The sequence below is a fragment of the Rattus norvegicus genome, chromosome 20 (assembly GCF_021556685.1).
Source record: "Rattus norvegicus strain SHRSP/BbbUtx chromosome 20, alternate assembly SHRSP_T2T, whole genome shotgun sequence".
Taxonomy (NCBI): domain Eukaryota; kingdom Metazoa; phylum Chordata; class Mammalia; order Rodentia; family Muridae; genus Rattus; species Rattus norvegicus.
The window spans coordinates 2,014,305-2,140,988 of NC_141553.1; the positions used below are offsets into that span (position 1 = coordinate 2,014,305).

At 43.6% G+C, this 126,684-nt stretch overlaps 4 protein-coding genes, 1 long non-coding RNA gene and 5 pseudogenes across 17 annotated transcripts; 5 read left to right on the forward strand and 5 right to left on the reverse strand.

The window, feature by feature from the left end:
- Positions 22,677–25,286, reverse strand: RT1-M1-1-ps (RT1 class I, locus M1, gene 1, pseudogene; annotated as a pseudogene).
- On the reverse strand, positions 30,544–30,824 carry Ppid-ps1 (peptidylprolyl isomerase D, pseudogene 1; annotated as a pseudogene).
- RT1-M10-ps2 (RT1 class I, locus M10, pseudogene 2) lies at positions 47,654–49,800 on the reverse strand (annotated as a pseudogene).
- H2-m10.6l (histocompatibility 2, M region locus 10.6 like) lies at positions 47,947–49,801 on the forward strand. The gene is made up of 4 exons (XM_087598472.1): positions 47,947–48,208; positions 48,441–48,716; positions 49,301–49,576; positions 49,701–49,801. The coding sequence occupies exons 1-4, from the start codon at positions 47,986–47,988 to the stop codon at positions 49,799–49,801; spliced, it is 876 nt and encodes a 291-aa protein (XP_087454598.1). The 5' UTR covers positions 47,947–47,985.
- RT1-M10-ps1 (RT1 class I, locus M10, pseudogene 1) lies at positions 71,754–73,864 on the forward strand (annotated as a pseudogene).
- LOC147998431 (uncharacterized) lies at positions 76,525–88,812 on the reverse strand. Of its 3 annotated transcripts, none has more exons than XR_015645337.1 (3): positions 88,694–88,812; positions 87,979–88,121; positions 76,525–77,479 (listed from the first exon to the last, which is right to left on the reverse strand). It is a non-coding gene; the product is annotated as an uncharacterized LOC147998431 (long non-coding RNA). The 3 variants fall into 3 exon arrangements; XR_015645334.1 differs by lacking the exon at positions 76,525–77,479 and adding an exon at positions 81,745–87,579; XR_015645335.1 differs by lacking the exon at positions 76,525–77,479 and adding an exon at positions 81,745–87,579 and having other exon boundaries at positions 88,313–88,812.
- 3082ex4-5 (RT1 class pseudogene 3082ex4-5) lies at positions 81,286–81,715 on the reverse strand (annotated as a pseudogene).
- On the forward strand, positions 88,274–102,128 carry Trim39 (tripartite motif-containing 39). 11 transcript variants are annotated; one of them, XM_087597295.1, is made up of 8 exons: positions 88,852–88,921; positions 90,749–91,591; positions 92,821–92,916; positions 97,325–97,555; positions 99,090–99,112; positions 99,601–99,716; positions 100,237–100,622; positions 100,744–102,128. In XM_087597295.1, exons 2-8 carry the CDS (start codon positions 91,031–91,033, stop codon positions 100,822–100,824), a joined length of 1,494 nt encoding a protein of 497 aa, XP_087453421.1. In that variant the 5' UTR covers positions 88,852–88,921; positions 90,749–91,030; the 3' UTR covers positions 100,825–102,128. The 11 variants fall into 11 exon arrangements, with proteins under 11 accessions (NP_998727.1, XP_087453421.1, XP_087453422.1 ...); XM_087597296.1 differs by having other exon boundaries at positions 100,261–100,622; XM_087597291.1 differs by having other exon boundaries at positions 91,134–91,591.
- On the forward strand, positions 88,408–90,499 carry LOC147998432 (uncharacterized). Its single transcript, XM_087598471.1, has 2 exons — positions 88,408–89,629; positions 90,271–90,499. The coding sequence occupies exon 1, from the start codon at positions 88,591–88,593 to the stop codon at positions 89,437–89,439; it is 849 nt and encodes a 282-aa protein (XP_087454597.1). The 5' UTR covers positions 88,408–88,590; the 3' UTR covers positions 89,440–89,629; positions 90,271–90,499.
- Positions 102,129–103,122: 994 nt separating the features above from the next.
- Rpp21 (ribonuclease P subunit p21) lies at positions 103,123–105,052 on the forward strand. The gene is made up of 5 exons (NM_001002831.1): positions 103,123–103,186; positions 103,263–103,363; positions 103,458–103,540; positions 104,653–104,778; positions 104,928–105,052. The coding sequence occupies exons 1-5, from the start codon at positions 103,130–103,132 to the stop codon at positions 105,011–105,013; spliced, it is 453 nt and encodes a 150-aa protein (NP_001002831.1). The 5' UTR covers positions 103,123–103,129; the 3' UTR covers positions 105,014–105,052.
- The last annotated feature ends 21,632 nt before the right edge of the window (positions 105,053–126,684 follow it).

Consider the following 126,684-nt stretch of genomic DNA (forward strand, 5'->3'; position numbering starts at 1 on the left):
GTTAGTTATTACTTGGCCTTTTCCCCTGTCTCTGCTCCATCCACATCCATGCATTTCTTATGGATAAATTTTAGGTTGAAAGTTTTGTGGGTGGGTTAGTGTTCTTATCCCCATATTAGAGTTCCTTCCTGCCTACAGAAGGTGGCCACTTCATGCTTCATATTGCTGTAAATCTCAACTACGGTCACTCCTGAGAGCAACTCCTCCACTCCAGGTCTCTGGCATGCTGTTGAGATGGCCTGCCCACCCCATACCCCACCATGCTGCACATTTCCATTCATTCTGCTGGCCCTCTGGCTATCTCTCTTATTTTTATCTGCACCTGATCCGGAAGCCCTCCCCCCCCCTTTACCCTCCTTGTTGTCCCTCCCACCCAGTTCCCTCCCTCCATCTGCCTGCTATGACTATTTTATTCCCTTTTTAAGTGAGATTCCAGCATCCTTGTTTGAGTCTTCCTTCTTGTTTAATCTTCTTTTAGTCTGTGAGTGGTAGCATGGCTATCCTGTATCTTATGGCTAGTATCCACTTACCAGTGAGTACATACCATGCATGTCCTATGGGTCTTGGTGTTTTCACCAGGATGATATGTTGAAGTCCCATCCACTTGCCTGCAAAATTCATGATGTCTTTGTTTTAATAGCTGAGTAATATTCCATTGTGTAGTTGGGTCCCATCTTCTTTTTTTTTTTTCCTTTTCCCATTTCTTTTTATTTTTTTTTATTTTTTTTTATTAACTTGAGTATTTCTTATATACATTTCAAGTGTTATTCCCTTTCCCGGTTTCCGGGCAAACATCCCCCTCCCCCCTCCCCTTCCTTATGGGTGTTCCCCTCCCAACCCTCCCCCCATTGCCGCCCTCCCCCCATAGTCTAGTTCACTGGGGGTTCAGTCTTAGCAGGACCCAGGGCTTCCCCTTCCACTGGTGCTCTTACTAGGATATTCATTGCTACCTATGGGGTCAGAGTCCAGGGTCAGTCCATGTATAGTCTTTGGGTAGGGGCTTAGTCCCTGGAAGCTCTGGTTGCTTGACATTGTTGTACTTTTGGGGTCTCGAGCCCCTTCAAGCTCTTCCAGTTCTTTCTCTGATTCCTTCAACGGGGGACCTATTCTCAGTTCAGTGGTTTGCTGCTGGCATTCGCCTCTGTATTTGCTGTATTCTGGCTGTGTCTCTCAGGAGCGATCTACATCTGGCTCCTGTCGGTCTGCACTTCTTTGCTTCATCCATCTTGTCTAATTGGGTGGCTGTATATGTATGGGCCACATGTGGGGCAGGCTCTGAATGGGTGTTCCTTCAGTCTCTGTTTTAATCTTTGCCTCTCCCTTCCCTGCCAAGGGTATTCTTTTTCCTCATTTAAAGAAGGAGTGAAGCATTCACATTTTGATCATCCGTCTTGAGTTTCGTTTGTTCTAGGGATCTAGGGTAATTCAAGCATTTGGGCTAATAGCCACTTATCAATGAGTGCATACCATGTATGTCTTTCTGTGATTGGGTTAGCTCACTCAGGATGATATTTTCCAGTTCCAACCATTTGCCTACGAATTTCATAAACTCGTTGTTTTTGATAGCTGAGTAATATTCCATTGTGTAGATGTACCACATTTTCTGTATCCATTCCTCTGTTGAAGGGCATCTGGGTTCTTTCCATTTTCTGGCTATTATAAATAAGGCTGCGATGAACATAGTGGAGCACGTGTCTCTTTTATATGTTGAGGCATCTTTTGGGTATATGCCCAAGAGAGGTATAGGGTCCCATCTTCTTTATCCATTCTTCAGTTGAGGGACATCTAGGTTGTTTCCAGTTTCTGGTTATTATGAACAAAGCTTCTATGAACATAGTAGAGCAAGTGGTTCGGTGGTATGTTGGAGAATCTTTTGAGTATATGCCTAGGACTGATGTGGCTGGGTCTTAAGGTACAACTATTCCCAGTTTTCTGAGAAACTGCCAAATTGATTTCCAAAGTGGTTGTACAAGTTGGTGCTCCCACCAGCAATGAGGGAGTACATCCTCTTGAGAATGATCTGTCTCTTGAGGTTTTGACCTTAGCCATTCTAGTGGGTGTGTAATACGGAACCTTAGAGTTGTTTTGATTGCATTTCCATAATGAATAAGCAATTTGAACATTTCTTTCAGTGCTTCTCCGACATTTGATATTCCTCTTAGGACTTAGAACTTAGAACCTTAGAACTCAGGAGTCTTATATTCTCCCCCTTTTAATTGTTCATTGTATTTTATTTTACATGATTAACATATTGAAACAGCACATAGTCAATTCATGCCTCTAGTCCAACCTATCAAAAGAAGAGGCATAAATACCATGAGGTAAAGACCATCCTTAAGTGTATGAGATCCTGCCTCAATATAAAATTCACACAGTAATTGTACACTTCCTATCTATATATGTCACTTGTTAAATGTATGCATTTTCTTATGGTTCTGCATAAATAGACATACTTTAAAACTTTACAGAATGCTTGTGAGTAACAGCACACAACAATAATGCAGGCACCTGAAAGGGATATGGAAGTAAGAAGTTCAAGGATGAGAGACCAGTGATGTGGGAGGATACAAAGGTGCAGTCTGAGAGAATCTTCAGAGTATAATCTGGAACTAATTAGGTCACTGCCATCAGAAGAGGTAATTGATGTCCAGGAATCCCTGGATTTTTTAGCAGTTTAATAGTAATGTAAAATAAAATACAATGAACAATTAGAAGGAGAATATGAGACTCCCAAGTTCTATATTTAAACTTGAAACTCATGTCAGAATCCTAAAGAATAACCTGGAGAGCAAGAGAGAGTCCCTTAATTAGTTTGCCTCTCTTCCAAATTTGCCCACATTTAATAAAGTCCTTTTCCTGCCTTTCACTATATTTGTCTACTTAGTTGCCTTTTTGTTTTGGCATAGCTTAGCTTATTACAGGTGTCAGAAAACAAGGTTTGACCCTAAAACTTCTGTTGATGATACCACCATGGAGATGCTTCTGATCAAGAGTAGGTGGCTTTGTGGGTCAATTAAAGACATATGCCACATATACAGCCACCCAATTAGACAAGATGGATGAAGCAAAGAAGTGCAGACTGACAGGAGCCGGATGTAGATCGCTCCTGAGAGACACAGCCAGAATACAGCAAATACAGAGGCGAATGCCAGCAGCAAACCACTGAACTGAGAATAGGACCCCCGTTGAAGGAATCAGAGAAAGAACTGGAAGAGCTTGAAGGGGCTCGAGACCCCATATGTACAACAAAGCAACCAGAGCTTCCAGGGACTAAGCCACTACCTAAAGACTATACATGGACTGACCCTGGACTCTGACCTCATAGGTAGCAATGAATATCCTAGTAAGAGCACCAGTGGAAGGGGAAGCCCTGGGTCCTGCTAAGACTGAACCCCCAATGAACTAGACTGTGGGGGGGAGGGCGGCAATGGGGGGAGGGTTGGGAGGGGAACACCCATAAGGAAGGGGAGGGGGGAGGGGGATGTTTGCCCGGAAACCGGGAAAGGGAATAACACTCGAAATGTATATAAGAAATACTCAAGTTAATAAAAAAAAATTTAAAAAAAAGATTCTAAGTGCTCAGGGGCCCCAATCATAAATATACATTTTTAAAAATAAAAAAAAAAGACATATGCCTGTTGCTTTCAGAAACTCGGAACAACCTGAGGAGAGAGACAGCAGACTCATACTCAGTACCGAAGACAGATCTCAATTCCTTGGAGATACAAGAAACAGAAGAGGCAGGGATGTCCACTTCCTGAGGATGGAGTACAACATACAGGGAGAGTCCGCTAGAATACACAAGGGGAAAGACATTGTAACTTCACTAACAGCTGTCCGAGGTGAGGGGTGATCTACTAACAACCTGAATAATATTAGCAAAGTGAAATAGGAAGCTTTACAAACAAGAACAAAAAACAAATTCCTCATTTTATAAGTGGGGGTTGGTGAGTGTACAAAGTGCTCACCCTGTGAGAAAGAATAACCAGAGGCGTGCTTAAGACAGAGAGATCTAGAATTTTGGAATAGTTTTAACAAGGTGAATTGGGGGTTTTAGCACAGAACAGATAACCCAGTGATAAAGAGGCCTGACTGCTCTTTCAGGAGACCTGCGTTCAATTACTAGTACCCACGTATCAGCACACAACCGTCCAACTCCATTCACAGTGGATCTGAAGCCCTTTTCTGGTCTCCACAGCTACCAAGCACAATCATGGTATATGGACATACATACAGGAAAACAACCATACACAAAATAAAAATGAAAATATTTAAATTAAAAGGGGGTGAAGAGAAAGGAACAAGACATAAATATGTTGAAAATAGCAACAGTAGGAGAGATTGCAGGAAACGCTCTCTACTTTATCTACCTTAGCACTCAACCAGGTCAGTGGCCAAAGCCATACTTCAAAAACCCTTGCTTATCTTGTCCATTGTTATCTACTTAGTGACACTCAAGATCTCTGTTCAGCCTCTAGTGGAAGAAAAAGTCAAAAAAACTCTAGTTCCCACAATCTGTCTCTCTTATACTTGGCCCGTCGTTGTATATGAGCCAGAGTTACAGAGGACAGCCTCAGAGGAAGGTGCTTAGTAATAGAATAGCTGATAGGAAACAAAAGTCAAGATGTCGCAAGGTCCTTCCCACCTTCTGGGATCTGAGAATGGACAGTAGGCTAGGTGCTGGATAGGGCCTTGTACTCTGAACCTGAATAATGTGGGAAGCCAAGCAGGGACAGCCTGAATAGGGAGCTTGCAAGCATCTCATAAGACTAGGGCCAAGCCAAGGCTTCTATTCCTTGTGGTGGTGTTGCACAAAGTTCTGTGACTTCAAAATAATGTTCTTTCTCTGAAGACCTGCACACACTTGCCAGAGTCTGAATCAAGGTCAGCGTGGCTGCCAGTAGAAAGAGGAGGGCTGGAGGTGATGACATCTTCCTGCTAAATGGTAGGACACATTTAGTCCAGAATGGTTCTTATTCAAAATACGAATTTGAACTTCAGAATGAGGCTTACACATGGGCTGCTTTAAGAATTCCCAGTGGGGGGTACAGAGACCTGAAGAGTCATGGAAACATTAACGATAGGAGAGAAGTCTCCGGTGCCCTGCTTCCCGACTGCAGATAATGTTTCTGGGTCCTGGTATCCTGGGAGCAGTGTCTAGGGACAAGCTGCTTACTCTGATCCCTGTACATATCTTGTTGACAACATCCTTCTGAGTCCTAGCACAGAAGCTGATCTGGCTGACTGAGTCAAGGAAGGAAAGGAAATCAAAGGCCCATGTCTCTCACTTTAGTGTCCAGCTCTGGTTCCCACTCCATGGTTCCATTGCCTCACTGTTAGGTCATGGTCATTTCCTGTCCAAATCAGACCACCTACAGTAAGTCTTGCTTCTTGGTGATAGGACACAGGTCTCTGAGATAGGCAAGGAATTAGGATAGGAGTTGGTTGTTCTGTCTATGATCATGCAGACTATGTCCCCAGATGGCCTAGAGAAGAAGCAGAAAGATCAGAGGAGGATAATGTGCTACTAAAAAAATCTCTGATGATTCCTAGTCCAGACATCCACATGATGTCTTTATACCACATCAGTCTTATCCCTCTGTAGACCTCTAAACCAGACATCTAGCATAATTCACTAGATACCCATGGAGGACCTTCTAGAGAACATCATAGTCCCACCTTGGGAATACAATGGCTAACATTTCATATCTCTGAGACTTAGGACCCATGTGTCCTTTCCCTTCCCGTTTCCTTGGGTCCAGATATGACCTTCCTTTGCTATATCTGTGCCCACACAGATATTTCTTAGTTCTGATCATACCTTGATGCCAGAGTTTAAGTGTGTGGCCTGTAGAAGTTCCCATGGCTGTTTAGTTGTAGCTTGGCAGGATTGGAAATAGGAAACAGCACACATGCAGGATATGGATGCTATGCTGGCCTAGGCTGGACAGGATTTCTAACATACACACATGACGGAGAAGATCTTCATTAAATCCACAAGCAACCTGCCTTTTGCCTCCAGACTTCAGTTTTAGGTGATCTGCTTAGATGTACTCCTAAGCAGGTGGTGGAGAACCTGCTCTGTGACCCAGCAAAGAAAAGCAGGCAAAAAGCATTACCCTTGACATGGCAGGATGGCTTAATTGTTAAAACTGCTTCCTACTCTTGCAGTGGATCTGAGTTCTTTTAAGAACTCCTCAAAGGGCCACTGACAACTCCTGTTTCTCTAGCTCTTTGGGATTTGATGTCGTCTTCTGAATTCCATGGGAACCCCAATGGATTAGAATGTACAACACACCTACATACAAACAGAAACACACACACACACACACACACACACACACACACACACACACAAGTAAAAAATAAATACATCATAAAATGTTGAATTTATTATATAATGAATAAATCTCTTGACCCACCTCAACTGAAAGAATACACATAGCCTTTATATTTTAATATACCTTAATCAGCATAACTGTCTAACTTCAGTTTGATACATCTACCTCCTGCCCAAAATCCCAAGTTATTACTTACTAAATTTGTATCTTATCTTGGCTGTTCCAGACCCACTTGGGCAGCACTTGAGGCTACACTCTCCAGGCTCCTTTACATGGCAACAATGCCTCTCTGTCCTGCCCCATTCTCACTCATGGGGTCTCTCCTCCCTCCATTTTCTCCAGGCATGGCAGCTCTCTCCTTTATCTACTCCTCCCGGTCCCAAGCCAAGAAATTCTAAAAGTCCCTCTTCTGTCTGTGCTTCCCAGCCACTGGTTTTGGGATCTTTATTTATCAGTCAGAACCAACTGGGGACAGGGTCACTCAGTGTCTTGCTTGCAGGTGTGTGGACTCTCGTGTAGAAATTTTGGGGACCCGAATTAACATTGGAATGCAAGCAGCAATACACTGAACCCAGGATGATGAAATATAGTGTCCTTTGAGTATAAACTTTGGGGATAGGTGTGAAGTTGTTTCGTATGTCCTACCTAGTGTGGTTAAGTCTGTATTTCTACTGCTATGACAAAACACCATGACTGAAAGCACCGCGAGGAAGAGTTTATTTTAGCTGACAATTCCAGGTCACATACCATCAGGGAGGAACTTAGTGCAGGAACTCAAGACAGTATATAAACAGGAAGTGAAGCAAAATTCCGTGAAGGAATGCTGCTTAGGCTTTGAACAAAAACCATAAGTGTATAAAGGGAAGTCATGACTGTTCCTGGGTATGGTGGAAGAGAAAGTTTTTCATAATAAAAATGGAGAGTATACCCAGAGACATCTGGGAGAGTCCAATGTGGACATGACCAAGCTGAATGAGGCCAAGAACCCAGGAGCATAAAGGGTAGCTGAAAGAAACTAGGTAACAAAATGGTTGGATTGCATAGGGAAGGAAAGCTGCAGAGAGCATATAGCCCAGTCTAATAACTGGGCTAGAGATGATTAGGACAAGGGTCAAGGCATACTATCCAGGAGGACCCTGGAACACAGTTCCAGTGGGAAGTGAGGGATACTGGGAGAACCTGAGGGCCACGTCCACTTTGATATGTTAAATAGGCATCTCCTGTCCCAGGTTTGAGAAGATTTGTGACCAAATGTCCCACTCATTTTGTTGATAATATTTAAATGATAAGGGGCCACACAACCCTGTAGGAGAGCCATTGTGTCTGGCATGAATTCTGGAGTAACTGCACTTAGCCTTTGAAGTAGTCTTTTGTAAGTATAGAACATATGATGGTAGCAACATAAATTTTGTAGAAGCCTGGTGTTCAACAGTTTGCAAAGACTTAACAAGTTAGGTGTAATCTCTAATCAGTTTTTGCTAGTCTAAGAATGTCTTTATAAATCTTAAAATTTTAACATCATACAAAAATCTATATCAATCCAAATTATTTTGGAGGCTTGTTGTTGTTTCCAATTCTAAAAAGAGGTGCAATGAAAAACAGCTCATTAGCACTGAGAAAAATCTGTAATCGCCACATTATCCCATATGGTCAACTTAAGACGGTGATGCCAAGTGGCATAAACCCTTTAACCTTAGTCAAGAGGACTGTCATTCACATGGTTGCTTCCATCTCAATGGGGGCAAATTACATGATTGCTGTTTGAAACATGTTTTCTAGATTTATATTTTAAACATGTATTGAATCCAAGTTACATATACACTATATTCTAAACCAGAGTTGAATCACATACATAGTATATGCTGTAGCAACATAAAATTACTTTTGTAACGCTTCCATAAGCTTTTAGTTATAAGTGTTAAGCCAAATTTTGATACGAATTTTATAGATCTTTAAACCATTCCCAGTACAATTACACAAGAAATAGTGTTTACAGCATAATCTTAAGACATATTTTGGGAGCAGAGAACAGTGATTTGGGGGTCCTTTTATTGCGTGCTAGCAGTTGTTACAATTTTGCAAGAATTTGGAGATAAAGTGTGCCAATTCTTGTACTGAAGCTAAACTGTAATGATAAAGTTTGAGTACAAGGAGTAAGAGAGTTGTAGAGGGATTTTAATTCAGAACATGGCTGCTCTGGCAAGAGATCACATCAAAAGATGTAGGTCTGTGTGATCCAGTTGTAATACAGACATGCCTTTAATACCAGGTAATAGAGGCAAGCAAACCTCTGAGCTCCAAGCCAGCCTACTATAGAACAAATGTCAGGTAAGGAAAAGCTTAGGTCCAGGCATGGTGCTACAGTACAGCGCTCAGTAGACAGAGGCAAGCAGATCTCTGAATTGTGTTCGGGAAGTTGGGTTGAGTCAGTGAATTGAGAGGCAGGCAATTGGAGCTCATGGCATGGCAGTTAAGTTCAGGTAATTCAGAGGAAATTTTTAAATAAAGAGTTTTAAAAAAAATAAAATAAAATAAAAATTTAAAAAAAAAGAGTTTTACAGAGAGAGGGGGAAGAGAGAACATGGTAGACACAGGTGAAGACAGAATGAGACAGAAAATCGGAAGGAGCCAGAATATTAGAACAGATTGCAGGAGTTATGGGAGGCCAGGAAGCACAGTTGAATGAGAAACTAAGAGAAACAAGACTCAATCAGTCAACCTGGAGAGGAGTTTGAGGCAGAACAGCTGAGTTGACCCTGCCAGCCAGAGTCCATAAAGAACTAGAAAAGGTGAGCTTATTCATTAGCAAGTCTCAAAGGCTAAAAACATCTAAGCCCAGATAGTCTTCTATGGAGGCTGGAAACTTCCAGGACTAGGCCTAGGTTAGCAGACTGAGGCTATGAGCTTCTGAGAAAACAATTTCTCCAGGATAATACATGTTAAATGTATAGAGATGAAGGGTTGTTATGGGTGTCTGCCAGAGCCCTATTGATTCAGTTGAAGATGGTTACAGCTAGCCATGGGACTGAACAAGGGGACCCCAATGGAAGAGTCAGAGAAAAGACTGAAGGAGCTGAAGGGGCTTGCAACCCCATAGGAAGAACAACAATATCAACCAACCAGACTTCACCAGAGCTCCCAGGGACTAAACCACCAACCAATGAGTACACACGGAGGGACCCATGACTCCAGCCACTTACGTAGCAGAGGATGATATTGTCCAGCACCAATAGAAGGAAAAATCCTTGTTCCTGTGAAGGTACGTTTCCCCAGTGTAGGGTAATACCAGGGTGTTGAGGTGAGAGTGGGAACATCCTCATAGAAGCAGGGGGAGAGAAGAGAGAGTATGAAGGAGGGGGAAAAAGGATAGCATTTGAAATGTAAATACATAAAATATCCCAGAAAAATAAAATTTTAAAAAGTATACCTTCCTATTACAGAGTATTTTTTTCCTTGCTCTTTTTGCTAGATCTCAGGGCCTGGAACAAGTTGATTCACCTGGAAGGTTCTCTCTATTTCTTACTGAAGAGTAAATCTGAGAAGCAGACCTCCTAGATGTAAATTCTGGTTAAGGAAAGGCAGGTTGCTTTTGGATTTAGTGGAGGTCTTCTCTATCACGTGTGTATTGAAACATCCTCTCCTGGCCAGTTCTGGAGACATTCTCCCCCCCCCCCCAAGTCTCAGAGGCCCCTCCATACCTGGGACACAGCACCAAGCCTCTGTAAAAAAAATAAAATAAAATCTGAGCCACATTTGACCTCACAGCCCTTGCGAATGCAGAGAGGGAACAAGTGAGGTGGGAAATCTTTCTCATTCTGTATGATTATTTCTTGCCATTTAACACCCTGTCGTGCTACAGCTAAAGACCCACAAAAGAAACCCCAAGGCTCAGACACAAACTATGTCACCAAGTTAAAATCAGAACTAATAAATATGGCCATTTGAACACAGATGTGGGAAGAGGAGCCTACATCTGCTTAGGACGCAAGAGAAGTATAAATAACAGGACACCTGGGTCTTTAAGCTTAGAAATTAAATGGTGGTCATAACACAGGTGGTTAGTGTTTTTAGAAGGTCTCCATGAACTTGGAGATATTGTGCTGAATGTCTGGGTCTTGAGGGCTTGTGTAGGTTCAGGCTGTTATCAGAGTGAGAAACAGAAGAGATTTTGAGTTAGAAATCAGAGATCTGTCTGTAGTAGCGTATCTTTCTCAGCTCTGGCCACTTCCACACATGGCCATCTAGAAACAAGATGTGCGTGGCCACTGACAGAGCAGCCAACTTGATCCTAAATTTCTTCAAGTCTCTCTGATCTCTGATCACCAAAAGGCCAAGGTTTCATGGAGGCGGCCTGAGCTGACCAGGAAGGTACCACAACTTAACAGTGAGACAATAAAACCCAAAGACTGGCGACCAGAGCTGGACCCTACAGTGAGTGACATAGGCCTTTGCGCTCCTTTCCTCCCTCAATTCTGTCAGCCAGATCAGCATCCGTAGGACTCAAACTGATGTTATCAACAGAGAGGTCTAGGCATCAGGGTAAGAAACTTGTCCCCAGACGCTTCTCCAGGATACCAGGGCCCAGAGCTGAATCTGCAGTAGGGAAGCAGAGCTCTGGAGACTTCTCTCCTAGTAGTTAACCTTTCCATAGTACTTCATGTCTCCGTACCTCCCACCGGGAATTCTTAGAGAAGCTACTCAGCCTCATCCTGTAGCTCAGATTTTATCGAGAATAACAACCACTTTGGACTGAATTTGTACCATCATTTAGCAAAAATGGATTCGTCCACAGCCCTCCTCTCTCTGTCGGCAGCACCCACTGGGCTCAGAATCAACAAAGTAAGTGTATTTCTTGCTACCTTGTACTTCTTCCGCTTTAATGAATATATTTTTCATTTTTATTATGTGCAGGACTGTTCCTCCTGCCTGCCTGTCCGTGCACCATGATTGTGTTCCAGGACTCCGGAGATCAGAAAAGGACTTCAGATCCCCTGTGATTGGTTAGATGGTTGCGTGTAGACGGGCGGGTGCTAAGAATTGAAGCCAGGTGTCCTAGAAGCGCAGTCATTGTTCTTTATCACTGAGCCATCCCTCCTGCCCCAAATTCTCCCTGCTAAGCTATTGCAATACTCTTTAACCTTCTCTCTTAAACAGGTCTCTGGTAACTCCTTCTCACAGGGTGGGTACTCTACAGGATGCAGAAAATGAGGATTTGGTTTTGTTTTTTTTTTTTTTAATTCTGGTTTGTAAACTCTCCTGCTCGACTTCGCTAATGTTTTTAGAGATGTCTGTACATCACCTCAGACAATTATTACTGAAGTTGTATAGTTTATCCCATTGCACATTGTAGTGAACTATCGCCATGTGTTATGTTGTACTTTATCTTCGGGAAGCGGGCATCCCTGCCTCGTCTGTTTCTCTTTCCTGTATCTACAGGGATCCAGACCTGTCTTCAGTACTGAGTTTGAGTCTGAAGTCATTCTCCTCAGGCTGTCCCTAGTTTCTGACAGAATTAGGGGTCTGTCTATAATTGCTTTACAACACCCATGGAACCACGACCAACAGCATATTCATGGTGGCAATATCATCAGAAGTTTTAGGATCAAAGTGTGTTTTTTAAGAGTTGTAATAAGCTAGGATACTTAATAGAAAGTATTAAAATCCAGGCCCAGGGCTCTACCTGCCTTATTCATTGAGTTTTCATTAGAAAGGCACATTCTGTCTTTTTAGTTTTAATAAGCCTCGAGTAGCACAAAGCTGGTCAGCTACCTATTCTCCATTCCGTTAGAATCTACTTGCCTATCGATTATTGATTATCATATTGATACCCTGAATTATTACTTGCTACTTACTGTGGTTCATCCGGGCTGCTCTTAATTCCAATTGGCCAACCCACGTGGCCAAGGTTTCATGGTTCTTTATTATAGAGGTTCTCATTTTTCCTCTTATGCACATTTTTCTTCTTCCTAGTGGTCCCAAGCTCAGGGAAACCTAAACCCCACCAATGACTCTATCTTCCCAGCTATTGGTTATTGGCATCTGTATTTACCAATCATAATTTACTGGGAGTAGAGTCACTCAGTGCTTCATCGGAGGACCCCTCTCCCTTTGGGGCAACCAGGCTGGGAGTCCCCCATTGAGCATTAGGATATGAACAGCATTAGGCCAACTCACTACAAGGATTTGCCAAAACAGGAGGACGATAAAAAGTACAGTGAGAAGCAAGGAGAGGACTTTATTAAATGATGGTATATTTGGCAGAGAAGGAAACAGGTCCAGAGACTCCTGCTGGGTCTCTGGGTTCATCTTTTTTGATTCTGACATGAGTTCAAGTTTTAAATTTAGGAAAGTAGGAGTCCCACATATCTTAACCCCCTACCCCTTTTTACTTTTCTGATTTTCTTATTTTACTTTATTAATGAAGTGGAGATTTCTGGCCATCAATAACCTCTACTGATAGCAGTGACATAATTTTCCCAGTTTAATCCCTGGAGATTCTTTCAGACTGTGCCTCTGTTCTCACACACCATGTGTCTCTGATTTTCAAACTTCTAATTTTCTTTACCTTTCACATGCTAGGATTACAGGTGTGTGCTATGACTCACAAGCTTTCTGGGAAGTTGGGGATTTAGCTCAGTGGTAGAGCGCTTGCCTAGCAAGCGCAAGGCCCTGGGTTCGGTTCCCAGCTCTGAAAAAAAGGAAAAAAGAAAAAAGAAAAATATGTGTACTTACCCATATCAATAAGAGGTGGCAGGAGTTTAGCAAGTGACTTGTGCAAATAGAAATGGATACAATTTCTGTGTGCATTTTGTTGTGGTTATTGATGCACTGAGGCAGGATCTCATGCAGCTTAGGATGGCCTTGATCTCATGGTATTTATTCCTTGTCTTAAGAAGTGATAGATTGGAGGAATAAAATGACCATGTATTGTTCCAAAATGCGAATTACTAAATACATTCCTGGAGAGCATTTTTAATCAAAAATATATTAAACAGGTTTTTTTTGTACAATATTAGCCTCCATTTTATGGAATCTCTTCTGATTTAAAAGAATCAAAAAGTTAAAATATCTCGAATAAAGGAAGTGTCTCAAACTCTCAGTTCATAGAATGGTAAATATGGATTGAAAAATAACACATATGCAAAATTATATTGAGGTCTGTTCACTTTCTAAGTTTATAGAGATCCTGACATAAAAATGCCTGGGAACTGCTGACTTACTTTCCCCCAAGATAGACACAGAATGATGTTTTCAACAGAACATGCACAAGGATTAGGGTAAGGCACTTGTCCCCAGACACTTCTTCCAGGACACCAGTCCCCAGAGGGGCATCTGAGGAGAAAATGGACTGGGAGATACAGCTCCCAGAAGTTCATCTTTCCATTTCCTACCCACCTGTCCCTGTCACTCCTATAGAGAATAGTGGGAAAGGCAAGCAGCCTCCCTGATGCCATGTTTATGAAATGAAATGGGAACTGCCTGGAGTCAATCTCTTCTCATCACTCAAGCTCAGCACTACTATGCTCCTTGCCCTCCGCTTTCGATGGGAGGCAGCTCTGACCCAGAACCAGACCAAAGAGAGTCACATCTGAAGGGGATTGGTTTGAGAAGTTGGACCACCTAACAATGCCTGCCTCCAGTGTCTCCTTACCAAATTCTCCTGGCTTTTCCTACTGGTCATCACTGTCCAGTTTTCTTCTCTACCCCACATTTAAGAACTGAGACCTACCATGCTCAAAGCCAGTGCGTGTGCCGGGAATCCCAGGAGCAGGGCTGGGGTCTCACCCTCTGCACTGCTCCCAGTTCATATTCCATATGCTATTTACATTGGTAATATACATTGTTCCACCTTGTCTCTATCCCTACCTTGGGTCACAGTTGCCAGAGAAGCCATAGGGTCATAGGGGTCATGAGGAATCCCCTTCTCCTTATGCCATGGACGTTTCCGTAACAGTGACCCAAGGTAGGGATGGAGACAAGATGAAGCAGGGAATATGGATATGACCAACTGTCCTCCTGTAGGTCTGTTCTCAGGAAGACCTTCCTTTTCACTCTGCCCCCAGATATCCATCACCTTCATCATCAGAACAATGAATCCACCTATTATTTTATGGTATATAATGCCCCATGCTGAGCAAGCACTTCCACATGGATATAACATTTCCCAAAAGGACAGAGCATATATAATGCTTGTGCTTGAAATCCCAGGGAAGAAAATATGAGGAACACAAACACTCCTTGCCTTTATTGCCCTTCTTTATCATAAAATGACCATGGCTTCCATATACAGAGGTCCAAGAACCTGCCATAAACAATTGCCATGATGGAGATGGCGGACAGAGGGGCACAGATGTAAGATTGAGTTCTCTGGCCTCCATCTCTAAGTCCTGACACTGCCACGGTACTTTCACGGACTTCTACTCTCTCTAAGAATGGTCTTTGTGCTCATCATATGTCTGACATGATGGCAACCTGCCTTGGGAATTAGACAGGTAGAGAGATTGTTGCCAGGCTCAGAGAGTAGCCATCGGCAGTGTGGTATGGAATAGAGCAAAGTGGGCTTTGCTGACTGAGATGAAGACATTACCAGATATCTTAGGGCACCAAGGTGCTGGATCTAGTGCAGGATAAAAGACATTTCTTTTTATAATTTTACAGCAACAGCTAGGCTATAGGAATAGTTCAGACTCTTCACACAGCAGCCCAAAGTCAATATAGAGACAGTCTATACTGGGAAATTTCCATGATCAGCATGAGCCAACACAGATAAGGAACCTCTGAATCTCTATTAAAAAACAAACTTCTGATTCTCTCTGGGCAGGGGTTGAGGAGACTCAGCAATCCAGGAGGTGTCAGGTTTCCAATGTCATTGTGTGTGGACAGTGAACAGGCCTGAGAGAAGCCAGTTTCCAATACAGAAGGAAAGGAACTGCTACAAAATTGGCAAACTAAACTGAGTTGAGAGAAGTGTAAACTTTTTGGAGAGCTCCACTCTCAGGATACCCATGAGAAAGCTTTCCAGTTTATGCTCCTCATAATAACTATTCAAGCTACCCACTGCTGAGGGGGAAGCTTCAGGAAACAAGAGCTCCAATCTCAGAGCTGATGGGAGAGTTTCCATCCTTACCTTCAGTTTGGGGAGGAGCATAGTATCAGGCTGTCAGACATGGTGCTGGAATAACTAGCTGAGAGCAGACATCTGATTTGAAAGTTGCAAACAGAGAGACACAAATATGTACACTAGGCTGAGTGTGGGCTTTTGAAACTCCCAAGCCCACCCACTCTGACACACCTTATCAAATAAGGCCATATCTCTGAATCTTTCCCAGAGTCCCATAAATTGGACAAACATTCAAACATATAAGCCTGTGGGCTGCCTCCTTATTCAACGTACCAGACATAGCATCACTGGGCAGTCAACAAGCAGCCATTCATCTTCTATACTGTGAGAATTCCTATACTAGATACAGTAGTCATTTTCAGTCTTCACTCTGGTACTAGAGAGAGAGGAGGTCCACAGGCCCCCTCTCAAACTGTTCAGAGCCCTGTGTTGTCTTTGTCACCTGCTCCCATAACTTTGACCCTTCCTTCATCCACCTGGATCTTGGCTCTTTTGAGTTCATTGAGTATAGGCCCACATGCAGCTCATGATCTAACAAATTCTCATTTTTAAGATGTATTTGGTTAGTTAGTTAGTTAGTTAGTTAGTTAGTTAGTTAGTTAGTATATATAAATACACTGTAGCTGTCTTCAGTCATACCAGAAGAGGACATCAGATTTCATTATAGATGGTTGTGAACCACCATGTGGTTGCTAAGATTTGAACTCAGGACCTCTGGAAGGGCAGTAAGTGCTCTTAACCACTGAGTCATCCCTCCAGCTCAATCTAACAAATTCTAAGGCAACAAAACAAGGTTCTCAGAGGTCCAGGCTGCTCACAAAGGTATATAAATACCTCATGGAGTTTGAACTGGAAGTAGTGCAGACACTGAGACCCCAGTACTCCTCCTGGGACCTCAGGAAGTTTCACTAGCTTGAAAAATGGATAGGGCTCAGGGCTTGGATAAGGGGCAGTGAAGAAAGCTGGACAGGGATGACCAGCAGGACAGCCAGGAGAGTTTTGTAAGTTGATATTGGAGCCCTATTGGGTGGTCCAACTTCTGAAACCCATTCCCTTCAGATGTGACACTCACAGGCTTTAGTGTGGTTCTGGGTCAAGGCCATCTCCCATAGCCAGTAGAGGCCATGCAGCATGGTGGCCCTCAACTTGAGTGATGCATAGAGATCAACTCAGGACAGTTCCCATTTCATTTCAGAAGCCCCATATAAGGGAGGGCTGCTTGCCTTTCATAGAGGTCTTTATGGGAGAGGGCAGGTGGGTGGGTAATGGAAAATAGAACTCCTCAGAGCTTCATCTTGGGGCACATTGCTTACCCTAATCTCAGTACTGGTCCTGTTGACAACATTCTTCTGCATCTATTGTGGGAGAGATTAAGTCAGCAATGCTCGAGCATTTTGATGTCAGGATCTCTACACATGTAGAAAGTGAATGGATCTCAATGTAATTTTGCATATATGGATGTTTACCAATACATATTTAGCCTGCTATGAGCTGTTTTGAGGCATTTGCTATATTGAAGATATTGTAACTATTTGAAAACAAGATATTTTAGAAGAGAACTAACCATTTTTAAAAGCGTAATTATGGTGAAATAAAAAGATCTTTTTTGGATGTTTACATTCTCCAAGTACCTTTATGTTTTCCACTAAACAGTGATTGTGTCTTTAAACTTTTTCTTATTTTAAGAAAATGCAGCTCAACTGAAACATATAGGAGATACACACACACACACACGCCTTTGTGTGTTTCTGTCTGTCTCTGTCTCTATCTCTCCATCTCTATCTCTCTCTCTCCGTCATAGCCTCTCTGTGTGTATGCATGTGGATGTGACTGGAGGGGGTATTAGGGTCAGTTGCCTGTAAAAACCAAACAGGTTGCCATAAATAGTGGAAATAGAATTACTGAAGCTTTGTTTGTGGCCTAATGTCTATGCTGTGAATGCAGTTCTTGTCTTCTTCAAGAACAGCAAGTGGTTTTCATCTCAGCAGTCACAAGAAGAATATTTTAAAATATTATATAATTATAATTAAACATCTGTTTTAATACACTTAAAATATTTTATGTTATAATTAATATTTTATTAGTATCATCAGAAGGTGGTTGGGTTTTTGTGTGTGTGTGTGTGTGTTTTGTTTTGTTTGTTTTGGGATATAGGATCTAATTATATAAAGCCCCCAGGCCTAAGACTTGCTATATAGATCATGTTGTTCTGGAATACAAAGAGCCCTGAATGTCAGTTGCTATGGTATCTCTATTTTGGAAAAGTCCTTATTTAAGAGAGTTTCTTTGTGTACAGTTTCCAGGATTGCCATTCAGTCCCTGTGGATAGGAATTCAGAGCTTCTGTTGTGCCCAAGTGTTGGGAGGTTAGCGTGAGCCACATTCCATGTCATTCCCAGGTAAGCAATTCTAAATTTTTGCCATTGATTCTTTTAGATGGAAATAGATTCCATAAAGTAGAAGCCAAAATGCTGTTTTGTACTTACAAAATGCTTTCTAACATTGTACTGGAACACCACATGTTTCACTGTGACAGTGTGCAATGCGACTATCCTCCTAGCTGTCTAAGGATACCAGCCCCTCCTGCTTGCTTTCAAATCCAGATGTAGAATTCTCAACTCATGCAACACCATACATACCTGGATGCTATCATGATTCCTGTCATGATTATAATGAACTGAATCTCTGAACATGTAAGCCAGCCCTGTGGAAATTTGTCTTTGATAAGAGTTGCCTTTGTCATGGTTTCTCTTTACAGCAATGGAAACTCTTAACTAAGGCAGACTCTGAAGTCAGATGAGGCGCATATTTCATGTCCTTGCCAGAGGCTTGGTGCTCTATCCCAGGTGTAGAGGGGGCTCTGGGATTTGCTGGGGAAAAGTCTACAGGAATGGGCTGGACAGGGTGTCTCAATACACACATGTATGAGAAGAACTCCTTTAAATCCATAATCAACTTGCTTTTCTTAATCTACATTTAGGAGGTCTGCTCCTCCCATAAATCCTCAGTAGGTGGTTGAGAATCTGTCAGGTGAATCAAATTTTCCAGACCCTGGAATCCAGCAAAGAAATGCAGGCAAAAATAACAAGCAAAGGATTGGAAGGAAGGCTTAGCTTTGAAAAGAGAAGTGGACCTGCATTTATTTCCATGCATCATCAAAGGGCTACTCAACAACCACCTATTATTCCAACTCCACGGGATTAGATGCCCTCTTCCAGATTGCAAAGTACATGCATTGTGGCATGTACTTCATGCACACAAACATACCCAGAAGTAAAAACTAAAGTTAACCATAGAACCAGTATCAGTCTCAAAATCAAGTTGTGAAGTTGCCATGCGTACACAATGTTGGTTTGTAATAATCTGCTTTGCTATTGCTGTAACAAAACACCATGGCCAAAAACAACTTGAGGAATAAAGAGATCGTTTCATCTGACAAGCCCCAGGCCACATTTCAACAATGAGGTAGTTAGCCCAAGCATTCAAGGGAGAAACAAGGAGGCAGACTCACTCTATGGAGGACTGCTGCTTACTGGTTTGCTCATCCTGCTTTAATATATAATCCAAGAGCGCCTTCCCTTACAGACTTGCCTAGAGGCAATCTGATGAAGGTATTTTCTCCATCAAGGTACCTTTTCCTGTATAAGGAAAGTTTGTGTCAAAGTGGCAAATGCAAAACAACAGCCAGGACATGGTCTGAATGAGAAACTTCTAGTGGCCCAAAATTTTTGCTCACCTCTTTCCTAGCTGCTTGGGCTTTTGAGGAAGTTATGAAACTTCCTGATGTGGAGCTTACCTGAGTAATCCTAGTCCTGCAAATCTTCTCTCAGAGCTCACTGCTTACATGGAAGAGTCACCTGACCTATATGTCCCTCACATGACCTATATGTCACTCTACATGAACGTTCACCTACCACTTGCATCCCAGGAATGAATACCATCCCTTCCTACTCTTTGAGTAGTGTTTTCTCACCTTGTACCACAGAACTGATAATACCCAATGCTGATTTGCAATCTGAGCCCGTTTGTAGCTCTTTGATCATTTCTACATGGTAACATTTCCAATTTTAATACAATAGACCTCAAGAAATAAGAGTTAAATTTAGTGGTCAATTCAGAGCCCAGTTCCACAGTTGGAGAACAGGGAGAGTCCAGCTGAGTTAAAATAGAAATGTAGTTTTCCAGGTTATGCACCTCAGCCAATCTGAGCACTGGCCACTGTATGAGGTTCTTTCCCTCCTGAACTCTGGACTCATGCATATGATTCTGTGTCAAGGAAAGGATCAGAGGGTTAAGGGTGGAGAGGTCCCAATTTTACTTCAGCGCCTCTGAAATCTACTATCCCAGGAGCATTGTCTGTGGAAAAGTTGCTTTACCCTGATCCATGACTTCCTGGCCTGAGTCACAAAGTCCTTCTGAGTCCAACATCAGGGACCAATATGCCAGCAATTCTAGATCATTTTATTCTAAAGATATGTACATAGACTTAAAACTTCTATGTTTCTCCAAGGTAAATTTTCTTATGTGGAATATATTCATCCATACTATGTTGGGAACTCATTTTGAGACCCTTATGAAATGAAAATAATATAAAATAATTTCAACCTGGGTCAAAATAAGTCTTGTGGATTTGAAGACACTTGTTCCAATTAATGGGGATTTGCGCTGTTTGTAAATTTTTACCCTTGTCATTTTCAGAGACACGTAGTTCCTCAAAGACCTCTCTTTTTCCCTAATATCAAAGCTGGGATCACAGGCACATGGGTAGAGTCTGATCATAGCCCTAGGCGACCCTCTGTTACTTCTCCATAGGTCATGACCAAACTGTCCATTTACTGAATCTAATTTTCACTCTGCAAGTCATTTTCTTGACTTTAGTACCTGAGGTATGAATGCCATCCCAGATGCCATGCTCAGATACTGAGTTATAGAAATACCACTGGGAGTGTGAATCTGGGGGGAAGTGAGTGGTGAGTCATGTGAATGTTCAATGTTGGACCCTGGTAATCTATGTTTGGGCCAGGACATATGTAGGCTTAGAACTTAGGTAGTGAAGGGAGGTCCAGGAAGCCCCAACTGGGATCAGAGAATATGGAAAAGTAGACCCCCACATTCCCTCTCTTGGATAAATAATGGCTTTGGTATCCTATTGTTGAAGTACTCTAGTGTTTGCAAGGAAATGTGCTCTTTTCCTGAGGCAGGTAACCTGTCCCAGGGACACACATGCAGAAAGGACCCATCACATGCTTCACAAACACTTGGACCTTTAGAGTGCATTGTCTCTAGGACGTTCTTTTAAAAAAAAAGTTGGAGAAGTTATCATGTACATTAACCTCTTCCAGACACCTGGAATCCAGTAAACCAATCAAGAGAAAATGTTCAAGTGTGCTTTAGAGCCACAAATATGATCTGTTTTGGTGGATTTTCTGTGGAAACTGGAACAGAATCTCTACGCAACAGGCTTTGTACAATTAGTTTCTTCCACATGACTTTCTGTACATTAAAGCTACTTTATATATGAAAAGGAAATAATACTTGAAATTGTTCTGAATTGATATTAGTATTCTAGAGCTCTTTATAATATTTATATTATAAAATATATAGTATTTAGTTTTTAATTTCTTTTTCCAGCGCCTTACTTTCAATAAGGTCCTCGGTATGTAGTAAAGGTTGATTTTGAAATTGAAAATATCCTGTTGACAAAGCTCCTACTGTGATGGTATTACAGGCATGTTAATACACAGGGCTATCAGACACCAGCCTTTGACTCTTACAACTTTGGTAGAATAGCACATAAATTGTTGTGGGACAATGACAGAAACACTTCCTAATATTGGTTGACAACAGAAGACAATGACACTAGACTCATACCCAGAACTCATAACAAGTATAATTCAGTGTTCAACTGGAGGTCAGCATGTGGAAGAAACATGAATCTAAATACCTCCCACGCATCATCAGACTGACTCCTGAACAGGCTGACTATCAACTTGAGAGAACAGTACAGACACTAAACAAGACCCTAAAAATGCTGGGGTCTTTTGATCACATGACCTAGAAGTTTGGGCGTATGGCAAGAATTGGGATGAGGAGATAGCAAGATGCCCCAGTGGTAAGGGACAATGTGTAAGCATAGGCGGACCCAGGAACAATGTGCACATCCCAGGCCCCACTTAACTACACACAGCAACCACTGGCCTACAGGCAATGGATTTAGGATGAAACACAAATTTCATAAGGTTCTGAACCTTTATTTTCTCCATTGGTTTTTTCTTTTACTCATTTTTAGGACATAAATCAGTCACACAATCTGCCAAGAAGTTGAACAACCATATACAAATTCTTAATTAAGGAGAATATCATGAAGTGGCCAGTTAGTGAAAGCTAAATTCCAATCAGGGATGGAGATTTCCCAGCCCTGACTTTGTTGGAACAAGGGAGATGATTAGGGAATACACAGTAAGGAAGGGCATGTGTTTTGCTGCTGCTGATTATCTGCTTACATTGTGCTCAGAGGAGACAGACACATAGTCATAGTCAGATGTAGAAAGAGAAGACACAATGAAAGAAGAAACCATACTAAATACTTCATGGCTCAGCACCACATTAAGGTGAACAAGGAAGCAACTCAAAAAAAAAAAATGGTGACATAATAAGGAGATCACTACTCACTCAAATGTTCCCAATCCCAAGAGTTCCCATCATGCAGGGTTCTATTCTCTGAACCTCTTCTTGTTGCATACCAGGCCCTTTAGGTTGTCACTTTTTAATGTTATAACGTTTGAATATGAAATTTTAAAAAGAATTATGGGATGGCTGAGGTTCCCCATAGGCTTCTTTCCATGTTACTCTAAGTTTTGCAGGGATGAGCCACCACTATAATGACTGGCAAGACTCAATATAGATGGCTTTTTAACTCCTGGAAATAAACCCTTTTATTATAGGTCAGGCAGGCAAAGGGACGTAGAGAATCTAGAGGAATCTGCTGATATTTATCTCAGATAAGTGTCTAGAACTCTGACTGCAGATCCAGAAAACCATGATGGAAATCTGTACATGGAAAGGACAAAATGAACTCCAGGCGGCCTAATTTAAATTGAAAATTTCCCTCTGAGCTCGGAGAGCTGAGAATCGGGTCTCTGTCACCTCTGCCAATTAATTGATTAATGTTTTCATTGTTTTCTTTATGCTTCACAATAGATTGAAAGCAGCACACCAGTCCTAGGCTGAATTAGGAACTGTGTGGGTGAAGTTTGCTGCTATGAGAGAGGGCAACTTACAGCTTGGGCTTGATAGTCCCATGGAAACATGAACTCAGACCCTGAAACTTACTTACTTTTCGTCCTCTACTTCCATATCAGAAAACTCTCCACTGCTCCTGTAAGCAGAGCTCCAAAAACCAGAGCAAGATCAGTAGCCATGATTGAGATGCTGGACTGAGGAGACTCGGGGAAGGGAATGAAGAGAAGAAATAGTGAGATCTCTGACCTCCAGCTCTCAGTATAGACACTGGTTCAGCTCTACCCAAAATATTCATTCTCTCTCTCTCTCTCTCTCTCTCTCTCTCTCTCTCTCTCTCTCTCTCTCTCTCTCCCTCTTCCTCCTCCTCCTTCCTCTCTCTCTCTCTCCCTCTTCCTCCTCCTCCTTCCTCTCTCTCTCTTGCTCTCTCTTCCTCCTCCTTCTTCCTCTCTCTCTCTCTCCCTCCCTCTCTCTCTGTCTCTCTCTCTCTCTCTCTCTCTCTCTCTCTCTCTCTCTCTCTCTCTCTCTCATCTCTGTGCTCACTTTAAGTCCTAACTCAATTTCAGTGTGCTGAGCTCAAGCAGCCCCTCATGATTCACATGACATCTGTATCTCTGCTCTTCTCCAGAAGGCACCACTATAGTTACCCATTTCTGGAAGGTCCCATCCCCTGCAAGCCTGGTCTATACCACCTCCACGTCTCAGGTCTTGTTGTTCTCATCCTTCTGAGAACAGAAGTGAGGTCAGGGGGATCTCAGCAGGATAGAAATTCAAAGCCCAGCACTTCAAGGGGATGTTCCTGTCAGGCCTGACCTTATGGGTCACGTATATTTGGGGGAGGTGCCTGAGATAAATAATGGAATATTTAAGACATTTTGCGCTCTTCTTGATGATCCACCAATGCTCATATAACCTTGTTTTGAATGGATAAGAGATTTAGCTTGAAGAAGAGGTGACAACCCCACAGAGTCACCTAAACTCAGGTGTAAGTGGGGTAATCCATTCCTTGGATAGATTCAGAATCAGCATGAGCCAGCACAGAGCATGCTTGGTCTATCTCCAGGTATATGAATTTTTGGTTCTGACTGAAAGACTCAGAAATGCTGGAGTCAGACCTGAAAGTTATTATGAATGGACAGTGAACATGCCTGAAGGAGGTCATGATTCACAGTGCAAATGGAAGGAACTACAACTAAATGGACAGACTGAACAGTCTGAGAGTAGGTTCAGTCCTGTGAAGAGACCCTCTCTCATGTGAATCCAGAAACACACAAACCCTCTTCCCTCTTTGTTGTAAGACTGCATTAGCACCCCAACTGCTCCCTGCAGAGGAGGAAACTTTATGGGACCGGAGCTCTAGTCTCAGAGCAGATGGGGCAATTTCTGTTCTCACCTGATCTCAGCAAATTTTCCTTCCCATAGTACAGCAGACCAAGGAGCATCTCCACACATAAACCCTGCAGCTAATCCCTTGCTAGTTGTGCATAATATTCCTGCTCCCACTCTTGACTGAGCACCTCAGCTGCCTTGCCAATCACTCTCCAGGCTTCCAGGTCCTCATTCAGCGTGATGTAATTGTGGCTATCTAAGGTTAATTCTAGGAATTCTTGACTGAAGTATCCTTCTTACAGCACATCACAGCCATACCTCCTCTGGATTGCATGATAACCTGGAGAAGGTCCCACTCTCAGTCCCTCCAACAATCCAAGTCCCTTTGTAGGATCCTCCAGTGAGTTGGCCCAGCACATGAGGCCTTTCATATTGGCCAGATCTGTATTTGAACTGCACAGGAAACTGCCCAAGGTGTGTGTAGAATAGGTGTGGGTCATATTTTCAAGGGATAAAGCCCAGCAATAACACACTGGGGCAACCCCATGGGGAGCTTAATGTTTTGGATTTCTGCTTGAGGATCATGCTATAATCGTAAATGTGGAGCACCTTCATCATTATTTCTGTCAAGAACTGTTTCTCATTTCTCATTCAGGGAATCCTGTGTTGCCTTCTCCCAAAACTCTGGTTTTTGCTCATTCACCCATGGTGTCTAGCTTTCCACCCTCTGACTCTCTGATCTGCTGTTGAACCCTAGGAACTGTTTATGATCCACATAGGTGGCAGATATGAATTTGGTATCCAAAAGGCCAGGCCAGAAAAAGAAATATTTGTGAGTACCTCAGAGAGTGTGAACTTAGGTACAGTGGTCTTTAGATCTCCAATCTACACTTAGAACACTACCAGTCCACAGGCCTATTTCCCAAGGAAGGTAGAAAGCAGGAGGCAGGATGCATAATGGATGAAGAGAACAGAAGTTCTCACTGAGCTAGGGAAGGGATAAGCTTTCCAGACACTGTACCCCTATGGTGGGGTCTCTTTAATTCCCCAGGTTATGTGTTTTTATTTCAAATTTCCACATTCACCCTTTGGATGCTTGGTGCTGGCCAGAATGATCAGGAGCCTCAGGAGAAGATCCTGGGGTACAAAGGTCTTCATCCAGCTACTGAGTGCAAACTGTGTCTCTGCTAGTATGTGTTCACTTTATAATCTTGATATGGAAGAGACTGATTGGCGTCTCAAAGAACTCCCAATGGTAGTGATAAAGAGTGTCTAGGTTGGGGCATGGAAAGATGAACTCCTGAAAGAAGAGTCCCTATGGCCCTGCCTCCCCAGCTCAGATCTAGTTCTGAGGCCTGGGATCCTAGGAGCAGTGAGTGATTAGACAAGTTTCCTACCCTTATTCCTCCTGGTCATGTTTACAATGACCTTCTGAGTCAATCTAAAGGCCATTGAGTCAGCAAGTCTCAGCAATTGAGATGTCAGGATGTCTACACGGGACTAGAAAGACAATGGACCACAAAAGTACTCATGATTTGTGTGGATTTTGTCAACCTATGTTCAGCACATTTAAAAGTGGAATTTTGAGAGACTTGCTTCATTGAAAATATTAATTAAAGTACATGTGAACAGAATGTTTACAAAAATTTACACCTATTTTCAAAAATCCAGTGATAAGGTGAAAATAATTCTGTCTATTTGTATCCTTATATTTCCCATTAGGATTTCTTTGGATTAGTTAACCTTTTTATTCACATTACATCCAGATCACTGCCCCCATAGCTGACCCCCTCACACAGACCCTCCCCTATACCTCTCCCCTTCTCCTTTGAGGTGTTGCAGGACCCTCTTCAGTTTTCTCCTACTCTGGCACATCAACTCTTTGCATAACTAGGAGTTAGGAGCTAGGGCCATAAAAGTCATTCTTGTCAGGGGAATGCATTGCACAGATATTGTGTTGAATAGAGACGACCCCTATTCAAGTGGTTGAAAGACCCACATGAAGACCGAGATACCCATCTGTTACATATGAGCAGGGGCTTAGGTCCTGCCTATGCATGCTTTTTGGATTCATTCTATCACGGCTGACCAAGGGCCCAGGTGACTTGACACCATTAGTATTCTGTGGATTTCCAATACCCTTCAAGTCCTCAATCCTTTACCTTGTCCATCCATAAGAGTCCCCAAGTTCCATCCAATGTTAGGCTCTGGATCTCTGCATCTGTTTCACTCAGATGTTGGATGGAGATGTTGGATAAAATCTGTGGGCAAGCATACCAGAGTATCATTAATGATGTCAGGGGTTGGTGCTTACCCATGGGATAGGTCTCAAGTCGGGTGGGTTGTTGAATGACCATTCCCTCAGTCTTTGCTCCACTCCCTGTCCCTGAATTTCTTATAGACAAAGTTAATTTTAGATAAAAAATATTGTGGGTGGGTTCGTGTCCCTATTGCAAATCAAGGTTCTTCCCTGGCTACAGGAAATAGTCTCTTCATGTTTCATATCCTGACTGCTGGGAGTCTCAGCTAAGTTCACCTTCATTGATTCGTGGGAGCATCTCTCACCCCAGGTCTCTAACATGTCCTAGAGACATCCTCCCAACAACATCCCCACCATGCTACACATTTTCATTCATTCTCCTTGTCCTCCGGCCTTCTCTCCTGTTTCTCCCCACATCTGATTCAGAAATCCCGCATTCCCCTTCCTCTCTGTTTCCCCATTCACTTCTCTCTCGCCATCTGCCTCCCATGATTATTTTATTCTCCCTTCTAAGTGAGAGTGAAGCATCCTTTGCTTGAGCCTCACCTCTCACTTAGCTTCTTTACGTCTGTACAATGTATTGTGGGTATCCTGTACTTTATGGAAAATATCCACTTGTATTTTTGGTTCTAGGTTCCCTCAATCAGGATGATATTCTCAAGTTCTATCATGTGCCTACACAATTCATGTTGTCTTTGTTTTAATGGCTGAATAGTATTCCGTTGGGTAGATGTACCACATTTTCTTCATCCACTCTTCAGTTGAGGGACTTCTAGGTTGTTTCCAGTTTCTGAGTCTTATGAATAAAGCTTCTGTAACCACAGCTGACCAAGTGTCCTTGTGGTACAATAGGGCATCTTTCAGGTATAGTCCTGGCAATGGTAGAATTCGGTAGAATTATTCCTAGTTTTTTGATAAACCACCGCATGATTTCCAAAGTTGTTTTACCAGTTTTCACTTCCACTAGCAATAGAGAAGTGACCCCCTTGAAACATCCTCACTAGCATGTGCTGTCACTTGAGTTTTTGATCTTAGCCATTATTGTGTGCATGAAATGTAATGTCAGAGTAATTTGATTTGCATTTCCCTAGTGTTTAGGGACACTGAACATTTCTTTACGTTCTTCTTAGCAATGTGAGACACCTCTGATCAGAATTCACTCTTTAGCTTTGTTCCACAGTTTTAATTTCATTATTTGGGTTGTTGGTGTCTAATTTCTTGATTTCTTTGTAAATTTTGGATACTAACCCTCTGTCAGATATAGGGATGGTAAGGAAACTTTTCCAACCTGAAGGCTATTGTTATGTTGTATTGGCAGTGTTCTTTGCCTTATAGAAGAAGCTTTTCAGCTTTATTAACTTGAGTATTTCTTATATACATTTCGAGTGTTATTCCCTTTCCCGGTTTCCGGGCAAACATCCCCCCTTTCCCCCTCCCCTTCTTTATGGGTGTTCCCCTCCCCATCCTCCCACCATTGCCGCCCTCCCCCCAACAATCTAGTTCACTGGGGGTTCAGTCTTAGCAGGACCCAGGGCTTCTCTTCCACTGGTGCTCTTACTAGCATATTCATTGCTACCTATGAGGTCAGAGTCCAGGGTCAGTCCATGTATAGTCTTTAGTTAGTGGCTTAGTCCCTGGAAGCTCTGGTTGCTTGGCATTGTTGTACATATGGGGGTCTCGAGCCCCTTCAAGCTCTTCCAGTCCTTTCTCTGATTACTTCAACGGGGGTCCTATTCTCAATTCAGTGGTTTGCTGCTGGCATACGCCTCTGTGTTTGCTGTATTCTGGCTGTGTCTCTCGGGAGAGATCCACATCCGGCTCCTGTCGGCCTGCACTTCTTTGCTTCATCCATCTTGTCTAATTGGATGGCTGTATATGCATGGGCCACATGTGGGGCAGGCTCTGAACGGGTGTTCCTTCTGTGTCTGTTTTAATCTTTGCCTCTCTATTCCCTGCCAAGGGTATTCTTGTTCCCCTTTTAAAGAAGGAGTGAAGCATTCACATTTTGATCATCCGTCTTGAGTTTCATGTGTTCTAGGCATCTAGGGTAATTCAAGCATTTCCCGTTTATCAATTGTTGATTTTAGAGCCTGAGCCATTGGTGTGCTATTCAAGAACGTGTCTCCTTATCAGTAACTTCAAGCCTATTTCCCCCTTTCTGTTCTATCAGATTTAGTGTATCCAGTTTTAGATTGAGGTCTTTGACCCACTTAGACTTGAATTTTGTGCAGGGTAATAGATAAGAATCTATTTGCATTCTTCTACATGCAGACGTCCAGTTAGACCAACAAGATTTGTTGTAGATGCTTTCTTTTTACCACTGTATAATATTGGCTTTTTTTTTTTTTGGCAAAAATCAAGTGTCCATAGATGTGTGGTTTTCTTTGTGGTCTTCAATTCAATTCCATCCATCAACCTGTTTGTTGCTTTCCCGATACCAAGCAGTTTTCATTACTATTGCTCTATGGTACGACTTTAGTTCAGGAATGGTGATAATTCCAGAATTTCTCTTATTATTCAGAATTATTTTAGCAATCCTGGGTGGTTTTTTTGTTGTTGTTTGTTTGTTTGTTTTTTACATGTGAAGGTGAGCATTGCTCTTTCAAGGTCTGGAAAGAATTGCAGTTCAGTTTTGATGGGAATTGCATTGAATCTTCAGATTGTTTTTGGTAAAATGACGATTTCACTATGTCAATCCTTCCAGTCCTTGAGCATGGGAGATTTTCCATCTCCTGTGTTTTCTTTCAATTTCTTTCTTCAGTTGCTTTAACTGCAACACAGATCTTTCATTTGCTTAGTTAAAGTTACACCTAGATATTTTATATTATTTGTGGCTGTTGGAAATGATGTTGTTTCCTTAATTTCTTTCTCAGTCCATTTATATTTTGTAAAAAGGACAGCTACTGATTTTTTTTAATAATCTAGCCACTTTGCTGAAGGTGTTTATAGGCTGTAAGTGTTCTCTGGTAGAATTCTCATGGCTTCTTATGCATACCATCATATCATTTGCCTGCCAAGTTCCAGGAATTTGCTTTTGGTGCTGGGACTTGAACTCAGATTTAATGATGTCAAGAGAAGCACTGAATAGAATGATCTTTGAAATGACTCTGACATTAACTGAATGTCTTCTAACCTTGGGTTCCATTTATAGTCTGACACTTTCTTCAGACAGAGGTATATTTTTCTCAAGACTGACATGGAAACACAAAGTTCTCTGGCAGAAGGAAAAGACTGGAGTGCCAGTTATGGCTATTAGATTTATTAACCAATTGGCTTGACAAAATTGGAATTTGTTCAAGAATCTCAAGATGAAAGAAAAGAAGGAAATGCATACACCTACTGCAGCTGGAGGGAAACTTGCCTTAGGATATCAAGTGTAAACATTTTGACAAACCTGTCAGATCATCTCCCAGGAAAGAATGGATTCCAGAAAGTAATATCCTCCAGGGAAGTGATAGAGGTTGGTTGGTAATGGAAAGATGAACTCCTGGGTGCTACATCTCAAGAGTCTTGTTTCCCACTTCAGACCCACCGCTGGGGACTGGTATCCTGGAAGCAGTGTCTGGGGACAAGTTGCTTACCCTAATCCTTCTGCTGGTCCTATTGACAACATCCTTCTGAATCAAGTTTGGGGTAGAATAAGTCAGCAATTTCAAAACTTTTTCATGTCAGGAACTCTGCACACTTAAGACCTCAAATGTAATTTTGCACATGTTTATTTTTATCAATCCATCATAACAATGTTATGACCTGATAGATTGGAAATGCTTTATTGTATTGTAGTACTGTAATGAGTTATATGGAAGAATGATATTTTTTAAAAAATTAAATATTTTTCAAAGCACAATTATGGTAGGAAGAATAGATCTTTTTTCAGTGTTTACATTCTGGCGGGGGACCTTTATCTTTTCCTTCAAGTAATGGGTGGTTCTGTATGCTAAACCAGTTTTTTATTTTAACTTAAGAAAACACATCTTAACAGAAACATGTAAGCTATATATATTTTGTTTGTGGTTCTCTCTCTCTCTCTCTCTCTCTCTCTCTCTCTCTCTCTCTCTCTGTGTGTGTGTGTGTGTGTGTGTGTGTGTGTGTGTGTGTGTTAGATTCCAATGGATTGGCAATACCTGTAGAATCCAGAAGAGGGCATCGAATTCCATGGAGCTGGAACAACAGGAGGTTCCATGTGACCCTTCGATGGGATGGTGGAAAATGAACTCAGGTCCAGTGGATAATCAGTATTCTTTTTTTTTTTTTACTGTAATTCGTAACTTTATTAAGAAGGAGCGGATGTCAGCACTGCTATATAAACAATGACAAAGATCAAGGGAAACACATCAGGGATTGTGTAGACAGTAATATACATGCTCCTTTATATAATCAATGTATAATAGTTAAGGAAACTTTAATCCTTATTAAGCAAACATTTTTGCATACACTGCCTTATCTTTATCTTTCTGTGCCTTTATCATTTGTTTGACTTTAAGCAGTTCTGCCTGGATGGCTTTATTTCCTGGGGCTATCTCCTGTGCCTTCTTTTTTTTTTTTTTTTTTTTTTCATCTTTATTAACTTGGGTATTTGTTATTTACATTTTGATTGTTATTCCCTTTCCCTGTTTCCAAGCCAACATCCCCCTAACCCCTCCCCCTCCCCTTCTATATAGGTGTTCCACTCCCCATCCTCCCCCCATTACCACCCCCCCCAACAATCATGTTCACTGGGGGTTCAGTCTTGGCAGGACCAAGGGCTGCCCCTTTCACTGGTGCTCTTACTAGGCTATTCATTGCTACCTATGAGGTTGGAGCCCAGGGTCAATCCACGTATAGTCTTTGGGTAGTGGCTTAGTCCCTGGAAGCTCTGGTTGCTTGGCATTGTTGTTCATATGGGGTGTCAAGCCCCTTCAAGCTCTTCCAGTCCTTTCTAAGATTCCTTCAACAGGGGTCCCATTCTCAGTTCAGTGGTTTGCTGCTGGCATTTGCCTATGTATTTGCTCTATTCTGGGTGTGTCTCTCAGGAGAGATCTACATCCGGTTCCTGTCGGCCTGCACTTCTTTGCTTCATCCATCCTATCTAGTTTGGTGGCTGTATATGTATGGGCCACATGTGGGGCAGGCTCTGAATGGGTGTTCCTTCTGCCTCTGTTCTAAACTTTGCCTCCCTATTCCCTCCCAAGGGTATTCTTGTTCCCCTTTTAAAGAAGGAGTGAAGCATTCGCATTTTGGTCATCCTTCTTGAGCTTCATGTGTTCTGTGCATCTAGGGTAATTCGAGCATTTGGGCTAATATCCACTTATCAATGAGTGCACACCATGTGTGTTTTTCTGTGACAATCTGGTAATCTTGATGGTACACAGACATACATGCACACAAAATACTCATATGCATTAAAGAAAACAAATGTATCCCTTAAAAGAGAAATTATAAATTGTGAAGAAGGTCTGTTTATTATATTACAACATAGTCACATGTCTTTATAAGTACCTTGCTCACAGCCAGTGAAGGTTGATAATTATAAGTGTCTCTAATATTTCAGTGAGTTCTCAGTCACTAATATCTTAAGTATAGAATATATCAATGCAGATAAATATAGTTAAATTTGCATATCCACACAGAAGCTAAAAGTGCCTGAGATCTGGGCAAGTTGCTGAGTTGAGTCCTTGCCAAAGACAAAGAATGCCTGAGGCAACATCATCCTCAGCATCACTATGTAGGTGAAAGTATGTGATAGAACAAGGCCTGTCATCAGATGAGAAGAATGGACGAGAGAAAAGTTTTACAGAGGTAGAGGAGGCCAGAGTGAGAAGGAGGCAGCCAAGAGAACATGGGGGCAGATGTTAAGATTTCTCTCTGCACATATTACAGGTTGTTACGACTATTCTTAAGGGATAGATGTGTACAGGATTTCGTGTTGTCTAGATGAGCAAATTATATCTGATCAATTGGATCGGAGGATACTGTGTGGTGTGTTCTTTCATGTGACGACTTAATTGAGCTCAATAGAGTGTATGGTGGCCAGATGCACCAGGCCCACCACAGAATTGGGATGTGTATGCCTGGCGTGGTGGAAACCAGCCAAGAGAGCTGTGAGTGAGGGCAGGGCAACCTGACAGGATGCCATGTTGAAATGACTCATGAACAGCGGGTCAGAAAGTAGATGGGGGCAGCATGGGACCACCGAGATAAATTAGCGCTAGTTCCAATGGTCAGCTGAAGCCAGAAATAGTGAGAGCGCGACCACCAAGGTACACACAGGAACCCATTCTGCCACTTTTTTATTTTTACCACAACACCAGAAAAAGAGGAAGAGAGCAAAGTCTCAGGTTGAACTTTCCAGCTGGAGGTCTCAGGCAGGTGCTTCTGCTCTGAAGGCCATCACTGGGGATTTCCACATCCTGATTTACACTCATGCTCTCCTAACCTGTGTGGCATGCTCCTGCCTAGATAATGGTGTGATGCTGGAATTCATCTCCCCTGGGTGACAGGTTCCATGAGCTGCCGTACAGCTAACCACGGATCGGGGTGGATGACAGGAAGCCTCACCATTCCCAAAGGTAAGAACTACAGAGTCCCTTGCCCACTTTCCACCACTGGCAGCTTCCCTACCCTTGACTCATACCAGATCAGGTGGCCAAGATGCCTGGAGAGTAAAGCTCCCTTTCTACTCAAATATAAACTGTGAGCTGATGGATGGCTTGTACACCATCCCTTCCAACATGCCAGAAGTACACAAGCATTATTTGAGCACTTGAATTTATCACCATATACTTAACAAATGCTTTTTTTGTTTCTTTCTTGAATTTTATGACACTGTGTGGCCTTGACTGTCCTGAAACACACTGCCTAGACCAGACTGGCCTTGAACTCATAGAGATCTGCCTACTTCTGTTTCTAAAGTGCTCTGGTGCCATGACTCCTGGCATTTAAGGGTTTTTTTTAATGTACTCACTTTACATCTACCTCACTGCCCCCTCCTGGTCCTCTCTTACACAATTCTTCCCCTATCCACCTCTCCACTTCCCCTTTGAACAAGTAGGGGCCCCCTGGGTATCCCATCTCCTTAGCACATCAAGTCTCTGTGGGGCTAGGCACATCCTCTCCCACTGAGGCCAGACAAGGCAGTCCAGCTAGAAAAAACTTATCTTAGAGGTAGTTTGGGGGTATCTCCCATTCCAGTTTTTTTGGGACCCACATAAAGACCAAACTACATATCTGGTACATATGAACTGGGAGGTCCAGGTCCAGCCAGTGTATGCTCTTTGGTTGGTGGTTCAGTCTCTGAGATTCCACAAGGGTCCAGGTTAGTTGAGTCTGTTGATCTTCCTATTCCCTTTGGGGCCCAAAATCCTTCCCCATATTCTTCCATAAGGGTCCCCACGCTCCAGCCAATGTTTGACTGTGTGTCTGCATCAGACTAAGTCATCTGTTAGGTGGAGCCTCTCAGAGGACAGCTGTGTTAGACCTCTGTTGGAAGCATGACAGAGTATCATTAATAGTGTTAGAGATTGGTACTTGCCCATGGGATGTCTCTCAAGTTGGGCCAGTTATTTATTGGCTATTTCCTCAGTCTCTGCTCTATTCCCTGTGCCTACATATATTATAGACAGCATATATTTTGGGTCAAAAGTATTGTGAAGGGGTTGGTGTCCCTCTTGCTCCACTGGGGATCCTTCCTGGCTATAGGAGGTAGCCTTTTCAAGTTCTATATCCCTGATGCTGTAAGTCACAGCTAATGTCACTCCCATTGATTTTTGGGCAATTCCTTTATCCTAAGTCTCTGCCTCATCCTGGAGATACCCTCCACCCTCCTTCCCCCACTAGAACAGACTGGTTTCAAATTTGTAGAGCTTTTTAGAAAGTGCTTGGGTTAAAGGCATCTTCTGGTACTCCTGGGATTTATCTTCCTAATGCTTACAAATTATTCTGCCAAAATTTTGTTAATGTGAACAACTATGATTTGAACATTCAGGTTGTGTGTGTGTGTGTGTGTGTGTGTGTGTGTGTGTGTGTGTGTGTGTGTGTGTGTGTGTGTGTTGGTGTAGAAAGGTGCCAGTTTACTCCAGGCCTCCCCTCACTGAACTCATCAAGTCATCTAGACTAGCTAACCAACTACCTGCCGGAATCCTGTTTTACTTCCTCAGTGCAGGGAATAGACTACTGCCTGACATCTTACCAGCATTTTAGTTGGGTACTGGGGGCAGCGGTCACACTGAGTCCTAAACCTGCTTCAATACGAGGGGGGGGGTGCTCATTCCAGGAAAAAGGTTCCACACAGTTCTGAAGACCTTAACAGATTACCTGGAAATCTCAGAGCAGATGGGGGCACTTTCATTCTTACTTGTTCTCAGAAAAATTTGCTTCCCATGGTCCATCTGTGTGAGAAGCAACTTCATGCTAGTAACCTTCAGAGAAGCCTTCATCACTCTTGCCAAACTGCCCCCTCCCACTCACTCCTGAGGAACTCAACTGCCTTGTAGACTGTGGTCCAAATGATTATTGATTGTGTTGTAATCATTGCCATTCTAGGCATCCATTCACAGTATCCTTGGTGGTAGTACCCTCCCAGGAACACAATACAGTTACACAGTCTCTTGGCTGTGTGAAATCCTGATCAACACCCCTCTCTCAGTCATTCTTACTGGGCTCAGTCATTGGTGGGACTCTCAAATGAGTACACCCCACCCAGGTATTTCTAACCACTAGATTTAAAACAGAAAAATGACTCTGTGGATCCTACACTCTTGATGGGTTAGATTTTCTGTGGTAAACCTCAGACATGATGCTTAGGAGTAACCCCTGGGTGACCTGGAAAGTTGTGAGTTCTAATGGAGTTCACTCACCAGTTCACCAGTTGCATTTATGGCTATAGAGGTGGAGCACTTCAGTTCTTCTGTGAAGTGCTTTTTGAATCTCAGGACTCTCTGACTGCCTCTCCCAACACTCTGTCTCCTGCTCCTCTAACAATGCCATGTATGGATCCAATCTGGACTCTCTTTTCCACTGTTTTCTCCAACACTGTTTGCCATCCACATAACCAGCCAAGATGAACTGAAGTAACAGAGATCAAGCTAGGTCAGGAGGATTTCAAAATAGAGCAGAGAGTCTGAATCTACATGAAGCCCAAGGTGAAATTGAACCCAGGATCTCAAGAAGGTATGGGATGTGGTTGGATTTGGAGTCGATCAGGGAAAGGCTCAGAGTACAGAATGGGAACAGAGCTTAAGATGACAACTGGGCTAAGGTGGAGACCAGGTTTCCCTAATGCTGCCCCAGGAGAGATGCATTCCTTTTGCTCTCCCAGGTGAGGTCCTTTCTTTCCTGACACATACACTTGACCTTTGGATGCTGATTCAGAGACATCACTATCGGGACCATCAGGAGGAGAGCCTCAGGGACAAGGGTCTTCATTGTGCTTGAAGAGTGGAGACTGAACTTCTGCTAGTCAGTATATAATAAATATTTATTTGAAGGAGGCTGATTGGTTCTCTAAGAATTCCCATTGGTAGTGATGCTGACCCACTGGGCTTGGTCATGGAAAGATGAACTCCTAGAAGAGGAAACTCTAGAGCCCTGCCTCCCCAGCTCAGATCCATTGCTGGGGACTGGGATACTGGAAGCAGCGTCCGTGGACAAGTTACCCTGATTGTTGCCACCCTTGTCCTGGTATCCTCTGAACCCATCTCAGAGGCCAATAAATCAGCAATTCTTTAACATTTTGATGTCAGGATATCCATAAAGTTTTAGAAATTAATCTGCACTCAAAGAACTTATGACTATGGACATTATATCAGTTCATGTTCACTGTGAGAGAAAGTGTGATATTTCAGACATTTGATACATTGAACACACAAGTAATAAAATATATGTATGCATAAAAGCAGAATGTTTACAAACTACTTTTAAAATACAATGATATGGCGAAAATAATAGATGAACATTTATGATTGTTACATTCTCATCTTCCCCATTATACATCCCTAGGACTTTGACCCTGTTTTTTAACATTTTAGTATCATTTATATTGTGGAAAATAGTACTTCATTGAAATAAACACGAAGAATATATGTAATATATACACATATTATATATTATATATGTGGCAATTATGTAAATATTAAATATATTATATTAAATATATAATATTTTGTTGCATGTAGCTTTTGCTAACCTGCCTAAGCTCAAGGAACAAGGTGTGCTCCCAGCCCCCACCCAGCTTTCCTTGAATTCATGGATGACACAGGCACACAGTTGTTCAATTTCAACTTGCCTTTTGACATAATTTCTGGACACTACCATCTCCCACCAGGATAGGCATGCCGTTATCAATATTCATAGCTCCTCACCTCCCTACCTGCCCTCAACTTTAGTTTCTCAGTTACATTATGTCCCTGCTAAACACCCCTGACTGCCCACCTGTAGGAGTGGCTGCAGGCCACTGCTCTGCCCAAGATCTTACATGTCTGCTTTGTGTTTTCACTCTCCAGGGCATTACAAACTCTCCTCTCCTTGTTTGCCTCTGTTCCTTACCTCCAGGGACTCAGAAGTCCCACCTATGTCTTCTGCTCAATGATTGGTCTATGGCTTCTTTACTGACAAATCAAGAACCAATTGGAGAATAGGACCTTAGCACCATGAACCATGCCTACACCTCATCTTTTCTCTCCAATAAAAAAAAGAAGAAAAAGCTCTTCTCCAGACATAAATTGAACAAAACTATAACAATCATTTAAGTTACTCTGTGTGGTATACAAATGACATCCAGTCCATCCTATTTGTCAATTAGATAAAGTCCTCTACCCTCATTCCTAACTTAAAGAATTATGATTCTATCCCTAGATTATGTTTAGATTTTAGTCTGTAAAGTCATCAGAAAATCATGTTTTCCACTCTATATACTCTCTCTCAATGTCAAACAGAATACGTTTGATTATGAGACTAAAACTAGTCTTCAACCCCATCACAAATCTGAGAACAACTTAGACATCACCTGGGTATATAGGAAACACTAAATGTAGCTTCTCAAACTTCAACAATTGTAGAGAGAGCTGACTCCCTGGATAACCCATAATTCTTCAAAATGTTGGAGCATCAGTCTTCAGCCATTTGGTCTAGTTTCATCTGACAGACCTTTGGAAACAGGATTATGAAAAGATGTTTTTACCTTGTCTTGGCTAAGCTAACAGTCAACTGTTCTGTATACACTGTCTTTTTCCTGGACAGTATTTTGTCTACAGATGAACTAGGACCAACTTTCAAAGCCAAAACTTCTCAATTAGTAGCTCAAGTTTACACACTGATTGACTTCATTCAATGCATACAGACCTCAGAGTTCTGGGCAGGTAAAAAGAATAAACAGGATGATAAAAGAAACTCTAATAAATCTGTCATTAGAATCCAGTGAAGGGTGGGTAGACCTCTTCCTTTTGATTTACTTTTTGCACATACTACACCCCATATAGGAAGGGATTTACCTGCAATAAAATTATGTCCAGAAGACCTCTCCTTCTGCTTCCTAAGCTCAGAAACCAGCAGCTGGCAAAATTCTACAACCATTCCTTCCCCCAAGTTATTTCAGGCCCTTCTGCCATCTACACAGACTATATTCATTGGAATTTCAGAGAGGCCCAGCCAACCTCCAAGTCCACCACCAGTTTCCCTTTGTTCAGTCCAGTGATTCCATCTGGCCCAAGCAGGTAGCTAAAGGAATGCTAGAATAGACTTATAAATGACTCTTTATGGTCATTCTCTTCACTTCTATGGCTGTGAAAGTAGCAGACATGACACCATTCATTACAAATCCTCAAACCAATTCCTTTCAGATATGACACTCAGTTTTTAGTCAGGTTCTGGGTCAGAGCCATCTACCATAGAAATTGGAGGGCATGGAGCACAGTGGTCCTGAACTTGGGTGATGATAAGAGATCAGCTCCAGACAGTTCCCATTTCATTTCATAAGCATGACATCAGGGAAGCTGCTTACCTTTCCTAGACTTCTCTATGGGAGTGACAGGGACAGGTGGGTGGGTAATAGAAAGATGACCTCTTGGGTGCTGCGTCTCTAGAATCCTGTTTCCCACCTCAAACCCGAGGTGGACTGGTATCCTGGAAGCAGTGTCTGGGCACATGTTGCTTACTCTAATGCTTGTTCTGGTCTTGTTGACAAAATCCTTTTGAGTCCAGCTTGGGGGAGAATAAGTTGGCAATTCCCAATCATCTTCATGACAGGATCTCTACACACTTAGAAAGTGAATGGACCACAATGTAGTTCTGTTTCCGTGGAATCTATCAAACCGTACTCACCATGCTAGGAAATGAGATATCTTATTAAAGATATTGTAACTACTTACATGTAAGAATGATATTTTAAAGGACAATTAAGTATTTTTCAAGGAATAATTATGGTGTATAGAATAGACCCTTTTTTCCCCGATGCTTACATTCCATCAAGAACCTTTATCTTTTCCATCAATGAGTGAGCTGTTTCCTTCTTTTAAAACAGCTTTCTATTTAATTTAACAAAATGTAGCTTAACAGAAACATGTAGGCTATATATATTTTTTATGTGTCTCTGTGTGTGTGTCTGTCTGTCTGTCTCTATCTCTATTTTTATGTGTATGTGTGTATCTGTTTGTCACTGTCTCTTTGTCTCTGTCTATTTCTTTGACCCTGTCTCTGTGTATGTTTATAAGTGTGTCAGGGGGCAGTAATAGAATATACAGTTGCCTGTATAGGACAAAGAGTCACCATAAATACTGGAAGTGTAACTAGAGAAGGTTGTGGTTGACATATCTATGCTGGAAATCTAGTTCTGGTCTATTGCAAGAATAGCAAGTACTTTTCAATGCTGAGCCAGCTCAGCAGCCACAGGAGAATATTTTTATTAGTAGTAAATAATTGTAATAAAAATTTATTTTAAGAATTTAAAATATATTATAAAGTAATTCAGTGTTTTTATTTTTTAGATTTATTTATTTATCTTACTTATGTGAGTACACTGTCACTGTCACCGTCTTCAGACACACCAAAAGAGGGTATCAGGTCCCATTGCAGATGGTTGTGAGCCACCATGTGGTTGCTGGGAATTGAACTCAGGACCTCTGGAAGAGCAGTCAGTGCTCTAACCACTGAGCCATCTCCCTAGCCCAAATGTTTTTGTTAATATCATCAGAATAATTTTTGGAGATGGGGTACAGTTATATAAACTGTCCTATTCTGGGACTTTTTATGTAGGTAAAGCTGGTCTAAAACACCATCTGCCTTTCTGAATGCTGACCTTAATAGCAAAAGGTACGGGCTAGGAAGATAGCTCCTCAGGTAAGAGCACTGACTGGTCTTCCAGGATAACTGTGTTGGATTGCTAATGTCTACACGACTGCTCACAATTTTTTATGACTCCAGTGTCTTGGGACCCCAACCTCATTTCTGGAGAGCTTAGGGTACAGAGACATATAATGACAAAATCCCCAAGCAGGATCCATTCCTCTGGTCCCCTTGTAGAATTCTACCTTTGATGCTCTACTAATTCCTCACATGTGGCACTTCTTAAAGGTTGTTTTCCCTGTGGACTTGAGACACCATTGGATCATTTGTTGTCTGTTGCATCTATGTCCCTAGAAGAGCCTTGTATATGATGTATGTATCGTTCCAATAAATGTCATTTTTAAAGGAGGTCATGGTTTGACCAAGTCCTTAGGTGCTTCAGTATTCACAAATTTAAGTAAAAATGATCAAGAAAGTCGGGTGTAAATTGTAAAAAATAAAATCAGTTTTTTAGGCTTGCCCGTGCTCTGAATAATGACATGAAGACCTTAATGTTTATTAACAACTTTAGGTAAAACAACTGGGCAGATTCTGGGCTACTCTCATCCTAGAATGCTAGCCTGCCCCCTTCTCAGCCATGTGTCCTGTAACCTGCCATCTTAGCCTAGCCCTGGCCTCCTTCCTCTGGATCCCCATTTGACCCCCACCCACCCTTTCTCCCTGGGCCTGGAATTCCAGCCTTTTCCTCACCTGCCCAGCTATTGGGTGTTCAGATCTAAGATTATTGACCATGAAGAACGTGATGGAAAACAATATTTTACAAAATACTGAGTCAGGTGATACTTCATAATAATGACAATACAAAAGTCCAGGCTTCAACCAGGTATCTGGGCACAGAAATCAGAATTTGAATACACAGTGCACAACATCATCCTCCAACAGTCAATATTACCACAAACTTCCCAAAACAATTTTAAGTATAAGAAATTGTTAAATTGTTGAAGAATCCAAGTGTCCAAAATTACGAATGTTCCTTTTGAGGGCTGAGATTTTATCCTTGTTGTAGATGGCTAGAGAGGGATTGGTGGGCTGTGGATTTATTTGCATTGTACAGTAGAGGGGCCTGAGAATATATTCATTAATTATATCCCAAGGGAGTGCAGGATGGGCAGGAAGAGGAGAACCAGGAGCTTTGAGTGGCAGTAGAAACAGGGGTGCCGAATTTAGAGAAGTCCTCGTTTTAATTATTTTCTTTGTGTGTAGTGTCCTGACACACCATTCCGACCTGGTAGACTGGAGTCCATAGCTGGTGATATACCTGTATGTTGGGAGGGTAGCATGAGCCTCCATTCCTGTCGTTCCCAGTGTAAACAATTCTAATGTTTTGTCACTGATTCTTTTAAATGGGACCGGATTCCATGAAATGGAGGGTTATGCTGCTCAAAAAAAAGTTCAATACTTCTCATTTTTTATAAAAAAAATTTAAGATTATGTTTACAAAAATCACATTTTGGAACAGCACAAGGTCATTTCACATCTCTTTTTTTTTTTTAATTATTTTTTTCCGGAGCTGGGGACTGAACCCAGGGCCTTGCGCTTCCTAGGCAAGCGCTCTACCACTGAGCTAAATCCCCAACCCCCATTTCACATCTCTAATCCAGCACTTTGGAAGAAGAGCTATAAACACCAGGTGATCAAGACTATCATAAGCTACTTGAGATCCTGCCTCAATAAAACAATACCCACACTCGCACTGAAACTGTACACTTATGATCTGTATAACTTGCTAAATTCCTGCCATCTCTTATAGACATGGATAAGTAGAAATACTTGGCAACTTCAAGGAAGGCTTGCGTATTGCTGCATACACGTGTAATGCCAGCACGTGAAAGGTAGAGATAGGAAAATCAGGATTTCGATCATTAGAGACCCATGATGTGGGAGGACACACATGCACAATCTGAAGAAGCTCCATAGAATAACCTAGGACAAATTAGGTAACTGCCATCAGAAGAGGTGTGTGATGGCCAGAAATGTCCAGCTTATTAGTAAAGTGAAATTTTAAAAATGAAGAGCTATTCAAGGGGCAGGGGGAGACTCCTATTCCTATATTTAACTCTGAAACTCACCAGATGAACCTGGAGAACCTGAGGGGGTCTCAGAATTGGTTTGCTTCTCTTTCAAATATGACTACATTTAATAAATTCCTTTTCCTCCTTTTTATTTGTCTCTTTCATTGTTTTTTTTTTCTTTTGGCAAATCTTAGCTTACTAAAATTGTCAGAAGGCATGCTTTGCCAGTAAAACTTCTGATGATAGTACCACCCTTAAATTGTGTATGGTCAAGGGTCCATGGTTTTGTGGGGGCATTTAAGGACACACCCATAATGCTGTCAGGAACTAGGGCCAACCTAAGGAGAAACGCCACAGGCTCATAGTCAGTACTGAAGGCAGGCCTCAGTCCATGCATAGACATAAAACAAAAACAGATGAGGCAGAGACGCACACTTCCTAAGGATGGAGGACATATGACCCACAGGGAGAGTCCACTAGACTGCTCAAGGGAAAAAGTCTCTGCAAATTTGGTAACAACCGTCTGAAATAGAAGTTACCTACAGACATCTCTTAATATATTAGCAAAGTAAGGTAGGAAATGGTACAAACCAGAACAAAAGGAAGTCATCATTTCATAAATGAAGATTGGGGCGTGTATAAAGTACCCATCCTGTTTCCTCCAGGAGACTGAGCTTCAACTCCTAGCACCTGCCCATCAACACACAACCACACAAATCCAACCACAGGGGGATCTAAAGCCCTTTTCTGATCTCCACAGCCACAAGGTACAATCATGGCGCTTGGAAATCCATGCAGTGGGAAAAAGTCATATACATAATAAAATATATTAATTAATGGGAGAGGATGGGAAAGGAATAAAAGATAGAAACACTGAAAATAGCCACAACAGGAGAGATTGTGGAAATAATCTCCCTTCAGGACACAGCCAGATCAGTGGCCAAAGCCATTTTTCAAACACCTCTGCTTAGCTAGTCTATTGTTATTTACCTAGTGACAGTCACCATCCCTGATCAGCCTGCAGTGGCAGAGCAAATTCAATATCTCTATTGTTTCCCACAGTCTGCATATCTTACCTACAGCCCACCACTGGATTAGACCCAGAGCTGCAGGAAGCCAGCCTCAGGGGAAATATCATACAAATAGCATAGCTGGTAGGAGCCTGAAACCAACACGCAATGGGACCATGCCCAGTTCCTGGGGCCTGAGAAAGTTCTCTAGGCTGGGTGGTGAACAGGCAGCACAACTCTGTGCCTGGATGATGCAGAAAGCCAGGAAAGGCAAAGCTTTCCATTTGGGAAGCCTTGGGTTTCCGGTAGTGCCAGGGTCAAAGGTGGATTTCCCTTGGCCTGTGGTGGTGCTGCACAACATCCTTGTGGGGTTTAGACTGAGGTTCTATCTCTCAGTACCAATACTCACTTGCCAGAGTCAGAGCCCAAGCCAGCATGGCTGCCAGCAGTAAGAGGAGGGCTAGAGCTAACCAAGTCTTCCCCCTAAATGATGGTACGGATTTAGCCCAGTGCTACAGACCATTGAGGCAACCCAGGGGGACTGGTTTCAGGTGAGCAAGGAGTCGGCGAAGGACAGACACAGACACAAGGTGGTCTTGGATCTGAGTGCGATTTTACTGTTCAAGCATCAGACTTTTATAATCGTAAAGCAAAGCAAAAAGCAATGCTGCACATACACAGGAGCAGAAAGGACAAAGGTTATCAGGAACGGTCTCACAATGTTCTTATTAGATATTCATAAATTGGACCCAACTCCAAGGAATCAGTAAGCCATTCATTTGCAAGGTGCATGTGAGGTTGATGTTATCTCTAATGTGCGAGACAATAGCCAAGTTGGCAAGCCACTCAGTGGCACTTGTGGTCAGCAGTTAATTATCTGAGATTCTACAGTAACCTTCTTGTTGCTTTGTGAGCTGTCAAATTAGACTCATCATATGTGGGCTTCTTTCTAATTTCTTCTAATATATTTAATTCTAACACTAACTCTACTTAGGGGCTATTGTAACTTTGTAATGATTCTATCTCTAGTCTCTTTAAATAATAAACACGATGGGGGTCGTGATTGTGCCAATTTCTCCATAAATGGGAATGAATAATATGATACCTTTTCTCCATTGTGATTGATCCATTGACTCCCAGATTCATCACAAACTCCTGTATATGGCAAGGGATCAGGGGGAGCACGCTGTGTCCCCATTCTGCTAACAGGGAGGAAACCACCATCTCCCTGTTACAAGCCATTGCCCTCTGCTATCCATGAATCTCTTAGGGATGCCACAAAGCCCCCTCTTTTTAGAGATTTCAGGGTCTTATAAAGGAAACTCATAAGAGTGGGTGACTAGAATAATTTACTGTCTAACCATCCCCACTTTTAATGGCTATATGTCTTTACAGGGGGTTCTGGTAAAGTAATTCTTACTGCTGTAGTTCAGTCAAAAGTCCCTATTCCATAAGATAAGTGTTGACATTTTCCCACAGAAAGGCCAAATCCAAAATAGGGTCGGTGGTTACCTCTATTGCATTTTCTGTGATCTTTCCTTGTCCATGGGAGGATAGTAGGGCAGAACATGCCCTGAGCAAAAGTACACAGGGTAGAAATGAGTTAGCAAGAAAAGACGTTCCAAGCATGGCAGCCATGGCACACAAAGCACGTATCCTTCTGAGAGCGCAGCCAACCCCTCCAGGAGACTGACTTCCTTGAAGTCATCGCCTCGGGTGAGTGTGCCAGGCTTTTGCCCAGTCACACAGACTCTACTGGAGGGAGTGTGGCAGTTCAGAATGCTTATTATTCATAGTTCATTTCTGAGCCTCTGGAAGAGGCTGATTGTCTTCACTTAGGGTACCCAGTGGGAGGTACAGAGACCTGAAGGTTCATGGAAAAATTAACTACAGGGGACAAACCTCCAGAAGCTCGCTTGCTGACTGCAGATTTATCTCCGGGCCCTGATATTCTGGGAAGAGTGTCTTGGGACAAGTTTTCTTATCTTGATCCCTGTTGACAACATCCTTGTGAGTCCTAGCAGTTCTCTCTTTGACACCACGCTGACATTCCAAAGACCCTCAAGACACAAACACGCAGCCCAAAACTCTGTACATTCATCGGGAATCTTTTAAAATTATCGGCCACCTATTTCATGGTCACCGTTTAATATCTCGGAGACTAAAGACCCAGGCTTCCTTACACTTATCCATTTCTTGGGGTCCTATGTAGATGCAGCATCGTTTTCCCACATCTGTGTTCACGGGGGCATCTATTAGGTCTGATCTTATCTTGGTGCCACGGTCTGCATCTGTGGCATAGGGTAGTTTCCATATATCTCTGTAGCTGTTGCATGGCAGAGAGTAAAATAGGAAGCAACGGTCATACAGAGAAAGACTTCCTGTACCTCAGTTGTGCCCCCCTACAGAGAACAATGGCCATGAGGCCAGATGTTGCTCAGATTTCTCTTTTTTTTTTTTTTTTTTTTTTTTTTGCTAGAGGCTTGTTGCTGTGTCCCAGACGTAAAGGAAGCTCTGGGACACGTTGGGGGAACGTCACCAGGACAGCCCAGAGCACTGAGCCCTGCCTACACTAACCTGTGTCTGCTTCCAAGTCATCTCTCCCTCTCTCAGCAGAGGCTGGCCCTGAAATCTCCATCATTGACTAAACTTTCATTTTCACTGAACTACAACTTCATGCTTCTTTACTGAAGATAAGCATGTGCCTGGTGTTTTGATGTTTCTTGCCATGGTATTTGGCTGATTCATGGACCAAACATGAGTAAAACCTGATACAGAGAACGAAGTGTGATATCCTGTTAGAACCTGCTTTTACTGCCCTGAATGCATTGCCTCCTGTGGGTCTCAATAAGTAGGTTGCCACCACCTTGGCAACGCTCTGTTTCCAAAAGTACTTGCAGTGTGATTAGAATAAAAAATTACAGTTATAAAGTAGCAACAAAAATAATTTGATGGTTGGGGGTAACCCCAACATGAGGAACTGTATTAAAGGGTCCCAGTATTGGGAAGGTTGAGAACCACTGCTTTGGACAACACACTGGCTAACATTTGCCAGCAGCAGTGGGAAGCCCAAATATAATAGATCAGAAAACAAAACAGGTTCTCACTAGGGAATCACTGAAGCTTGTTGGAAGACTCCCCAGAGGAAAACCTCACCTCCAGGTAAATCTTAGGCTGCAGAATGCTAGAACATAACATACAAAGCAGCAATACCAGCCCTGGGAACAGAGCCTATGACAGGACTGAATCAAGATCAGCCAGGACTGAACTCAGAGACACATCACTAAGACGACAGGAAGAGAGATTCATGCTAATTTTCCAGAACTGTGCAGCATTCGTTTTAGACATCTCCTCAATCACAGGTACCTGATCTCATTCCAGGATGCTTAACAAAGGACCTTGCTAAGTAACAATCATTTCCCCAAAATGTGAATCCTCCATCTATTTCCAAACTGGGCTCCTGGAGCTCTTCTTCCTGCCCACCCTGAACTCCTGTGCAATATACTTAGAAATATATTGTCTTCCTCATACAACATAAAAAGTATAAAAGTCCATTCATCATCCAGTAGACCTGTCCCCAGTTGACTACAACGACGATAATATCTAAGATCCCAAAGAGCATTAGTTTTTGTTTTGTTTTGTTTTGTTTTTGTTTTTGTTTTGTTTTGTTTTGGAGCAGTTGACTTCTACACCATCAAACTAAGGGCTTCTTAATGATTCCAAGGATTTCTATGAAAAATATGTAGCCATATTAATGACTGGGTCTAGGCAATTGTATGAGAAGGACTTAGAAAAAGAACAAACTACTTCAAAATAACCTTCATTAACCTAGCATCCACTCACAGTACAAGGTTCTCCTGTGGATGAGAAGGCACCAATAATGAAGGATTCAATGATGTTTGAAGACATCAGTGTTGACAACCTTGAAGAAGTATCGCCTGTGCCATTTTAGTAACTTATCAATAAAAAATTACAATTAGCCCACTTGGTTTGCAAATTCCTTTCATCCCAGCAATTTGGAGCCAGGGGTAGATAGATGTCTGAGTGCTAGGCCAGTCTGCTCTACATAGCCATTCCCAGGCCAGCTAGGGATACATACTGAGATGCTGTCTCAAAAGAAAACTAATCAGCCCTTGCTGCTCTTGCAGAAGACCAGAGTTGATTTCCAAGCACTTCAGTCTAGAAGTTCACATGGTCCATGACTCCAGATCCAGGGTTTTCCACAGCCTCTTCTGCAACTTAAGAGTCCCTACTCCTTGCATACAGCCTCTTCTGCAACTTAAGAGTCCCTACTCCTTGCATACACACAGAGACACAAAAATACATGCAAATGAAAGTGAGCCTTGAGATTGTTTCTCCTAAAATATATCTGAGGAAGTGCAATTTTCTGTGTTTCTATTTAAAAAATGCTACAAAGAAAACACAAAATCCTAATATCTACAGTGGGGAAGAAGAAAATAAGGACTCCCAGAAATGTTAAATATCCAAAATGCTGTGCTGACAGCACCACTTCATGTTGGAAAACAGTTCTTTCTCTTTTTACTCAGCTTACATGCAATTAGTTATCAAGATCTGCACTGAAACAAAACATGAGAGATATGGATTAGTATAATTTAAAAAAAAAAAAGCACAGTCACCATGGAAGGCTATACAATGTCTAAGCAAGCACAGATACTCAGACATTGAAAGGTTTGACAATCACTGACTTACTGGCCACTGGGCAAGGACTCAAAGATGTTGTGACCTGGACCGAAAGGACAGACTTCTGGTTAGATACTGCAGGACACCAGGAGGGAGAACTTGGTGCAAGGCAGAGAAGCAGGTCTCTAGAAACGCCCCACCCCCAGGAACTAATCTCTCCAAGACCCACCCCATCAGGTATACATCACTAACTATGGGAAATGTAAGAGAAACCAACCAGCATCAGCCACATTAGGGTTATAAGGTGAAGAGATACCAGTCCTGATTAAGACTCTACACATCTTGGAAGATGAGGAATCTTATACCAAGCACCCTCCTCCTCTTCCTCCTCGTCCTGTTGGGGACCTTGGACCGGACCGGGTATTGTGCAGGTGGGTGAGGGGCCTACAGAGAAACGGCCTTTGGGGGAGCAGAATGCTATGCACCTCCTGGAATCCCCATCCCTGCATCTTCTCCTTAGCCTGAGCAGACCCTTTTGATACCCTAGCTGGAGGACCCCTGACCCTCTCCTTCACTCAGGTCCAGAGGCCCCACAAAACCCCTGCTCTGTTCGCTACCAACCTGTTCTGGGTCAGGGTGAAAACTCAGGGTCTCAATGTGCACCACCCACAGGTTCACACTGGCTGCAGACTTTCAACACTGTGATTTTGGAGCCTGGAATGACAGAGCCCCGGTTGATCCAGGTCAGCTATGTAGACTCCATCCAGTTTCAGGGATTCGACAGCCAAGCTCCCAATGCGAGTATGCAACCTCGGGCTGCTTGGATAGAGCAGGAGCCACCTGAATATTGGGAGAAGGAGACAACACAAGTCGTGAGCCTGACACTGTCAAAAGGACGGATTCTTAGGTATATAGCAAATGAAAATCGACACAGCAGGAATGGTGAGTCACCTCAGGGCTGAGATCATGATATCTCATTGCCCTCACGGTCTGACCCAATAAGCTCCACTCTAGGATCCCAAGTCAGAGATTCAGACGTAGTCCAAGGGGCCCCTGGAGACCTTTAACCTGAGAGAACCACAGACTGTGACCTGGTTAGGGGTTTAGATTGAGACAGAATCCTGGGAGGGGGAGAAGCCTCACAGTTACCATAGGCTGAATGGGACTGGGGCAGATTATCGCACCCTGCAGGAAGTTTTTGGCTGCAACTTGGCAAATGATGGGACCTTCCTCCGAGGTGATTACCGGCTCACCTATTATGACTACGATTACGTCACTCTGAATGAGGACATGATCTCTTGGAGAGCAGAAGGCGAGATAGCTAAAAGTTGGTTAAGCATATGGGAAACCGAAGGAGTGGGAGAAAGCTGGATGACTTACCTGAGAGGAACGTGCTCAGAAAGGCTTCTTAGATGCCTGGAACTTGGAAAGAAGACTTTGCTGCGCTCTGGTAAGAAAAACCCTTGACAACTCCTTCTCCCTCTGAGATTGGAGCTCCTGTCTCCCTGAGGCCTCCTTCTCAGCAGGGAGCAGCTGGAATACTTACACTGTCTTGCATCAAAGGGGAGAGAGGGCTCCTCAGTTTCCTGTATCAACATGACAGAGAGAAGGGCTCTCCAGAGGATTCACACTTCTCCCAGGATAGTTCAGGGCATCAGTTAAGCAGCAGGTCCCTCTCATTTGCATGGTGCATCATGGCCTCTCTCAAGGCCTGTTCACTGTCCATGCATGACGACATTGAATATCTGAGCAAGGGTTGCCAACCCCTCAGACCCCCTTTCTAGTCATAACCAGAATTATATTTGTCTAGAGGGAGACTATAGTCTCCTGGTCGGTACTGCCTCATGGATACCTCATGGTTATTATAAAATACGGCCATCAATAGATCATCCACCTGCTGAGTTTGGGCTTCTGTGTGGACGCTGCTCCCTCTCTCCTCCACATCTCCCATCCATTTCAGGGTTGGTCACGTGAGCGCTGATCAATCCCCAAGAGGAATGCAAAATACCTGAATTTTCCAATTGTTCCCCTCAGATGCCCCCAAAACACATCTGACCCACCAAGTAAGACCTGATGGCAACGTCACCCTGAGGTGCTGGGCCTTAGGCTTCTACCCAGCTGACATCACCCTGACCTGGCAGAGGGATGGGATCAACCACACCCAGGACATGGAGCTGCCAGACACCAGGCCTGCAGGGGATGGAACCTTCCAGAAATGGGCGGCAGTGATGGTTCCTTCTAGAGAGGAGCAGAGATACACGTGTCATGTGCACCACGAAGGGCTCCCTGAGCCTCTCACTCTGAAGTGGGGTGAGGAGGGGATGTGAGCACACACTCTGCTGTAGGGGAAAGTGAGCTCTTTAAAGAACTAGAGCAGGATCAGGGTTGAGAGCTAGGGTCAGAATCCTCACTCTTCCTTCCCCTCCCTCACCAGAGCCTTCAACAACCATCCCCATCATGGCAATTCTCATCGGCCTGATTGTTGGGACTTTGGTGATAGGAACTGTGGTGTATCTTGTGGTACAGAAGAAATAAAGGTAAGGAAGGGGCAGGGTCTGAGTTCTTTCTCCCTTGAAAATCCAAGGCCAAGACATAAATGTACCCTGCCTCATTCCAGGAAAGATGTATGCACAGAGGCACTGGGGACCATGGGCTGACACTAGCTCTATCATAAAGCATAAAGGAAATAATAGAAAGATCCACTGCCCTTTTAACGGAGGAGATGGAGACCTGATTCAGATTTTCTACAGACAGAGAAATGTCACAGAGATGGTCCCTGCTCAGGACAGACCTACAGAAGGCCAGTTAGTCCTCCTTACATGAAATCGTACATTGTGTTCTCTCCTCAGTCCACGGACTTCAGTCACAGTTTTAGAAGCTCCCCTGGCACTTGACCAGGACACTCCTCCCATTCCTGCAACTGCACTCCTTCCTCAGTCTCTCACTGTGTTCTTCCCACAGGTGGGAAAGAGGCATCCACACTCTGGCTGCCAGTCATTAAGTGTTGAGCTGGTTCCTGAGACCTTGCATTAGGGAAGACGGGTACCCATTGTGGGCTATCACATTTTTCTCTCTTGGCCCTATCATTGTGATCTCTTAGCAGGTCTTATTCTCTATTGCCATAGGTATGGACAGTGCCCAGAGATCTGATGCATATGTGTCAGTAGAAAAGGAAGTAATAGGAGAACACATTCCTGAGCTGGGTTGGCTGGCTATACTGGATTTGTTTTTAATGTGGCTTTCTGTCAGAAATCATGGATGAACAATTTCCAATCAGAATTTGTTCTCCATTACTTCCTTCTATAGGGTAAGTTACGTACCTTGTGTGGCTTCAAAAGCTCCTGACTTTTCTCTCAGTGGCTGGCCTCTGTGTCCAGGTCTCTGTCTCCTGTCAGTATGACATAAGGAAGTGAGTTCAGGCCAGACCTGAGCACCACTCCTCTCCATGCTGACCTGTGTGTCTTCCACAGTCATCTCTCCTGATCCAGGAGATGCAGGCCTGTGAGACCTCCATCAGAGACCTAACTTTAGTTTCCCTTGAGCTGTATGTATGATCCTCCATCTTGAACATGAGGATCTAGGAAAAATTTTAGGTGAATTCTGCCCGTGGTTTGCTTAATGAGTAAACCCAATCAAAGCAAGAAGAGACAAATAGTAAACATGTCTTGTCTTGGACATATCTATGCTTTCCTAGGTGCCTCTCTTTCTATTTCAACTCATGTTTGTCTATCCATTTCTCTTCCTAATAAACTTGAACTTTCCTTCCTACTGGGTGTCCTGAAATTCTTTCCATTTTCAGGCAAGAATCTCATCTTCACCTGAACAGAATTTTCTGAACAAAAGTCCTTAGCTGACACGTATGCAGCTTGGAGTTGTCACCCACCCTGCACCAAACTGGGGCTGCCATTGTTCCTGCTGGCCACAAAGGAATCTCTGAAGTAATGAGGGACAGGTTGCTTGGATGTCACTGAGCTGCTCTTTTCCTTTGCATGTTACATTCAATCCTTCCCTTTAACTATCTGAAGGTCCACAGAGTATTTTTTGAATTTTATGTGTTTTTTTATCTGCCTGTACTTTTGTCTGTGTAATAATTACATGCCTAGAGTCTGTGGATATCAGAAGAGTTCCTCAAGTCCCTAGACAAGTGTGAACTAAAATGGAGACAGTAAGAACCAAACACACAACATCTGCTGTAACAGACAGTGCTCTTAACTGCTAAGTCTTCTGAATGCCCTCAAGACCCACATAGTGTTTCATGACCACTCTTGTGCCATTGATGACCTTAGAGCCAGCCATACCCCTTGCTCGGGTCAAATGGAAATAGGCATGGATTCCCAGGAAGGCATCCACTGTTGCCCTAAAGGCTTTCCTTTTACTCAAGAGACCTTTCTAGCACTAAACTGAAGTGAAGTGACTGTGGGGGGTCACCCAGAGGGGAAAATCTCAATGAACAGAACCTTATGCTAAGGACACCTGATTCTTGAACAGGAAAACTGTCTCAGTCATTACGAATACAGCATGGTCACTTACAGAAGTCTGGGTGAAGGAAGGTTCATTAAAAAACATGAATGACTCCCTTGTAACTTCAGCACCAAAAGCCAAACTTACAGGCAGCTTGCCCAGCCAAAACTGTTTCTCTCTTGGCAATTGCTTATGGCTTTTATAGACAGGGAGAGGGGCCACTGGACCCTATGTGTTTCAGGAGCCTTCTGAGCTTGTAAAATCCATAAGCTTCCTGGGTCTTAAGAGTCCCCCTCCTCCAGTCAAAGGGGAGCACTTCCTTGGAGGAAATAGCTACACAACACTGGGTTACATAAGGCTCTGTCTCAAAAGCCAAAACATGGGCCTAGGAAGATGCTTCAGTGGATAAAGTAATCACTGACCAAGCATGAGGATGGTAGTGTTGGATCTCCTGAACCCAAAGAAAAGCCAGTAGGCACAGCTGGATCCCCACCAGCAATGCTAGCCCTCTGGAAGTGGAGGTGGAGGAAATCCTATAGCAAAGTGGCTGGGCAGACTATCCAAATCAGTGAGCTCTGGGTTCAATGAGAGACCATACCTCAGTAAATAATGGGAATTTTGATTGAGGAAGACACTCATGTCAATTCTGGTCCGCACATGCACATCACTCACACACGCATTTGAATACACATACCCATGTACATGCACACGACACACACATGTGTACATATGGAAAAACATGAAACCAAAAACAAGAATATGACTTAGGTTTTATTTCATTGAAGGTACGGTCCATTAATTGAAGATCATGTCTTCTAAAGAAAATAAAAGTAATCCCTGGGCTGGTGATTTGGGTGGTAAAGGTAATTGTTGCCAAGCCTAGGGGTCTGATTCCAATCATCTGATGGTGGATGGACAGAATGTTTCCCAGTTGTCCTCAGAACTCCATGCAGGTGCTGTTGAACAGTACTTGTTAGAGTAGCCTAGGATGAGTGCTTAGTGTATAAGGACTTTGTGCTACAGCTGGCACAGAGGAGTACTGGCCTCAAATGCCACTAATGAAGACATCTCTCCAGAGGAAAGAGGGGCTCATCCATTCAACAATGTTTACTGAACATTGTCTACATGGCAAAGAACTTTTGCAGCAGGATACAACAAAGGTCTAAAAGGCCAGTATTGCTAGCAATGTCCGAGTGGAAGAGAGAAGTCACTCAGAGTAAGTGTCCCTACAGGACATGTGAAGTGCTAGGTGATGGGTAGTACAAAATATGGATGTGAGACAAGGCTTGTGATTGCTTTTACTGGGGTGCTCAGCAAAGGCCTTCACTGGACTGTGAAGAAAGATCTGAAGGACATGGAGGAACCTGTCATGTGTCTGCAGGAAGTTGTGGTTGTGTGGTTTGTTACTTGTGGTTGTCGCTGTGTTCTTAGTAAGCAAGAGGATCTTTCAGTGCTTACACCCATGACCACAACCTCTCTATGTTCTAGGGGAAAAGTGGCTCTAAGCATGTGTTGAGTAGTCTTGTGGGAGAGGAGATGAGAAGTACTCCAGGACTTGTGGGTACTGAAGACGATAAAGGCAACCTTGCTTAAAGCATGGACATTTTGAATGACATGGTAGAGAAAAGTTTAAGGCACAATCTAGTCTTCCAGGCTGGACATGACAGCCACTTCAACTGCCATGTGAGCAACTGAAACAGCAGAAGGGACTCAATTCTCTACACAGTTTCAAGATGGGACTTAGAGTATTTGTCAGTGCATTGGTTCTGTGGTACAAACACAGAAAGGAAGACACGGATGGCGTGGTGTAACCGAGAGACGCTGTCTCCCTCAGCATCTCCGTTCTAGAGTCTGGAAAGGCCACATGTCCAGATGGGAAATGGTAGGTGATTGCTGTAGAAGTGATTGATTATATATGCCCAATGGAAGCACAGGGGTCTGCAGTGATGGCACAAGCCTGACACTTGTTGGAGGATTGTATGGGCGGATCACTTTAGCTCAGAGACTTAGCTCATCCTATATAATAAGACCATGATCTCCATAAGAAAAAAGAAGGAAAATGAAAATCACAGATGTGATGGCACACACACACACACACACACACACACACACACACATACACACACACACATACATACATACATACACACACATACACACACATACATACACACACATACACACATACATACATACACACACACACATACACACACACATACATACACACACATACATACACACACACACATACATACATACACACACATACATACACACACACACATACATACATACACACACATACACACACATACATACACACACACACATACACACACATACATACACACACACACACACACACACACACACACACACACACACACACTTGGGCAGTAGAAACAGGAGCTTCAGGAGTTCAAATCCAGCTTTGGTATAGACTCAGTCCATAACATAATATATGAGAAAACAATTAATTATAGAAAAAATTAAAAAATGAATTGGCCAGGTTGGTGGTCTGAAAACACTGAAGACCTCTAGATGAAACTAGAGAAAAGCAGGGAGTGACATCAGTTAATGACACTTAAGGCCATTGAAATTAGTGAAGGCTAAAGAAATGGTGGTTACAGGAGAGAAAAGCAGAGCTGAACGAGCTCTGTGCTCCGATATAAGTGGTCTGATGAGATCAGAGGTGCAGAGATGGCTGCACCATTCTGGTATCATGGCAGTGATGAAAAAAGCAACATAAGTTGCACATGAAATAATGAAAGCCACCTTTTGGTGAGAAAAAGGAATAAGGTAGAAGAGGGAGATCAAAGGGAAGGGACTTGAATGGAAAAAGAAATGGAAAGGAAGACATAAGAAATGAAAAGAAAGAAAAAGAGAAAAGGAAAGAGTGAAAAAGATATTGGAAGTGAGTAAGTGTGGAAAGAGAAGAAGAAAAGAGAAAGCAAAGTGTTGTGTGTCTTGGGAAAAGAGGAATAGATATAGATTCACTCGTGATTGGACATCTATTCATTAAAGGTAGACAAAAAAATTATCCCATTGGGGCAATCAGCTCATCCTTAGGTGCAACCAATTGCTTTCCAATTGGAAATTCAGCTTAGTGAGCTGGTCAGTTTGCTGGGATTGTTCATACTACTGTTCAAGGTTACTTACAGGTCCATGGATGATTCAAAGACAAATGCATCCCTGGAAAACCCACGCCAGCATATGAAAGCTGAATCCTTATCATTCCTGCACAAAAAATAAAAATAAAAAAATAAAAATAAAACCATGCAATGTGCTGGGAGGAGATTCTCTTTTCCCCACCAGGTCCGACTGCTTGTGTAATCTTTGGAGAAGTCTTCTGCAAACCTTGACAGTTTCCAGGGCTCCCAAGGTCTCTCTCCAGAAGGAAGTGTTCCACACGCATACAAAGCTCTACTCCACTGTCTCCTTCATTCTCTTTGTGCATCTTTTATGATGTTGCCTCAAAGCCTTGGGTGTGAGTGACAGATGTGCAACTTCCATGCTCTGTCTACGGCTATGCATTGTGATGCCACAGTAAAAGCAATTGTTCTCAGGATCCTAACCACTTATGAATCTCTGGAGTACTCCACCACTCCAAAGACTAAATGAGGCTGACAACACAATCTGAGTACAAACACCAATGTCCATAAGGCAGTTTTGCAGGTGCATCATGTCCATTTAGCAAAACAAGAGCTGTGGCCTCTCCACTGGGACCTATGACAGTCATAGTCTTTTCCACTGGCTTACTGGGTGACAGTGCTTGATGTGAGACCCCCGACCCCCACCCCTCTTAAATTGAACTTGAAAATACTCAGCTGCATCGCAACAGATAAGGCACTATTGCAGCAATGGGGCACACCTTACCAGGTATGTTGGTACTGGAGCATGCAGGGTCTATACCCAAGCAGGAATGGTGACAGCAATTCTCTCCCAGCAAACCTACATATTTGGGTTCAAATTCAGGGTCTTGTGCACATAAGGAAAATACACTGAACACAGCTACTAGGCAATATCTCCAGATATGTATTATATGTAATGCACATTATCTATCAAAGTGCTATATATGAATATATTTTTAATGTATGAGTATAACATTGGAATTCTCTTCATTGGAACAGAACTCGGTAGAAAGTATGGAAGAAGGCTCTTAAATCTCAAGTGCTACTGTCTCTCTAGCACCACTCCTCAGAATTGATGTCGCACCTTGGTCTTACTGTACACTGAAAGATGATATAAATGTAAACACTGAGGGAGATTTACATGCATGGATGTGTACTGTGGTGGTTTGAGTAGGAACAACCCCCATAGACTCATGTATTTGAATGCTTGGCCCATACGGAGTAGCACCATTAGGAGGTGTTGACGTAGGTGTGGATCTGTTGGAGGAAGCCTTTTCACTAAGGGGCTGGGCTTTGACATCTTAGATGCTCAAGCTAGGTCTGGTGTGATATTCACTTCCTCTTGCCTGCCCATTAGGATGTAGAACCCTTAGCTCCTTCTCTAGAACCCTCTCTGCCTATATAGCTCCATGCCTCCCACCATGATGATAATGGGCTAAACAACTAAAATTGTAAGCCAGTTGCCATTAAATATTTTCCTTCATAACAGCTGCTATGGTCATGGCATGTCTTCACTACAATAAAACCCTAACTAAGACAATATTGACAATAACCTTATTTAAATAGTTATACAGATTGGCGCACAAAGCTGGCCACACAGCCAAAAAAAAAAAAAAAAAAAAGAATCAGCAATTTCTCCTCACTTCAAGTCCAAGGTAGGACTCATGAACCCTGTTTAAACAAATATTAATGTATCTTTATTTTACTGTAGTATCAAAGATGTGTATCCAAAATTATCTGGTAATAGCATTAAAATATTTCCCCTACATATTTGTGTAAATCAGGCTTTTTTTTTTTATTTTCATATGACCCACACTGGTGAATGCAGGGTCCAGAGGGAAATGGCCTGACCTTGCTAGGGAGGGTACACATCCCCAATTTGTCCAACAGAACATCCACTCCCTTCTCCACCTGTGTCTGCAAGCCCAGTGCCCTGATTCCCTCCAGGCCTGTGGTCCTCCCAAGGTCCCAAAAGGAAAGTGGAACTTGTGTCAGTTGAATTCAACTCAGATGTGGCACTTACAGGCTTCCATCAGTTTCTGAGTCAGGGTCGTCCTCCTTAAAAAGTGGAAGCATGGAGCTTAGTAGACCCCAACTTGAGGGATGAGAGATATGGATCAAGTCAGTTCCCGGTTCATTTCATAAGTCTGACATCAGGGAGGCTCCCTGCCTTAGAATTTTCTATGGGAGTGACATGGACAGGTGGTTGGTTAATAGAAAGATGAACTCCTGGGATCTACATCTGGAGACAAGTTGCTTATGAAAGACCACCGGGGTGGGGAAGACCCCCCACTCAAATCTCGAGACGACGCAACCCCCAAGAACTCACGAGAAACTGGCCTTGATGTAATAAACAAGAGGTGTATTTGAGGAACCAGAGCTCTGGGGACGACACATATCTCACACAGGAGACAAAGGAGTTGACCCCAAGCTCAATTAGGGGAAGGTATTTATAGGGAAAATTACATAGGTAGTTAGCAACAGTCGCACAAAGCAATTTCATTGGTTTGTAACTTGGGCTCAGTTGAACTCTAGGCCACCCTGCTTCTGGGGCAAGCTGACCCTAGTTTTTGTTTCTCTCAGGACTCTTGAGTCAGGCCTTATCAAGGCCAAATGGTTTGTGGTGGCTATGGCCAGGCTACCTCCCCAAAACGTGTTATGTTATTCTTTGCTGTGAGGTGCACTTGTCCTCACAGAAGGGTCAGTGGGGGATAGTTTAAATCTTTATTCTTTCACTTACACTATTCCCTGTGCTGGTCCTGTTGACAACAGCCTTCTGCATCCATCCTGGGAAGAACAAGTCAGCAACTCTCAGACATTTTGATATCAGGATCTTTGCACATGTAGGAAGTGAATGGACCTCAGTGGTATTTTGCATTTATGGATGTTCACCAATCCATATTTACCTGCACTGTACCAAGTGTCTTGAGACATTTGCTATATTGAAGATATTGTAACTGCTTGAATGCAAGAATGATATTTTAAAAGAGCGCTAACTATTTTTCAAAGCATAATTGTGGTGGAAATGAAAGATCTATTTTTGGATGTTTGCATTCCCTTAAGGGCCTTCATTGTTCCCACTAAATAATGGGGGGTTGTGTCTTTAAACATTTTTTATTTAAATATGAGAAAATGTAGTGTAACAGAAACATATAGGCTATACATAGTGTACCTGTAACTTTATGTATATGTGGGTTTTGGATCTCTCGATGTCTGCCTCTGTCTTTCTTTGTCAGGCTCTCTCTCTTTGTCTGTGGCCCAGTGTGTGTGTGTGTGTGTGTGTGTGTGTGTGTGTGTGTGTGTGTGTGTGTATCTGTGTGTCTGTGTGTCTGTGTGTGTGTGTGCGTATCTAGATCTGTCTGTGTGTGTCTATGTGTGTATGTTTGTGCAGGGGGTGTAATATAGTCAGTTGCCTATAAAAAGAAGGCAACAAAAAGAGTGGAAGTGGAATAATAGAAGGTTGTGTGTGGCCTAAGGTCTATACTCGGAATGCAGTTCTCCTTTGCAAGAACAAGGACTTTTTGTTGCCGAGATAGCTCACTAGCTATAAGAACAATATTTTATTATTAAATAATTATCATTAAACATTTGTTTTAATAGAGTTAAATATTTTATTATAATTAAATATTTTTGTTAATATTACCAGAAGACAGGGTCTAATTATATGAAATTCTCTGGGCTGGGAATTGCTAAGGAGTTTATGCTGATCTGGAATAGAAAGAGTTTTTTGCGTCTCCCTTCTGAATGCTCAGCTTAAAGGCAGAAAGCATGAACCTGTTGAAAGTGTTCAGACGGTAAGGGCTCAGTTTCCTCTTCCAGGGAAGCTGTGTTGGGTTCTTAGTATCCACATGGCTGCTCACAGCTCTCTGTGACTCTGATCCCTGGGGACCCCATTCTCTCTTCTGAAGAGGTTGTGATGCAGAGACATTCCTACCGGCATAATACCCATGCACCAGTAAGCAGCAGTGCTTCATGGAGTGTTCCGGTCTCCACGTTCTTCCCTTGAATGCCTACCTCAATGTTGAAATGTGTCCTGGGACTCGTCAGATGAAATAAACTTTCTTCCTCAGGTGATTTTTGGGCGTGGTATTTTGTCACAGCAATAGCAAGCAGACTAGTCAGCCACATGCGACAACGTCACAACTAGCTGAAACTTGTTTTACAGATGTGTGTGTGTGTGTGTGTGTGTGTGTGTGTGTGTGTGTGTGTGCGCGTGTGTCTATTACCTGCCAACTGATTCGAGATGGTTTTGCAATCCAGAAGACAGCATCTAGTCTCATGGGGCTGGAATAACAGGAGGTTGGTCCTTTGATGATGCACGGGAATGAACTCAGGTACACTGTTCTTTTCAAAGCTAAGCCTTAACTCCAATCACAGGGTAGTGAATTTCACCTGCTTTTCTTTGCACATCCCAGGGTCTGGAACAATTTGATTCACCTGACAGATTCTCAATCACTTACTTAGGGAGGCCTAATAATGCTTGAGATCTTCTGATCACATGACATATTGAAAGAATAGGGAAAGTGGGGAAGCATCTCGAACACATGGGCACTGGGGAAAATTTTTCTGAGCAAAACGCCAATGGCTTTTGTTCTAAGATCAAGAATCAACAAATAGAACTTCATAAAACTGCAAAGCTTCTGTAAGGCAAATGACACTGTCATTAGGACAAAATGGCAACCAACAGATTGGGAAAAGGTCTTCACCAATCCAACATCTGATAGAGGGCTAAGATCCAAAATATTCAAAGAACTCAAGAAGTTAGACTCCAGAGAGCCAAATAACCCTATTTTTAAAAATGGGGTACAGAGCTAAATAAAGAATTCTCAGCTGAGGAATATCAAATGGCCGAAAAGCACTCAAAGAAATGTTCAACATCCTTAATCATCAGGGAATCAAAACAACCCTTAGATTCCCCCTCACACCAGTGAGAATAGCTAAGATCAAAAACTCAGATGACAGCAGATGCTGAAGAGGATGTGGAGAAAGAGGAACACTCCTCCATTGTTGGTGGGACTGCAAACTGGTACAACCACTCTAGAAATCAGTCTGGAGGTTCTTCAGAAAATTGGGCATTGCACTACCTGAGGACCCAGCTATACCTCTCCTGGGCATATACCCAAAAGATGCCCTAACATATAACAAAGACACATGCTCCGCTATGTTCATAGCAGCCTTATTTATAATAGCCAGAAGCTGGAAAGAACCCAGATGCCCTTCAACAGAAGAATGGATTCAAAAAATGTGGTACATCTACACAATGGAGTACTACTCAGCTATCAAAAACAATGACTTTATGAAATTCATAGGCGGGGCTGGGGATTTAGCTCAGTGGTAGAGCACTTACCTAGGAAGCGCAACGCCCTGGGTTCGGTCCCCAGCTCAAAAAAAAAAAAAAAAAAAAACTAGCACTTACCTATGAAATTCATAGGCAAATGGATGGAACTGGAAAATATCATCCTGAGTGAGGTAACCCAATCACAGAAAAATACACTTGGTATGCACTCATTGTTAAGTGGGTATTAGCCCAAAAGCTCGAATAACAAAAGATGCAATCCACAGACCACTGGAAGCTCAAGAAGAAAGATGACCAAAATGCAGATGCTCCCACTCCTCCTTAAAAGGAGAAAAAAATATCCATAGGAGGGGATATGGGAGCAAAGTTTAGAGCAGTGACTGAAGGAACAGTCATTCAGAGCCTGCCCCACATGTGGCCCACACACACACACACACACACACACACACACACACACACAGCCACCAAAACTAGATAAGATGGATGAAGCAAAGAAGTGCAGGCTGACAGAAACCAGATATAGATCTCTCCTGAGAGACACAGACAGAATACAGCAAATACAGAGGCGAATGCCAGCAGCAAACCACTGAACTGAGAATGGGACCCCCGTTGAAGGAATCAGAGAAAGGACTGAAAGAGCTGAAGGGGCTTGCGACCCCATATGAACAACAATTCCTACCAACCAGAGCTTCCAGGGACTAAACCACTACCGAAAAACTATACATGGACTGACCCAGGCCTCCAACTGCATATGTAGCAGAAAATAGCCTTGTTGGGGCACGAGTAGAAGGGGAAGCCCTTGGTCCTGCCGACTGGACCCCCAGTGAAAGGGATTCTTAGGGGGAGGGCGGTAATTGGGGGAGGATGGAGAAGGGAACACAAATATAGAAGGGGACGGGGGAGGTTAGGGGGTTGTTGGCCTGGAAACCGGGAAAGGGAATAACATTTGAAATGTAAATAAGAAATACCCAATTTAATAAAGATGGAAAAGAAAAGAAGTTTAACTGAGAGACAACATTGTGCCAGCAGGCTTGGAAACCCTTGGAAATTCTACAAAGTTTTTGATATGTAAAATATTTTTTGCCTTCTACCTCTTCATAACATTACAAAATGCAAAAAAGCCGACCTACCTAACTTAGTTACTTTATTCAAATAAAATTTATTTTAAGTAATATATGACAATATAACTTTGTACATGGATTCATGTGGTATCATATGATATTCTGAAACACATACACACTATTTTCTTAAAATAGATGTAAGCACACATGAAGGGACACATGTCTACAGCAGCATACACAGCAGAGGATGGCATTGTCTGGCATCAATGGGAGGAGAGGCCCTTGGTCCTGTGAAAGCTCGATGCCCCAGTGTAGGGGAATGCCAGGGTGTTGAGGTGAGAGTGGGTGGGTGTGAGGGAGTACAAGCATCTTCATAGAAGGAAAGGGAGGGATAGAGGGAGGGGAAGGGAGATGAGAGAGTGGCAAAAGGGGTAACATTTGAAGTGTAAATACATAAAATATCCAATAAAAGATAAAAATTAAAATTAAAAAAATAGATGTAAGCATATATTTCCACAAAAAAAAAAAACAAATTAAAAAAAAAAGCAACCATGACTGAAATACCCTTGAGACTGCACATCTCAGAGGTACCTCCTCTGGATTGTGTGATATCCTGTAAAGAACCTCTCTCTCAGCCACTCAAACAGTCCACAACCCTTGATAGGGCCCTCATTCAACAGGGTCCTTCCCATATGCCCTTTTTAAGTGGACTTGTTTGGTCTTAAAGTGCACGGAAATTCAGGAGAGTGCCCCTTGGCTCTCTTTAGAGATGGGTTGCATTTTCCAGGGTAAACCTTGAACATGAGGATCTGTGATAACCCCTTGGAGAGTTGTAAATTTAGGATTTCTGATTTGGGCTCCCTCACCAGTTGCACTATAGTCCTAGGTGTGGAGCAGTTTCTGAAATAACTTTCTAAAAAACTGAGTATCATCCAGGGCCCCCTCCCTGTCTTTTCTCCTCCCAGTGCTCTGGCTTCTGCGGATCTATCCATGGTGCACAGGGTACCATCCTTGGAGTCTCTCCTCTGCTCTTGATTCTCTCAAACTGCCAGAGAGCTTCGAAAAAGCCAACACAGTGTGACCCTAGGTACAGTGGGCTTTTAGAGATTGACTCTACACTAGGACGCCATGGACCTCAACAACCCATCCCCTGAGGACAGCTGGTATTAGGGAGCACTGGGCAGGGGCAGGATGTAAAACGGAGAAAGGAAGAGAAGGTTATGGACAGGCTAGAGAGAAGGGGGACATTCCTGGTGCTGCAGCCGTAGGGCTGGACTCCTTTTGTTTCCCATGTTGGGTCCTTTTTCTATGGACACACACACTCATGCTCTGAATGCCAATGCCTGTTCAGGGCCAGCACAGCCAGGAGCAGCAGGAGGAGAGCCTGAGTAACAAAGGTCTTCATCCTGTTGGAAGGGTGGAGACAGAGACCCACACTCTGCTATTACGTGTTCATTTCATAATGTTGAACAAAGCAGACTGGTTGAGTTCTCTTAAGAATTTACAAAGGTAGTGAGCGAGGATGTTTGGGTGGGTCATGGGAAGATGAACTACTGGAACAGAACTCTCTAGTGCCCTGCCTCACCAGCTCAGCTCCAGGTCTGGGACCTAGCATCCTAAAGGAGAAGATACTTACCCTGATAATTGTCCTGTTCATTCTGACCGCAACATCCTCTGAGTCTAGGCCAGCAGCCATTGAATCGGGAAGTCTCAAACACCGACATATCAGGTCATCTACTGAATCTTACAAACTGAGTTTTCCTTAAAGGTACACGTTTGTGTGGCTTAGAGAGCAATCCACGTTCACAAAGTGAGGAACTGAGAATTCTGAGACACTCCATCGAATGAACATGTTAGTAATAGTGTTTATAAGATGTAACAACTATTTTCCAGGATCTAGAGATATGATGACAATAATAGATGTTGACACTTCTGCCTGTCCTTACTGTCCTCATGTTTCCCAGTAGAGATCCTTGTATTCTGATTCTTTGAAATTTTTAATTTCATGTGTAGGTAAAAACTCCAGGTTCACAGAATTGTACAAGTAGAATAATTTTAGACTCTTTTTCTTTTTTTATTCATGTGTATGATTGTGTGTCTAGGTGTGTTTGAATGATGGGAGTGCAGTTGTCAGCGGAGACTAGAAGAGAGCATTAGAAACCCCGGAGGAGGGGTTGGGGATTTAGCTCAGTGGTAGAGCACTTGCCTAGCGAGGGCAAGGCCCTGGGTTCGGTCCCCAGCTCCGAAAAAAAAAAAAAAAAAGAAACCCCGGAGGAGGATGCACGGGAGGTTGTGAGCTCCTAGACTTCGAAATCCAACTCTGGTTCTCTCCACGATAGTTGCGACTCTCTAGTTACAGGGGGAATATTTTTACCAACATCTCAGATCATTTTGATCAGAATGATCTCACCAGGACTCTACATGTCTCTGCGCCCTCGGTGCTGAGATTAAAAGTGTGGGTAACTTCACTAGTTAAAGTAGAGATTTTTGACCTTTGATACTTCACTAGGCTGACACAGGTGCTGCCTAAATTCTGTAATGTGAAACATCATTGAATTCGTAGAGCGCTGCATTCATGCTCATGGATGAGTCTTGTTCAGTGGGTGGATGTTGTGTTATTACATTTTATTATTTCTAAGATTTTTAAACTATTTATTATGTATTTAATTTATATGCACACACTGTAGCTGTCCTCAGACACACCAAAAGAAGAGGGCATTGGAACCCATTACAGATGGTTGTGATCTACGATGTGGTTGCTGGGAATTGAACCCAGGACGTGTAGAAGAGCTGTCAGTGCTCTTAGCCACTGAGACATTTCTCCAGCCCAATTTCATTTTAATTTTAAAAAGGAGAATGTTGTTAAGTTCAGAAGTCATTCTTTGTTCATACGTTTAACTAAACTTTATGAACTCTCATAATGTATGTTATTACCACAAATTTCACCAGAGAAATCTGTAAGCATTTGAAATGGTTAAGATTATGGTCATGGATGCAAACTGGAAATGTTCTCCTGAGAGATTACTGCTCATCATTGCTGTGGTGGGCTGTGGAAGGATTAGGAGGGGACACTTAGACCTCTTTTTCTTGTCTAATTGCTCTGGGTACAACTTCATGAGTACTATATTGAATAAGTAGGAATAGTGTGGGCAGCCTTTTCTAGTTCCTGATTTTAGTGGGATTGCCTCAAGTTTCTCTCTGTTTAGTTTGATGTTGTCTAATGGTTTGCTTTATATTGCTTTTACTGTGTTTAGGTCTGGAGGATAAACAGGCTGAGAAGGAAATTAGGGGAACAACATCCTTCACAATAGTCCCAAATAATATAAAATACCTTGGTGTGACTATAACCAAGCAAGTTAAAGATCTGTATGACAGACAGGAACTTCAAGTTACTGAAGAAAGAAATTGAAGATCTCAGAAGATGTAAAGATCTCCCATGCTCATGGACTGGCAGGATTAATATAGTAAAAATGACCATCTTGCCAAAAGCAATCTGCAGATTCAATGTAGTCCCCATCAAAATTTCAACTCAATCCTTCATGGAGTTAGAAAGAGCAATTTGCAAATTCATTTGGAATAATGAAAAACCCAGGATAGCAAAAACTATACTCAACAATAAAAGAACTTCTGGGGGAATCACCATCCCTGACCTCAAGCAGCATTATAGAGCAATAGTGATAAAAACTGCATGATATTGGTACAGAGACAGACAAGTAAATCAATGGAATAGAATTGAAGACCCAGAAATGATCCCACACACCTACAGTCACTTGATCTTTGACAAAGGAGTTAAAACCATCCAATGAAAAAATAGCATTTTCAACAAATGGTGCTGGTTCAACTGGAGGTCAGCATGTAGAAGAATGCAGATTGATCCATCCTTATCACCATGTACAAAGCTTGAGTCCAACTGCATCAGATACACTCAAACTAATAGAAGAAAAAGTGGGGAAGAATCTCGAACACATGAGCATTGGGGAAAATTTCCTAAACAGAACACCAATGGCTTATGTTCTAAGATCAAGAATCAACAAATGGGACCCGCGGATCCCGGCCCGCAGCAGCTCTCTGCTCCCAAACCCCGTGGGAGAGAGACCTCACCGCCTGATCAGGTGGGCACTCCTGAGGCTGCAGAGCGGAGGAGACCACCAACACTGCCCACCCCTGCCCACATCCCTGGCCCAAGAGGCAACTGTATAAGGCCTCTGGGTTCCCGTAGGGGAGGGCCCAGGAGCGGCAGGATCCCTGCGCCTGAGACACCGCCAGAACCTGAAGGAAACAGACCGGATAAACAGTTCTCTGCACCCAAATCCCGTGGGAGGGAGAGCTAAACCTTCAGAGAGGCGGACACGCCTGGGAAACCAGAAGAGACTGCACTCTGTGCACATCCAGACGCCAGAGGAAAACACCAAACGCCATCTGGAACCCTGGTGCACGGAGGCTCCCGGAAAGAACGGCGCAGATCTTCCCGGTTGCTGCCGCCGCGGAGAGGACTTAGGCAGTACCCCACGAGCAAACTTGAGCCTTGGAACCACAGGTAGAACCAACTTTTCCCCTGCAAGAAACCTGCCTGGTGAACTCAAGACACAGGCCCACAGGAACAGCTGAAGACCTGTAGAGAGGAAAAACTACATGCCCGAAAGCAGAACACTCTGTCCCCATAACTGGCTGAAAGAAAACAGGAAAACAGGTCTACAGCACTCCTGACACACAGGCTTATAGGACAGTCTAGCCACGGTCAGAAATAGCAGAACAAAGTAACACTAGAGATAATCTGATGGCGAGAGGCAAGCGCAGGAACCCAAGCAACAGAAACCAAGACTACATGGCATCATCGGAGCCCAATTCTCCCATCAAAGCAAACACTGAATATCCAAACACACCAGAAAAGCAAGATCTAGTTTCAAAATCATATTTGATCATGATGCTGGAGGACTTCAAGAAAGACATAAAGAACTCCCTTAGAGAACAAGTAGAAGCCTACAGAGAGGAATCGCAAAAATCCCTGAAAGAATTCCAGGAAAACACAATCAAACAGTTGAAGGAATTAAAAAATGGAAATAGAAGCAATCAAGAAAGAACACATGGAAATAACCCTGGACATAGAAAATCAAAAGAAAAGACAAGGAGCTGTAGATACAAGCTTCACCAACAGAATACAAGAGATGGAAGAATCTCGGGAGCAGAAGATTCCATAGAAATCATTGACTCAACTGTCAAAGATAATGTAAAGCGGAAAAAGCTACTGGTCCAAAACATACAGGAAATCCAGGACTCAATGAGAAGATCAAACCTAAGGATAATAGGTATAGAAGAGAGTGAAGACTCCCAGCTCAAAGGACCAGTAAATATCTTCAACAAAATCATAGAAGAAAACTTCCCTAACCTAAAAAAAGAGATACCCATAGGCATACAAGAAGCCTACAGAACTCCAAATAGATTGGACCAGAAAAGAAACACCTCCCGTCACATAATTGTCAAAACACCAAACGCACAAAATAAAGAAAGAATATTAAAAGCAGTAAGGGAAAAAGGTCAAGTAACATATAAAGGCAGACCTATCAGAATCACACCAGACTTTTCGCCAGAAACTATGAAGGCCAGAAGATCCTGGACTGATGTCATACAGACCCTAAGAGAACACAAATGCCAGCCCAGGTTACTGTATCCTGCAAAACTCTCAATTAACATAGATGGAGAAACCAAGATACTCCATGACAAAACCAAATTTACACAATATCTTTCTACAAATCCAGCACTACAAAGGATAATAAAGGGTAAAGCCCAACATAAGGAGGCAAGCTATACCCTAGAAGAAGCAAGAAACTAATCGTCTTGGCAACAAAACAAGGAGAATGAAAGCACACAAACATAACCTCACATCCAAATATGAATATAACAGGAAGCAATAATCACTATTCCTTAATATCTCTCAATATCAATGGCCTCAACTCCCCAATAAAAAGACATAGATTAACAAACTGGATACGCAATGAGGACCCTGCATTCTGCTGCCTACAGGAAACACACCTCAGAGACAAAGACAGACACTACCTCAGAGTGAAAGGCTGGAAAACAACTTTCCAAGCAAATGGTCAGAAGAAGCAAGCTGGAGTAGCCATTCTAATATCAAATAAAATCAATTTTCAATTAAAAGTCATCAAAAAAGATAAGGAAGGACACTTCATATTCATCAAAGGAAAAATCCACCAAGATGAACTCTCAATCCTCATCTTCGGTTGGTTTATATACAAGTGTGCAATTTCTAGGCTTGAAAGTAAAATGATGCTATCTGGTGCTGGATAGAGGAGCCTTATTTTTTATTATGGCAGCTTGCTATTTTTGTAATATGGTGATTTGGTTGAACACATTAAAGTACAGTAGTAACTGATCTCCCCCTCTTCCTGGATGAGTGAGGAGATGATTAAATGTTGATGTCAGCATCCATGAGCATATTCAGATGAGCTTCTGCTTCTGTTGAAAAGGATGCTGTGTTTGATTGTGGTCCGAAGCTTTGAAGCACTACTTGGCATCTCCTTCCTTGGAGGTCTCACTGTTTAAACATAACAGATTTGATAGCTTGTTGGTAAGGTGAGGTCCAGCTTGTCTCCACTAGGTCATCTTCATGTGAATCCGGTGGTTATACGGTTTTGTTCTAGGGATATTTCATTTTTTTTAATAACGGTTTTAGCTGACATTCATGGAGAGAATGAATCCTTAGAAGTGTGCCACTAGTGAAAGGAAATCCTGTCTAGAGTATGTTTCTTTACAAAGCTGTGTCACACCATCCTTTGGGCCCTCTGCTGGAAAAGTAGAATCAAGTCTCAAATAATGCCTTTTAAATTGTATCCTCTAGTATTATAGATGTAGGACAGTACTGTATCATACCTCTGTGGATGTAAAATAGCTTGTACCTGCTTTATGATACGTAGTAGTGACCGTGCTTTATCAGAGCTGTTTTTAATGATGTTGCTCAGAATGTTTTCTTTCCAGATGATGATTGAGAAGCTAATTTAAAAAAAAATGGTGCCAGGTACCACAAGAGTAACAGAACTGTGCTGTTTTCTCGGGTTTTGTTTTTTTACTTTTTTTTTTTAATGGAGTGTGCTGGATGTCTCTACAGTTTTGTTCAGATGACTGCAGAACCTGGAAAAGCTGTTGCTGCTGTTGATGCATAACACACTGCTATTATTGGTCTTTTTATATAAATATAAATATATATATACAGATATATAATTTGAATTTTTTGAAACTTTACCTGTGCTGTCAACTTTCGAAAAAAGTATCCCCGTTTACTGTGTTGAGTTGGCACTGTACAGAAATCAACAGCCATATTGGTCTAGAAATGTTGAACTTAAGTTTTTTCCATTTGTACAGGGGTAACACACTGTATTAAATATGTAAGGTCTTATATACGTGGGTTTGATTACAAAAACTAATAAAGTATTCTCTAAATAAAAAAAAAGAATCAACAAATGGGATTTCATAAAACTGCAAAACTTCTGTAAGGCAAAGGACACTGTGGTTAGGACAAAACGACAACCAACAGATTGGGAAAAGATATTTACCAATCCTACATCTGATAGAGGGCTAATATCCAATATATACAAGGAACTCAAGAAGTTAGACTCAAGAGAATCAAATAAGCCTATTTAAAAATGGGGTACAGAGCTAAAAAAAGAATTCTCAACTGAAGAATATTGAATGGCTGAGAAGTAGCTAAAGAAATGTTCAATATCCTTAGTCATCAGGAAAATGCAAATCAAAACAACTCTGAGATTCCACCTCACACCAGTCAGAATGACTAAGATAAAAAAAAAAAAAAAAACTCAGGTGACAGCAGATGGTGGCAAGGATGTGGATGTCCCACCTCCATTGTTGGTGGGATTGCAAACTGGTACAACCACTCAGGAAATCAGTCTGGAGGTTCCTCAGAAAATTGGACATTGGACTTCCTGAGGACCCAGCTATACCTCTCCTGGGCATATACCCAAAAGATGCTCCAACATACAACAAAGACACGTGCTCCACTATGTTCATAGCAGTCTTATTTATAATAGCCAGAAGCTGGAAAGATCCCAGATGCCCTTCAACAGAGGAATGGATACAGATAATGTGGTACATTTACACAATGGAGTACTACTCAGCTATCAAAAACAATGACTTCATGAAATTCATAGGCAAATGGATGGAACTAGAAAATATCAACCTGCGTGAAGTAACCCAATCACAAAAAAAAAAAAAAATCCACACATGGTATGCATTCACTGATAAGTGGACATTAGCCCAAAAGTTCAGATTACACAACATACAACCTACGGACCACATGAAGCTCAAGAAGAACAACCAAAGTGCAGATGCTTCAGTCCTTCTTAAAAGGGGGAACAAAAATATTCATAGGAGGGGATATGGAGACATAGTTTGGAGCAGAGACTGAAGGGATGGCCATTCAGATCCTGCCCCACCTGGGGATCCAGCCTATATACATACAGCCACCAAACCCCCCACAACATTGCTGATGCCAAGAAGTGCATGCTGACAGGAGCCTGATATAGCTGTCTCCTGAGAGTCTCTGCCAGTGTATTACAAATACAGAGGTGAATGTTCACAGCCAACCATTGAACTGAGAATGGGGTCCCCATTGGAGGAGTTAGAGAAAAGATTGAAGGGGTTTGTAACCCCATAAGAACAACAATATCAACCAACCAGAGTTCCCAGGGACTAAATCACCATCCCAAGAGTACACATAGACAGACCCATGGCTCCAACTGCATGTGTACCAGCAGATGGCAATGTTGGGCATCAATGGGAGGAGAAGTCCTTGGTCCTGCCAAGGCTCGATGCCCCCACTCCCCCAGTATAGGGGAATTTCAGGACAGGGAGGCAGAAAAGGGGTGGGTGGATGTGTGGGAGAACATCCTTATAAGAGGAAGGGGGAGGGGGAATGGGATAGGGAGTTTATAGACAGAAAATCAGGAAAGAACTTAACATTTGAAATGTTGATAAAAATATCTAATAAAAAAAGTAACGTCCGTTCATCACCCACCAATAATGTCCCCAGTTTACTACAACAGGATAATATCTAAGCTCCCAAGAAAGCATTAGTGATTGTACACACTTGACTTCTGCACATCAACTTAAGGGCTTCTTAATGCTTCCAAAGTTTACTATGGAAAACATGTGGCCATATTAATGACTGGGTTTTTGACAATTTGTACTAAAAGAACTTGGGCAAAAAAAAATCCTACTCCAAAATAACAATTATTAACCTAGCATCCATTCACTGTGCAAGATTCTCCTATGGATGTGAACACAGTCAATAATGAAGGATTCAATGATGTTTGAAGTCTTGGTGTAGACAACTTTGAGGAAGTACCAGCTGTGCCCATTTAGTGACGTCTCAATGATAAAAATTTACGATTAGACCACTTGGTGGGGAAAGTCGTTTAATCCTGGCGATTCGGGGCTACCAGGAGACGGCTGTGTGAGTGCTAGGACTGTGTGGTCTACAAAACCACTTTCAGGCCAGCTAGGAATACATACTGAGATGCTGTCTCAAAAGAAAACTAATGTGAAGGGCCCTTGCTGCTCTTGCAGAAGACCAGAGTTAATTTCCAAGCACTTGAGTCTAGAAGTTCACATGGTCCATGACTCCAGATCCAGGGTTTTCCACAGCCTCTTCTGCAACTTAAGAGTCCCTACTCCTTGCATACAGCCTCTTCTGCAACTTAAGAGTCCCTACTCCTTGCATACAGCCTCTTCTGCAACTTAAGAGTCCCTACTCCTTGCATGCACACAGGGACACACAAAAAATACATGCAAATGAAAGTGAGCCTTGAGATGGATTCCCCTAAAATATATCTGCAAAACTGCAATTTTCAGTGTTTCGAATTTTTTTTAAAAATGCTAAAAGGAAGACACAAAATCCTATGATCTGTGGTGGGGAAGATGAAAATTAGGACTCCCGGAAATGTTAACTATCCAAAATGCTGTGCTGACGGCATCGTTTCATGTTGGAAAAGAGTTCTTTCTCTTTTCATTCAGCTTACACACAATTAGTTATCAATATCTGCATTGAATCAAAACTCTCAAAAACTCCAGTTCCTATCATGGTAGAAATAGATTGATATAATGCACACAAGCACAGTCACCACACAAGCACAGTCACCACAAAAGGCTACATAATGTCTAAGCATGGGTAGAGATTGTGACACCAAAAATTTTGACAAACATTGATTTACTGGCCTCTAGGTTAGGACTCAAAGATGTTGTAACCTGGACCAGAAGGATAGATCTGTGCTTAGCCACAGATGCCAGGACACCAGGCTGCGGAACTGGGTGCAAGTTGCCGAAGCAGGACCCTAGAAATCCACCATGCCCAGGAACCGATCTCTCCAATACCTACCCCATCAGGTCTACGTGTCTACCTTTGGGAAATCTAAGAGAAGCCAATCAGCATCAGCCACATCAGGGTTATAAAGTGAAGAAATAGCGGTCCTGATTGAGACTCCACTCACCTCTGAGGATGAAGAACCGTGAACCCTGGGTTGTAGTCCTCCTCCTCCTATTGGTGACCATGGACCTGACCCAGTATTGTGCAGGTAAGTGAGGAGCCTGGAGAGAAATGGCCCTTTGGAGAGCAGGACCCAGCACCTGGAATCCTCACCTCTGTATCTTCTTCCTCGGCTAACCAGACCTTCTCTGATCCCCTAGCTGGGATGATCCCTGACTCTGTCCTTTATATCAGGTCCAGAGACCCAACAGCACCCCTGCTCAGCTCCCTAACAACCTGCTCTGGGTCCAGGATGAAGAGTCGGGGTCTCAGTGTGCACCACCTACAGGTTCACGCTGGCTGCAGACTTTCAACACTGTGATTGCGGAACCTCGCAAGTCAGCGCACCAGTTCATCCAGGTCAGCTATGTAGACTCGATACAGTTTCAGGGATTCGACAGCCAAGCTCCCAATGCAAAGATGCGACCTCGGGCTGCTTGGATGGAGCAGGAGCCACCTGAATACTGGGAGAAGGGAACAGCACAAGCCCCGCGCTTGTCACTGACAAACCAACGAGTCCTTCAGTTCCTGGTGATTGAGAATAAACACAGCAAGAATGGTGAGTCATCTCATGGCTGAGACCATGATGCCTAAGTGCCCTCATGGTCTGGCCCAATAAGCTCCACTCTAGGTCCCCAAGTCACAGATTCAACCATAGTCCAAGGGGACCCGGTAGACCTTTGACCCGAGAAAACCACAGCCTGTGCCCAAATTAGGGGTTTAGTTTGGGACAAAATCCCAGGGCGGGGGGGAAGAAGCTCACAGTGACCAGAGGCTGAATAGGGGTGGGACGGAATATCACACCCTGCAGGAATTGTTTGGCTGCAATGTAGCAAATGATGGGAGCTTCCTCCGCGGTCAATACCGGCTCACCTACTATGGCTATGATAACATCATCCTGAATGAGGACCTGAGCTCTTGGACCACAGAGGGATCTGCAGCACAAGACCTGATGAAGTACTCGGAGACCGGAGGCATGGCAGAAAGCTGGAGGACTTACCTGCTACGGGAGTGCACAGAAAGGCTTATTAGATGCCTGGAACTTGGAAAGGAGACATTGCTGCGCTCTTGTCACCTTCTGCATCTGAGATTAGAGCTCCTGTCTCCCTCTGGCCTCCTCCTAAGCAGGGAGCAGCTGGAGTACTTACACTGCCTTGCATCAAAGAGGAAAGAGGGCTCCTCAGGTTCCTGACAACACGAGAGAGGGACTCTCCAGAGGATTCACACTTCTCCCAGGATAGTTCAGTGTGTCAATTAAGCAGCAGGTCCCTTCACTCTGCACTGTGCATCGTGGTCTCTCTCAAGGCCTGTAAACTATCCAGACACGATGATACTGAATGTCCCCAGGGTTGCTGAGTCCCTCACACCCCATGTCCAGTCAGAAGACTATTTGCCTAGGAGACCCAGAATCTCCTGCTCTGTGTTGACTCACAGTTATTATAAAATACAAGGAATAGATCATCCAAATCCTGCGTTTAGGGTTGCATGTGGACTCTGCTCCCTCCCTCGTCCCACTCTCACATCCTTCCCAGGGATGGTCACATCCTCAGGAGGAATGCAAAATACCTGAATTTTCCAATTGTTCACCTTAGATGCCCCCCAAAACACATCTGACCCACCAAGTAAGACCTGATGGCAATGTCACCCTGAGGTGCTGGGCCTTAGGCTTCTACCCAGCTGACATCACCCTGACCTGGCAGAGGGATGGCAAAAACCACACCCAGGACATGGAGCTGCCAGACACCAGGCCAGCAGGGGATGGAACCTTCCAGAAATGGGCAGTAGTGATAGTTCCTTCTGGAGAGGAGCAGAGATACACGTGTCATGTGCACCATGAAGGATTACCTGAGCCTCTCACTCTGAAGTGGGGTAAGGAGGGGATGTGAGCACACACTCTGCTGTAGGGGAAAGTGAGCTCTTTAAAGGACCAGAGCATGATCAGGGTTGAGAGCTAGGGTCAGAATCCTCACTCTTCCTTCTCTTCCCTCACCAGAGCCTTCAACAACCATCCCCATCATGGCAATTCTCATTGGCCTGATTCTTGGGACTTTGGTGATGGGAACTGTGGTGTATCTTCTGGTATGGAAGAAATAAAGGTAAGGAAAGAGTAAGGTCTGAGTTCTTTCTCCCTTAAAAATTCAAGGCCAAGATATAAATGTACCCTGCCTCATTAGAGGAAAGATGTATCGTATCCAGAGATAGCAACCTGCGTGCTCACATTAATTCTATCATAAAACATTTAAAAAAAAAAAAGGTAGAAAGATCCACTTCCCTTTTGTTGGAGATGATGGGAGACCTGATTTTGATTGCCAACAGATAGAGATGTCACAGAGATGGTCCTGCTGAGGACAGACCTACAGAAGGCCAGTTAGACCTCTTACATTGTATTTTCTTCTCTGTCCATGGAGCTGCACTCACAGTTCTACAAACTTCCCTGGGGCATGACCAGGAGATTCTTCCCACTCCCACAACTGTACTCCTTCCTCAGTCTCTCACTGGCTGTATTCTTACCACAGGTGGGAAAGAGACAGTAATTTGACTGCCAATAATTAAGAGTTGGTTCCAGAGACCTTGCATTAGGGAAGACAGGTACCCATTGTGGGTGCTCAAATATTTTCTCTATTAGCCCTATTGCTGTGGGCTTTTAACAGGTCTTATTCTGTACTGTCATAGGCAGGGACAGTGCCCAGAGATCTGATGCATCTCTCCCAGTAGGAGAGGAAGGACTCAACACATTCCTAAGTCGGGTTGACTTGCTATACTGGAATTGTTTTTAGTATGGCTGCCTGTTTGGTATCATGGTTTAACAATCACCAATCCAAATTTGTTCATTATTTCCTTCTAAAAGGACTTCAAAAGCTCCTGACTTTTCTTTCAATGGCTGGCATCTGTTCAGGTCTCTGACTACTGTCTGTATGACTTAAGGAAGTGAATTCAGCCCAGATCTGAGTATCACTCCTTTCCATGCTGACCTGTGTGTCTTCCAGTCATCTCTCCTGATCCAGGAGACGCAGGCCTGGGAGACCTCCATCACAGAATGAACTTTAGTTTCCCTTGAGCTGTAAGTTTATTCTTAATACCTGAACGTGAGGATTTGGGTATATTTTTGGTGAATTCTTCCCATGGTAGAATTTACTTAATGAGTTTACTTAATGAGTTTACTTAATGTTTACTTAATGAGTAAACACAATCAAAGCAAGAAGAGTAAAATAGCAACCCTGTCTTGAAAAGTTGAAATCCATCCTTGGACTGCTCTCTCCTTTCCTAGGTGCTTCTCTTTTTATTGAACCTCATGTTTAAGTCTATCATTTCTCTTCCTAATAAACTTGAACTTTGCTTCCTACTGGGTCTTTCTTTCAGTCAAGAATCTCATCTTCCCCTAACAGAGTTCTCTGAATGGAACTCCTTAACTGACACACATGCACCATGGAGCTGTCTCTACCCTGCATCACACCGGGACTGCCATCGTTCCTGCCGGCCACCAAGGAATCTCTAAAGCAATGTGGGCCAGGTTGCTGTCACTGAGCTGCTCTTTTGCTTTGCATGTTACCTACAATCCTTCCCTTTAACTATCTGAAGGTTGAAAGATTGTTTTTTTTTTTTTTAAATGTAATCTGCCTGTATTCCTGTTTGCATAGCACTTGCTTGCCTAGAGCCCATGGGTATAAGAAGAGTTCCTCAGGTCCTCCTGGAACTGGGATTACAGAGAGTTGTGAACTAATGTGGGGACAATAGAAACCAAACACAAGTCTTCTGATGTAACAGCCAGTGCTCTTAACTGCTAAGCCTTCTGTATACCCTCAAGACCCACATAGTATTTTGTGATCACTATTGTGCAAAGATGCCCTTAGACCCACCATACCGTTTTCATGGGTCAGATGAAAACAGGCATTGATTCCCAGGAAGGCAACCACTGGTGCCCTAAAGTCTTTCCTTTTGACTGGAGAACTTCCTAGCACTAAACTCAAGTGAAGTGACACCCAAAAGGGAAAATATCAATAATCAGAACCTTCTGGTAATAATACCTGATTCTTGAACAAGAAAAGTATGTTCATGGTTAAGAACACAACATGGTTACTTACAGATGCCCAGGGGAAGGTTCATTACAAAAATGTGAATGACTCCTGAGCAGCTTCAGCACCAAAGGCCCAACTTACAGGCACCTTGGCCAGCCAAAAAGTCTTCTCTCCTGGAAATTGCTTACTGCTTTTATAGACAGGGAAAGGGGCCACTGACCTCTATGTGTTTCAGGAGCTTCCTGAGCTTGTAAACTCCATAAGCTTCCTGGGTCTTAAAAGCCTCCCTCCTCTACTCAAAAGGGAGCACTTCCTAAGTTGAAATAGCTGTACAACACTGATTTACATAAGACTCGGTCTCAAAAAGCCAAAACATGGGCCTAGGAAGATGCTTCAATGGATAAAGCTTTCACTAACCAAGCATGAGGATGGTAGTTTGGATCTCCAGAACCCATTGAAAAGCCAGTAGGCACAGCTGGATCCCCACCAGCAATCCTAGCACTCTGGGTGTAGAGGTGAAGGAAATCCCATGGCAAGCTGGCTGGGTAGACTGCCTAAATCAGTGAGCTTTGGGTTCAACGAGACACCGTACCTCATTAAATAATAGTAATTATGATTGAGGAAGACTGTTAACTCTGGTCCCCACATGCACATTACCCACACACACATTTGAACACACATACCCATGTACATGCACACAACACACATATATACATACAGAAAAACATGAAACCAAAACGATGTGACTTAGGTTTTTATTTGATTGGAAGGTACAGTCCATTATTCAAGGATCATCTCTTCGGAAGAAAATAAAAGTAATCCCTGGGCTGCTGATTCGGTGGATAAAGGTACTTGTTGCCAAGCCTAGGGGTCTGACTCTAATCATGTGATGGTGGATGAACAGAAGGTTCCCCAGTTGTCCTTAGATCTCCATGCAGGTGCTATTGAACAGCATTTGTTAGAACAGCCCAGGATGAGTGCTCAGTGTTTGAGGACTTTGTGCCACAGCTGGCACAGAGGAGCACTGACCTGAAATACCACTAATAAAGACATCTCTCCAGGGAGAGGGGGTTCATCCATTTAACAAGTTGACACCAAAGGTCTAAAAAGTCAGTATTGCTAGCAATGTCTTATTAGCTAGCAATGAAGAGAGATGACACTGAAGTAGATTAAATGTCCCTACAGGACATGGGAAGTGCTAGGTGATGGGTAATACAAAATATGAATGTGGGTGGCAGAGCGCTTGACTAGCGAGCGCTTGACTAGCAAGCGCAAGGCCCTGGGTTCGGTCCTCAGCTCCAGACCAAAAAAAAAAGGTTGGGGATTTAGCTCAGTGGTAGAGCGCTTGCCTAGGAAGTGCAAGGCCCTGGGTTCGGTCCCCAGCTCCGGAAAAAAAAAAAAAAAAAAAAAACACGAATGGAATGTGATTGCTTTTACTGGGGTACTCAGCACAGGCCCCACTGGGAAGGTAGACTGTGAAGAAAGATCTGAAGGATGAGGAGGAATCTGTCAGGTGTCGGCAGGAAGTTGTTTTTGTGTTCCTTGTGGTTGTTGCTTCATTGTTAATAAGCAAGAGGATCTTTCAGTGCTTATACCCCAGGACACTGTCCTATGTTCTAGGGAAAAACTGGCTCCGTATATGTTGAGTAGTCTTGTGGAGAGGAGATGTGAGGTACAGCCAGGTCTTACAGGTCTGGAAGATAGTAAAGACATCCTTGCTTAAAGCACGGACATTTTGAGTGAGGTGTTAGGGCAAAGTGTAGGGTACAGTCTAGTCTTTCAGGCTGAACATAAGCCACTTCAACTGCCATGTGAGCAACTGAAACAGCAGAAGGGACTCAATTCTCTACAGTTTGAAGACAGGACTTACCATTCACTGCATTACTGTGGTTCTAAGATAAGTATCCACAATTTCTGATAACATTAAAGTATTTCATCAACAAATCTGGGTAAGCACGTTGTTTAATATGATTCAACAGGAATAAGAGGTAATGTGGTTGGCTGGAGATTCTCTTCTTCCCAGCAAATCTGGCTGCTTATGTAATCTTTGGGCAAGTCTTTTGTTGCCCTAGACAGTTTCAAGGGCTTCCAAAGGCTTCTCTCCAAGTGGGAATGTTCCATACCCATATAAAACTCTACTCCACTGGATCTTTCTTTTTGTGCATCTTGTTTGATGTTGCCTCTAAGCCTTGGGTATGAGAGATATATGTGCAACTTCCCTGCTCTGTTTATGGCTAAGCATCTTGATGCCACAATAAAAGCAATTGTTCTCAGGATCCTAACCAAATGTGAATCTCTGGAGTACTCCATCACTCCAAAGAGAAACTTTCCCTCCAGGACTGAGTGAGGCTGACAACAGCAGGAACCCGAGTACAAACACCAATGTCCTTAAGGCAGTTTTACAGGTGCATCACGTCCATTTAGCAAAACAAGAGCAGTGGCCTCTCCACTGGGAGTTATGATAGTCAATATTTCCCACTAGTTTACTGGCTCACAGTGTTTGATATGAGTTTTACCCTGTCGAGCAGAACTTAAATCAAAATAGAAAGTAATTGGTTGCACCACAACAGATAAGCCACTATTATACCAATGGGGCACACTTTACCTGGTATGTTGGTACTGGAGCAAGCAGGGATCATACCCAAGCAATAGCAATTCTCTCCCAGCAAGCCTACATATTTGGGTTCAAATTCAGGGTCTTGTGCACATAAGAACACTTCAAACACTAAGGGGCCATTTCTCCAGATATCTATTGTATGTAATGTATATTATCTATCAATATGCTATAATCAAATATATCTTTGAATATATGAATGTAACATTAGAATTATCTTCCTTAGAACAAAGCCCGGTAGAAGGTATGGAAGATGGCCCTTACTTTAGTACAACGTAAATCTCAAATGCTGTCTCTCTAGAACCACTTCTCAGGCTTGATGTCTCACCTTTGTCTTACTGTAGAGTCAAAGATTAGATAACTGTAAACACTAAGGGAGATTCACATGCATGTCTGTGTACTGGGGTGGTCTGTGTAGGAACGACCCCCATAGGCTCATGTGTTTGAATGCTTGGCACACATGGATTAGCACTATTAGGAGGTTTTGAAGTAGGTGTGGCCTTGTTGGAGGAAGTATTTTCACTAAGGGGCTGGGCTTTGACATCTTAGATGCTCAAGCTAGGTCTAGTTTGATATTCACTTCCTTTTGCCTACCCATCAGGATGTAGAACTCTCAGCTCCTTCTCTAGCACCCTATCTACATGTATGTCTCCATGCTTCCCACCGTGATGATAATGGACTAAACCTCTGAAACTGTAAGCCAGTCCCAGCTGCTGTAGTCATGGCGACTCTTCACTGCAATAAAACCCTAAGACAATATTGACAATAACCTTATTTGAATAATTATACAGATTCACACACAAAGCTGGCCACAGAGCCAAAAAAAGAATACTTTCTCCTCACTCCAAGTCCAAGGTAGGATTCATGAATCCTGTCTAAACAATTATTAATACATTTTTATTTTACTATGGTATCAAAGATGAGTATCCACAATTATCTGATAACAGCATTAAAATATTTCACCTACAAATTTGTGTAAGGCAAGCTATTTCATATGATTCATCTGGAATAACAGGTTCTTCTCCTAAGTAAAAGACTTACAAACTTGTAGAGTTCAAAAGTCCCACACTTCAGTCTGTTCTTGTTGGAAAATGATTATTTCTCATACAATTTTGTCAACATAATAGATCTGTTAATATTTTAAGCCACTGAATACATTTTGAAAGGTTCGGTTTACACATGTGACTCACAAAAACATATTTTCCTAGAAGAAACTCATTAAATCATAAGAGCATATGGAGATCCTGAGACAAGAAAGTCTGAGACTGCTTATCAAGACAAATATTGAACTGGAATGAGGGAGATTGCACAAGGAGTCTCTTGGTACTGAAACAGGAGAGGCAGGATAAAGTCCCAGGTTCCTAGTGAAGCATAATGGACAGTGGCATTGAAGCACAGCTCTGGAGATTCACTCTCTCCTCTACGTTTCACTTTCTGATCTTCTAAACTGAGTCAGATTTTTGTACCCAGACACTTATGATGTGATGACCATTTCCACGCCCATTGGGTATCACGTTTTTGCAGAAGCTAGTACAAAGTTTCTGGGTTCTTAAAAACTCTCAGTGTTCAGAAGTTCTCCAGATCCCAGATAGGGATCTGCTCTGGCTGCTGGCAGCCTCCCTGGCTCCTACACAGACCCTGGCTGGTGAGTGTGGATTCCAGAGGGAAATGGCTTCTGAATGAATGTCTGCCCCTTGCTTCCTCCAGGCTCACACTCTCACTCGCTGTGTTATTTCAGCACTCCTAGGACCCCAGCAGGGACTTGGGGAACCCAGGTTCCTTGTCTTCAGATTTTTTGACAAGTTGCCACTCCGTGTGACTTGACAGCAATACAATGACGCCCTAAAGAGGAGCTGGGGGCACCATGGATGAAGGATTACCTAGAGCAGCAGACTCCTTCCTGAGATCACCAAGGCCAATGTGCAGATTTTCTGTTAAGAGGGCCCTCTGCCCTGGTACAACCAGAGCCCAGAGCCAGTATGTGACCTAGCCTCCTGTGTATCACCTAGCCTCCTGTGACTTGGGTAGACCCAAATAGCAGACCCAGCTCATAAGCCCTAGACTACTGTCCAATATGTCTCCTACATCCCAAGCTTGAGAAATCTACTGGTCTGGGGGGGGGGGGGGGGACTGAAACAGTTAACTAGTTGTGGTCTTCCATTTCCTTTTCCGGGGGGGGGGGGGGGCTGAATAATGGGTGGAGCCATGCCGTTAGGGCTGATTGCTTTTTCCTTCCAGGCTACCATACCATCCAGTCCATTATGGGTAGTGATGGGCACTTCCTTAGTGGGTACTACGGGAGGCATATGACGGCACCGACCATCTCTAAGGACCTTTATTCCTAGGCTGCTGCAAACAAGGTGGCCCTGATTACCCTGCACAGATATGAGGATGAGGCAGAGTACCACAAGGCATACCATGTAGTGAGTTCGCAGCTATCTAGAGAAAGGAAGGGGTTACTGCAATGTACAGGTATTGAGTGGCAGCCAACACCTTATGGATTCCCAGCAGATACCTCTGATTCAGGCCTTCCAAAAGGTCACCTTCCTCCTACCTGGGGAATTAAAGGCGCCCTGTCTTGCTCTCCAGGACAGAACAGTTACTGCAATAAGTCAAAGCAGCCTTGGACATTATTTAGAGATACCCCCTTTGTTCTCTGCCTTTGTTCCAGTCTCTTTGGAAATTTGGTCAAGCTTTTCTGTCTGAATCATTCAGCCTACTCCCAGGTCAGAACCCAATGTCCCTTTTAGAGACTTGGAGTCTGTTACTCTGGGTGGGCTCAACCTGATTTTCCAAAGTACATAGTATCCTAGAGGCCTGGGTTTCCATGTCCTGTCCTGCTGTTTCGGTGAAGATAATGGAGTCTCTGAACCTCTGAATTCTCAGATTCCCCAAAGACACATGTGACCCATCATCCCAGACCTGAAGGTACTGGGCCCTAGGCTTCTACCCTGCTGAATTCACCAACCCGGAAGAGGGATGGAGAGGTGCAGACCCGGGACATGGAGCTTATGAAGACCAGGCCCACAGGGGATGGAACCATACAGAAGAAGGCAGCTGTGGTGGTGCCTTCTAGGAAGGAGCAGAAATACATATGCCAAGTGCTGCATGAGGGACTGCCTGAGCTGCTCGCCCTGAGATGGGGTAAGGAGGGTGTGCTGTCCCGGAAAACAGGAGTCCTCTGGAGATCCTGAGTAGAGTCAAGGCCTCTCACTTTACTTATTTCCTAGCCCTGCCTCTTCAGCACAGGCCCCACTGTGGGAGTCACTGCTGGCCTGATTCTCCTTGGAGCTGTGTTCAAGTCACTGCTGTGGTGTGGAAGTTACCAAGGAGGAAAGGTGAAATTAGGGTCCAAATTTTATTGTGAATGTACCTGGTACTATTAGTATGTTCATGAGCACCATGATGTACATGTATAGATCCAATGACAACTTTGTTTTCCTTCCACCTTTATGTGGGTTCTAGAGATCAAATCCAGGCTTGCATAGCAAACACCTTCACCCACTAATCCATCTGTGGTCCATGTTCTTGAGGGCATTAGAAGCTCATCAGAAGTTTGTGCAGTCTTAATAAGGGAACACACTTTCCCAGCCCAGTGTGCTAATAGTACTTTGGAACTCATGTAAAAATCAAACACAAAGAATCTACCACCAAGATAATTATGGCCCTGAGAACCTGGCTCTGAGTATCTGCAAGTCAGAGATCCCTCTAGAGACAATGACTTCCAAGAGGGCAGCTGGTCCTCTTGCATAAATAAATCACTTCCTGTTGCTTTATCCAGCACTGTGATCCTGTGGTCTGCAGGCAATTCAAGGAATTGCCCTGTGCTCCAGACTTGCTGGTTTTCAGGCTGCTATGGCCCTGCTGCCTCCATGGCCTCTTACAGGCTGGTTTTCTATTGACAGCTATGCTCAGGCCACTAATAAGTTTGAAGCGGCTGCTCCCTGAAACACTGAGGCAGTATAGTAGTGTAGATAGGAGCCCTTGATTCCCCACTTCAGCCCCATCTCATGTGGGCATCTAAAGCTCTAAATACTAAGGCCCAGGAGAAAGAGTAGCAGGGACAGGACCACATTCCAGGCTTCCGGGTTTGGAGTACAGGTGAATGAGTATGCAGTAGGCTATGGAGCACTACTACTCAGTGACTTACATTTGTCAGGATCTTCTTCTACAGCATTACAGCCTAACACTATGGAATGAGCAAAACAAAGGTTAACTAATGCATGCGTGCACTCATGTGAAAACCATCAACTCACCTTTGCTGACAGGAGCTCAGACAGACATAGTCAGAGGTCAGACTGTTAGAGGGAACTGGGATTAGAATTTTCTATCCTGTCTACTGAGAACAGCATCTAGATAAGAATCTGTATTTGAAATCTGACCCCAGAGTCAATTGATGGTTTAGGATATGTGATGGTTTGTATATTCTCAGCCCAGGGAGAGGCACTATTAGAAGGTTTAGCCCTGTTAGAGTAGGTATGTACCACCATGCCTGGATCTGGGACTAGTTTTGTCCCAGGCTAACCTTGAACTCAGAACTCTCCTTGCCATAGTCTCCTGAGATTCACTATGCCTCAAGAGCTCCATGCAAAGATCCAGGTTAGAAACCTGTTGTCTCCCAGACTCAAGGTCTGATCACAGGTGAGCCTTCCAATTCTGGATTGTGGTTCATTCCAGACAGAGTCAAGCTGACAACCAAGGATAACCATTACAGTATACATTTGCTTCAAACTTGGAAGAGGAAATAAAACCTGAGAACATTCTGAAAACTACCTCTGTTGATGGGTATTTCAGGTGGGGAGAGAAGATTGAGGATAAACATGGATAGGGCTGTTTCTCAGCTAGTGTTCAGTCCACTGTAGACTTCATCTGGGTCACCTTTGCTTCTCTTATCCCTGAAGGTTCCTGAACATTCCATCAAGGGTCTCAGCAATGGCCCCAGGCCTTATCCTGTGTGTAGGACCATACACAGTGAAGATCAGATGTGGCAGGACAGCCTAAATTCAATCTTTGGCTCCCAACTTATGTTTCTTATTCTTGTGTGTAAGTCTGGGCCAAGCATATTCAAACCACCTGGCCCCCAAAGGCTTGTTCAAACACATGAGTCTATGGGGGACATACCTAGCCATAGCATAGTAAAAATACATTTAGTCCAACTTCCAAAGTCCCCATAGTCTATAGCAGTCTCAACCATGTTAAAAGTCCGAAGTTCAAAGTCTCTCCTGAGATACATCCACTTAACTATAATCCTCAAAGCAAGTCAGGAAACCAGCTGGGCAAACTCCAAACTCTGCATCTCCACGTCTGATGTCAAAGCCGTCCTCGGATTCCCAGCTCCTTTTTCATCTGTGTTAACTCCAACCATCTTCTCCTGGGCTGATTCCACTCCACTAGCAGCTTTCCTCAGCAGATAGCCCACAGCTCTGGCATTTTTAACATCTTGAGGTCTCTAAGTCAACATTAACTTCACACCTTCTTGTGCCAATGTCTGGGTTCCAAACGATCTTCTGGACTCCACCAAAGGGCTTGGGTCACATCTCCAGCTCTGCCCTCTGTAGCACTCTAGGCTCTGGTTGACTCCACTCCACTGCCATTGCTATTCTTGATGGTCATCCCATCTCCAATGCACTGGGGTCTTCTGCTGTAACTAGGGTTCACTAATAGCCTCTCATGGGCTCTCTTCATGGTGCCGAACCTCAACTTCTTTGCATGACCCATTCAGTCCCTGGGCCTTCGACTGTAATTGAAGACCTGTGTCCTTTTAACAGCTCACAAGTGTCCTTGTACTCAGACAATGGGCATCCAGTGAGTTCAACAATGGAGAACAACGAGAACAAGCTAAAGCTGCACCTATGCTCACCACCATGGCAGAACGTGACAGCTCACTGGCCTGAACGGTGAGAGAGCCTGTATTTGGACATGTTTGGATAAAGCAGTCACTAAAGGCTCTAAACAGTTCATGTTTAGAACCCAGCCATTTATGTGGTCATGTTTTGACATTAGATATATTTCTTTCAGATGGATTAGTGCTGGAAAAACTGACACCTGGGTGGTCAATTAGGATAGGAGAAGCAAGCTATTGGTAAACAGGACAGGGTAGCACCCAACAAAACACATACACCTGAAGTACTTTCTTGGCCAAAATAGAGGAAGTTGTCCAGGATAAATTAACGTGTAACCAAAGACCACTAAGACCCTTATTTAACTAAAGGGAAAGGGAGCATCAAGGGACCAATACTGAGAACCCAGGACCTGGTGTCTGCTTGGACACTAACCAAATACATCCCATCTATGCTTTCCACCCACAGCCATTCCACTGACTCCTGCCACAGATCTCACCTACTTTGCCGCTTCTCTCCAGAAGTGCTGAAACACACCCTACCATATCCTTACTGAAGTCAAAGATCTTTGCATTGTAAGCAAGCACAACATACCAGAAACTAAGCCTTACAGCCTCTCAGCTGCTGTGGTTGGAGTAGAGAGACCAACAAGGGAAGTGACCTGGTTCACCAGTCTGAGGGCTCAAAAACAACATAAACTATGAGCAGATCATCACAATGGTTTGCATTACCATTAGGCACACCCCTGCCCACGGGTTAGGAGAAGCCGAAAAAACACATCAGACACCCCTTCATTTGGAAGAGGTCTAGTTCAAACTCCAACATGGAACTGGCTCTGAAGTAAAAGCTTGTTTAGTTAAAGACCAAGGAACAGAGCAATTTTAAAAGGCATAAACCTTGCAAGGAATCTTGAAAGAAAGGCACTGTCCAGCTCATGAAAGTGAAACCTGAATCAGTCAAGGCAGGCATTACTTTAAGATGTCCACACTGCCACCAAGTTTCAGATGTAAAGGCACACATTCAAACTCTGGGGCACACATTCTATGAAATGAAGCCCTTCACTGAAAAAAGTGTAACAACTCCATATAGTAGAACACGCTGCAGTTTTTTACTTTGGAGTTTCCCTGGCAATGCACAAAGCTGGACAAAACACTGTTGCTATCTTGATAACAAGAAAAGGTGAAGAACTGAGACAACCCAAACTCTTTAACCTTTCAGAGAGCTACCCAAGGAGACTGAAATCCTCACCACTCAGCTTCCCAAGACAGAAAAAGAGGCCCCCAGAAACCATGTATGAGCATCACTCATGGAAGGCCCAAGGTGCAGCAGAGAACAGGGCACTGCATTGAGTGGGTTGGGAGTAATAGATATAATTATTTATGAACTGCTACAGTAAATACAGAACTTCTGGGAGCCCCAGACACAATGATAATTCAAACCTATTTGCCTTTTCCTCCATACACTTCAGAGGGCACTCAAAAGAAAAATAGGAACAAGGCGGATGACCAGAGAAAACTCTCAAGATACAAGACTAAAAAGGGAGGGAACAATTCCTCATAACAGAAAAGTCACATTGGGATATTTTTAAGGGACAGTGGCAAAAGACTAGTTTCAAGCCACCTTATGCTAGAAATAAGGTGTCATTAACTATAACAACTGCTGCAGTTTATAATCTCTAATGGGCAAATATGATAAAGTAAAGTGGAAGAAAAATTAATAATTATCCATTTTACTCTTAAAATCATTGGCTACCATGAAAGCAGAGCAAAAACAACAAAACAACAGAATGAAAAACAGTAAACTCTTTTTCTTTTTAAGTAATTTGTTGTATTTGGCATTTGTGGTTCTAAATCTTTAACCTCAGATACTGCCTGTTTTATGCTCTTAAGTAGGAGGGGTTAAACATGCATCTTAGTTGTAGTAGCCAACACCTGTAATTCTAGCACTCTGAAGTGAAGCAGAAGGACCGAGCTTCCTAATAAACTCAAGTTCAGCCTAGACCACACAAAACGCTACCTGGAAGAAGCCAAAACTGCACCGTGTTTTTGAAAACTAAGACTGAAGAGGAACCACTTCCTCTGAAAGGAGGGCACACACTCAAATACATGCAAATATGATGCCAACTGTTACTGGAAGTAGGGAAAGTGTTTAGTAGTAGCTTCCTCTGAGATTACATCGTGGAGGGAAACTTTCTAAGGCAGGAGGTTTTCAGAGATGTAAAACAACAGGATGTTCTAAAGAGAAGTGAAGTACCATGGGCAAGCACTTTAAGACACAAAATAAACAACTCATGATAGCTTCAGGAAGTCCAAAATCTCCTCCTCAAGAATACATTAAACAGACACTGCTGAGAGCCACTCTTAGACAAGTCCAGTGGAAGCAGAGGATGACTGGAAGAAGTAAGAACAAGCTGCCTAGCAGATTCGAACACTAACTGGAGAGACACCCTTAGCCTGTTGATCTGTGAAATGTGTGCCAGGTTTCCAGCTACGTGAGCTGTCAAACTATGCTGGGATGGACTTTGGTGACAGTGTCTTTGAGTTATTTCTGTTCTTGTAAGTAACTCCTCACCCATATTCCTCTAAATAACCCTAATAAAGCTCATGCTTCCCCACATCAGACTTCAGTGGTACCCATACTTTGGTCTGGGTCAACTCACTGAGGTGACAGGCATGTGTTTATGTCCCCAGAAAAGGTCTATCTCACAACAGAGGGACAAGCTACCTACCCATCCAGTAGTATGAATATGCATCCTAGCATTAACTCCGCCTGAGTCCATTACATCTGTACCATCAGACATTCCCTCCACATCAACTCATTCCCTTCCACAAAAATCTTCATCACAGATTCAACACTTCCAAAAACAAGGAGTGTTAGCATTTTGTCTAGGCTCTGCCCCAGTTACCTGGCAACAACCAGGTGTGCCTGACTCACTATAAAAGGGGTTTGCCCCCTGCATACTCTCTTGCCTTCTTGCTCTCCCTCTTTCCTCTCACCCCTTCCACCTCTCCATTCCCCTCCCCCATCTCCACATGCTCCTGGCCAGTCTCTACTTCTCTACTCTCTCTGCCTTTCTGTCTCTACTCCCTCAACTCCCCTCCCCATAATAATAAACTCTTATTTTATATTATACTGTCATGTGGCTGGTCCCTCAGGAGTAAGGGATGCTTCAGCATAGGCCCACAAAGGCACCCCCTCCCTCCACACCTGACTACACATCTGCCAAACATATTCCTTCTCTCCTTATCTTTTTATAAAACACAAGAAGGAAGCCATAGTGCAAGCCTGGAGTCCATCCACAAGCTCCATCTGTTCTCCCGGGGAAACTTAAACGGAGGTCTACAAAGAGAAAAAAAAAAAAAAAAAAAAAACAGGCTTTGGTCCCCACCCACTGTTTACTGAGCACTAGCTGCAAAACACTAGACCAGACAGAGCAGGTTTTCCACACCCCAGCCAGGGAAAGCATTTCGCAGAATGTCAGCTCTGATGGCACTTCCCGGTTGTCAATTTGTCTCTATCTGGAAGGAACTACAATCCGGAATTGAAGGACAAGCCCTGTAATCCAGATCGTAAGGCTAGAAGACACAAGTTTCTGATCTGAATCTTCACATGAAAAGTTTAGGACCAGGCAAGGCAGTAGCTGCCTTTAATCCCAGGGAAAACTGAGGCAGAGATTCACTGAGTTCAAGGTCAGCCTGGGACAAAGCAAATCCCAGACCCAGGCACGGTGGCACACACCTTAATCTGGGCCACTCCTTCTGCTGGAAGTCTACATAAGGACATCGGAGGAAGGAAAGTCTCTTCGCTTGCTTGCTGAAACAACTAGCTTCGTGGGACTTCCCATTCACCGCTGCCCACTGTTGAGTCAATATGTCTACAGCCTGTAAGTCACCACAATTAGAGAGAGAATGAGAGTGAGTGAGTGAGTGAGTGAGTGAGAGAGAGAGAGAGAGAGAGAGAGAGAGATTCAGATTCAGATTCCGTAAATTCTGTAACTCTAGAGAACCCTAATTCATCAGCGAACTAGAGTAGAGGATAGGGCGCACCTCGGTCCACAGCCAAGATAACTTACCTACTACCGCTTCACCGTAAGCTAAATGCTAAACCTTAGCCAGTCGGAAGTGACGTGCAACACGGCCTCTCAGGTCAGCCACGTAATCCAACGCCGCCTTAAACTGCCACCCTCCCCCATAATCGACCCGGAGACCGGGAAAGTGTGGCCCAAAGCCCACAACCCGTAGCCCCCCAGGTCTCTGCGGCTCTCAGCCCCACCGAGGACCAGCTTGTGCCTCGGCGGGCTCGCTGACACAGCCATGGCGCGCTGCCCGCCATGGGTTTCGGCGTCTCACTATGCGCATGCGCGGCCCTCCGTCTCCCGGGGACCGCTCCGGTCACCTGGGCGCCAGCACCTCAGCCACCCAACGCGGCGAGTTCCCTCTCGCCCGGTACTCGCCGTGCAGGCCCTCGCCTCCGGCTTCCTGCCGCCGCCCGCCACAGGCCCGACTAGGCCGGGGCACGGCGGCTCGGCGCCGTGCAGCTGTCTTCCATAGCCGCAGCGCGGCTTCCGCTTCCGGCGAGTATTGTGTGTCGCGCCGCGGGGCGGGGGTGAGGGGAGGAGGAAGGAGGGAGGCAGTGCTCCGGCGGCTCCGCGCCCGGCACTCCGGGACCCGGAGCCGGGAAGGTAGGTGCTGCGCCGCCGCCACAAGGGTCCCGGAGCCGGCTTCAGCCGGCCGGCTCCTCACGCCGCGGCCCTACGCCCGGCGAGCGCGTCAGCCGCCCGGCGCGCAACTACAGCTGCCTCCGCCCGCCTCGGGCCCGGAGGACGTTTGCCGCCCCGGCGACGTCAGCGCGTCCGGCGTTGCTTGGCTACCCCGCCGTTCCCCTGTCCCGCTGCCTTTGGTCTCCCCGGGTGAAACTGACGCAGTCACCGCGGGTCTGGGCTGCGACATGGCAGCGGGCATCCCACCTTCACGTCACACCTCTCCCTCACTTAGACACGCATTCGTTCCTCCCTGCCAACCACGACGTATGCCCCCTCACTCTGGTCCTCATGCTCCCGATATGGCAGCAGAAGATGGAGACCGGGTGGGACAGAGTTGTGGCCAGTGCTTGAGAGAGGCTCCTGAGGTGGTACCCAACAGTGATAAAAGGCAAAACGTGGACGGCTCTGACGTTGTTACTTCCACTGAGACAGAGTAATGGAGAGGAAGGACCAAGCCAGAGGAGCAAAAGGCCATATTATGGCTGCCCTCTACAGCACATCCACACCACCCCCAGTTCCAAATCCTCTCCGTTCTTCACTAACCTTGAGCCCATTTCTCTGTCATACCATCTATTTGCTAATTAGATACATGCCGGTCTCTTAAGTGTGGATATGACTCAATTTTAGGTGAGGGTGCCATTTAATATCCGTAAGATTGGGGAGGAGGCTGAGTCACTAGTCAAAAACTGGATTCTAACGGGCAGAGAAGAAATCATCCAACTGAACTTATCTGGATCAATTTCTTCTGTCCATTAAAAGGAGATAAGTTGCCAACTCCTACTTAACTCTCCCATCTGTATAGTCAGTATACAGAAATAATCATTGTTGCCCCCAATTCATTACATGGCCACTTTTCCTGTCAATGGGTAGACCTACCAGACCTACATCCTTTTGGGGCAGAACGGAAAGTAGGGGTTATGTGGCCAGATAAATTAACTTAGGTGTTGATAGTTTAAGGATGGCGTGTGGACCAGCTATGTATCTAAGAGAGCTTTGGTTGTCTCTTCCCACCCATTTATTGAGACCACGTGGTTATGTTAACTTAGGCTGGCCTCGAGCTCCTGAGGCTCCTGCCTTTGTAAACATGTGCCACCTGGTATCAACCAGACCTAGCTAATTTCCTTCCTAATCACTCCACTGAACAGCCAAGGAGTTTGGTTACTGGTAGTGACTTTGAAAGACTGAAGTCACCACTGAACATTTAGAAAGCTGTTGCCCTCCACTCAACAGTTCTCTCTCAGAGCTGATGTGTATGTGTTGCTTTGCAGCCATTCCATCTGCACACAAATAGAAATGAGACAAGTGACAGTAACGTCTTCTCCAAGAAGAGAATGTTCGTTCTTTGGGCTAGTTTGGTGAGAGGAAGAACTAGCTCACGTTCCCCTGGAAAGAAAGCGTGTTGCTGTAGCTTAACTCATCCAGTGTATTGCCCTTTGAAAAAGAGCAGCTCAAGGTTAGACTCTACAGTAATAAAGCTTCTATGACGTAAGACTATAAGAAGTAGTTTTGGGTTCTTTGATGTTGGTGCAGTGCTCGTATATAAAGTTCTTTAAAAATTCTAATGGGTTCTAGGGCCATTTAAAAAAAACTTGAAAAATACTGTATTTGTTTAACAAGGTCTTACTCTACAGCCCAGGCTAGTCTCATCCTTATATTGATTCTCCTGCCTCACAGTGAGCCACCACGCCCAGCTAAAATCCTAACACTTTGGCTTATATCTCAATTCCTGTGGTTCCCTCTCTCTAGAAATAAGAGCTCTGTGATTCCAGCTAACCTAGAACTCATTGTGTAGCCAAGGATGTCCTTCAGCTGATGACAGTCCCCCCTGCCTTGACCTCAAAAATGCTGGGGCTATAGGTTTGAGTCACCACATCAGGCTCCTTTTCATCGTTGGTAATGAGAAGGCAGAGGTAGAGAGATTCTGGGCACTGCTGATATTTGCTGACTCAAAAAAAAAAAATGCAGTGATGGGGAGAAGTCACAAACACCGTAAACAGACCAACCGGTGAAAAAGGTGGAGATGGGAGAATGCCAAGATGGGGCTACATCCGGAAGTATGGCTTACTGGGAGCTAATGTCAGGAAACAAAGTAACCCTCCAACTAACACTTCTCTCTCCCCCTGCCTCCAAGTTATAATGGCAGAGACAAGTCTGTTAGAGGCTGGAGCCTCTGCAGCCTCCACAGCCGCTGCTCTGGAGAACTTGCAGGTAGAGGCAAGCTGTTCTGTGTGCCTGGAGTACCTGAAGGAGCCGGTTATCATTGAATGTGGGCACAACTTCTGCAAAGCGTGTATTACCCGCTGGTGGGAGGACCTAGAGCGGGACTTCCCTTGCCCTGTCTGTCGGAAGACATCCCGATACCGGAGCCTCAGGCCTAACCGACAGCTAGGCAGCATGGTGGAAATAGCCAAGCAGCTCCAGACGGTCAAGCGGAAGATCAGAGACGAAAGCCTCTGCTCCCAGCACCATGAACCCCTTAGCCTTTTCTGCTACGAAGACCAGGAGGCTGTCTGTCTGATATGTGCAATTTCCCATACCCACCGGGCCCATACGGTCGTGCCGATGGACGATGCTACACAGGAGTACAAGGTAGGCAACCAGGCCCGTGACTCGACGCGGGAGTGGGAGGGGGAAGCAGCTAAGAATACGTACTCTCTGAGTAAGGCTACCATTGTTCCTCTGTATTTCCCTCTAAACTCTATCACGGGTATTCGGTACAACTGTCAGTTGTCCTCCACAAGAACTGTGAGGAGTACCCCAAATTTTCTGTAACTTACTGCAATGATATTGAGACTTCCCAGTTTAGTATGTACTGACTTGGAATATAACAGATTTTAAATAAATGAGTAGAACCACACGAAGATCTGAAAAATATTTTAGAACTAAAACGATTTTTACTTCATTTATACCCTTTTACTTGTTTCTAAGTGGTTAGGTTTGAATAGAAGCAAAGGTTCGAAGGAATATCAAGGCAGGTATGGTGATATAACACACTCACAGTCCCCACACTCAGAAGGTGGGAGCAGAAGGATCAGGAGTTGAAGGAGCATGGCTACACGTTTGAGACCAGCCTGGACTGCTGGCCTACTCATAAAATAACAATAACAAATAAATAAAACTCCAACGGTGGCTCTGGCAGGAGGAGGGTGTGGCACGGTACTGGACACTGTTCTTTCTTGGATACTTTCATGGATCCCCACCACCTCCAGAACAAACAAACAAAAAGCCAGGTAACTTCAAATGTGATAGGCAGTTGTCCATAAGAAAATAGAGTGGGAACAGGCGCAGGCGATGACAGCTAGACTACTAGGTTCAAGGGAACGTCAGGTGAGCCACAGCATGATGGTGACTAACGACAGGGAAAGGAGGATCCACAAAACGTCGGCATGACATCTCCAGCTCTAGACCAAGAAGTAATGAAATTAAATAACTAAGGAGTGGAGAACGTGCCTCAGGTAGAGCACTTGCCTAGCATGCTGGAAGCCCTGGGTTTAACCTAAGTACTTCAAGGGAAGGAATGGTCGGGGCTAGAAAGATGGCTTAGCAGTAAGAGTGTGGACCAATCTGGCAGGTCACCTGAGTTTGTTCCCAGATGGCCCTTCCATAGCCTATAACTTCAGTTCCACGAGACCTGATGCTCTCTGGCTTCCCTGGGCACTGGTACACACACATGCACACACACTCAAGCAAACCTTACACGTGACTAAAAATAAATCTTTATCAACAGCACAAGGAATAATAAGTAGGTTAACCTCTTGAGTAATGGATGTACCAACTAACTCCAAATGTCACCTCTCCTGCTTTCTCCCAACCCTCAGGAGAAACTTCAGAAGTGCCTGGAGCCCCTGGAACAGAAGCTGCAGGAGATCACCTGCTGCAAAGCCTCAGAAGAAAGGAAACCAGGGGAACTCAAGGTAAAGCTTTTACTTTAAAGAAGTACTTTTTAAATAAACAAGTTGCTTCACTGCTTGGCTGACCATTTGCCTGTGAGCAAGTCAGCATCCCTTTGAGTCCGCTGCCAGTGAGCAGGAGAACTGCTGTTCTCTCACAGCGGCATCTCATCAGGGTTTCCATTAAACATGTAGGTATGTTACTTACCCTGAATTAAGTTCTGAGAACGGTGTAAGAAATGAAGAAAGGTTGAGGTCTTCCTAGTGTTACTTAAATTAAGATCAAGGTAAGAAACATTGTAAAAATTACAGAAGTGCTATTTGTTTCCTAAAAACAATGATTTCTATTAGAAAGGTGTCAGAACTGGAAAAAAAAAATGAAGAAAGGGAGCTGGGGAGATGGCTCAGTGGATAAAGGTGCTTGCTCTGTAAGCATCAAGACCTGAAGCCCACAGGAAGGAGAAAGAAGAGTGAATCCAGAGTTGACATCTGACTTCCACATGTGCACTGACTGTGACCCACATGCTCACCTACTCATTGTGAATATGCATGTGCGTGCACACACTCACGCACACACGCACACACTCACACACTCACATATGCACATATATATATTACATATATAATAAGTACATTTTAAATAAACAGACAAAACATTTTATTTCCTTGCCCACTATTCTCCTCTTCTCACTCCCAAGCAAGGAAAGAGGCTCTCCTAAGAATGCAGCGATGGGAACTTAGAGGTGTTGAAGGAAAGAGAATTTTATTTGCAAAGTTCACAGGGGAGATAGGGAGAAGCTATTGTTTGTTTTTAATTATTCTTTTTCACTGTTTTTGTGTATGGATATTTCCCCATGGTTACCAGTGGTTGCAAGTGTCATGCGGATGGATGCTGGGATTCAAACTCAGGTCCTTTAGAAGAACAAACACCCAATGCTTTTAAATTTTCCAGCTCCAAAGAACCACATTCTTTTCATTTGTTTGAGATGGAGTCTCACTATATACCTTCACTGGCCTGGAACTCATTATATAGACCACGTCGACTCCAAACTCAACAAAGATCTACCTTCCCAGGTGCTGGGACTAAAAGCATGCACCATAACACTTGGCTTAGAACTACATCCTTAAAATTAAGTAAGCTAATGTAATGTTGATTCATTGCCAGAATGTCTGTCCCTTCCTCAGCCTCCACCTGTGCAGTTCCCAATAAAATGCCACGACAAAAAAGTAACCTAAGGGAGAAACATCTTTTAGAGGTAGGAGTCTGTAATGGCAGGGAAGGCAGGGTATAGCTGCAGGAACAAGAAGCCGGCAGATAAGATTTTTCACCCTACACAGGAAATAGAGCAAACAGGAAATAGGGTAAGGCTATAAACCCTCAAAGCTGCCCCCCAACATACTTCCTCCAGCAAAGCTCCACCTCCCAAAGGTTCTATCACCTTTGCAAAGGTCCCAAGGGCTACCAACTGTGGAGACAAATACATGAGTATTCAAATACATGGAGGGCATTTCTTCTTTACACCATAATAGTATTTTAACCAAAGTATAGTTAAGTTGTTGTTTTCAATTATTAATTTTTATTCAGTGTCCTTTAAGACTGCAATTCAAAACATTCCTTTTATGACTATTTGAATTCATCTTCCTCCCCTTTTAGCCCCTTGCTTTCCTCTCATCCCAGCCCCCAGAACTAGATTCATTAACCCCTTTAAAACAGTTCATAGGAGCAAGACTTGGAACACATTCATCTAATCCCAATAATCAGGAGACTAAGACAGGAGGGTTGCAAGTGAGGCCAGCCAGACTATAGAAAGACTCTGTCTCAAAAATACAAAAGTTTTAAAATGTATGGAGTCTGAGGGTATGGCATCAGTCCCCAACACAGTTGACAAAATACAGGTTCGTGAGCTAGGCATGATGGTGCACACCTGTAACCAGAGGAGGCTAGGGCAGGAATCCCCAATACCCGAATCACAAATTCACAGCCAGCACAGACCAGCGTGGGCTGTTTAGTAAGATTGGCTCTCCTGGGTGGAGTTTATAACTAGCTATGCTGAAATCAACATTTTTAAAGTGAAAATTCGGATAAGATAGCCTACCGATATAATTTTAAAGCAACTGTCATAGCCAGTAGCATCAGAGTGATTTTTAAATTTTTTTTATGGTAGATTTTCACACTGTGGGTCTGGCTGGCCTGGGACTCACAGAGATCTGTCTGCCTCTACCTCCTAAATACTGAGGTTAAAGGTATGCACACCACTCCCAGCTAAAAGTGATTTTGATTACTAATCCGATATGTGACTATTTGATCCTGACTTCCCTAAAAGCCCCTGCAGGGTGGTCCTGTGCTTGCACCTTATGTGACACTATGAATGTGCCAAGTACGAGCTCCTTCTGAGCACATGTGCGTCCAACACTGCAAGCAGCCGTGTTCTTGGTGACAAGGTGAAGTCTAAGAGAAGCAGCATATAGTGTTCTTTTTTTCTTTTTTTTTTTTAAGGTTTATTTTTGTCTGTGTGTGTTTGTATATGTGTGCACACACAGCAATGAACACATTCTCTCAGAGAGAGAAGTCGACAAACCAGGTTCCCTGGCAATAGAGATATAGGCAGTTATGTACGACCTCCTGTGAGCGCTGGAAACCCAGCTCAGGTCTGGAAGAGAAGCAAGCTTTCTCTGGTTTGTTTTTCAGTGACACAGATAGGGTTTGTGTGTTACAGAGCCCTGGCTATCTGAACTCACTTTGCAAACCAGACTGGCCTTGAACTCAAGATTCCAACCCATAGACCTGCCTCTGCCTCCAGGCTTTAAAGGTGTTGGGCCACCACACCCAGCCAAGGAAGCAAGCATTTTAAACCATTTAAACCACTGAGTCGACTCTCTGGCCCCTAAAACATACTCCTAAATGAGTACAATTCGTCAGGAGTGCTCATAACACCACAGATGTTGAGTCTGTGCAGGACCAAGGTGAGAGTGCAACCTGCCATTGCCTACCTGAGACAGCAGCGAGTGACCCTGTAAGGGAAGCTTGTCTGCCATCTGCTTGGCATAGCTTCAGATCCACAAAGCTCTGAGGCTCGAAGGCTTTTGTGTCACACTATCCTTGAGCCTGAGCCCCACCTCTCTGTCCCTGTCCACATGCTTCCCTTTCAGTCAAGCACTTGAGACTCCTACACTGGGGAAGGTCACTTGCAGGAAGGCCTAGGGAAGGGCATGTGGATAACCCTCAGAAAGTGGTATAGCCGCTCTTTTGAGTCCTACACTCTCAAACTTTAAGAATATTTGTTAAAAGTAAAAATGTATACTGATGCAAAAGCATGTTTCAGATTTTATACAACTAATTTACTAAAGTATCTGGAATCTGATCTGGAGTGGGGACTTCTCCGGCAACATAAAAAACAACTCTCGTATAAATAAGAATTTATTCTAGAGCTAAAACTGAGAGACCATGGCCTTGAAACACATATTTAGGTCACCCCAGATTCCATGTTTCAACTTGGAAACAGTTTCATGAAGTTTTCATAGTAATAGAACAAAGAAACCCAGAAAGCAAGGCACCTTTCAAGTGCCTTGGTAGAAACAGTAAATAGAAAAAACATGGTAGTTACAGCAAAGTCATCAGCTACAGGCCCAGCCTCAAGCTGTCTGATGACACTTCATCCTCTGGTTGCTGAAAACTGGAGATCGATTAATACATTTATCCTTTTAATCTGGTCATTACAGAATGTTAGGTCCAGCACAGAAGTAGTCAACGAAAGGGCTATTTAGGAGACTAAAGGTAAAATCTAGGCCTGCAACGGTCCAACCTGTCCATAGCACTGCCATTCTGACCACACACAGCTTCTTTCCGGGGTTCTCAGTCATCTCAGAAGTGACTTAGGCTGTTTAACATAGTTTAAAAAAGCAAACAAACAGCGACCAAAGTTAAGTTCAGCCCTCACGTCAGAATATATGCTTTGCATCAACTCATGAGACTGTTGCTGGTTCTGCTCGTTTCTTACGTGTTCTCTTGTTTTCATCAGGCTAGTGTCTCACAGTTCTAATGATGGCAATCTTTGACTTCCTCGTGTCTGTTCTTCATCAGATTGTATAAGCCAAACATCAAAGTAGAAAATAGCAAAAATATCCATGTCCATAACTAGGTGTCATCACATCATTGATTAAATCTTGAATGTGTTTATTAAAATATAAAGGGTTAATTTAGGCTAAAAACAAACACACAGTCCAAGTACTGATTGTTTTAGATCTTCCCACTGGTTTGCACTGTGAGTTGTCTGTTGGAGGCGTGCAGGCAGGTAACAGTGTCCTGTACAGGAAGAGAAGCAAGTGTGTTGCTAAAGTCTTCCCAGTGGCAAAGAAGTCTGTCCTGAGCCTGGTGGATGGGGGAGAGACTCCCTGTACCTTCTGATCCTGATAGCATCCTCCCTTTTGTCAGAGACTGGTAGAGAGCCGCCGGCAGCAGATCCTAAAGGAGTTTGAGGAGCTGCACAGGCGACTGGACGAGGAACAGCAGACGCTGCTCTCCCGGCTGGAGGAGGAAGAACAGGACATTCTACAGAGACTTCGAGAAAACGCTGCTCACCTTGGGGATAGGCGCCGGGACCTTGCCCACTTAGCTGCTGAGGTGGAGGGCAAGTGCTTACAGTCAGGCTTCGAGATGCTTAAGGTTCGACCTTTGCTCCTGTACAGCCCCTCAGGTTGAACACAGTCTAGCTTCCTGTGGGCCATGCTGTCAGTAATGTACGCCCTCCTAATCTGTTTCTGTAATCCAGGTTTTTCTTGCAGGTGTGTGCTAAGGTGTTTTCCTGGAGTGGGCAGCGCAGATCTCTACCCTCCCTTCCGTTCCTTTGGGTTTGGGTGGTTGGTTTTCTGCTTCAGGGGGTGGGGGAGGGAATTGTTTTTTCTTTTTTTGTTTTTTCTGGACAGGGCTGTCTTATATAACAGCCCTGGCTGTCCTTGACTCAATTTATTGACCAAGCTAGCCTCAAACTCACAGAGATCCACCTGCCTCTGCTTTCTGAGTGCTGGGATTAAAGACATGCACCACCATACCACGCCCAATTTTTTTTTTTACATCCTTAATATCCTTCTGTCTTTTCAGAAATTATGTGCTTGAAGCTAGAGAGATGACTCAGTGGTCAAGAGCACCTGCTTCTCTTGAAGACCAAGTTTAGTTCTCAGCACCCACATGGCAGCTTGCAAACCTCTGTAACTACAGCTCCAGGGGTTCTAATAACCTCTTCTGGCCTCTTCAGACGTTGCTTGCACATGGTGCACATATATACATGCAAGCAAGCAAGACACTCATACACAAGTCTTTTTCTAAAATGTATATAATTTGTACCCAAAAAAAAATTATTTTTTCAGAAGATAAAAGTCTGTTCTACTTAGAGATAAACTGTGCACTCAATTTGTAAATGCAGTTGCCATTGCTTTCCAGTCCTGGAACTCAGTGTGCCCAGTGCCCAGAGTGGGGTGGGTAGAAACATAAAGGGTACTGAATATGTTGACGGTGTGAAGTAGTCAGACCACTGCTACCTCTAAAACACATAAAGTAGTCTTGCTCTCTTAAGCAGATTTCCTCTCAGAAAAGATCACTGGCATTTGAGTCGGTGAAGCTTCACTGCTCATTTACATGTACATTCTGTGTTACTTAGTGTCTACCCCTGTGTCTTGATTTGTGTGTGCTTTGCTAACCGCATTAAACTGGAAATTCTGCAGGGTGAGATTCATTGTGTTTGTCATCTGGATCCAAAGGAGTCTCAATCAGGATTGATATAAATTAGTGTTTATTAACCAGTGCTCTAGACAAGGAAGTCCAGACCGTGGTGGGAAGTGTCCTGTGCCACCAGGCTGGCATTGTCTTACTGATCCTCATGACGCAGAGGTGTGTGGTTGGATTCGGAGGACAAAGCAAAGAGCAGATACAACCTCTGTCCCTTGCCAAGGAGCCTGCAGTGTCTTTGAGGAACAAAGTCAAACATACAGGAAACCATTTTGAAGTGATATTACCACGGTTTGTGATGGCCAGCAGTTATGGCATTCCACAAGACACAAACTGGGTCCCTCAAAGTGGGACCCTCAGTTTGCCTGGTGCCTAGTTTGCAGATCTAGAACTGTAGAGAAGAGGGAGAACCTTTTTGCCATCATGTTCCATGAAATCTAGGACCAATCTTACTTTCTTTTCTCTTTTCCTCTAGGATGTGAAAAGTACCCTAGAAAAGTAAGTGACTCTGTGTCTCTGGGTTAGCTCTAGGCTTAGAGACTGGGTTTAGTAATGACTTGGAGAAAGGAAGAAAGGGGAAGTCATACAATGTATGAGTCAGATATGGAGAAGGATGAGCCATTGGGAGTGATAAGTCTTCACCTCCCTTTTGACATCAGGCTGTGCTTGGCCAGAGCAGTGAGAGCAGCCACGTTCTGCATATGCCTGCGTGCCTGTAGCTGTGCAAACAAGATGGCAGAAGGGGTTGGGAGCCCAGGAGCACAAGTAGTGGAGGATGCCTGTCCATTTGCATGAAACGTGAGGCTCATGCTTAAGATGCAGATCTGTCAAGGGGACCACATAGCTCTCTGGGTACAATAAAAGGAGGAAGGAAAGTGGGAGAGGTCTAGTTCTACTTTTCAGTAAAGATGACGCCACTTACACATTCAGGTGGCTACAGCGCCCCTACCTCTGTTCTGACTTTCTTTATCTCCCATCCTTCCTAGATGTGAGAAGGTGAAGACCATGGAGGTGACTTCAGTATCTATAGAGCTGGAAAAGAACTTCAGCCATTTCCCCCGGCAGTACTTTGCCCTAAGGAAAATTCTTAAACAGCTAATTGGTGAGTTGTTCCCAGAAGGACACTGGCAGAGGGCATGCAGAGGACTGGAGAGTGCAGATCCTTCCCGTGAGCTTCCCTCTTCTTAGACCCACTCCACCTTCCCCCATCACCAGCTTTCCGTCTCACCTGAATCATAGAGTTCAGAGAAGAAACCTTGGGTGTCATCAGCTCTAAATAGGGACTGAAACATGGTCACTCGTCAGGTGACCATGGGCATTTACCATCTCAGCCATGAAAGTGAAAGGGGACATCGTGAATATTTATGCTGGGAAAAGCAATCAGAAAGCATCACTATTTCAGGATGCAAGTTCCTGTTCGTCCTCCCCCAGCCCCTACTGCCCACTTGATATGGCTCCTTGTCTCTGGCCCTCCCTCAGACCGCGCCTTTCTCCTCTCCATACAGCAAAAGCAAGCATGATTTAAGGTTAGGCAACCCACAGTGTTCTGGGGACCTTGCAGGAGGTCCAGGGAGGCTGGGAAAGTGAGGCAGGGATGTTTAGCTATTCCCATCCTCATCTAGCTCCACTCTGGCTTCTTCCGCCAGCGGATGTGACCCTGGACCCTGAGACGGCTCATCCTAACCTTGTCCTGTCAGAGGATCGGAAAAGTGTCAAGTTTGTGGAGACAAGACTCCGAGACCTCCCTGACACACCACAGCGTTTCACTTTCTACCCTTGTGTCTTAGCTACTGAAGGCTTCACCTCAGGTCGACACTACTGGGAGGTGGAGGTGGGTGACAAGACCCACTGGGCAGTAGGAGTATGCCGGGACTCTGTGAGCAGGAAGGGTGAACTGACTCCACTCCCGGAGACTGGCTACTGGCGTGTTCGGCTGTGGAATGGGGACAAGTATGCAGCCACCACCACGCCTTTTACCCCTTTGCACATCAAGGTGAAACCTAAGCGGGTAGGCATATTCCTAGACTATGAGGCTGGCACACTGTCTTTTTACAACGTCACAGACCGCTCACATATCTACACCTTCACTGATACTTTCACTGAAAAACTTTGGCCCCTCTTCTACCCAGGGATCCGAGCCGGTCGGAAGAATGCTGCACCACTTACCATCAGACCCCCAACGGATTGGGAATGACAAGAGATGCAGTTGAATTGGGGTGAGGCAGGGTCAAGAGCAGCGGGCCTTCCTAACTGGCCCACTGGAAAACCTTGGTGTCTGCGTGGTTCCAGTCTTGAGCCATCTTGAGAAACCACCTCGTCTGTGGGATGGTTTGTGTGAAGGAGAAAGATAGGACTGGGCTGCATGACCAAGCACAGATGTGTCTCCCTCCTAACTAGTGGGAGTGTGGACTCCCAGGGTCCAGGTTTCCTAGTGCACAAGGACAGGTTGAGAAAGAAAAGGCTTTTCCAGAAACCAAGTCTATTGGAAAGGGTCTTAATTTGCTTAAAATGCAGGGAACAGAAACCTTTAAAAGGCTTCTATGACTCAGAATAGCCTTGTTCTTGTGGAAGTGCGTAGGGATCTGTACACATACCTCTGTGTGGAAGATGAGTGGCAGTGGCTGTCATGAGTCTAGGAGTTGAGGGGCTTTTCTGGGGGCAGAGATTGAGCATTAAAGTTAGGAGAGGAATCAGGGAAAAGGCTGAAGGAGTGTTTCTAGAAATGAATGAAGGGAACGGGGATTTCTTTGATCTCTTTTCTTAGGGTAATGTTAATCATTACCCTTAGGATTAGCCAGAGGTTCAGATCTGGGAGAAGGAAAGGGTGGGAAGAAAGGAGAATCCGTGTCCCAAAGGCTTGGGTTATTCCTGGTTCCTGCAGTTGGCTGTCTCTAAAAAGTAGGCTCCTCTCGTTCCCTTCTAAAGGTGAGATGGAAGCGATTCTGCAAGACACACATCTGCCCTTCCATTGTTCCCAAGGCAACTTGGAGAGGAGTCAGATGTTAAAGGAGACAGAACGGTGTAGCCAAAGCTCTGGCCTTAAAGAATGTTACTAAGTTGTCCACCTTGTCCCCTGGCTCAAATGTCTAAGGAAAGAAGGGAAGATAATGGAGTCTTCCTCACCCCACGACAGCAGGGTAGAAGAGGGTGGTTTGTGTTACAAAGGGCCAGATGACGGCTAAGCCTCTGTTTCCATCCTCCACCCTTTGACATTCCCCTTTTCAGAGAATGTAAATTATCTTAATTTTAGGCCAAAATAAACGACCCATAGGGTACATATTTTGTCACAAAAGGTAACGTGATGCATGCCAAACCAAACAGCCTGGATTATCTGCTGCCTGGGTAATCTTCACACAAGACTGAGACAAGAAACTGCATTGAGGGTATTCAGTTCCTCCTACCACCTCAACAGGACTTTGTCCACTCTCCTCTTACCTTTGTGCCTTGACTGTGGTTCTTTGTGGCAAGATAATTTGGTTGGTGAAAATATGGAACAAAGGATCCACTAATGTGATCTCTTGAGTTGTGTGGTAATTTGGCAGTGGCCTTATGTGAAAATCGCTGGGTGTGGAAACTATGGTCTTGGGTCTCACCCTCTGTTCTTAATGGAAGTTTGAATGGACTTAGGAATCCACATTTTAACACACTCCCCTCATTTGAGTCTGAAGGCCCATACAAAATACCCCGGGTAAGTTTCAGCTAATTGCCTTACTCTGTGCTGGAAGCCTGGTTCTCCACCCATCCTGGCAGGGCCCTGAGACAAGGAGAGATCTCTTCTTCTCCTAACTTACACTGGTGTCCTCAACTTGAGATTTGGCATGGATCCCTCTTCTTCTGACCTTAGATGATCCTAACCAGTAACTGGGAATCAGAGGTAAACACCAAGCCAGGCTGAATAAATGAGAAAAGGTCAGAAGGAGGAGGGTGAAGTAGTTACTAATAGCAAAGAGACAGGCCATGCTGCTGCCTGTTTTTTTGTGGTATAAAAACTGTTGATGTAGCCAGCCCTTGGACTAGCAAGTGCCTTTAATAAGAAGTGAGAGAAAACTTATTTCTGAGGGTTAGCTCTTTGCCCGGGGATGTTTTGTCCTGTTTCCTTAATTCCTCCCTTGTGATCTGATACTTTTTCACTTTCAGGCCCACAGGCACCAATGCTTTTTATTTTCATGACAGGGTCTAGCAATATAGCCCATAATTCATAGCCTATAAGTTATGATAGTCCCACCTCAACCTCTCCCGTGATGAGATAACAAGAATATAGCACCAGTTATTCTGGTTCTGTTAAGTTTAAGATCCTTTACCTGCTCCACTAGCTGCGCTGGGCCCTACCTAATATACACAAGAGGAATACCAAACTATGACTGCTTGCCAGGAAAGAATGCACACACAGGACCAGTGGGGTTGTTTGGTCTCTGATAAGGGCGGTGGCGGCCGGGCTGCGGTCCTCGCACTACAGCTCCCAGCAGACCTTGCGCACGTCTGGGGCCGGACATCCGTAAGGAGGGGCAGACACTCATGGCGGGCCAAGTGAAAGACCGGGAGGCCTTCCAGAGACTCAACTTCCTTTACCAGGTGAGACAGCGCTCAGGTGGGTGGCAGGCCCGTGCTCCGGCCGAGGAATGACCCGGATGGCCGTCCTTGTCCCCAGGCTGCACACTGCGTCCTCTCTCAGAACCCCGAGAACCAGGCACTGGCTAGGTTTTACTGCCACACAGAGAAGACCATCGCGAAGCGGCTGGTCCTACGGCAGTAAGGCACGGACTGGCGGGCGGGACCCGGGGCGCATGCGAGCCGGCTGGCGAGCAGGCAGGCAGACAGGCAACGATCTCCTCTCCTCACCCAGGGACCCCTCTGTGAAGAGGACGCTCTGTCGCGACTGCTCCTCTCTCCTCATCCCTGGCCTCACCTGCACGCAGCGCCAGAGACGTGAGTGCTGCCCCAGGGACACTTATGTGGGGACATGGAGGGCAGGGCAGTGCTCAGCAGCTTCTGGAGGTAGAGGCTTTTTGCAGCTGACTTATCCCTAAGACCATCTAAGACTACAGGACACTCCGTAGTTTAAAAACAATTCCCAGGGTGCATTAAGTACTACTTACTGGTTGAGTGGGTTGTGGAGGTCCGCCCCTTTTATCCCAGCACTTGGAGGTAGAAACAGGTGGATTTCATGAGTTCAAGCCGATCCTGATCTATATAATCCAGACCAGCCAGGACTGCATAAAAGAAACCTTGTCTCAAACAAAAACATAACGTCTCTTTGCTTTTGGTTTTGATTTTTTTTTTTTTTGACATAAGTGTCACGGTAGTCCAAGCAGGCCTCCAATTCCCTGCAGTCTCCCGCCCCGGCATCACTAGCTAGGATTACAAGCATGAGACAACACACCCAGCTACTGCTTCAACTGGTAGGAGTAGAGTGCTGAAGGTAGAGATAGGGAGGAAGGTATGTCGTGACATTGGGATTCCCACACGAGAAAATGTGTGCTCTTTAGGAACTTGGGAAATGGTTCAGTGGATAAGGATCCTGGTAAATTTAAGTATGAGGACCTGACTTCAGCTCTCCAGCACCTGTATACAAGCAGGTTGTAACCCCAGCCTTGGGAGCAGGTGAAGACAAAGATCCTGGTGGCCTCTCTGGCCAGGCAGTCTAGCTGAAGATACCCAGTTCCAGGTTCAGTGAGAGACCCTGTTCCAAAAGAACATGGTGGAATATGGTGAAGGAAGACACCCAAACTAGATTCTGTCCTCCACATATACCTAGAAGAGTGCTCCTGTGCTCACACATACGCACGCACTCATGCATATAACACTAACACGTATACATGTATGGACGGGAAACTAGAATGTTAAAGAGCTTGAACTTCGCTTCAGAGTTCCAAGATATTGTGGTATGTATGCAGGCCTCACACGCACATCAAATCTGCATTCCAAGTGTAGATGGGATGGAATTTCTATTAATGGTGGAAGAAAAACTGCATAAAAAAAGGAAAACCTTTTTCTCAGAAGCCTGGACACTCTCTTCTCCTTTCCCATTTATGCCCCAGGCCGAAAGGGACAACGCTGGACAGTACAGACCTGTCTGACATGCCAGCGAAGCCAGCGGTTCCTCAATGACCCCAAGCATCTCCTCTGGGGTGACCGGCCTGAAGCCCAGTTGGAAAATCAGGCGGGTGAGTGGTGATACAGAAAGATGAGGGAGGCCCCCAAGAGATAGGACAGTGGAGAGAGCTGATAAGGAAGGGAGGTGAGCCTGATTATAATGTAAGGGAATTCCTAGGAAATTAATTCTTCTCTGGTTCGGTTCTCTTCCACCATCTAGATTTCAAACCGTCAGAGCCCCTGCCAAACATAGCTGACCTTTCTAAGGAGAACGTGCAGACTCAGGCTTTAAACACCACTGAATGAACTCATCCATTTTCCAGATAAATAAAGTTGAGTTGTTTGACTTTGTGCTCTGTGGTATTTCAGCTGATCATATCATCTTCCTCTGTAGTTCTGTTTTAGTCACCGTAACCTCTCCTTACATCTTTGTAGCCTCCCACATAGGGAATCCCTAGATTCCATACACCTCTTGGTCCCATTAAGCAGCCCCCGACTTAAGGCTCTAGGGCCCCCTTACCCCTGCATCCTTGATTGGATGTACAATGCCTTGTTTGGAAATCAGTATTTCTTATAAGCTCATTGCCTCTACATTGAGGTGGCCCTGACTATTTGTGGGTAACTTTGTGTGTGTGTGTGTGTGTGTGTGTGTGTGTGTGTGTGTGTGTGTGAAAGATGACACACAGTAGGTCATGCCCCAAATAGGATAATATCCAAACTTTGTTTTCTTCAAGGAACTCTTGCCCAGGCTGACCTAAACTTCCTATGTAGGCAGTGATAATTTGAACTTCTGATCCTTTGGCCTCCAGTTCTGGGATTACAGGCATTTACCAAAACAATTAGTTTTCATGTGGTGCTGGGCATTGAGCCGTGTGCATGGGCCGATCTGCATCATCCCCAGCATAGAAGCAGGAAGACGAGTTTTGATTACATGGTTCAATCAAGAGATTCCCCTTGAGAAGGAAACCATCAGGATCAAGTTCAGGTGGGAAAAACAAAGCAGAATCTGGAGTGCCAGAGAGAAAGCTTCCCAGTTAAGAACACTTGCTGCAATACATAGGCGAATGCCAGCAGCAAACCACTGAACTGAGAACAGGAACCCCCTTGAAGGAATCAGAGAAAGGACTGGAAGAGCTTGAAGGGGCTCGAGACCCCATATGAACAACAATGCCAACCAACCAGAGCTTCCAGGGACTAAGCCACTACCCAAAGATTATACATGGACTGACCCTGGGCTCCAACCTCATAGGTAGCAATGAATAGCCTAGTAAGAGCATCAGTGGAAGGGGAAGCCCTTGGTCCTGCCAAGACTGAACTCCCAGTGAACGTGATTGTTGGGGGAAGGGCAGTAATGGGGGGAGGATGGGGAGGAGAACACCCATATAGAAGTGGGAGGGGTTAGGGGGATATTGGCCTGGAAACCGGGAAAGGGAATAACAATCGAAATGCAAATAAGAAATACGTTAATAAAGAAAAAAAGAAAAAAGAAAAAAACACTTGCTGCTTTTGCAGAAGACCAGGGTCTGGTTCCCAGCATCCACACAGGAGCTCACAATTACCCATAATTCCAGTTCTGAGGCTCTAACATCAGATCTCTGGGCTCCTGCACACACTGTGTGCTCTCACACACACACATGAATACAGTTCCCTCCTAAATCTTCGTGGTTTGTTTATGGCTCTTCTGGGAGCCAGTTGCAGGCATATTCCAAGGACTACGGCAAAGACTCTCAGGCAGTGGTTATTATCAAACAGTACTTCAAATACAATAAACATTTGGTTCAGCCTGGCACCCCGATCAGCACTGTAGTCTTCAGCTGTTCAAGAGGCTGGGGCAAGACTAGCACCTGAGCTTGGGAATCTGAGGCTAGCCTGGATCAGACCTTATCTCCAAAAAGGAATTCTCAATTCCAGAGGATGCAGGTTAGGGTGTGCAAAAGTGGATTTCCTGCACCAAATATGAGAACAAGTACCTGGCGTACTACAGCTTCCTCAAGAGCCTCTGAGAGACTCTAAGATGTATGCCCATTCAAAACTAAAAGATAACAAAATTAGTCCGTTTAAGTGAGATCAAGTGAAGAACATTTTCACTCAGTACTTATGCAAAATTGATTATCTAACCCTTAAATTTGTTCACTTTGAAAACTGGTGTTAAAAAGCCTGGTGTTGTGCATATCTTTAACCCAAGCACTGGAGAGACAGAGACAGCCTGGTCTACATAGTGAGTTCCAAAAGAAGTAGGGCTACAGAGTAGGAAGGGGGAGGAGAAAAGCAAAGAAAACCAAGGCTGTGGGCTAAGTCCCCAGACCTGAAGTGGGTGCAGAGTAAAAGGGAGAAGAGGGAGAGATGATGAAATGACCAAGCCAGCTCAGTCAACGTGTACTCCAGGGAGGGGGCAAGGATTAAAATGACAATTAGACAACAGTGTACCACGACCCCAGCCAGTTCTGAGGCTAAGGCAGGTTTATATATCTCCCCACCCCCGTCTGCTTTTATATCATTCTAGGTACATACAAAGAATGTGATCAGTCCTAAGGTACAAAGTCATGGAACAAACAAAGCATAGACTGGGTAGTTAAGGAACAAACATTGCATAAAGGGAAGATCCCGTGATTGCTGTATTCAGGGTCTTAACAGGCCCATCCTGACACAAAGAACACATTCCTCAGTTGTACTCATCTTGAGCCTACTTTGTTCTAGCCCAAAGTCAAATTCCTGCCTAAGGCCTACTTCTAGGTCACGGCCCAAGGTCAACTTCCCTCCAAATTCCTAGAAGGTTTCCTACCCCAAAAGCTCTCTGCAGTGAAAGGAGCATCATTACTGTCTGAAGTGAGAAGGATCAAATGTTACTATTACTCAGAAAAGGGAAAATTGGATTCTCAACAAAGGAAATAATTTCATTTTTTGTCTGCCCCACATAGTAGTATCAAATACTATCAAATACATGTGTACATGCTAGAAATAGGTAAGGATTTTCCTTTGTGGCTGGAAGCATGGTGTTCGAAACAGGGTTTCACTCTGTAGCCCCAGTTGATCTGAACTAATTATTGAGCCCTGAGAGGCCTTGAACTCAGAGTAACCTCCTGTTCAGGCAGCCTGCCAAGCATGGAGATTATGGGTTGAGCTGTACAGCTCGAAGTGAGTCTTAACTACTGGGAGACATCCCCAAGTGAGACACAAGAACGGAGTTCGATGCAACCGCAAGAGGTTTATTTTTCTGGCGTGTCGAGGTTGACCCTCAATCAGCCCCTCATGTCAAGTGACTAGAAGGTGACTACAAATGGCTACCACAAGCAGTTTTTATACTTTTTAGGGGTACAGTTTACATCAGCAAGGTTACAGTTTAAACTTATTGGCTAAGCATATTGACCTTTGAATCTATTGGCTAGCAAGCGTGACAGGCATTTGAACTCTACCTGGGACCAAAGGGGTCAGGTGATTATCAGTACATTCTGCAGTTTTTCTAGAATGTCCCTGCTCCTCCCGAGAACTGTGGGTGGAGAATGGAACTTGGCCTAGCCTTGACCCAAGGCAGAAAGCTGGTACCTGACCTAATCTTGACCTGAGGTGGTGGGTGTAAGGCTGGCAAAAGCGCCTAGGGTCCTTCAGAGCCACCGTATCCTGCTGTCTATAAGATATTTAATCAGCAGCAATTATAACACTTTCGGAGTAATAATAGCAAAATATATTAGAAAAGACAAGTTAGGCCTGGTTCGTAAGCCACCTTTGCTGATGATCAAAGTAGCTTCTCTTGGCAGACAGAGACCATTACAAAAACCACAATTACAACACACCCCGCTCAGGGAACATAAGAGACAGAGGGGCAGAAGACCAGGAAATCTGTGAGATGTGTCGCTTAGAAATTACAGGGAAACTACATCCAGAGAGGTGCACAATATGGCTTCCTACACAAGATTGCCAAAACCAAGATATAGTAACGTGGGAGGAGGAAAACTCCTAATCCCACACCTGGAAAGGGACTTTAGGCAAATAAGAACTGTTAAAAAGGGAGAATTAAGTCTTTCCCAGAAGTGAGGCCTCTAATGGTTATCCAGGGCAAAGAGGACAGTCCTGGACTCCACTCCATAGGTTGTATTAATATATCATGTGTTTAAATATGTGTGTAATAGCAATAGTCATAATAATTTCATGATAATAAAATCATAATCAAAAAGAGACCATCTACTTGGGAAGGATTAAGGGAACATCAGAGTTGGAGGAGGAGGACAGGAGAGGACTTGGAGGGAGGAAAGAGAAGGGGAAATTTATGTGATTATATTTCTTTTTTTCTCTTTTTTTCTTTTTTTTTCTTTTTTTCTTTTTTTTTTTCGGAGCTGGGGACCGAACCTAGGGCCTTGCGCTTGCTAGGCAAGCGCTCTACCACTGAGCTAAATCCCCAACCCCCATGTGATTATATTTCAATGAATTTTTTTTTAACTTAAAGGAAGGTATGTAAGGAAAAAGAGATAAGTCCTGTGAGTTGGGGGGACCTGAATTAATGTTTCCACAGTCAGCCAGTGCCCCAGCACATGTGTATCCTCATGTCTACAACTAATAACGTGGTTTTTCTTTTTTCAAGATTTACCTATTTTACATACACTGTGGCTGTCTTCAGACACACCAGAAGAGGGCACCATATCCTATTATAGATGGTTGTGAGCCACCATGTGGTTCCTGGGGATTGAACTCAGGACCTCTGGAAGAGCAGTCAGTGCTCTTAACCTCTGAGCCATCTCTCCAACCCCTAAAGTGATATTCTTTTTTTATGATTTATTCATTTATTATATGTAAGTACACTGTAGCTGTCTTCATATACACCAGGAGAAGGCATCAGATCTCTTTACAGATGGTTGTGAGCCACCATGTGGGTGCTGGGAATTGAACTTAGGACCTCTGGAAGAGCAGTCGGGTGCTCTTAACCACTGAGCCATCTCTCCAGCCCTAAAGTGGTATTCTTAAGTGATGCATTTGCTTGACCGCTTGCTCTCAAGATAATTTCTTGGCCCCTTTATTGTAAATTAAGATGCAAAGAACAGTCATGCTGTTGGGGGTCCAGGAGTCACCCCATTAAACCACATGAACACTAGTCTCAGTCAGACAAGGATGGTTTATTGAACACACACCCTAAGTCTGACCTATCAGGGCCACAGCTAAGAATTCAGGGGCTGAGGCAATAGCCCCAAACATTTCTCAGGGCCGGCTTATAAAGGAAAGAAAAAAACAAAACCCACAATGAGCTCATGTGCAGGTGCAGGAAGTGCTGCCTGGTGGTCAGCTCTGATCCAGTCTATTTGGGGCAAGATTTTTTTTTCTGTGTGACTGGCAGGGATGTTATAGCAACAGTTTGAAAAAGCTGATAGGCATGGAACAAAATGGCTACAGCTATGCTAGTGGGGGACACACCTCAAGAATGCAAAACAATAGCTGGAGAGATAGAACAGTCAGTAAAGTGCTTTACTTGTAATCAATCACAAGGGCCTGAGTTTAGTGCCCAGAATTCAAGAGAGAGAGAGAGAGAGAGAGAGAGAGAGAGAGAGAGAGAGAGAGAGAGAGAGAGAGAGAGAAAGAGAAAGAGAGAGACAGAGAGCGCCAAGCATGATGATATATACACCTTTAACCCTGCACTCGAGAGACAGAGGCAGACAGGGTTCATGGCCTTCCTGGTCTACAAAGTTGTTACACAGAGAAATCCTGTTTGGGGATTGGAGGAGAGAACAAGTTTAATAGAACGTGCTTGTAATCTTAACACTGAGGAGGCACAGATGGGTAGATCCCTAGATCTCACTGGCTGCCAGCCCCTAGCCTACACAACAAGTTTGGGACCCTGTTTTATAAAAATAAAAAAAATTAAAAAACATAAAAAATCAAAAAAGAAAACAACAACAAGGGAGCTGGAGAGATAGCTCAGTGGTTAAGAGCACTGGCTCAATTTCCAGCAAGTACATTGTGATTCACAACCATCTATAATGGGATCCTATGCCCTCTACTGGCATTCAGGTGATCATGCAGACAACATTCATATAAATAAATATGCATTTAAACACACACACACACACACACACACACACACACACACACACACACATTTGCTTGCTGTTTTTTATAAAACCTTCTCCCTCCCCCGATAAATATCTGGGGCTCCTCATCGCCAAAAACCGTCCTACGCGAGTGCGGTGGTTCGCTAAGGGCACCCCCCCCCCCAACCCCGGTACCTCGAATAAAAAGACCCTGTTGTGATTTGCATCAGACCGGCTCCTGCCTGTTTCAGGGGGAATTCAACCCTTCCCTGGCACTACAACACCACTTCCCACCATTCCCTGACTCTCAACAATGCCGTATGAACCCATCAAGGGATTTATGTTCGTTAGGGCAGAACCTTCCGATCTAACCCTCACCGGAAATGCCATGGTACTCAGGAGGTGCTTACGTCGCCTTTTGAAAATTTACGCATTGTATTTATGTGTAGTGTGTTTGCCCGCTTGAGTGTATGTGCACCGCGTGACCACGTGTGCCCAGGGAAGTCAGAAGAAGCTACCCCACTTCCTAAAACTGGAGCTATAGGCAATTGTGAGCCACTAGATGCTGAAACCCTGGTCCATTGCGAGATCAGCAAGTGCTCTCTCTTAACCTCTGAGTCGCCTCTCGTCTAGCCTCGGGTTTGTTTGTTTACGTGCATGTTTGTTTGTCCTGACCACCATATTTTAACATTTTCAATGTTACATACTTCATTTTCACATCATTTTCACTACTAGATGCTGGAATCCAGCTCCAACATTCCTGTTCTTGCTTTGAGGATGAGGGACGGGGGATGGAGGGAGGGCTCCGCGGTGAGGGCAAGACTTGGTCAAGCGAGATAATTAGGGTTGCTCTTTAATATTAAAACGTTTAAGGCTAAGTTACTTTGCAACAGTAAGTGGCACGCCTCTGCGTTCCCCTGAGTCTAGAAACCGCAGTTTTTGGTTCAGCACCTAGACCTAAAACAGCGGGAGATTAAGTAAAGCAGCCTTTGTTCTTGTCTCAGCAGTAGTGTAGCAACTGGGCTGAGAATGAAAGTGAGAGAAAGAAAAAGGGACACTTGGAAAAGTTATTTTCATTTTTATTTCTACGTTCTTCTTCTCAAAAACCTCTCCAAAAATTCTCCAAAAACAAAACAAAACGAAACAAAATCTCTTAATTTCGAAAGTCCCTTTTACTTTCTAAATTTTTCTACTCTGCTTTCCTTCTCCTTCTTCCTCCTAATCTTGCTCTCTCCTCCTGCTCTGATATAACAATGCCATGCAATGTAATCGTTCCTAGTTTTTTGTATTTTTCTAGGGGAATAGATTCCCCTAAGATTTTTCCAAGCATCTTTTTTTTTTTTTTTACAAAAGTTCTCTAAAAGCTCAAATATAAATTCAAATCATACATTGAATAAGAAGTTTTTGCCGGAGAATGTTTACATAAATTCCCATTAAGACTAGACCTCTTAGAAAGATGGCTCAGTGGTTAAGACCACTGGCTGCTCTCCCAGAGGTCCTGGGTTCAATTCTCAGCAACCACATGGTGGCTCACAACCATCTGTAATAAGATCCGATGCCCTCTTCTGGTGTGTCTGAAGACAGCTACAGTGTACTCATATAAAATAAATAAATAAATAAATAAATAAATAAATAAAGCTTTAAAAAAATCAAAGAAGTGATTTAAAAAGGAAAAAAAAAAAGACTAGACGTCCACAATTTGTCAGTAGCTGTACAGTTTCATGGAGAGTATCTTCCATCCTTTTGCCTACAATAAATCGTTAATTCCCTTTTATGCCCTTTGGTTAATTGTTTTACACCCTCTTGGTTCTGGTTCTAGGTTGTAAAAGCCTGCTTTCTGTCTGAGAGGCAACTAACTCCTGACACCTGAAGACTGGCAGAGTTCCCATTGCAGTATTTCATATCAAAGAAGGCTTTAATAGCAGTCTTGTTATCAATACCTTAGTAATGATGAGCATAATTTTAGGAATTCTTATAGGATCGTCACTAAGGATTAAAAAACCATCTATTTGTCTATATAGCATCATTACAAGACAGTACATCTCTGTTGATTTGTAGAAATCTGCCCAAAGGGGTGGGGTAATGCCTAGTGATTGTTACATAATATTGAATAATAACAGGGAAGGCATATCAGCTACCAGCAGCAATCCAGGGGTGAAGACTCCATGGGACCTTGGCTCATAGAGCTCACAGACCATGCAAAAGTGGTCAGCCACCTCCAGGAAAGCCTCCTGGCAGCCTTAGCCTATTCTAGACAGCTCCTGACAACTAGAGATATAAATTATACAAAGCCATTAAAAGAGTTCTGATTTACCTTATACAATTTTGCAAAGGCAAGTCTAGATAAGTACATTAACATATTGTGTTGTAAGGATGTGTTTGCTTAAAACAAATTGATACTTATTCATTAACTAAAGACATTCTTTTTTTTTTTTTTTCCCCGTAGCTGGGGACCGAACCCGGGGCCTTGAAGCTTGCTAGGCAAGCGCACTACCACTGAGCTAAATCCCCAACCCCAAGACATTCTTCTTGTATATCTGTTGTGGTTTGCCCTGGAGTTGTTTGTACTTTGATGCTAATTCTGCTGCCACAAGAAGGGCTGCCTAGAACCATACTCTGGACTCAGGTGACTTATCAGAACCTTCTCCCCATTTAACTTGTAAAATAAAGGGGAAAGCCAGGGATTGGGCGGGGGAAGGGAAGGCAGAGCAGAAGAGTTAGCAGGGGAGGGAGGGGGTGTTTGACAGGAGAGTAGGAGGTGGAAGGAAGATGGAGCTGAAGCATGTGGCCTGGAGAAACAGCAAGTTATAAGGGACCTCATAGCCATGGGAATAGACTTGTGTAGTGGTAAATCTGCCCAATCTAGGCACGAGCTTATATCCATATTAATCGAGTTGTGTTTTCTTTACACAGGCTTATTTGGGTTGGAGAGGTTTCTACAACAAATTGGCCCCCAACCTATTCCATTAGAACTCAACTAAACTGAGATAAAAAAAATAACTCCGACCCCACCCCTAGACCCCCAGATCTCTGGCAGAGATCTAGGCAGCGGCACTGGTGAATTTAGAGCGGACTGGATCTGAGTAGGTCTACAGAGAACTGCAGAGAACTGCTCCCTCCCCCAAACCCCATGCAAGGAGCTACAGCCAGGGGCAGCACCAAGAATCGCAGGGAGGGACAGGAGAACCCTGAGCACAACTGCCTGCAAGGGAGTTTTCAGCAAACACATGGAACAGGTTGCCCGAGATCAGCACACAGGCAAGCACTGCCAGCCGCAACCCAAAGCGGCCCCTCCCTGAGAATAAAGAATACGAGAGGACTGCACTGTTCTCAATTGACCACTAGAGGGAGAAAAGGTACAAAGGGCTCGGATCAGGTATTACTTTGATGTAAAGAGAGATAGATATATAACCTTTTGATACTTAACGATGAGAAACACAATGAATATCTTTTGAGTCTTATGGAATGATATTTTGAAAGGTCGGATGGGGATAGATCTTAACACACCTTATAATTTACAGGTATTGCAATATTTATTCTCTTGATTGACTATGTCTTCCCAAAGACAGGCCCCTAGAAAGCAAATTACTTGCCTTAGAAAAGAAATTACAAGTAACACTAGAACAGAATGCTCTGAAGTTCATACAAGAGTCTGAGCAACAGAGAGATAAGCTTAAGACTTGGCAACATGGCCTAGAGGAAACATTATAACTAAAGGCCCAGGAACTCAAAGTCAAAATAAGGAACAAAAGAGGAGAACCATGGTTGGAGACAGGAGCTGGAAGAGACACTAGAAATAAGAATTCGACAACTCACAGACCAGACTGAACAGCCAGAAGATAGGGATAAAATCTGGAAGCAAATCTAGAGGCTTATTTACTAAAGCTAGCAAATCAAAATAAAGCAGATGTCACAATATCAGAATTACAACATAAAGAGGAGCTAAGATTATGGAAGTGTGGCCTAGAACAGAAGATGCAGGAAATTATAGAGCAGCATGAACATCAGAAAGAGGAAATTAAGACTTTGCAGCACAGCCTAAAAGAAACACTAGAATAGAAGGCACAGGAAATTATAGATCACTACAAGAGACAGAAAGATGAAAATGAAGGTAGGAGACAGGAGCTGGAAAAGATGTTAGAGCAGAACATACAGCAGCTCACAGATCAGACTAGGAGCAAAGACGAAATAATGAGGTTTGGAAGCAAGACTTGGATAATAACCTCTTAAAATTAATCGATCAAAAAGTAGAGCAGATTATCAGAGGTGCAATACAAAGAAAAACTCTAACTGTGGAATTCTCCAGTATTTATCATTTAAAAAAAAAAAGTCTGGGAGACTGAGGATGTTGACAGATCTCAGAGCAATTAATAAGATTATTCAGTCAATGGGTTCCCTGTAGCCTGGGATCCCACTGCTTTCTTTGTTTCCTAAGGAACGGGCTCACATAGTGATTGATCTGAAATATTGTTTTCACAATTCCTCTACATGAAGGCAATAAGGAAAGGTTTGCTTTCTCAATATATACCTTCAGTAGAGGTCCCCCTATAAAAAGGTACCAATGGAAAGTCCTGCCACAAAAAAAAAAAAAAAAAAAAAAAAAAAAAAAAAAAAAAAAAAAAAAGTTAAATAGCCCCACCTTGTGTCAATATTTTGTACAACAGCCATTGGAGATGATTCTCAAACAACCTCCCCAATGGATGACATCCTATTGACTAATCCAGATATAAATATCCTGGAAAGAATGTTTGATGAAGTAAAAAAAAAAAACCTTGTCTTGCTGGGGATTGCAAATCGCCCCTGTTAAAATACAAAGAGGGGATTCTATTAATTATCTAGGGTATAAAATAAGTCTGCAAAGGATTAGGCCACAAAGGGTGCAAATCAAAAGAAACCAATTAAGGACTCTTAAAGGTGTTCAGAAGCTACTGGGAGATATTGACCGGCTAAGGCCTGCAATTGGCTTGACCATTCAAGAACGAAGCAATTTATCTTAAACCTTACAAGGTGATAAAGATTTAAATAGTCCAAGTAAACTATCAGCCGAGGCTGAGAAAGAGCTGGCTTTGGTAGAAAGGAAATTGCAGGATATGCATTAGATCATGTTGATCCAAAGATGGCCTGCGTCTTAGTTATCTGACCTCTATTCAATCCTCTACAGGAATTCTTATGCAGAGAGAAGATTATATCTTAGAATGGATATTGTTAGCACATAACCAGAGTAAGAAACTAAAAACCTACATGGAGAAGGTCTCTGAATTGATACTAAAAGGAAAAATCAGACTTCGACAATTAGTCGGAATGGATCCAGCTGAAATTGTGGTACCTTTTACTAAGGCAGAGATTGCCTCATTATGGGCACAGGATGAACACTGGCAAAGAGAATGCAGTGATTTCTTGGGAGAGATACCTTAAGGCAAGTGACTTCAGTTCATAAAAAGAGCTAACTGGATTCTCCCTCAGATAATAAAGGGAACTCCAATATCTGGAGACCCTACATTTTACACTGATGTCAGTACGTCAGGAAAGGCAGGATATAAATCAGAAGATGTAAGTAAGGTGGCTGTGAGTCCCTATAAGTTGGTTCAAAAATTGGAATTATCTGCAATGCTCATGGTGTTGTCAGATTTTCAAGAGTCTCTTAATATAGTAACTGACTCTCAATATGCAGAAAGGGTTGTTTTACACATAGAGACTGCTGAACTTAGGATGATTCTGAACTGACTTCACTATTTACTCAGCTACAACAAATGATCAGAAATATGAATATATATATATCACATACAGATCTGCCAGGCCCTCTGTGCAAGGTAATAAGGACATTGACCAGATATTGATAGGAAGTGCACTAGAGGCTTCAGATTTCCATAAAAAACATCATGTTAACAACAAAGATTTAAAGAATGAATTCTCAGCACCCAAATCCCGTGGGAGGGAGAGTTAAACCTTCAGAGGGGCAGACATGCCTGGGAAGCCAGAAGAGACTACAGTCTGCCCACATTTCTGACTCTAGAGGAAAACACCTAATGCCAACTGGGACCCCTATGCACAGGGACCCGAGAAAAGGCGAGGCAGGCCCTTCTGGTTGCCACTGTCACTGAGAGGTGAAATGCAGCCCCTCAGGAGCAACTTCAGGCCCAGAACCAGAGGTAAGACCAACTTTTCTGCTCCAAGTGACCTGCCTGGTGGACTCAGGACACATGCCTACAGGAACATCTGAAGACCAGTACAAAGGAAAGACTACATGCCTGAAAGCAGAACACTTTGTTCCCATAACTGGCTTAAAGAAAACAGGAAAACAGGTCTACAGCACCCCTGACACACAGGCCTATAGGACGGTCTAGCCACTGTCCGAAATAGCAGAACAAGATAACAACAGAGACAAACTGATGGTGAGAGGCAAGCACAAGAACCCAAACAACAGAAACCAAGACTACATGATGTCATTGGAGCCCAATTCTCCCACCAAAGCAAACACTGAATATCCAAACACCTCAGAAAAGCAAGTACTTAATTTTAAATCACATTTGATCATGATAATGAAGGACTTCAAGACAGACATAAAGAACCCCCTTAGAGAAATGCAAGAAAACATAAATAAACAGGTAGAAGCCTATAGAGAGGAATCACAAAAATCCCTGAAAGATTCCAGGAAAACACAATCAAACAGGTGAAGGAATTAAAAATGGAAATTGAAGCAATAAAGAAAGCACAAAGAGAGACAACCCTGGATATAGAAAACCAAAGGAAGAGACAAGGAGCGGCAGATACAAGCATCACCAACAGAATACAAGAGATAGAAGAGAAAATCTCAGGAGCAGAAGATTCCATAGAAATCCACACAACTGTCAAAGATAATGTAAAACGGAAAAGGCTACTGGTCCAAAACATACAGGAAATCCAGGACTCAATGAGAAGATCAAACCTAAGGATAATAGGTATATAAGAGAGTGAAGACTCCCACCTCAAAGGACCAGTAAATATCTTCAACAAAATCATAGAAGAAGATTTTCCTAACCTACAGAAAGAGATGCCCATAAACATACAAGAAGCCTACAGAACTACAAATAGATTGGACCAGAAAAGAAACTCCTCCTGTCACATAATAGTGAAAACACCAAATGCACAAAACAAAGAAAGAATATTAAAAGCAGTAAGGGAAAAACGTCAAGTAACATATAAAGGCAGACCTATCAGAATCACACCAGACTTCTCACCAGAGACTATGAAAGCCAGAAGATCCTGGACAGATGTCATACAGACCCTAAGAGAACACAAATGCCAGCCCAGGTTACTGTATCCAGGAAAACTCTCAATTAACATAGATGGAGAAACCAAGATATTCCATGACAAAACCAAATTTACACAACATCTTTCTACAAATTCAGCAATACAAAGGATAATAAATGGTAAAGCCCAACATAAGGAGGAGAGCTACACCCTAGAAAAAGCAAGAAACTAATCGCCTTGGCAACAAAACAAAGAGAAGAAAAGCACAGAAACATAATCTCACATCCAAATACGAATATAACAGGAAGCAACAATCACTATTCCTTAATATCTCTCAACATCAATTGACTCAATTCCCCAATAAAAAGACACAAATTGACAAACTGGATATGCAAAGAGGACCCTGCATTCTGCTGCCTACAGGAAACACACCTCAGAGACAAAGACAGACACTACCTCAGAGTGAAAGGCAGGAAAACAAATTTCCAAGCAAATGGTCTGAAGAAGAAAGCTGGAGTAGCCATCCTAATATCGAATAAAATCAATTTTCAACCAAAAGTCATCAAAAAAGATAATGAAGGACACTTCATATTCATCAAAGGAAAAATCCACCAAGATAAACTCTCAATCCTAAATATCTATGCTCCAAATACAAGGGCACCTACATACATAAAAGAAACCTTACTAAAGCTCAAAGCACACATTGCACATCACACAATAATAGTAGGAGATTTCAACACCCCACTCTCATCAATGGACAGATCATGGAAAGAGAAATTAAACAGACACATAGACAGACTAAGAGAAGTCATGAACCAAATGGACTTAACAGATATTTATAGAACATTCTATCCTAAAACAAAAGGATATACCTTCTTCTCACCACCTTATGGTACTTTCTCCAAAATTGACCATATAATCAGTCATAAAACAGGCCTCAACAGATACAGAGAGAGAGAAACAATCCCATGTGTCCTATCAGACCACCACAGGATAAGCTGGTCTTCAATAACAATAAGGGATGAACGCCCACATATACATGGAAGTTGAACAATGCTCTACTCAATGATAACCTGGTCAAGGAAAAAATAAAGAAAGAAATTAAAGACCTCTTAGAATTTAATGAAAATGAAGATACAACATACCCAAACTTATGGGACACAATGAAAGTTGTGCTAAGAGAAAACTCATAGCTCTGAGTGCCTGAAGAAAGAAACAGGAAAGAACATAAATTAGCAGCTTGACAGCACACCTAAAAGCTCTAGAACGAAAAGAAGCAAATACACCCAGGAGGAGTAGAAGGCAGGAAATAATCAAACTCAGAGCTGAAATCAACCAAGTAGAAATAAAAAGGACTGTACAAAGAATCAACAGAACCAAAAGTTGGTTCTTTGAGAAAATCAACAAAATATATAAACCCTTAGCCAGACTAACGAGAGGACACAGAGAGTGCGTCCAAATTAACAAAATCAGAAATGAAAAGGGAGACATAACTACAGAATCAGAGGAAATTCAAAAAATCATCAGATCCTACTACAAAAGCCTATATTCAACAAAACTTGAAAATCTGCAGGAAATGGACAATTTCCTAGACAGATACCAGGTACCAAAGTTAAATAAGGAACAGATAAAGCAGTTAAACAACATCATAACTCCTAAAGAAATAGAAGCAGTCATTAAAGGTCTCCCAACCAAAAAGAGCCCAGGTCCAGATGGGTTCAGTGCAGAATTCTATCAGACCTTCATAGAAGACCTCATACCAATACTATCCAAACTATTCCACAAAACTGAAACAGATGGAGCACTACCAAATTCCTACTATGAAGCCACAATTACTCTTATACCTAAACCACACAAAGACCCAACAAAGAAAGAGAACTTCAGACCAATTTCCCTTATGAATATCGACGCAAAATACTCAAAAATTCTGGCAAACTGAATCCAAGAGCACATCAAAACAATCATCCACCATGATCAAGTAGGCTTCATCCCAGGCATGCAGGGATGGTTTAATATATGGAAAACCATCAATGTGATCCATTATATAAACAAACTGAAAGAACAAAACCACATGATCATTTCATTAGACGCTGAGAAAGCATTTAAGAAATTCAACACCCCTTCATGATAAAGGTCCTGGAAAGAACAGGAATTCAAGGCCCATACCTAAACACAGCAAATGCCATATACAGCAAACCAGTAGCCAATATTAAACTAAATGGAGAGAAACTTGAAGCAATCCCACTAAAATTGGGGACTAGACAAGACTGGGCTCTCCCTACTTATTCAATATGGTTCTCGAAGTCCTAGCCAGAGCAATCAGACAACAAAAGGAGATCAAAGGGATACAGATCGGAAAAGAAGAAGTCAAAATATCACTATTTGCAGATGATATGATAGTATATTTAAGTGATCCCAAAAGTTCCACCAGAGAACTACTAAACCTGATAAACACCTTCAGCAAAGTGGCTGGGTATAAAATTAACTCAAATAAATCAGTTGCCTTCCTCTATACAAAAGAGAAACAAGCCGAGAAAGAAATTAGGGAAAGGACACCCTTCATAATAGTCCCAAATCATATAAAATACCTAGGTGTGACTTTAACCAAGCAAGTGAAAGATCTGTAGGATAAGAACTTCTAGCCTCTGAAGAGAGAAATTGAAGAAGATCTCAGAAGATGGAAAGATCTCCCATGCTCATGGATTGGCAGGATTAATATAGTAAAAATGGGCAATTTACCAAAAGAGATCTACAGATTCTATGCAATCCCCATCAAAATATCAATCCAATTCTTCAGAGAGTTAGACAGAACCATTTGGAAATTCATCTGGAATAACAAAAAACCCAGGATAGCTAAAACTATCCTCAACAATAAAAGGACTTCTGGGGGAATCACTATCCCTGAACTCAAGCAGTATTACAGAGCAATAGTGACAAAAACTGCAAGGTGTTGGTACAGAGACAGACAGATAGACCAGCGGAATAGAATTGAAGACCCAGAAATGAACCCATACACCTATGGTCACTTGATTTTTGACAAAGGAGCCAAAACCATCCAATGGAAAAAAGATAGCATTTTCAGCAAATGGAGGACAGCATGTAGAAGAATGCAGATCGATCCATGCTTATCACCCTGTACAAAGCCTAAGTCCAAGGGAATCAAGGACCTCCACATCAAACGATATACACTCAAAGTAATAGAAGAAAAAGTGGGGAAGCACCTCGAACACATGAGCACTGGAGAAAATTTCCTGAACAAAATACCAATGGCTTACGCTCTAAGATCAAGAATCGACAAATGGGATCTCATAAAACTGCAAAGCTTCTGTAAGGCAAAGGACATTGTGGTTAGGACAAAACAACAACCAACAGATTGGGAAAAGATCTTTAGCAATCCTACAACTGATAGAGGGCTTATATCAAAAATATAGAAAGAACTCAAGAAGTTAGACTGCAGGGAGACAAATAACCCTATTAAAAGATGGGGTTCACAGCTAAACAAAGAATTCACAGCTGAGGAATGCCAAATGGCTGAGAAACACCTTAAGAAATGTTCAACATCTTTAGTCATAAGGGAAATGCAAATCAAAACAACCCTGAGATTTCACCTCACACCAGTGAGAATGGCTAAGATCAAAAACTGAGGTGACAGCAAATGCTGGCGAGGATGTGGAGAAAGAGGAACACTCCTCCATTGTTGGTGGGATTGCAGACTGGTACAACCATTCTGGAAATCAGTCTGGAGGTTCCTCAGAAAATTGGACATTGAACTACCTGAGGACCCAGCTATACCTCTCTTGGGCATATACCCAAAAGATGCCCCAACATATAACAAAGACACATGCTCCACTGCATTCATAGCAGCCTTATTTATAATAGCCAGAAGCTGGAAAGAATCCAGATGTCCTTCAACAGAAGAATGGATACAGAAAATGTGGTACATCTACACAATGGAATATTACTCAGCTATCAAAAACAATGACTTTATGAAATTCATAGGCAAATGGAGGGAACTGGAAAATATCATCCTGAGTGAGGTAACCCAATCACAGAAATATACACATGGTATGCACTCATTGATAAGTGGCTATTAGCCCAAATGCTCGAATTACCCTAGATACACAGAACACATGAAACTCAAGAAGGATGACCAAAATGCAAATGTTTTACTCCTTCTTTAAAAGGGGAACAAGAATACCCTTGGGAGGGAATACGGAGGCTAAGTTTAAAACAGAGACTGAAGGAACACCCATTCAGAGCCTGCCCCACATGTGGCCCATACTTATACCAGCCACCCAATTAGATAAGATGGATGAAGCAAAGAAGTGCAGGCCGACAGAAACCAGATGTAGATCTCTCCTGAGAGACATAGCCAGAATACAGCAAATACATAGGCGAATGCCATCATTAAACCACTGAACTGAGGATGGGACCCCCGTTGAAGGAATCAGAGAAAGGACTGGAAGAGCTTGAAGGGGCTTGAGACCCCATATGAACAACAATGCCAACCAACCAGAGCTTCCAGGGACTAAGCCACTACCCAAAGACTATACATGGACTGACCCTGGACTCCAACTGCATACGTAGCAATGAATATCCTAGTAAGAGCCCCAGTGGAAGGGGAAGCCCTTGGTCCTGCCAAGACTGAACCCCAGTGAACATGATTGTTAAGGGGAGGGCGGTAATGGGGGGAGGATGGAGAAGGGAACTCCCATAGAAAAGGGGAGGGGGAGGAGTTAGGGGGATGTTGGCCCAGAAACCGGGAAGGGGAATAACAATTGAAATGTTAATAAGAAATACTCAAGTTAATAAAGATGAAAAAAAAGAATCATAGATATGTTGTCATTTAAGGGATACTTCACAATTGTGACTTTGGACAGGTAAGGAACTGGAGAGTTTAAACTCAGGGATTTCTACCTTTCCTTTCTTCTTCTCTATCCTGTCTTCTTAGGTAAAAGGGAAGGGGATGGAAGAGAAAGGGGGGATATAGTGTATCATAGAAGTTAGAGAGGCGGGGCTGGGGATTTAGCTCAGTGGTAGAGCCCTTACCTAGGAAGCGCAAGGCCCTGGGTTCGGTCCCCAGCTCCGAAAAAAAAAAAGAACCAAAAAAAAAAAAAAAAAAGAAGTTAGAGAAATAGCAAATAGGTATAGGTTAGCAAATTTACTCAAACAAAATATTACATAGCTATATCTTACATTGGTAGTAATCTCTCTAATTGGTACAAAATTGAAGTTGTAATCCTTACAATGGTATAGAATTCATTTGATACAAACTTAAGGTTTTCATTGCTATAATTTCTTATTGATTTCAAATTGAGATTAATATTGTTACTTTCATATAAGCATTGTGCCTATACAAAACATTTAGGAATGCAAGTCTTAGACCCAGTCCTATAACTGGTATAATACACTGTTTTTAGTTGATTAACCAATATTAGTTAAATGCGAGATAGCAAAGTCATGGTTCTGAGTCAATTAAGGGTGTTTTTGGGATTCTTCAATTACAAATGGCCAACAGTAGTCAACGCTTAACAGTTCAGAAATGCTTTGTGTAGAAAGATCATCTTCAAAAGATGTCTGAAGTCCACAGAATATGCCATTCATGGACATTTTGTTATTAAAGATCATTTGACTAGAGACCTGTCTGCTCCTGACAGAATCCCTTCTTGGACTCTAAGAAGTAATTGAACACCAATGGAGTTGCTCCAATTGTGGCAAGACAGCCACTAGGCAAGAATTGCCTCGATTCATCTACAGACAAAATACTGTCCAGAAAAAGGACAAATTATGCAGAATAGTTGACTGATAATCTCTGCCAAGACAGTGTATCAGCCCTTCAAAATTATAAAAGTCTGACAGATGATCCTAGGCCGGAAGGCTGGAGACTAATGCTCTGCCATTTTGAGGAATGGGGGGCTGTCCAGGTGATCAGCGGTCTCTGTTGTGTGCTTTTCATATTGTTGGTATCAGGAATTGCCCCTAGCAGTGACACCTTTTGGTCACTGTGGCCATGGCAACGATTATAGGTTCCCAGAAGGCTTTTTGGCTCAATTCCCACCTCCACTTGGGAACCTTTCTGTCACATTCCAAATAAAAGGCAAATTCCCTGCTGCCTAGGTCTCTTTTTCTCTTCTTTCTCTCCCCCCTTCCCTTTGTCTCCTTCCCCCATTAAAATCTCTCCACGTCGAACCTTTTGGTGTTGGTTTGGTGTGCTCTCTCCCGACGGGTGCAGCTGATATTCTGAAATTATTAACAGTGGATATCTGATATTAATATCTGAGATTTAAATAACAACAGATACACACACTCACACACATCACATACACACACACACTCACACACACTCACAGACATTCACACACACACTCACACTCACTCACACCCTCCCTATCAACATGGCCTGTTGCTCTCCCTTTCCAGCCTTCCTGCTTCCTCTTGTCCTTGAGTCTGGGAACATGGCTGTCTCTTTTCCCCTCTGGGCTCCCCAGTGGAGCTCAGATGATGGCTTCAGCTGCTGCCCATTTTGGTTCTCCTTTCCCTGGATGGATTTGTTGGTTGCCTCCAATGTACTCAGAAGACTCTCTGTCACTCTCCAGGCCTTCCCATGATCCCCATCAGCACAGACAGTCTGAGGCCAGCCAGCTTGGGATTCTCCCTCAAGACCATGCCCACATCTGGAGTCAATCCCTCCTTTAGTTTCTGGCCTCTGGCTCACTGCACAGATTCCTATGCAATCTCTGGACCTCAGACCTCAGAGTACTGCTCTGCAATGCTAAGGAGAGCATTCAGACATCCCCTAAGGAGTGAGGCATCCTCACTCAGGCAATGTTGTGTGGCAAACTGAATCCAAGGAACGGCAAGAAGGGTCCCCTGTTTTATGCAAACCAGGCACTAGGAGACCCTCAGATCCTCTAGACTGTACTTGTGAGTGTTTTGAACTTTTTTTGTACAGCAGGCAGTGCTAAGTGTTCATGATCCTGTCTGGCCATGAGGTGCTGGCTCAGCAAGATGTAGGCCAAGCTGAAGCCCCATCAGCAGGTGTGGTTCTCAGGGCCTCGTGTAACTGCCTTGACAGCTCCTGCATCCGGAATACAAGGTGACAGTTTAGGCATGAGATGCAGGTGGTGTCTGCCCAAGCACCCTGGGAGGCTGAGCTATGAGTCTTCAAGAGCCAGGAAGAGCAGGGTTCCTGAGACTTTGAGCTCTGCATCTGGTCGCAGCTCTGCTACCTGCACCCTGGGTGATGGCTGCATTGAGAAGGCACAGAACTGTAAGCAGAGAATTTGAGGCAAGGCTTGTCTCTCCGCAGTTCAACCTCAGACCTCTGTGGAGAGCCCTGACTTCATCAAGTATCTCCCTGCCAGGGTGGTTTGTTGGCCTTTCAGGGCTGCATCATCAAACTCAGCCCTTGTTGAACTCACAAACTCCGAGCTCTCTGCGCCCCCTGCTGGTGCTTCTGTATGCTTGCAGGTTCATTCCCACAAGAGCACAGGCACCCAGTTTTTCTTTCCTCGATTTTTTTTTTTTTTAAGAGTAGAGTAGCGGACTTCCTTGTATCTGGCTCCCAGATAGAGTAGCGGCTTCCTTGTATCTGGCCGGGAGATGATGATGGAGAAAGGCCTCAGCCAGTGTGAGCATGAGGCTGTGAGTGGCGAGACCCACCCTGCAAACACCCCCCTCTTCCTCCTGTGACCTGTCCCTATAGTATTGTAGCCATATCATAATAATAAAAGATATTGAGTCCAATATATTTCAATATATTGAAAGTTCCCATAGTCCGTCAGTCTCAACACTGTGGTCAGTTCAAAGTTTACAGTCTCTTCTGAGACTCAAGACAATCTCTTCCCTGCAACCCCTTTATAAAGAAAATAAAAAAAGCAGGTCACATAGTTCAAATATACAATGAGACAGGATGCATATTTCTGTTTCAAAAGGAAAAAATGGGGCAAAGTGAGGAAGTATTAGATCACAAACTAAAATCCAGCTGGTCAAACTGCAGCCTACATCCCCATGTCTGATGCCAAAGCTCTCTTTAGATCCCAACTCCTGCCAGCTCTGTTGGCTGCACCACACTTCTCTCTCTCTCTCTCTCTCTCTCTCTCTCTCTCTCTCTCTCTCTCTCTCTCTCTCTCTCTCTCTCAGGCTGGATCACACCTGTTAGCAGCTTTCCTTGGGAAAACCTGGAGACTCTGGCATCTGCCAATGTGGGGTTCTCCATCGAAATTCAGGATTCACTCTTCCAGCTTTGCTCAATGGCCTCTCTGCTTCTCCATGGAGGGACCCTCTGGACAAGCCAAGGGGGAGAGATTGAAAAGCCAGAAGAAAGGCGCCAAGTTCTGCTGCTTGCTGGGGCTGGAATGTTGCCCCTCACTTGTTTACATCCTGACCAGCTGCGTGGTTTTGGTGGTTTCCTTCTCTGCTTAAGGTTTTCTTTAGTTCCCTTTCACAGGTTGGAAGCTTTGCAGTGGGGGGGCTTGTCCCTGTCTCCCACTTAGCGGCCACCCTTTTCTTCAGAGTTTATTTCCCTGAGCTCTGCACTTAGCTCCAACGCACTTCATGCTGTTCCTTCTCTCCTCACACTGCACATCTTGTGTTGTTCCTCATGTAGCTTTCTCCTTTCCCTTATACAGCTGCATGAGTGTGGCCATGAAAAACCAAGCAACACAGGTAATACTAGACTCTCATGAAGTCTCTTCTGCCAACACCATTAATCCAAACCCCTCAGGTATACTC

Bases quoted from the DNA above. Each gene is read 5' to 3' on its own strand.
- H2-m10.6l (XM_087598472.1), top strand. From the start codon at position 47,986: ATGACAGAGCCCCGGTTGATCCAGGTCAGCTATGTAGACTCCATCCAG. The intron at 48,209-48,440 runs GTGAGTCACCTC...GGACTGGGGCAG, and splicing joins AAATCGACACAGCAGGAATG to ATTATCGCACCCTGCAGGAA. The intron at 49,577-49,700 runs GTGAGGAGGGGA...CTCCCTCACCAG, and splicing joins GCCTCTCACTCTGAAGTGGG to AGCCTTCAACAACCATCCCC.
- LOC147998432 (XM_087598471.1), top strand. From the start codon at position 88,591: ATGCGCATGCGCGGCCCTCCGTCTCCCGGGGACCGCTCCGGTCACCTG.
- Trim39 (XM_087597293.1), top strand. From the start codon at position 91,031: ATGCCAAGATGGGGCTACATCCGGAAGTATGGCTTACTGGGAGCTAAT. The intron at 91,592-92,820 runs GTAGGCAACCAG...CCCAACCCTCAG, and splicing joins ATGCTACACAGGAGTACAAG to GAGAAACTTCAGAAGTGCCT. The intron at 99,113-99,600 runs GTAAGTGACTCT...CATCCTTCCTAG, and splicing joins GTGAAAAGTACCCTAGAAAA to ATGTGAGAAGGTGAAGACCA.
- Rpp21 (NM_001002831.1), top strand. From the start codon at position 103,130: ATGGCGGGCCAAGTGAAAGACCGGGAGGCCTTCCAGAGACTCAACTTC. The intron at 103,364-103,457 runs GTAAGGCACGGA...CTCCTCACCCAG, and splicing joins AAGCGGCTGGTCCTACGGCA to GGACCCCTCTGTGAAGAGGA. The intron at 103,541-104,652 runs GTGAGTGCTGCC...TTTATGCCCCAG, and splicing joins CTGCACGCAGCGCCAGAGAC to GCCGAAAGGGACAACGCTGG.